The following is a 112724-nucleotide window of genomic DNA, read 5'->3' as shown; positions in this document are numbered from 1 at the left end:
TGACTTTAGCTGGGCATGGTGGCACACGCCTTTAATCCCAGCACTCAGGAGGCAGAGGTAAGAGAATCCTGTGAGTTCGAGGCCACCCTGAGACTACATAGTGAATTCCAGATCAGCCTGGGCCAGAGTGACACCCTACCTCGAAAAACAAAAACAAACGACAACAACAACAAAAAAAGAAAATTGACTTTCTACTCGATCTCATTTTTTTTCTTTCTTTCTTTTTTTTTTTTTTGGTTACAATCTTGTATGTTTTGATGCCTTTAGACAGGTAAGGGCTGCTTTGAAAACAGTGGCTTGCAGTATTTGAGGACAGGCCTCGGCATATGCAAGGATGTCTGTAGCCTCACAAGAAGTAGTGGCTGGCTGTGAGTAACTCCTGATGCATCTGTTATCCACCCTTGTGATCTGAGCAGGCTCTCACTCAACTTCTCTGAAGTTTCAGTTCACTGTTAGGTACTCGTCCTAGTGTTTCACAGGTGGAAACCGGTCACACTCACTGCAGTGTGAGGCTCCGAGAAGAATGCCACGAGCATTAAAGGTGAAGGGAAGAGTTACTGCCTTTGGGTGAAGTTTAACATTTGAAATTATACCACAGCCTATGTTAACTAGATCTTTGGACAAAGTAAAATTGCCACATGAGGAACACTGATGTTTATGTTGCAATTGAAATTTAGTATTCTTGGGGCATCGCTTTGTAGAAACTACCTGGTTGGTGGTAGTTACTAATTCAGTCTACCTTTCCAGCTTCTTTCTCTGCCTCTAGAGACGATATTGTTCTGACAAACCAGATCAGTTATTGGAACCATGACTAACTTGATACCTCAAGTAAGATACAGTCCCCAAATGAGCCATTTGGCCAGGAATTCCCATTTCTAAGATAAAATCTGAGCATACACCCCCTGAAACGTAATACTCTGTATACCCTTCCGGATCATTTCATCTGCCGCTGTGGTGTCAGATCTCCGATCCAGAGATCCCCTATCCCTGACTTGCTCTGCCAGCTGCAGGCCCCTGGGACTTAGTATACTTCGAAAGCAGAATTTAGTCTTGTACAGCTATCCCACGACTTGTCCAACTGTAGAATCATCTGATCAGGACTTTCTAGATCCCAAGCCCAGAAACCTGTTGATATAGAATGTGCCATCATTGAGTCTGGGTAGCTATTTTTGTGGTCATTCTTTCAATGACTTTTCTCATTGCCACTACCCTAAAATATTTTTTTTTTTGGTTCATTTTATTTATTTATTTGAGAGGTGACAGGGAGAGAGAGAGGCAGATAGAGAGAGACAGAGAGAGAATGGGGCACGCCAGGGCCTCTAGCCACTGCAAACGAACTCCAGACACGTGCACCCCCTTGTGCATCTGTATAACATGGGTCCTGGGGAATCAAGCCTTGAACCGGGGTCCTTAGGCTTCACAGGCAAGCACTTAACCGCTAAGCCATCTCTCCAGCCCTACCCTAAAACCTTACTGCTGGTGCCTGATCCATCTCACCCCTCCTCTTTCCTAATCCTTTCTTTGCATCTGCTGTGATGCTCAATTTTCCAAAAAGTAGATGGGTTTATGTCTGTAGCAACACTGTCCTATGGCAAAATTGCATATATAATTTTAAATTTCTTATAGTACATACAGTAAGAGGGTAAGATGAACTGGGCAGCCACATATCTATAGTCCCAGCTACTCTGGAGCCTGAGGCAGCAGTATCACTTGAACTTGGGAATTTGAGGACAATCTGTGACAAGGTGTGACTCTGCCTCTAAAGAGAGGTGGCGGGAAGGTAGGGGGGGAAATATGAACTGATGGAGTTAATGTTAATAACAAATGTAGTTAACTAACCTAGTAGACCTGAAACTATTTCAGTATGCCCAGTATAAAACCATTAAGGCTACTGTTGAAGATTTTTGTTGGTGGTGCTGTGTTTTGGACTCCAAAGTGCATCTCACACATAACGGCAAGCACACTTCCCGCTCAGTAGCCACATGAGGCTGCTGGTGCCCTGTGAGACAGTGCCAGGTCTGCCCCAGTGAGTGGGAAGCTCTGGGTCCTCTTGGGTCACAGCCCTGCCCCACATTTGTCAGGTTGTTTGCCGTTGGTCACCTCTTGTTCCCCTCCCTGCCTGTGGACATTAGAGGACCCTCTAGGGTCTACCGAGTGTGGCTTCATAAGGAAGGCTTGCTCCATCCTCTGGTGACCTATGAGACATCCCACAGGTTCCATGAGAAAGGCATGCCCCACTGTGGGAAGGGAGCACTTCAGGCAGGCTGTCCCTTGGTCCTCCCCTAGCCCAGGGTACTCAGTGTGGGCACCCCCATGAGGCTTCCACTGCTGAGAGGAATCTTCTTGTCAGGTGCTATGGGTTAGTGATGTGATGGCATCTTTAGGGTGGTCAGCAATCTTTGCTTTAACCGTTTTCTTTTTGCCTTTGAAATACATTTTGAGTTAAATTTCCTGTTGATCAGGATTAGTTCCACTATTTAAAAGGTGCTATTAGTTGTGGTCTCAGGTGTTTGGTTATGTAAGAGAGGCTATTAATTGGGTAAAACTGGGTATCCAATATCCATGTAGATTATTCTGGTTTTAGCTTTTCTGATCCCAAATACAGCTCTTCCCATTGCATAACTCAATTCATTGTAAGTAGATTCCAGATAGAAAAACTATTCAAAGTTAGGTGTGGTAGCGCATGCCTTTGATCCCAGCACTTGGGAGGCAAAGGTAGGAGGGTTGCTGTGAGTTTGAGGTCAGCCTTGGCTATGGGCTAGAGTGAGACCCTACCTCAATAAAAACCAAAAAACTATTTGAAAGCTAAAGTGCTTTTTGAGTTTCCTTTTCCCCTAAAGAGATCTGGCTAGGGGAGTTTTGCTGGGACCCTTTGCCTGCACAAAAGGCAAACAGGTGCCAGGAAGGCTGTGCTCTGTTCTGGGAGAAATCTGTTACTGTTGAAGGGCTGTGTCAGGTTAGGCTTAACCTGCTGACAGATTATTTAGTGAGTGCCAGGACCCAACTCTAAATGCTATCTCAGATTTTAATGGTTTTCTTGTGAAGGGTATTTGTAGATGAAACCAATTTGTATTTAAACTTAATTGTTGCTGTTGGACCAGAGACTGGTTAAAAACAATTTATTTGTTTGAAAGAATGAATCAGGTATTGTTGCAGAGACTATACTCAAATTCTTTTTTGTTTGTTTGTTTTTTGTTTTTGGAGGCAGAGTCTTCTGTCTAGCTCAGGCTGACCTGGAATTCACTATGTAGTCTCAGGCTGGCCTCACACTCATGCAGCTCGTCCTATGTCTGCCTCCCGAGTGCTGGGATTAAAGGCATGTGCACCATACCCAGATTTCAGTTCTTTTTTTAAAAAAATATTTTGTTTTTATTTATTTTAGAAAGAGAGAGAAAGAGGCAGATAGAGAAAGAGATTAGAATGGGTGTGCCAAGGCCACCAGCCGCTGCAAATGAACTCCAGACACATGCGCCCCCTTGTGCATCTGGCTCATGTGGGTCCTGGGGATTGAATTTTGGTTTTGTAGGTAAGCACCTTAACCGCTAAGCTATCTCTCCAGCCCAACTTAAGCTTAGTATTATGGAAATTGTCAGTATATTTCCAAGTAGAGGTGAGGGTAGCTCTCATTCCACTTAAACAGTGATCTGTTCACAGCAAGCCTGACTCATCTACTCCTCTCCCCCCACCGTACACCTCCAGTTACTTTGTAACAAATCCCAGGCTTCATATCTTTGAATCAGCTAGTTTGAAATTGCTCCAATAAATTTTTTTTTTTCTAGTTGGTCCCCTAAGGCTGGGAGTCTTTGTTTTAGTGCCAGTACATCTTTGCTGCCCTCTCTGTTGTTTTTCACGATTCTTTCTCTATCCAGATGTGTTCCATTTGGTAACTGCCATCACCAGAAAAAAAGTACTTTCATGTGTCCACTTCATGTCAAGTGAATTTTTGTACCAGTACATTATATTTGTTATAGTTGATTTTTTTTTTTTAGCCCAGTCAGGGGTTCACCCTAGCCCAAGCTGAGCTGGAACTCACTCTGTAGCCCAGGCTGGCCTTAAACTCATAGTGATCCTCCTGCCTCCCAATTATAGGCATGCACTGTGTCCAGCCCCAGGTACATTCTTTCTTCTTGTTTACAAGCAGAAATAGAGAAGAGTGACAGGCAGAAACAATGGGTGTCTCCAGCCATTGCAAACAGCTTCCAGCCACTGCAAATGAACTCCAGATGCATGCAGCATTTAGTGCCTCTGGCTTTATGTGGGGACTGGGGAATTAAACCCAGGTGGTTGGGTTTTGCAGGCAAACACCTTAACTGCTGAGTCATCTCTCCAGTCCCCCCAAGTACATTCTTTAAAAGCACTTTATTTTTTTTGAGAGAGAGAAAATATGGCAGTGCCAGGGCCTCCCGCCATTGCAAATGAACTCCAGATGCATGCATCGCTGTGTGCATCTGGCTTACATGAGTACTAGGGAATTGAACCTGGGTCCTTAGGCTTTGCAGGCTAGTGCCTTAACTGCTGAGCCATCTCTCCAGCCCAAGTACATTGTTTAAAGATGTGTGAACGTTGAATGTACAAAAAATAAATGTTTAAATGGGAGGAGGCTTCTGGCTCAGAAAATCTTTGCTGTGCTAGCTAGAGTGCTCCCCCCCCCTCCCGGTAGGGTCTCACTCTAGCCCAGGCTGACCTGGAATTCACTATGTATTCTCAGGGTGCCCTTGAAGGTCAGGGTGATCTGCCTACCTCTGCCTCCCAAGTGCTGGGATTAAAGGTGAGCACCGTCATGCCCAGCACTTTTTGATTTTTTTTTAAGTTTCATTTATTTATTTGAGAGTGACAGGCAGAGAGAGAAAGAGGCAGAGAGAGAGAGAGGGAGAGAGAATGGGCGCGCCAGGGTCTCCAGCCACTGCCAACAAACTCCAGATGCATGCGCCCCCTTGTGCATCTGGCTAACGTGGGTCCTGGGGAATGGAGCCTTGAACCAGGGTCCTTAGGCTTCACAGGCAAGCGCTTAACCACTAAGCCATCTCTCCAGCCCTCTTTTGGATTTTTTAAAGAATAGCTTTTATTATTTTATTTATGAGAGAAAGAAAGGGGGAGAGAGGCAAATAGAGAGAGTGGACATACCAGGGCCTTTAGCCATTGCAAATGCACTGCATACACATGCACCACCGTGTGCACAAGCTTCCAAGTGCCACACGACCCCAGAGCTTTGCACAAATCAAGGAAGCACTCTGCCAGCTGAGCTACATCCCCAGGGTGCAGGCGTTCTTTTGTTTGTTAATTTTCATTATTTCTTTATTTCTCAACAATTCTTAATATTTCTTACAGAAAGGCCTTCCAGGGTGGGCCATCTAAATCCTTAATAATGTGTATGTCTGACATTTTCTCTCTTGATTCTTTCAAGTTAGTAGGCAGAAATTTATTTTTTATTTTAATTTTTTATTTTTATTTATTTGAGAGGGAGAGAGAAGATGGGCACACCAGGGCCTTCAGCCACTGCAGACGAACTCCAGATGCATGTGCCACCTTGTGTATCTGGCTTAGGTGGGTCCTGGGGAATTGAGCCTTGAACCAGGGTCCTTAGGCTTCATTGGCAAGCGCTTAACTACTGAGCCCTATATAACTCTAGCCCTATAAATTTATTTTTATTAATTTATTTGAGAGCAACATAGAGAAAGAGGCAGATAGTTGGAGAGAGAATGGGCATGCCAGGGCCTCCTGCCACTGCAAACAAACTCTAGACACATGTACCACTTTGTGCATGTGGCTTTATATGGGTACTGGGAATTGAACCCAGGCCATCAGGCTTTGCAAGCAAGCACCTCCCCCCTCCCCAGAGGGCTGGAGTGATGGTTCAGCAGTTAGGTGCATTTCCTGCATAAACATGAGGGTTTGAGACCATTTAAGTTTGATCCCCAGGACCCACATAAACAGTTGGGCATGGACACCCATGCCTGTAACTCTAGTTCAGGGGGGAGCCAAGCTGGATAATCACTGGGACTTGTGAAAACAGCAAGCTCTGGAATCAGTAAGAGATCCCATCTTAAGGAGAAATAGGGGTTGAATGATAGAGAGGGATACCTGATGCTCTCTTCAGCCTCTGCAGATACATGCCTGGACATCACAGTCGCCCATATGTGTGTATACCACACGCACCACACCACAGTGCTAAACACACACAAAAAGAAAATGAGGTCCATTTCCGGGCCGCGGAGATGGCTCAGGGTGCGCAAACACAGAAGCATGACTTCAACTCTAGTCCTGTGCTGAGCTGAGACCAGAGACTTGGGGGGCTTTCAAAAACAGCAAGCTCCACGGTCGGTGAGAGACTCCAAGAAAGCACACAGATAGTAATGGAGAAGGGGTGAGGGCACCCCGAAGTTCTCCTCTAGCCTCTGCCATGTGCACGTGGGACTCGCACACCTGCACACACATGCGCACACCACACTACGCGTGCACAACAAACTCAGACCATAATCGTGCTAAAGTTAAAGTCTTGGTCAGTGGGCAATGAATGCCACCCTGTGGTAGCTCACAGACCAAATTACAAGCAGAGATTTGACTTAGTATTACCCACTAATAGCAGTAGTATGCATTCATACTCCTCACCGTGAGATTTAGGCTTATACATGCTTTAGTATGAAGTAAGGGTCTTTGTGAAATTGGTGATTTTGTTTGTTTGTTTGCTTGCTTGCTTGCTTGTTTATCTCAGTGTTAGGCAAGTGTTCTACCACTGAGTTACATTCTCCAGCCCACTTGCAATGTGGTTTTCTTTTCCAGGGGTTGCAGATGGTGTAGGAGGATGGAGAGACTATGGCGTTGACCCGTCTCAATTCTCAGGGACTTTAATGCGAACATGTGAACGTTTAGTGAAAGAAGGACGGTTTGTACCGAGTAATCCCATTGGAATTCTCACCACAAGCTACTGTGAGTTGCTGCAAAATAAAGTACCTTTGCTGGGTAAGTAGATATTCTGTGTGTTTCCTCTTTAAAAAGTAGGCACTAAATGGCTAAAATTAAAGCCACATCCATGTGTTTTTTTTTGTTTATTTGTTTTTTGGGTTTTTTTAATTGGTTTTTCGAGGTAGGGTCTCACTCTGCTCCAGGCTGACCTAGAATTAACTCTGTAATCTCAGGGTGGCCTTGAACTCATGGTGATCCTCCTACCTCTGCCTCCTGAGTGCTGGGATTAAAGGCATGCGCCACCACGCCCGGCCTCCATCTATTTTTTTTTTTTACTCTTTTTTTCCTACTTTTCTTTTTGTCTTTTTTTTTTTCTCAATTTTTATTAACATTTTCCATGATTATAAAAAGTATCCCATGGTAATACCCTCCCTCACCCCCCACTTTCCCCTTTGAAATTCCATTCTCCATCATATCCCCTCCCCATCTCAATCAGTCTCTCTTTTATTTTGATGTCATGGTCTTTTCCTCCTCTTACGATGGTCTTGTGTAGGTAGTGTCAGGCACTGTGAGGTCATGGATATCCAGGCCATTTTATGTATGGAGGGAGCACATTGTACGGAGTCCTACCCTTCCTTTGGCTCTTACATTCTTTCCGCCACCTCTTCCGCATTAGGCCCTGAGATTTGGAAGGTGTGAGCGAGATGTTACTCAGTACTCCAGCCACTTCTTTCCAGCATTATGATACCTTCTGAGTCATCCCATAGTCACTGCCATCTGAAAAGAGAAGATTCCCTACCCAAAGTGAGAGTAGCATTAATATAAGGGTATAAATATTAAGAAAAGTGCTTACTGGGCAGTTTGATAAGCATTGTATATACATTTTTCAAGACATCAGCAGATGTTACACCCCTAGGGCTCATGACTACCCCTGTTTTAAGTTTTCAGTATCAGGGATGTGTTTCCCCCCATGGAGCAGGCCTCCAGTCCAATTGGAGGGCAGTTGGTTTCCACCATGACAGACATGCCACTATTGCACCCGTTGGCTCATTTGGCCTGACTGGCCAATTATAAGGCTTCCAGTGTCCACTGTTGAGTATCTTCACTGGTGTTATCTCTTTCTCCCATTGAACTGCATGTAGAATGGCTTCTTCCAGCTTTCTGTCAGCTGGTCTACATGGAGGAGGTTATCAGCTCAGTTCCAGCAGGATTTCTTAGTGGCCTTGCAGCCCAAGTATGTGGAGTCTTCAGCAATAGGGTCTTACCATCTATTCCTGGTGGGAAACCAAGGGCCTTGGCAATGGCCTATAATGTTTTGAGGGCATCAGGAACCTCCCTGGCCAACAACTCACTGGAGGTATCTCATCCCTGGCACTGAAAATTTCCTAACAACAATCTGTGGCTCCTGAGTGTCCATTGTCTGAAACCGGAGGATTCCATATGATTTATTTGCATCCTCTTAGATTTTGATTAGCCCTCCCTCCACCTTGCCTTTACTCAATCTCTTCCCCTGACTTCACTTTGGGCCTTTTCACCCCCATTAATGTATTCTTCTACTTGCATATATACAATACCAACCTATTAAGTACCCTCCTCCCTTCCTTTCTCTTCCCTTTATATCTCCTTTTTAACCTACTGGCCTCTTCTACTGAGTTTTTTCCTTCTCACACAGAAGCCCAATCATCTGTAGCTAGGATCCACATATGAGAGAGAACATGTGATGTTTGGCTTCCTGGGCCTGGGTTACCTTACTTAGTATAATCCTTTCCAAATCCATCCATTTTCCTGCAAATTTCATAACTTCATTTTTTCTTTACTGCTGAGTAGAACTCCATTGTATAAATGTGCCACATCTTCATTATCCACTCATCAGTTGAGGGACATCTAGGCTGGTTCCATTTCCCAGCTATTATGAATTGAGTGGCAATAAACCTGGTTGAGCATGTACTTCTGAGAAAATGGGATGAGTCCTTAGGATATATGCCTAGGAGTGCTATAGCTGGGTCATATGGTAGATCAATCTTTAGTTGTTTTAGGAACCTCCACACTGATTTCCACAATGGCTGGACCAAATTGCATTCCCACCAACAGTGTAGAAGAGTTCCTCTTTTCCCACATCCCCGCCAGCATTTATGATCATTTGTTTTCCTGATGGTAGACAATCTGACAGGAGTGAGATGGAATCTCAATGTAGTTTTAATCTGCGTTTCCCTGATGACTAGTGACACAGAACATTTTTTTAGATGCTTATATGCCTATTTAGCTCCATAGCCGATTTTTTAATTGGCTTGTTTGACTTCTTATTATTTAACTTGTGTTCTTTGTATATCCCAGATATTAATCCTCTATCAGATACATACCTGGCAAAGATATTTTCCCATTCTGTGTGTTGCCTCTTTGCTTTATTCACAGTGTCCTTTGCAGTACAAAATCTTTGTAATTTCATGAGGTCCCCATCCATCTATTTTTATCTTCTGTTTTTTGTTTTGTTTTGTTTGAGGTAAGGTCTTGCTCTACTCGAAGCTGACCTGGAATTCACTCTGTAGCCTCAGGGTGGCCTTGAACTCAGCGATCCTCTTACCTCTGCCTCCTGAGTGCTGGTTAACCACGCCCGGCTACATCCATCTATTTAAAACTGAGGCTATTCCATTGAGCAGAGAGTGGTGGGAAGTTGTAGGCTAACCAGGACGGGTGATACTGTGCGGAGGGAACGTGACAGTTTGCTGTTAGCATGAAGTTCAGCATGTAGTTTGTGCAGCATTTCTCCTTATCGGCAGTGACACTGCGTGAGGGAAACTCTTGCTGGCTATGTATCTGTACCGAAAGCTAGATACCAGAATATTCTAGCAACATTGTCAGTATGGTAGAAAACTGATCACAGCCTCAATATTCGTCATCAGTAGAAGTGTGCTGTGGAAAGGAATGACAAGGCCATATGCAGTACTCAGTGCTGCAAAGAGGAGATGCTGCAGGACCCCACCGACACTGCCTTCTCTGGATTGCACTTTTAGAAACATAATTTGACTGGCTCAGGGATTCTAAAGTATGGTGAATGAAGAAAGAAAAGCAAGGGTTGATAAAATTCAGAATATGGTTCTCCTAGGGAAGGAGAAAGGGGCTAGGACACTCCCGCAGCCAACAGCTGATTAATCTGCAAAGGAGCTCAATACAAATTAGATCCCTGTTAATCTTGAATTAGAAAATCAAAACCAGATACTCCACTCATTTATCTGCGATGCTCGCGGGATGCCCTTTGGCCATGCCTCTCTGTTAACCAGCTTCTTGGAAATGGATCCGATCTTCTCAGCAGACTCAGGAAGCGTGTTACTAGCTTTCAAAGTGCTAGAACCTTTCTGGTCACTGGAAGGCCTGCCTCCCTGGCGGGACCCCACTGCAGCAGGCTCGTCCTTCAGCTTCAGTCTTCAGAGACTTCTGTCTGTCACTGCCCCTCAGTCTTCTCCACGCCGCGATGAAGCAGCTGGCTGCCTTTCCCGCTGAAGGGACATCTTGACTCTGCACGTGCACTGCTTGCTTTTCTTTTTCCTCTTCTCTTTTGTCTCTTCTCCTTCCTTCCTTCCTTTTTGTTCTCTCTCTCCCTCTTTCTCTCTTTCTTTCTTTCCAGAGAGAGAAACAAGACAAGAGAGAGAATGAGTGTGCCAGGGCCTCCAACCACTGCAAACAAACTCCAGATGCATGTGCCACCATACATTTGGCTTTACGTGGGCACTGAGGAATTTAGGGTTGTTGAGTTTTGCAGGCAAGCATTTTAACCGCTAAGCCGTTTCTTCAGCCCTTGTACTGCTTTTCTAAATGCAATTTAGAGATACCTTCTACAGTGAAACATTCTAGATTCTATTTCTGGCACCTCTCTGGACAGTTTCCAGCCAGCTCCATGAATGCCTTTGTTTGTCATTACTATCCTCACTCTCGTGGTTTATATTGACCTAGACAACCACTTACAAAACACATAACTGTCCTGCATTTTAAAATATGTATATTTGGGGCTGGAGAGATAGCTCAGTGGTTAAGGCTCTTGCCTACAAAGCCTAAGGACACAACTTCAATTCCCCAGTGCCCATGTAAAGCTGGATGCACAAAGTGGTGCATGTATCTTGAGTTTGTTTGCAGTGGCTAGAGGTTCTGGAGTGCCCATTCTCTATCTGCCTCTTTCTCTTTAAAAAAAAAAAAAAAGATTTGAGAAAAATAATGGACATACTAAGGTTTCCTGCCCCTGAAAACGAACTTCAGACACATAGGCCACCTTGTACATCCAGCTGTATGTTAGTACTGGATAACTGAACCCAGGTTGTCAGGCTTTGCAGGCAAGTGTCTAAATGCCACTGAGCCATCTTTCCAGTCCAGCCCTGCAATTTTTTTTCCCCCCGAGGTCTCACTCTAGCTCAGGCTAACCTGGAATTCACTGTGTACTGTTAGGGTGGCCTCAAATTGACCTCAATCCTCCTACCTCTGCCTCCCAAGTGCTGGCATTAAAGGTATGCATCATCACGCCAGGCTTGGTCCTGAATTTTTGCACTTAAAAAACTTGAGGTTTTGGCAGGGGTAGGGGCTTGATATATTTTCCCTACCTCTGCTTCCCTTCCCATTCACTCTTATGTAACCTGGAAGTAATGTTAATAAATTGAAGGATATAACTTGAGATTTACTTGCAATATTGTGGTATTTGTTCTCCTAAAACACATTGAGCTAATTTTTTGTTGCCAGGTCTGGTACACACACATCTCCCTACTTAACCTGCACATCTGTGGATCATTTGTAACCAAACTGAAGCAAAAGATAGGTTGCTGGGTTTACATGAGCCTCAGGCATAATCATGAATAATAACTTTGCCAGATGAGGTTGTTGAATCCAGTAATTGCTGAAATGCCTGCAAAGCAAATATGATATAAAGACCATACCTCAGGCTAGAGATATAGCTTGGGTGGTGTGGAGTGCTTGCTGGTTTCCATTCCCAGCACCACATGACACATGCTTGTAATCCCAGCACTTGGGAGGTAGAGACAGGAGGATCAGAACTTCAAGGACATCTTCACATATATAGCAGGTATGTGATCCTAACTCAAAAACAACAACAAAAATGCATAAGACAAGCCACATGCAGTAACTGGACAAAGAGGACTATAGGCTGCCAAGTAGAGGTTGCTGTCGCCTCCAAGCACCATTTTCTTTGCATCTCAGAGGGTTTCTGCTCCAGGGTAGCAATCAGCGAGTCAACACGAGTGCTTCCTGCTGAGCACTGTGAAGCTGTGCTGCTCTCCTGGTCTTTTTCACTCTCAGAATTTGATTCTATCACCTTCCCCAAGGGTCTTGCTGTGGTGATCTTACAGTGTGTTAAGTGTTAATGGTTTTGAGGAAGGAGGGCTGGTGACTTAGCTCTGTTGTAAGCAAAGGTGCAGGTAGGTGCCCACAGCACTGCTAGTGAGTTTTCTTCAGCCTTGGAGAAATAAGGGACTGATTGATGGTTTATCATTACTGTCAAGGGTAGTGCCAGTGTATTTATTATATTTAACAAGCAAGTGGGATTGTCAAACATTAAGGATGAAAACAATGCTTATATTTTAATTTTTTACATTGAGTTCTCTGTTTTCAGTAAGAGAAAAAGGCTACCATTATTAGTAATTCTGTTCCCAGATTTTTCCCCCTTCACCTTTTCACATTCCTGAGCATATAATAGCAATAAGTGAGCCCTGCATGGTGGTGCATGCCTTTAATTCCAGCACGTGAGAGCTAGAGGCAGGAGGATTGCTTTGAGTTTGAGGCCAGCCTGGGCTAGTGTGAGAACCTACCTAGAAAAACCAAAAAATAAAAATTAATAAAAGGTAAGTGGCAGTGAGTGTGCACAGAACTTACACACCCCGTAAGGCAGGTCCCTAGGCACTCTTGTTCCTCTCTGCTTGGGGCTAAACCCAGGCGCTTGTCTGCGGGCCGCAGCTAGAAAACGATTGTGTACTGGAGTCAACACACAGCTGGCTCCATTCCTTGTTTGCTTGGTTAGCTGCTTTTTGTGGGGGTTTTGGCGGTGTTTTGTTTTCAAAGCAGAGTCACACTCTGGCCCAATCTGACCTGGAACTCATTCGTTAGCCCAGGCTGGCCTCAAACTCACAGCCATCCTCCTACTTCAGCCTCTCAAGAGCTAAGATTAAAGGTGTGAGCCACTGTGCTTGTTTTGAGACAGTCTCGTGTAAGTTTGCTGTGTAGCTGATGATGACTTTGAACTTCTGATCCTACCCATCTCCCAAGTGCTAGGATTATAGACTTGGCTTTGCTTTTTTTTTTTTTTTTTTTTTTGAGGTAGGGTCTCACTCTAGCCCAGGCTAACCTGGAATTCGAACTCTTAACTGTCCTTCTACCTCTGCCTCCCAAGTGCTGGGATTAAAAATGTACACCACTATGCCTGGCTCCCTTCTTGTTTCTTTACTTCCCCCCACCCCAAGTTATGGTCTCACTCTTGCCCAGGCTGACCTGGAACTCTAGTAGCTTCTGGCTGGCCTTAAACTCACAGCAATCTTCTTACCTCTGCCTCCCAATGCTGGGATTAAAGGTGTGGGTTACCAAGCCTAGCCCAGTAGGTAGATTTTAAGTGTTTGAAATAACTGGACTAATTTTTTTAATCCTTAGAACTCTGGGAGGTGTTATTGTTAAGAGAAGTGATTGGCCCCAGATCCCACAGCTGACCTGCGGCAGAGCTGGGGTCAGATGCCAGCAGGCTGACTCCACAGCAGGTGTATGTGATAGACGGTGTATACTTGTTTTTTTTAACCAGTTCTTTAATTTTACTTGTTATTCTTTCAAAAGTTTTTATCTATTTATTTGAGAGCAACAGAGAAAGGCAGAAAGAGAATGGGCACACCAGGGCCCCACCAGCTACTGCAAATGAACTTGAGATGTATGCACCACCTTGTGCATCTGGCTTACGTAGGTCCTGGGGAATCAAGACTCAAACCGGGGTCCTTAGGCTTCACAGGCAAGCGCTTAACCACTAAGCCATCTCTCCAGCCCTTTGTCATTCTTTTATTTAATTCAGTTCTGGGGATTGAACCCAGAGCACTGCATGCTAAAAGCAAGTACCACAAAACTTTGTTGCCTGCCTAATTCCCAGTCCATTAATCTTAAAGGGTCATTTTATTCCCAGGCCTGCTCTTACACAGTGTTTTTGTTCTTAAGCCTTCCTTGCATTTCTTAGTTTCTTGGATAAGTTCTTACAGATGGATTTGCTAGATCAAAGGACAGGTCATTTTTCAGGACTATATGACCCTTAGAAAGGTTCAGTTTTACTCTCCACCTCCACTTAGAGTGAGCACATTCCCTACACTTCTGCCAACAATGTGTGATCTTCTGTTGGTTCTTGGTAAACTAAGAAAAATGGTACTCTTTTATTTACTTGTATGTTGCATGTATGTGGGTGGCCACCCCAAGGTCTCTTGTCACTGTGTACAAATTCCAGGTGCATGTGCCACATTTTAAAAACATGTATGTGAGGGCTGGAGAGGTGGCTTAGAGGATTAGGCACTTGCCTGCAAAGCCGAAGGACCCAGGATCAATTCTCCAGTTCCCACGTTAGCCAGATGCACATTTGTCTGGAGTTCGTTGGCAGTGGCTAGAGGCCCTGGCGCGTCTATTCTCTCTCCCTCTGTATCTAATAAGTAAATAAATAAAATTATTTTTAAAAAATCTTAAAGTATGTGAGAGAAGATGGGTGCATCAGGGCCTCTTGCCATTGTGTGTGAACCCCAGATGCATGTGCTACATTGTGCAAGTGGCTTTATGTAGGCACTGGGGAACTGAACCCCATGCTGGTGGGCTTTGTAAGCAAGCACTTTTTTTTTCTTTTTTTGGTTTTTCGAGGTAGGATCTCATGCTAGCCCAGGCTGACCTGAAATGCACTATGTAGTCTCAGGGTGGTCTTGAGCTCATGGCAGTCCTCATACCTCTGCCTCCCGAGTGCTGGGATTAAAGGTGTGCAGCACCATTCCCCACCCTGTGCCATTTTTATTTGTTTGTTTGTTTGTTTGCATCTACCGTTATGTGAATGTTGGAGGATTGAACCTGGGAGGCAGGCTTTGCAAGCAAGTGCTTTTTAACTGCTAAGCCATTTCCCCAGCCCCATGCTTATCTTTTTTTTCCGCACATTACAGACCATTTTGCGTGTGGTTTTTGGTGAGGTGCATGCTCTTCTGGTGTGTGTCTTTCTGGTGCACTGTCGGCTTTGCAGCCTGAGGACTTTGTGTGCTGTGTTCCTCTGCATACCAGCTCTGTGAGCGAGCAGGTTGATTTCACAAGCCCCTGTGAAAAGTGTTTGGGTGACCTCACAGTGAGTCATTAGTCTACAGTAAAAGTTCTGGGTGCTTAAACAGATGGAAACCTGGCTTACAATTGTGGTGTGTCCTGTCTTCAATGTTAGTGAGTTGTGGGAGAAGGCTTACTGTGCAGTGGTGACTAACCAGAAGCATCAGGAGTGTGTATCATCGCCTTTCTGGCATTTAAGGATCAAAACTAACCAGCTTTGGGGGCCTTTGGAGGTCAGAGCCCTGTGGTGGAGCGCCAGTCACCTGCACTTCCCTGTCTCTGCCAAAGGAAGGCAGCACATCCTCTGTGGCACCCCAATAGTGTCTCCTTACCGGGTTGCATCTGCTCAGGCTGTGCTGCCTTTCCTGGGAGCGTGGAGCAAACAAGGTCAGATCTGCGTACAGCAGACATGTTGCTCCCTGGAGGTGTGTGATCAGCAGCCTGGGGTGGGGAAGCTAGCGGTGGATCCTATCCATCTTGTTTCTAGGCAGCAGCACCGCCTGCATTGTGGTACTGGACAGAAGTAATCACCGCTTACACACGGCCAACCTGGGCGATTCTGGCTTCCTGGTGGTCAGGGGCGGCGAAGTGGTGCACCGATCAGACGAGCAGCAGCATTACTTCAACACTCCATTCCAGCTCTCCATCGCTCCCCCGGAAGCAGAGGGAGTCGTCCTGAGTGACAGGTAATCTCATGAGCCAGATGTGGCTCTCACGCCTGCCCTGAGTACAGTAGGACAGGCGCTTTCCTGTGAGGAAGTGCTCTCGGGCCGACCCTTGTCAGGTGTTTTCACAGTCACGCCGAATTCTGATAGACACCACGACTGGGAGCATGCTGCTTCACAGACCAACTGCCTGGCTCTCTTCCTACAGGCCTCCAGTAGAACTGTCGGAAAGGCGGTCTGACCTTGGTCTCCACGGTGTTTCATCCTGGTGTTTGTTGTTGTTTTGTTTTTCCCCTAATATCTTCTCTCGCAGTTCATTTTAAACTGTCAAGAACCTTCCAAGACACTTTTTCCCCCCTTGAGGTAGGGTCTCACTCTACTCAGGCTGACCTGGAATTCACTGTGTAGTCTCAGGGTAGCCTTGAACTCATGGTGATCCTCCTACCTCTGCCTCCTGAACATTGGGATTAAAGATGTGCACCACAATGAACAAAAAATATTTTTTAAGAAAAGGGGGCTGGAAAGCTGGCTTAGCGGTTAAGCGCTTGCCTGTGAAGCCTAAGGACCCCAGTTCGAGGCTCGTTTTCCCAGGACCCACGTTAGCCAGATGCACAAGGGGGCGTGCGCGTCTGGAGTTGGTTTGCAGTGGCTGGAAGCCCTGGCGCGCCCATTCCCTTTCTGTCTGTCTCTTTCTCTCACCCTCTCTCTCTGTCACTTTCAAATAAATAAATAAATAATGAACAAAAAACATTTAAGGAAAAAAAAAAGATGTGCGCCACCACGCCCGGCTTTCTTAGAGCTTTTCTAAGTTAATTTTTAGGTCTTAGTCTAAGCTTTAGTATGAGTCTCAGATTGATTATACTGCTGTAAAAAAGGTATATTTTAATTTAATGATTTTAATAATTATTTTAATTATTTAATTACTTAATTTTACTTTAATAATTAATTTGCAAGCCGAGAGAGAGAGGAGAGAGACAGACCCAGAGAATGCCAGGGTTTCCAGCAGCTGCAAACAGACCAGGAGCTTGTACCACTTTGTGCATCTGGCTTTACGTGGGTATTGGGCAATCAAACTCCAGTTTTTAGGCTTTGCAGGCAAGTGCCTTAATGGCTGAGCCATGGCCCCAGCCCCTTCACTACCCCCCCTCCTTTTTTTTTTGGTTTTTCAAGGTAGGGTCTCACTCTGGTCCAGGCTGACCTGGAATTTCACTATGTAGTCTCAGGGTGGCCTCAAACTCATGGTGATCCTACCTCTGCCTCCTGAGTGCTAGGATTAAAGGCATGTGCCACCACACCCAGCTTCACTGCCCTTTTTTAAAAATTATATTTTATTTTGATTTATTTATTTGACAGAGAAAGGGAGGGAGGGAGAGAGAATGGGTGCACCAGGGCCTCCAGCCACTGCAGAGGAACTCCAGGTGTGTGTGCCTCTTTGTGCATCTGGCTAACATGGATCCTGGGAAATTGAACCTGGGTCCTTTGGCTTTGCAGGTAAACACCTTAACCACTAAACCATCCTTCCAGCCCCTGCACTGCTTTTTAGCAGCAACTTTATAGGAACTGGCACAGACTTCATTGGCAACCCCTAAGTGGATAATGGGCCTTTTGAAAACTAGGAGCTCCCTAGCAAGTGCCAGCTTGTCTGTTTGTACTTATGAAGGCAGATCTTACGTTCAAACTATCATAAAATGGGTCTGGCCGGGCGTGGTGGCACACGCCTTTAATCCCAGCACTCGGGAGGCAGAGGTAGGAGGATCTCCGAGAGTTCGAGGCCACCCTGAGACTCCATAGTGAATTCCAGGTCAGCCTGAGCCAGAGTGAGACCCTACCTCGAAAAACCAAAAAAATAAAATAAAATAAATAAATGGGTCTGTCTGCATCTTTGTATTTGGATTGAACATAATATATAATGAGGTATCTGTGTTGCTCATTTTAAAAGTCTTTTTGGTGACAAGGAACAGTGGCAGGAAAGGAAGCTGAGGCAGGAAGGTCATAAGTTTGAGGTCAGCCTATGTTATAACAGCAAGATGTTTTTTTAAAAAAAGACGGGGGTGCTGAGTCCACGAGAAGGGGAAGCACTTTGCACCCTCAATTAGGCTGGTGACTTGAACTGAAGAACGTTGAGTAGAGACGCTCTTGTATTCTTCTGTTGGCTCTAATGCCGAGTAGTAGTAGCCACGTTCAAGTGAACTGCATGCCTCATGGATGCCAGGCTCAGTTGACAGTTTCTGGAGGATGGTGCTTTTATTTATTTATTTATTGGTGTTTTGAAGTAGGGTCTCATTCTAGCCCAGGCTGACCTGGGATTCATTATGTAGTCTCAGTAGGGTGGCCTCAAACTCTTGGCAATCCTCTTACCTCTGCCTCCCAAGTGCTGGGATTAAAGGTGTGTGCCACCACACCTGGCTGAGGATGGTGCTTTTAATTTTCCTTCATTTGCTGCTGCCTGTTTGGACTTCTCAGTGCTGGAGTAGCCTTGCTGACTCTCTAGATCTCTACACTGTGGACAGCTGGGTCATGGCTGTGCTGTGCCGACCTGCCGGTGAGGTAGAGGTGGCTTCCCCTGGAGCCCAGAGACGCTTGCTGGCATGTGATTGCAGCTCGTGTTTCAGTGTAGTCAAAAGTTTCCAGCAGCACAGTATGTTCAATCAGAACGGGCAGAACACCAAGCTCACGGGTGGGAGTCTTAGCAGAGGACAGACTGGCCAATGGGAACAATGCTCTCACAAGCAGAATGGCAAAGGCCACTCCTGGAGAAAGAAAAACTTCAGCATAAAACAGCACCAGTGCCAGCCTGGTCATTAATCTGCACTTCTAGAACTTGAATCATTTGCAAAGACAGCAGAGGAGAATTGCCTTGAGTTGTTTCTATCTCCTACACTGAGTGGACCTCCCCAGGCGTGGGTGGTGTACTTCATTGTCTCTTCACCTACTTTATATCTTGTCACTCGTGCAAGTAGGGGTTTCTGTCAAGCTTGGGGTGCCTTGGTTGCAGCACTCCCTTTTGGTCTGTATCTGAAGGGTCTTCCTGGCTTTTAGCTGCTTAGACATCTCACCTGCACCCGCCCCCTTGCAGGCCTGGAAGCAGTGGTTTCAGCCTTCAGAAGTAGCCAAGCAGCAGCCTCACAGGAGGCTGTGAGCCCAGGATGTAGGACCCTTCCACCTGACGTGCCCACTGCTACATGTCGCTGTCAGGCGCCATCAGAGAGAAAGGTCTCCCATCTGTTTCTCTAAAGGCTGTAGTCAGCTTAAAGTGGTGGCACACACCTATCTGGCTGACCCAGTGAGTTATGAGTTCAAGAACAGTCTGGGGCTACACAGGAAGACCCTCAACAAAAGAAAAGAAAAAAAGTTGTGTACGAAGACATGTATGAAAGTCTCCCTCCTCTCCCTGCCCCCGCCACACATTCTCTAGAGCAAGTCAGTGGTCAAAGTTTGAGACTCTCCAAATTGGCCCCTGATTTAGAACCCTCATATGATCCCCTCCTTTACAGAAACAGCTGCATGTGCTGCATACTACCTGCCTCTGCTCTTGGAAAACAGTGAAGGGTTTTTTCCCTCAATATTCTGTTGCTCTAGTGAGTCACTTAACATATTTCTCAAAGCACTGCATGTCAGGTACACTAATGAGCAAACACCAAATACCTAATGAGGTGGGAGAGTCCCAGTCCTTGACTATACCACAGTCTCAGGTGTCTGGGGGAGTAATCATGCCAAAGGTACTGGGTATCTTGGCCCAACTGAACTGGGCACTTAGAGCACCACACTGGGTGGGCAGGCAAGTGGGATGCATGCAGTGTAACGGGTGAGGATGAGTTGGCCTGCTGGGAGCCAGTCCTGAAGAGTCAGGAAAAGAGTCATTTCCACAGGGCTGGTCCAGGCCGTTAGGTCTGACTCAGAAGCCTTCCTCTGAAGCCACATGTGACTAATCACTCAGCTTTACTTGGGAGCTTCAGTTAAGCTTTTGAAACATTTATATTGCCATTTTAGTTAATTGTCCTTAAGTTTAGGAATTTCAAAATGCCCTTTTAAAAGCTGACTCCATTTAAAAAGCCTCATTACTTTGTAAAGTGGTGCCCGTAGGGCCCTTTGAATGTTACGTCTAAAGGGCTTCCTTAACTTCGCCTTCCTTCCCTGTCTGCCACAGCCCAGATGCTGCTGATAGCACATCTTTCGATGTCCAGTTAGGAGACATCATCTTGACAGCGACAGATGGACTCTTTGACAACATGCCTGATTATATGATTCTCCAGGAGCTGAAAAAGCTAAAGGTAATTAACTGGGAGCTTGCTGAGCCTGGGGGTCCTTGGCCCTCTGTGCAGCCAAGTTCCATTGAGTCAGTTGCATTGTCTCTGTTAGTTGGAAAGGAGCATTTTATGAACTTTGGGGAAATTATGATTGTAAATAAAAATACTTCGCCCAAGCCCTTTCATCATAGAGTGGTTGAAGCAGAAACAGTCCAGAGGACTTGGTGTTCTCCCTCCTCCTGCAGACTGAAGTTGAAGTGGCCCGGGCCAGGGTGTTGTTCAGTAGTACACAGCTAAACAAAAATCTTTGTGGTCCAAAACCTAAAGAGCGGGGCATGGTGATGCACGCCTTTAATCCCAGCACTTGGGAGGCAGAAGTAAGAGGATCACCATGAGGTCAAGGCCACCCAGAGACTACATAGTGAATTCCAGGTCAGCCCAGGCTAGAGTGAGACCCTACCTCAAACCTCCCCCCTCAAAAAAAATTTTTTAAACCCTAAAGATATTTCCAGCAGGACAGCCAGCTGGTAACTCTTACTTGGAGAGCAAACTGGCTGCCAGCTTACATTTCCAAGCAGGAAATTTTGATGTCTTAGTAAAAATGTGGTCAGAATCCATCTTTTCAGGCCTTCCCATTTTAGCAAGAAGGCTTCAAACATTTCAATTGGGAAAGCAAAAATGAAAATCTAAATTTGAGGGCCCAAGGCTCTGCTAACAAATGACTGTGGTTGAGGTTTGCATGAACCCTGGTGGTCTTGTTCCAGGTTGCAGCATTTTCACATCTGCTCTGACCAGAATAAACCTTCAGGTAGATGTTACTATCTTAAAGTGATGCTTGCAAGAAGTGCATTTTTTGAATGTAGAAATCATGAGAGGCGTTACGGTAGAAATAACTCCTCGTTCTTTCATTTCATCATAGAATTCAAATTATGAGAGTATACAACAGACTGCAAGAAGCATTGCTGAGCAAGCTCATGAGCTGGCCTATGACCCAAATTATATGTCACCTTTTGCACAGTTTGCATGTGACAACGGATTGAATGTGAGAGGTAAGCATTCTTTGGGAAGGTCACGGCAACTGACTGGGAGCATTCTGGCTGAGATTGTAGGTGTCATTTCTCTCCCGGCTATGAGCCCTGCCTGCCATTGAGCAAGGTTGGAAGGACGACACTAAGCGCATGTGGTAGTATCTTCCCCACCGAGGATGCCCTTTCAGAAGTGAACTTGATTGGCAGGTGGAACCTGAGCCCTGTATTGCCGCCACTGCAGTGCTTGGACCTCAGCCCTACAGGCCTCTGAGCTGGGCCTGCACATTCCAGCAGTTTAACATTCTGCCCTTCACGTGGCTGACATTTTGCTTCTCCATTCCTCTGGCTCTGCAGGGCTCGGAGATAGCATTTGCCTGCCAGATTGCCACAGCAGTTGAAAAGGAAACAGTGAGAAGTCAGCTGCCCTTGGCTGGGCAGTCTTGCTGTTGGATTCACGGTGTGGCTGCAGGAGCAGGCCATTCCCTGCTGGTCAACATGTTGGTGCTACCATGTCAGAGCTGTGGCATTGGTCAAGCTCTTGCTAACATTACAGTGTGACACACGGAGCATGTCTGAGTGCTCCAGGAAGTGTTAAAATAGAAGAAAGCACATACCATAGCTGCTTGGCAGATTAGAGTGCAAGGCTATTCCTAGTTCCAAAACACTGAACGTGTCTGTCCAGATTAGGGTTGTGATAGAAGCATGTGGCTGGCCTCTGGGCCTCCGGCGCTTGCCGACACGTTGGGGTGAGCAGAGCCTGGGGGGCCGTTTTCTCAGAGCTCCTGTTTTATAACAGGGCCTCACGCAGCCCAAGCTAGCCATGAATTTGTGGTAATTTCTACCTAGGTATCCCAAATGCTGTGATTTCAAGGGTGTGTGTTATCACACCCAGATTCTTAGTGGTTCATTTTATTTTGTTTCTGTTGTTAACTGTTTTAGTATTTATTTACTTACTACATTTTGGCTTTTTGAGATTGGGCCTTATGAGGTCCATGTTGGGTGGTCTCCTAATCCCCCTCCCTCCACCTCCTAATGCTGGGATCACAGGGATATGCCACCACACATGGCCTTAAGTATATCTCTATTATTTTCCCTTTTTCCACTGGGGTACATTAGCAATCCAGACACTAGCAGTACTCTTTATAGTAGTACTTATCTGAGCCCACAGTTCTGACTGACTTTCCCTTGTAAGACATGCTATTTGGTTTGTGTTTGCGTTTTAGGTGGGAAGCCAGATGACATCACTGTCCTCCTTTCCATAGTGGCCGAGTACACAGACTGACTGGCCATGCTGCCAGTTCCTGCCTTCCCCCTTGTTGCCTCACTTCCCTGCCATGTGTGCTGATCCTGCTGGCAGGACCGTGTTTCTTTGCCACTGATCTCAGTGGCCATTGGTGTAAGCTCTGGCCTGTTTGTTTGAGACCTCTTGAGAACCACTATCATTCACTAGCTTGGACCTGCAGGCAACAGCCGAAGAGAAACAGAAGCAGGATTTGAAGATGAGCCTTCGTTTTTTCCGGAGGTTTTCCAAGCCTATTACTTTTCAAAAGCGGTTGAAGTGTTGGAAATGAGTGATGTTGATAAAGTGAATTCAAAATTACAGTGTGTTAAAGGGATGTTAAAAGCCTAACACAAATAGTAAATAATGATACATCTACTAGAAAACTGTCGGTCAAAAGCAATGTTCTCCATGTATGTCCTCCATAGTCACAGTCTCTGGTATGACTAGATGTGGCTTTGTGTTCCCATTTCAACTCCTGGTTCCAGGAGCTCACAGTCCTGCTCCCAAACTTTGCTCTGGGCTATGACATCTTGACCCCAGCAGCTTTCTTTGGATCACAAATTGGAAGAAATTTTAATTATTGTTCTGTGGTTGCAAATATTTTGTGCTTTTTAAAGATGCTTAATGTGTTCCTGTGATTAAAGTTTGGCAGTTTATTTCTTTGTCTAGAATACAGGCTGTGGCCTGATCTATAGGAGGAGTGGGAAGGAAGACTCCCTCCAGAATGTTTTAAGGAAATACTACTCAAGATTAAAACTCCTCAAGGAATTGAATGCTGTGGCTGACATTCCTCCACCCTGAGAGGATGCCCCTGTCGGCCTCTGGCCTGGTAGGGTGAGAATATACAGCTGTAATTTGGAACATGGCTGCCTGTGGACAGCACGCTCTTCCCTTAGCCTGGCTTTCTTAGAGTCTGCCCCGAGTTCACTGGGTCTGTAAGACAGCGGTGCAGCAGCCACAGCAGCACAGAGCCCTGCAGGAGAACAGTGATAATCTGACACTCGCAGTTGCCCCAGCAGAATTATAGGGGTTTCTGAATCAAGCTTAATGTTTACAGTTTCCGAATAGCCATTCGCAGTGGATAGTTTTTTCCTAAAACTACCCCGTGTCAGGTTTCCCGTTGTCTGCAAACTCAAACTGCTTAAGGTTTGTGCACATGACTGCTGTAAAGATAGATATTTTGGGGTCAGTTTTTTTTTCCTTCATTAACTTGGTGGTAGAAAAATATATACTTAGAAATCCTTAAATTAAAGCCATGTTTTATATATAAGTCAGGTAACAGTGGTGTACAGATGAGAATGCAGTTAAACCTGATGAGCTCTACTTGAGGAGGAATAGAAAGTCCCTTCTCTAAAGGAGATGCTGACTCCTGGTTGATTGCATTAAAATTATGTTTGAGGTTACCTCAACTTGTTTTAAAAGATTTTGTTTTGTGAATTTGTACTGTATATTTGAGTAACTGTCGAGCTTTTGTTTTATTTAAAATTGTTTAACATGTACCATGTACATGTCATTACTATATTTCAATGCATCATGCTTGTAACAGGCATTTCATTTATAATAAGAATGAGTTATTCATTTGTAAGCTGTTCAGTAATTTATCTACTATTCCTAAACTGGCATAATGTTAGATACCTATTTTGAATCATCTTTAATTAATTACATGTCAGAATGCCTTAACTACCCTAACCTGACAAAACTGAATTCTTTGGTGAGGAGATACAGAGGCTGGGGGGAGGGTTGTGAGGGACACTGTTTAAATAAGGAGAAATCATCGTGCTCGTACCGAACATGGAAGCATGAGGGACAAATGGTGGGGTATTTATTTTGCACAAATATTTGCAGTCTCTGTGTATTTTTTAAAGTTTTAAAAAAAGTTGCATCCAGACAGGGTTTGTTAAAAGGAATATTTATACTAGGGCCAATGACTTCAACTCTTTGTTTGGGCTGGTAATTATGGTAGTTATTTTTTGGTCAGAGGTATGTGGCCTTATGATCTGGATATATTTTGCATTAATTCTCCAATGCCACCATTTAATTCCTGTTAAGAGCAGTGCTGGCCATGTCACTGGCTTTGCTCTGCTGTTATTGACCCCGTCAAACAATCTTTGTAGAAAGCTAGATTGATGGTGACGTACACAACTTATTTCATCAACTTCCTTTTTGAGCAATGATGGTTAGAAATCAGCTGTTCCTGGGACACTGAAGAGTAGGGCAGAGTCGCATTTCCTGGTGGAGTTGACTTTGGATCTGGCATGTAGACTAGTGTATTAAAATGTTTTATTTTATGTCCCTTTCCTCATCCTTTTTGTTATGCACTTAAATTTTATGACTGCCAGGGGTCGATGGAGTGAGTGCCACTTCACATTCCCTCTGGTCATGGGCTCTGTTGGACCCAAGTCACACACCCAGGTTGTACCACTTGGTGGGTCTCACTTTGAACCTGGCATGTGTGTATGTGTGTGTGTGTATGTGTGTGTGTTCAATATATTTTAAATCACACAGTGTAAACACACACATTTGCCTCATAGAGTGGACTTTTATAACGAGAAAATTTGGATTTCTAATTTACAAAGGCAAACTATCTGTCCCTTTCTGGATGCACCAAAGACCAGTAAAGTTTATAGCTTTTCCATCTATATTTATAAAGCAATACTGTATTATAAAAATGAATATTTTTATCACATGCTTGAAATTTTTATTTTGTTCTGTTTTAAAATGTGCACTCTAAACATATCAACCTTATTTCTTCCTATGAACTTAAGCTGCCTGCGCACAAAAAATAAAATTACCAAATGGAGATGAAGTAGAGAGTCCCTAGACTCTTTAAAAATGAAAGAAAAGTTGAGGGGGAAAACAAGTTATTTGTCCTGTGTTACTGTACTTGACTCGGTTGATAGGTTGCTAACTCACAGAAGAATCCATTCCAGGTGTGCCTGTCTGGGGCTGGGCTGTGTGCTAGAGTAGACACTCGGTGCGGGCTTGCGCGGTGGGACAGTGTCCTTTCCCGCCCGCAGCCCTTGTTCTGAACGGAGTAGCCGGCAGACGGAAGCCACCCACAGAACCACCTGCCTACTGCACCGAGCAGCAAGGAAGGATGGGAGAATGAGTGAGTCAGTTTTGAATGTTTCGGAGATGGTCAACAGGATTGGCTAGAACTGTAAACGTTTATACTTCAGGTAAGTTCATGGCTCCTTGTCACCTTAGACCAGCTATCTTTGATAGAAGTTAGAATGTTCAGTTTCTCTGGAACTGAGTCACTTTTGCATCAAACAGATGTTACAATACCAAAAGAATTTTTTTTTTTGTTTTAAATCTGCTTATAAAACAAAATCTAAATTGGAAAACATTTGGATTCAATTTGTTTTAAAAAGTTAAAATTCGCTGCAAAATTGGACTTCTTAATTAAAAAGTGTCTATGTCAAAATTGAACTGTTAGCAGGTAGGTCGTGGCAAAGATGGCTGAATAATGAAGCGAATTTGAATCTGTGTACTAATGAGCTGCTGTTTTCTTTTGAGACTATCATTGTCATATAAGAGGCAATTACCTGAATCGGATGTCTGAAATATAACTTATGCAGGAATAGTTCTGTAAATACATTGAAATAAACTGTAAAGCTATTTAATAAATATAGTGTTTATACTAATCTGTGTACTGAGTTTGCTGGTCTCTGTCAAGCCCTTATTCCCGAGCCTTTCAGTCGCTCTGTCAGTGAGCCGGCACGTCATAGCTACCATTCTCTCCTTGGACAGCCACGTTGCTTCCTCAGAAATCATCACAGTGGACTGATAATTGAACCTAAAAAAGAGGTTTTTCCCCCCCAGCTTAGGTTTTGTGCCTTTCAAGCAGTACAGAGTAAAGCTACCAAAACCAGGGGAATTTAAACAGTGTTCTAAGGGCTGGGAGTGGTGCCCAGTGGTAAATCACTTGGCTGGAGTGTGCAAGTGCATGGGTTTCAACTTGAGCACCAGTGATATAAAGAGCCTTGCAGCCTGCTGAGATTTGCTTTTAAGCATCTTTGTAGTTCATGTGTATTCCAGGCATGCCAGAGTCTCTTGCCAATGCATTTGAATGCCAGATATACAAGTGCCACTGTTTGTATCTGGCTGTAAGTGGGTGCTGATCTGAACTTGGACTGGTAGGCTTTACGAGCAAGTGCCTTTAACCACTTTATCCATCTTCCCCCTTCTTGCTGAAATTCTAAAGATTTTATTTTTATTTATTTGAGACACAAGAAGGGAGGGAGAGAGTGAGTGAGTGAGAATGGGCATGCCAGGGGCTTTAGTCATTGCAAACGAACTCCAGATGCATGTGCCACCATGTGCATCTGGCTTATGTGGGACCTGGAGAATCAAACCTGGGTCCTTAGGTGTCACAGGCAAGTGCCTTAACTGCTAAGGCATCTCTCCAGGCCCCCTGCTGAAATTTTAAGGCCCCAAATGTTTCCAGTTAACAGTGTCACTGTCTTCTACCAGTGCTTCAATCAGGCTACTACTGATTGAGATGCATTCATAACCTCTTCCCCCAGTGTGTGTGTGCGTGCACATGCACACACATAACACACACACCCTATTCTGGTGAATAAACCACAAACTTTGTCCTCAGCAGAGAGATTGACAGAGTTCCTCTGTGTATAAAAATCCTGTGTAGGAGCTGAAGAGATGGCTTAGCAGTTGTGCTTACCTGCAAAGCCAAAGGACCTCGGTTCCATTCCCCAGACCCATGTAAGCCAGATGCACAAGGTGGCTCATGCATCTGGAGTTCATTTGCAGTGGCTGAAGGCCCTGGTGCTCCCAATCTCTCTCTCAAATAAATAAATTAAATTAAAAATCCTTTGTAGGGCTAGAGAGATGGCTTAGCAGTTAAGCACTTGCCTGTGAAGCCTAAGGACCCCGGTTGGAGGCTTAGTTCCCCAGGACCCACGTTAGCCAGATGTACAAGGGGGCGGACGCGTCTGGAGTTCGTTTGCAGTGGCTGGAGGCCCTGGCGTGCCCATTCTCTCTCTTCTCTCCCTGTCTGCCTCTTTCTCTCTCTCTCTCTCTGTCACTATCAAATAAGTAAATAAAAATAAACAAAAATTTAAAAATCCTGTGTAGTCACATACATTTGTTAAGAGTATCAGATACTAGATGTTAGTCGTCAGTGTAAGCCTAAGACTCATAAATCATCCTGCAGTGAGAGAGGATGGAGCTGAAATAATGTGGGCATTGCCAGTTTCCACAAAAAGCTTGGTGAAGGGCCATTTTCATTCATGGAGGAACATCTTTGGATAAACCCGAGTTTTTATTAGGTTATTGTGGGCAGCTCTGACTCATTCCTGAGCTTCAAGAGCCAAATTCATTCTGGTTCCAGTTAGAACTCTGCTCACACTTCTAAAGCATACTAATCCACTTAGGCACCTTGTATTTCTCACAAAGTCTGAGACACAAGTGCTTGCCAGTTTACATTTCCTTAGGGTTTAATGGTTTTCCAAAGACTTAGCAGTAAAATGTTATTGAAGGAGCCTTTGTCAGGTTATACTTGACCGTAAACAGGTTTGGAGGAGAGAAAGGCACACACTGTACAATATTACATAACAGTGTTTTGTGCTAGGTTTTTAAATCTGTTCGTGCAGGTAAGGAGCTAATTCTTTTTTTGGGGGGGGGGGGAGTTGAGGTAGGGTTTCACTCTAGTCCAGGGTGACCTGGAATTCACTAATACACTGTGTAGTCTCAGGGTGGCCTGGAACTCGCAGAGATCCTCCTATCTCTGTGGAGTGCTGGGATTAAATGTGTGTGCCACTACACCCTGCTTACTTGAGCTAATCCTTAAAGGAGCAAAGAGCAGACATTCGTCCCATTCATTCCACTCCAAACCCAGACTCTGAGTGGAGGCTGCTGCTCTGTGTGTCAGATAATTCAGACACGAAGAGTTTCATGTCCACTGTGTGCTATTCTGCACTGTGTTGTAAATCATGGGACTCAGAACAACTGAAAGTTAGGAAACAAACTGTAAAAGCGAAGGGTTAACTATATTTTTTATTCATAAATCTTCCCCTCTCCCAAGTTGCTTTAATATTATAAAAAAAATGGACAGAAAAGTCATGTCATTACATGAGAAGAGTTTGTATAACTTTTTTGCTATTTCTGAAAGTGTCAAAACCCAAGTGTTTTCAGTCAAGTACAATAGGTACCTGACTGTGTCCCCCTCCCAGTGGCTGCTGAGGGCTGCAGGGTGAACGCACAGGGATTGAAGAACTCTGATAGGCTTTATATATATATATATATATAGAAAACTTATGCCTCCTGGGTAGCTTAATGGATTCAATGCAAGTTTTATACATTTGACAAGTAGCTATTCATGAGTACAGTCATTGCATAAGGTGATGCTGTTTGGAAGAGCAGAGGCCCTTCCTCCATTTCAAGTAGGGCTGCCTCACAAGCAATGGGAAACCTGCTTGAGCACAAGGGGCCAGGCCTCTGCACAGCCACTAAAGATTAAGTTGTGGAAACGTCCTCTTCACTGTCGCTTGCAACTGCCAGACAGTCCAAAGGGTGGTTGAAGGATTCTTGCTGTTTAGAGGAAACTGCTCCAAAGAACATGGAAGAAAACTAGAGAGGGGGGGAAAGAAAACCTGCAATGTTGATTGAGAAGTCATAGTGCCTGCCTTGAGTCCCAGCACTCGAGAGGCTGAGGTAGGAGGATCACTGTGAATTCAAGACCAGGCTGGAACTACAGAGCGAGTTCCAGGTCAGCTTGGGCTAGAGTGAGACCCTGCTTCCAAAAGAAAAAAACAGGGCCAGAGAAATGGCTCAGTGGTTAAGCTCTTGCCTACAGAGCCCAACAACCCAGGCTCAATTCCCCAGGACCCATGTAAAGCCAGATGCACAAAGTGGTGCATGCACCTGGCTGGAGTTCATTTGCAGTGGCTGGATGCTTTGGCATGCTCATATTCTCAATCTCTCTCTTTCTTCTCTGCCTCTCTCTGCAAATAAACAAGAATTTTTTTTAAAAAAGAAAAAATGCAAGAACAAACCTAACCTCCCCTCTAGTAGTCCAGACACTTCCTCTGTCTAAGGAAGCCTATGACTTCTGACCCCATCACTTTCCAGAAACACCTCTTGGTAGCAAGAGTGGTTGAGGTTAGGACTATGACCTTGATTCTTGAGCCTGCCTTATATATTAGGAGACAGATGAGATAGATAGGTGGGGTCAACAGCAGCTAGTGACTCCTCACTCTAGATAAAGCCCCAAATTAGGTGGAGATTGGCCAAGGAGGAGAGTCAAGATGATACTGGGCCAAGGACTAGGGAGTTAAGGTAACAGATGGAGTCAGATTGCAACCACTGATGTGGATAGCCAGGTGGATCTGCATCATCAGAAAGGTCCTTAAATGTGAAAGAGGCACTAAGGACATGGCTCCGTGGATAAAGTGTTTGCTGCACACGCCCGATGACCTGAGTGCAGATTCCCAGACCCCCACATAAAAGTTGGATGTGGTAGCAAGAATGTAATTCCAGCACTCCTGTTGGCAAGATGGGAGACAGAGAGGAGAATCGGTGGAAACCCATAGGCCAGCTAGCAGAAGGTACAAAAGGAAGGAAGGCAGTCACAGTGGAGCAATATGAAGAGTTGGTTTGCCACACTGGCTTAGAAGATAAAAGAGGACAATGAGCCTAAGAATGTGGTGGTCCCTCGATACTGCATAAGGTGGGCAAAATACTCTCCCATCTCCTTTCAGAAGCATAGTTCTGCCAACATCTGGAACCCATGATCATCCTCCTTCAGCCTCCCAAGTGCTGAGATTACAGGTGTGCAACCCCTATACCCAGCAAGAAGTGAACAACAATAAAATGTCCAAAACCCCAATGAAGCTGGGCATAACAGGCGTGGTAATGTAGAAGGATCGCCATGAGTCCTGGGCCAGCCTGGTCTAGGATGAGATCTTGCCTCCAAAACAGACAGACAAAAAGTAAACTGGGAGTGGTGACGCTTGCCTTTAATCCCAGCAGAGGCAGAGGTAAGGATTACCATGAGTTTGAGGCCACCCTGAGACTACATAGTGAATTCCAGGTCAACCTGAGATAGAGTGAGAACCTACCTCAAAAATCTTAAAAAAAAAAAAAAAAAATGACCAAAGTGCTGAGAAGTGACAGTGGAGTGTTCAACACTAAGTGGTACATTTCTGTCACTCTCCAAGGCTCAGAGACCTTGTGGAAGAGGTGGTAGAAAGAATGTAAGAGTCAGAGGAAGGGGAGAAGTGCTTACAATCCTGTCATCCACATATAAAGTGGCCTTGATATTCGTGACCTCACAGTGACTTGTACTACCTACACAAGTCCTGCATAATAGAAGGAAACAAAATGATGACATCAAAATAGAAGAAAGACTAGGTGGAAAGAAGGGATTCAGTGGAGGGGGATTTCTCAGGGGGAAGAGGGAGTGCTGGGAGAGAATTATGATTAGGGCATATTATCTATATTTTGGAAAATGTTAGTAAAAAGATTTTTACAAGCTGGGCATGGTGGTGCAGTCTCTTTTTAAAAAATATTTTATTTATTTGAGGGAGAAAGGCAGATAGAGAGAATGGGTGCATCAGGGCCTCCACCTGTTGCAGATGAACTCCAAACACACGCCACCTTGTACATCTGTGAGTTCCTGGGTTCTTTGGCTTTACAGGCAAGTGCCCTAACCACTAAGCCATCTCTTTAGCCCAATAAAAAGTTGTTTCTGGGCTGGAGAGATGCTTAGTGGTTAAGCGCTTGCCTGTGAAGCCTAAGGGTGCCGGTTCAAGGCTCGATTCCCCAGGACCCACGTTAGCCAGATGCACAAGGGGGCGTACATGTCTGGAGTTCATTTACAGTGGCTGGAGGCCCTGGTGCACCCATTCTCTCTCTCTCTCTCTGCCACTCTCAAATAAATAAATAAGAATAAACAAAAAAAAAAAGTTTCTTTTTTTGTTTTTGGATTTTTTAAGGTAGGGTCTCGCTCTATCCCAGGCTGACCTGGAATTCACTCAGTAGTCACAGGGGGGAAGGAGGGGGACTTGAACTCGTGGTGATCCTCCTACTTCTGCCTCCAAAGTGCTGGGATTAAAGGCATGTGCCACCATGCCTGGCAAGTTTTGTTTTTGTTTCTTTTTTTTTCTTTTTTTTTTTTTTTTGGTGTTTTCAAGGTAGGGTCTTGCTCTAATCCAAGCTAACCTGGAATTCACTAGATAACCTCAGGGTGGCCTTGAATTCTTACCTCCCAACTGCTTTTTTTTTTTTTTTTGGTTTTCTAAGGTAGGGTCTCACTCTAGCTCAGGCTGACCTAGAATTCACTATGTATTCTCCAGGGTGGGCTCGAACTCTCGGCAATCCTCCTACCTCTGCCTCCCTAGCGCTGAGATTAAAGGCGTGTACCACCACGCCCGGCTTCCAACTGCTTTTTTTTAAAATTATGAAATCATGTGTGATAGCACATGTCTTTAATTCTAGCACTCAGGATGCTGAGGAAGGAGGATTGCCATGAGGTCAAGACTAGCTTGGGCTGCAGAGTGAGTTTCCAGGTCAGACTGGGATAGTGGGAGACACTGCTTAAAAGAAAAAAAAAAAAAGAAAAGAACAAGGCCTGGAGAGATGGCTTAGTGATTAAAGGCACTTCCTTTCAAAGCTTGATGGCCCAGGTTCAATTTCCCAGCTCCCACATAAAGCCAGATGCACAAAGTGGCACATCCATCTGGAGTTTGTTTGCAGTGGTATGAAGACCTGGTAAAGATATACTCTGTCTCTCACAAATAAATAATCTTTAAAATCTCTAGGAAGAAAATAATCCTGAAAGATAAAAAATTAGACTTGAGCCGGGCGTGGTGGCGCACGCCTTTAATCCCAGCACTCAGGAGGCAGAGGTAGGAGGATCGCCATGAGTTCGAGGCCACCCTGAGACTACATAGTGAATTCCAGGTCAGCCTGAGCCAGAGTGAGACCCTGCCTCGAAAAAAAAAAAAAAAAAATTAGACTTGAACAAATAGGAAAATCTCACCTGGTTATGGATGAATGACTCAACAGCATAAAGATTGGCAGCGTTCTCTAAGCTAACAGAAATGGAAGGAAATCAGAGAAAGAAATACCAATAGACCATCTTTTGGAGATGGAAATACCATCTTTTATGGAGATGGAAAAGTTGATATTTAAGTTTAAGTGAATAATCAAATAGCCAGAAAAAAAAAATCCTAAAAATTTACAAAGGTTCTGGTGTGATGGCACACGCTTTTAATCCCAAGCACTTGGAGGCAGAGGTAGGGGGATTGCTGTGAGTTTGAGGCCAGCCTGGGCTAGAGTGAGACTTTGCCTTGAAAAAACAACAAAGAAATCCACAAAGGGACCTGCCAGACATAAGACCATATTTGGGAGTCATTGTGATGAAGCATGGCACTGACTCACACAGACAGCAGGGTAGTAGTGGGAAGCCCTGAGACAGAGCCAAATGTGCAGACCTCACGTGACAGGGATCCACCAAACCACCAGGGTAAAGGTAGACTATAATAAATGCTTTGGGGTAGCTGCCTAACAATTCAGAAAAGAGAAAATTATACCCATAACAGATACCATGCACAGAAAGAAACTCCAGATGGCTCAGAGTGTAAACACAGAAAGATAAAGTTACACAAGTTTAGAGGAAATTGATGAATTCTCTAACCTCTGTATAGGAAAAATCTTTCTAATTGACTCAAAATTCTGTTGTGATTGTTTTAAATTCATCAATTTACCATATAAAATGAAATTTCCTGAAGAAAAATTGCAACTGGCCATGTAGGAAATGTGTGCACTGTACACCCTAGATGGTTTGAGTAAAAAGAACACTTGTATGAGGTGATCAGCTTTCCTCTACTGTGCCCTTCTACCATGACGCTCACACACCCAGAAACATGAATCCAAGTGGCCATGGACTGAAACCTTGAACCAAAACAAATACTTTCTTCTGCCTGGCATGGTGGCACTCTGGAGGCAGAGGTAGGATTGCTGGTAGTTCAAGGTCACCCTGAGACTACATAGAGAATTCCAGGCCATCCTGGGCTAGAGCAAGACCCTACCTCAAACAAACAAAACAAAACTTTCTCCTTTAACTTATTTTTTTCAGGTATTCTGTCACAGCAACAGAAAAGCTGACTGGCACAGATATGGAGTGAAAGGAGGAAGGGAATGGCACTGCTCTGTGCCTGTCTTTGAGTATGGCGCCTTCAGGACCCTGTGAGGGTTCTGTGAGAAAGAATCAAGGACTGGGCTATAGGAATGGCTTAGTGGTTAAAGCATTTGCCTGCAAAGCCAAAGGATTCCAGTTCGATTCTCCAGGACCTATGTAAGCCAGATGCACAAAGGGACACATGCGTCTGGAGTTTGTTTGCTGTAGCTGGAGGCTCTGGCACACCCATTCTCTCCCTCCCTCCCTCCCTCCCTCCCTCCCTCTCTCTCTCTCTCTCTCTCTCTCTCTCTCTGCCCCCCCCCTTTTGCCCAAATAAATAAATAAAATATTTTTTTTAAAAAAAGAAACAAAGGGGCTGGAGAAGTGGCTTAGTGGTTAAGGCGCTTGCCTACAAAGCCAAAGGACCCAGGCTCAACTCCCCAGTACCCACGTAAGCCAGCTGCACAAGGGGGCACACACATATGAAGTTCATTAGCAGTGGCTAGAGGCCCTGTCACACTCCTCTCTCTCTCCCTCCCCCTGCCTATTTCTCACTCTCAAATAAAGAAAAAAAATTTTTTTTTTTTTAAAAAAAAAGAAACAAGGCTGGGCATGGTGGCGCATGCCTTTAGTCCCAGCATTCGGGAGGTAGAGGTAGGAGGATCACCATGAGTTCGAGGCCACCCTGAGACTATAGAGTTAATTCCAGGTCAGCCTGAGCCAGAGTGAGACCCTACCTTGAAAAAAAAAAAAAACCCAAAACAAAACAAAAAAGAAAACAAAAAAAGAAACAAGGACTGATAGGATAAAACTGGCAAATGCCCACATGAAGTTAACCATATTGTAAATGATTTTCTTTATTTAAAAAAAAAAAACCTTTATTTTGAGGGAGAGAGAGAGATAAAGAGGTAGGGAAAGAGAGAATGGGTACTCCAGGGCCTCCACTCACTGCAAACAAACTTTAGACACATGTGCCACCTTGTGCATCTGGCTTATGTGGGTACTAGGGAATCAAACCTGGGTCCTTTGGCTTTGTAGCACAAAGTAGCATACTCATCTGGAGTTTGTTTACAGTGGCTATATGTCCTGATGTGCCCATTCTCCCCCTCCCCTTTTTCTATCTCTCTTTCCTTTCTATGCTTGCAAATAAATTAATTAAAAGGCAACTGCTGAGCCATCTCTACAGCCCTATAAGTGATTTTCTAACCACACTACAACTTGAGTGGGTGAAGGAGATAACCTAAGTTGGTTAGAAGGCAATATTTGACATAGATCCTTAGAGGATAAAGACAAGAAAATATTCACAAATACTGTACTTAGAGTTAGTAGAGTTGTATTTCTATGTATTCTAGGATTGAAGAATATGAAAATGCTTTATCCATACTACAAGATAAATTTCTTACTGAGAAAAGGAGGAAGGATATGGAAGCCTTGTGGTATGGATTGGTATTTCAGGTATCAGTATGAATTTATGGGTTGTAATTTATGTATTCAAATATATAGATATAAAAATAAACCAATGTAGCTAGGTGTGATGGTGCACACCTTCAGTCCCAACACTTGGGAGGCAGAGGTAGGAGGATCACCGTGAGCTCAAGGCTACCTTGGGACTACAAAGTGAATTCCAGGTCAGCCTGGGCTAGAGGGAAACCCTACCTCGAAAAGAAAAAAATAAAATAGACCAATTTCTGCATTTGTGTTAACACACACGAGTACTTCCCAGATCTGTCTATGGACAGGACCTAGAAGCAATAAGATCCCAACACAAAAGAACATACCTAACATCCAGGGCTTAGTATCTACATACCAGGCTTCAGGCACAGGAGCCAGGGCTCCTGGAGAAATGGCTGAAAATGGGAAATGCAAGATAAGGCTTAGAATACCATAAGATTCCCAAGTGAGGAAATGCTGCTAGAAACATGTCAAGGGGACACAGGATCCACTTGAATCAAGAGAACAAGTCAGGCCAAATATGGGACAGTTTGAGTAACAAAATAAATAAACAGAGCATGGATTATAGCCCATAAGACAGATGTATATACAAGAGTACATAGTTATATAAATTACTGAATAGCAAATAACAGAGGAGAAGGTAAGTTATTTCTTAAAGTGGATTTTATCTAATAAATACAGAAAAACATAAAAGAAAATGAATCACTTGACAAACATCACAGTAATAACTTTCTGGTATAAAAACACCAATAAGGACTGGAGAGATAGCTCAGCGGTTAAGGTGCTTGCCTGCAAAGCCTAATGACCCACGTTCAGTTTTCCATTACTGATGTAAAGCAAGATGCACAAAGTAGCATACTCATCTGGAGTTTGTTTACAGTGGCTATATGTCCTGATGTGCCCATTCTCCCCCTCCCCTTTGTCTATCTCTCTTTCCTTTCTATGCTTGCAAATAAATTAATTAAAAAATTAAATAGTACTATCTGAAGCTGCAAATAATTTCAAAGTGTGAAATTATTTTAAAATAAAAAGTTAATGGCTGGGGAATTTGCAAAGCATTCTGACCTGAGTTTAATTTCCCAGTACCCATGTAAAACCAGACACACAAAGTGGGGCATACATCTAGAGTTCATTTGCAGTGATGAGAGGCACTGGTGTGCCTATTCTCTTTCTCTCTCAAATAAGCAAGAAATATCTTATTTGTGTATTTGCAAGCAGGGAGATACAGGCAGAGAGAGAGAGAGGGAGAGAAAGTATATGGGCACACCAGGGCCTCCAGACGCATGTGTCACTCTGTGCATCTGGCTTCCATGGGTATTGGGGAATTGAATTCAGGTCATTATGCTTGGCAGGCAAGTGCCTTAACTACTGGGCCATCTTCCCAGCCCAAAAGAAATATTTTTAAGGGAAAAAAATAGTTCTCAGCACTTGGAGGATCATTGTGTGTTTAAGCCAGACTAGAGCTATATAGTAAATTCCAGGTTAGCCTTGGCTAGAGTGAGACCCCTATAAAAAAACAAGCCAGGTGTGGTGGCACATGCCTTTAATCCCAGCCCTCAGGAGGTAGAGGTAGGAGAATCGCTGTGAGTTTGAGGCCACGCTAAGAATACAGAGTGAATTCCAGGTCAGCCTGAGCTACAGTGAGATCCTACCTCAAAAAAAAAATAAAACTAAAAATAAATAAATAAATAAATAAAATCAAACACACACACACACACAGACACACAGTTAAGCCTGCATGGTGGCATATGCCTTTAGTCCCAGCACACAGGAAGCTGAGGTAGGAGGATCTCTGTGAATTTGAGGCCAGCCTGGAACTACAAAGTAAGTTTCTGGTCAGCTTGGGCTAGAGTGAGATACTACCTCAAAAAAAAAAAAAAAAAAGAAAAGAAAAAAAAGAAAGAAAGAAAGAAAAAACGTTAAGTGAATACATAAGTAGAACTGGCCTGGCCATATGACAGTGTTATTGCCATCCCCATGGCTGGGACTTTAGTTGGATTCACAGACACAGCCAGTAGCATGCACAGCAGAGCAAACCATTACTCATGCAGAGACTCTACTGTAGAGCCTTCTACATGGCAAGCCAACCAAACAGCTGACAGAATTGCTAGGGAGGAAGCCTGTCTGCCATTGCTGAAGCAGGGTGTTTCTAGGGAGAGGTGAGGAGGAACGGGGAAGCCAATGAAGCTCGTTAAAGACCCCAAGGACAGCCCCTGATGCCATTCCAGTTCAGTCAAACCTACAGGAGCAGAAAATGGTCTAGAACAATGATAATTAACATGGAGCAATGGAGAGTAGACCATATGCCAGTTGTATGTATTAACTCAATTTTCATGATGATCCCATTGAATGGGTATGAACAATGATAATTAACATGGAGCAATGGATAGTAGACCATGTGCCACTTGTATGTATTAACTCAATTTTCATGATGATCCCATTGAATGGGTATAGTTATTATCCCTATTTTACTGATAAGGAACTGAGGCAAAGATCAGCCAGTAACTTGTCCAAGCTACACAGTTAACAAATAGCAAAAGAGAGGCTTGAAGTGCTCTGCACTCATGTGACTCAGTTTCCATAAGGTTTGGGCCACTCAGTCCCTGTGGAGGAGAACAAGGCAGGGTAAGAATGGAGGCTGCTGGTTCAGGGGGAGCATTAACAACTCATTAATGGAATTTTAGTCTTACAGGAGTTTGCTACATTAGGGCAAATAATTCCTTTTGGAAGCTGGAGAGATGGCTCAGTGATTAAAGTGCTTGCCTGAGAAGCCTAGCAATCTGGGTTTGATTCCCCAGTACCCATGTAAAGCCAGATGCACAAGGTGGCACATGCATCTGGAGTTCATTTGTAGTGGCTGGAGGCCCTGGGCCCTACCTGTCTTTCTTTGCTCTCTGTGTTTGCATGCTTTCAAGAAAAGCCTCTTCAACAAATGGTGCTGGGCCAAGTAGATATCCATGTAGAAGAATGAAACTAAATCCCTATCTCTGAACTCCAGACATGTGTGCCACCTTGTATGCACATGAAACCTTGCATGCATATGAAACCTTGCATGCTTGCATTATCTTGGGTGTCTGGCATATGTGGAATCTGAAGAGTTGAACATGGGTCCTTAGGCTTCAAAGGCAAGTGCCTTAATCACTAACCCATCTCTCCAGCCCTAGATCCCTATCTCTTACTTCATACAAAAATCAATTCATTACTTAGTAGCAGAGGCCAGTAAGTTAAAAAGGAGACATAAAGGGAAGAGAAAGGAAGGGAGGAGGGTACTTAATAGGTTGATATTGTATATATGTAAGTACAATGATTGTGATGGGGAGGTAATATGATGGAGAATGGAATTTCAAAGGGGAAAGTGTGGGGGGAGGGGGGGAATTAACATGGGATATTTTTTATAATCATGGAAAATACTAATAAAAAAAATAAACATTAAAAAAAATCAATTCGGGCTGGAGAGATGGCTTAGCGGTTAAGCGCTTGCCTGTGAAGCCTAAGGACCCAGGCTCGAGGCTCAGTTCCCCAGGTCCCACGTTAGCCAGATGCACAAGGGGGTGCACGCGTCTGGAGTTCGTTTGCAGAGGCTGGAAGCCCTGGCGCGCCCATTCTCTCTCTCTCCCTCTATCTGTCTTTCTGTGTCTGTCGCTCTCAAATAAATAAATAAAAAATTTAAAAAAAAATCAATTCATGGGATGGAGAGATGGCTTGGTGATTAAGGCGCTTGCCTGGGAAGTCTAAGGACCCAGATTTGATTCTCCAGGTCCCATGTAAACCAGATGTACAAAGTGATGCATGCCTCTGGAGTTCATCTGCAGTGGCTAGAAGTCCTGGTGTGCCCATTCTCTCTCTCTCTCATAAATAAAATTAAATCAATTCACAGGATGGAGAGGGATACTGGTCTGTTGGTTGAGTGCTTGACTACTATACATGAAGTCCTGAGTTCTATCCATAACACTTCATAAACTGGGAGTGGTTTCACAGCCCTGTAATCCCAGCACTTGGGAGGTAGAAGTAGGAAGAACAGAAGTTCAAAGTCATCCTAAGGTATATAGCAAGTATATAGCATGTAAGACCTGAAACTCTGAAACTAACAGGGGAAAACACTTCAAGTTACAGACATAGGCAGGGACTATTTCTTGTTACTTTAAAAGTTAAAAATAAAGAAACAGCCAGGCGTGGTGGTGGATGCCTTTAATCCCAGTACTTGGGAGGCAGAGGTAGGAGGATCACCGTGAGTTTGAGGCCACCCTGAGATTCCATAGTGAATTCCAGGTCAGCCTGGGTTAGAGTGAGAACCTACCTCGGGAAAAAAAAAAAAAGACAACATTTTTTTAGAGAAAGCACACATGAGAGAAAGAGAGAAAGGGAGAGAGAACTGGTGCACCAGGGCCTCAGCCACTGTAATCAAACTCTAGATGCTTCCGGCACCTAGTGGGCATGTGTGACCTTGTGCTTGCTCCATCTTTGTGCATCTGGCTTGCATGGGATCTAGAGGGAGAGCAAACATGGGTCTTTAGGCTTTGTAGGCAAGCACCTTAACTGCTATGCCATTTCTCCAGCCCACTTTTAAATTTTTTTTATTTTTATTTACTTATTTGAGAGAGAGAGAGAGAGAGAGTGTATGTGTGTGTGTGAGAGAGAGAGAGAGAGAGAGGGAGAGAATGAGCACACCAGAACCTCCAGGCACTGCAAATGAACTCTAGATGCATGTGCCACCATGTGCATCTGGCTTGTGTCAGTCCTGGAGAATTTAACCTGGGTTCTTTGGCTTTGCAGACAAGCACCTTAACTGCTAAGCCATCTCTCCAGCTGTCTCTCTCTCTCTCTCTCTCTTTTTTTTTTGTAGAGGTAGGGTCTCACTCTAGCCCAGGCTGACCTGGAATTCACTATGTAGTCTCAAGCTGGCCTCAAACTCATGGCAATCCTCCTACCTCTGCCTCCTGAGTGTGCTGGGATTAAAGGCATACATCACCATGCCCAGCTCTTTTTTTCTTACTTTAAAAAAATATTTATTTATTTGAGATATTTATAATAGCTGGGAGATGGAACCAGCCTAGATGTCCCTCAACAGATGAGTGGATAATGAAGATGTGACACATTTATACAATGGAGTTCTACTCCGTGGTAAAGAAAAATGAAGTTATGAAATTTGCAAAAAAATGGATGGACCTGGAAAGGATTATACTAAGTGAGGTAACCCAGGCCCAGAAAGCCAAGCGCCACATATTCTCTCTCATATGTGGATCCTAGCTACAGATTATTGGGCTTCTGTGTGAGAAGAAAAATGGTAGCAGAGGCCAGTTAAAAAGTTAAAAAGGAGACATAAAGGGAAGAAAAAGGGAGGAGGCTACTGAATAGGTTGATATTGTATATATGTAAGTACAATGATTGAGATGGGGAGGTAATATGATAGAGAATGGAATTTCAAAGGGGAAAGTGGGGGGGGGGAGAAGGGAGAGAATTACCATGGGATTTTTTTTATAATCATGGAAAATGCTAATAAAAATTAAAAAAAAAGAAAGAATGGAAAAAAATATTTATTTATTTGAGATAGAGAGAAAGACAGAAGCAGAGAGAAAGAGAATGGGCACATCAGGATCTCTAGCCACTGTGAGCAAACTCCAGACACATGTACCACCATGTTCATCTGGCTTTACATGGGTACTGGGAAATTGAACCTGGGTCCTTTGGCTTTGCAGGCAAGCTCCTTAACCACTAAGCCATTCCTCCAGCCCCCTTCTTTTTACTTTAAAAATGTTTTATTTATTTACTTGTTTGAGAGTGAGAGAGAGAAAGAGGCAGATAGAGCAAAAGAGATAAAAATGGGCACACCAAGCCGGGTGTGGTGGCGCACACCTTTAATCCCAGCACTCGGGAGGAAGAGGTAGGAGGATCGCTGAGAGTTCGAGGCCACCCTGAGACTACATAGTGAATTCCAGGTCAGCCTGAGCCAGAGTGAGACCCTAACTCGAAAAACCAAAAAAAAAAAAAAAAAAAAGGGCACACCAGGGTCTCCCCCCACTACAAACAACCTCCAGACACATGTGCCATTTTGTGCATCTGGCTTTGCATGGGTACTGGGGAATTGAACCTGGGTTGTTAGGCTTTGCAGGCAAGTGCCTTTAACCACTGAGCCATCTCTCCAGCCCAGCAAGAACTCTCTGCAAAGGACTCCAATCACTTAGGAAATAATACTAAGAAATGATAAATGGTAATGCATGAAATTAATGCATTGCTTCTGCACAACAAAGGAAACAATTGCGTACAAAGAACCTATGGAATGGGAGAAAAACCTTTGTTAGTTATATATCTGACCAAGATTAGTATCTAGCATATATAAAGAATTATAAGATGGGCTACCCTGAGACTACATAGTGAATTCCAGGTCAGCCTGGGCTAGAGTGAGATACTACCTTGAAAAAACAATGAAACAAACAAAAAATAAACTAAACTAAAAATAAACCAGGTATGGTGGAACACACTTGTAATTCCAGCACTTGAGAGACGAGGTAGGAGGATCAGAAGTTCAAAGACATCATCAGTGTGGTGGTGAATGTAAATGTCCCCCATAGCCTCAGGTCTCCCCCGCCCCCCAGGTAGGGTTTCACTCTAGCTCAGGCTGACCTAGAATTCACTATGTAGTCTCAGGCAGGACTCAGACTTAGAGTGATCCTCTTACCTCTGCTGCCCAAGTGCTAGAATTAAAGGTGTGCGCCATCATGCCTGTTTGCTTCAGATGTTTTTGATTAAGCTTCCTTCTTAGTCTCCAGCATGCAGAGCACTGCTGTGGGAAGTGTGTCACTGGGGGCAGATCTTGGGTCCAACCTGTCATTGTTTGGAGTCAGCTCTGCTGGCTGGTGCTAGCTGTTGTCTGTCTGCTATGGATAGATGATGAAGTGTTCCAGCTTCCTCCACCATGATGAAGCTTCCCCTGGAATCTTTAAGTCTGAAATAAACCCTTTCCTACCATAAATTGTTTGTCCCAGCAAAAAGAAGGTAACTACAACACTTGGCTACATAGTGAGTTCAAGGCCAGCCTAGACTACATGAGACCCTATCTAAAAAGTACTGAGGATAATTAAACTAAAAACAGAACTATCATATGACTCAGCTATACTACTTCTGAGTAGGAATGGGTATATACACAAATGACTGGTAAGTCAACATACCACAGAGATATCTGCATATCCTCATTTGTTGCAGCACTATTTTTTTTCAAGGTAGGGTCTTGCTCTAGCCCAGGCTGACCTGGACTTCACTATGGAGTCTCAGGGTGGCCTCCAACTCACAATGATCCTCCCACCTCTGACTCCAGAGTGCTGGGATTAAAGGCGGGCACTACTGCCCCTGGCTTGTAGCACTAATTGTAATAGCCAAGTTCTAGAGTCAGCCAAGGTGACCATCAACAAATGATGGATAAAGAAACTGGCAGGCAGAAATGGAGGCTCATGCCTTTAACCCCAGCACTTGGAAAGCAGAGGTAGAAGGATTGCCGTGAGTTCAAAGCTACCCTGAGACTACATAATGAATTCCAGGTCAGCCTGGGCTAGAGGGAGACCCTACCTCCAAAAACAAAACAAAACAAACAAATAAACAACTGTGACATATTACACAATGGAGTTTTGTTGTTGTTGTTTCTTTGAGGTAGGGTCTCACTAGCTCAGGCTGACCTGGAATTCACTATGTAGTCTCAAACTGGCCTCAAACTCACAATAATCCTCCTTCCTCTGCCTCTCAAGTGCTGGGATTAATAGCATGTACCACCATGCCTGGCTCACAATGGAGTTTTATTCAACCAGAAAGAAGAATGAAATTATGCAACTTACTAGAAAATAAATTCAACTAGAGGTCATTACATTAAGCAAAATAAGCAATAATGAATGTTTTCTCTTATTTGTGGACCCTAGAATTTATAGAGACATATAATACCGTATATATGTACACACACACATGACATGAAAGCTAAGTCTGGGGAAAGGAGGAGCACTAGCAGGATGCTAGGGGAGTGAATGTGATCAGAGCATACAATATACTTAAAGAGATTGTCTTCACGAAACCCAGCACACTATGCAAAGAATATATATGCCAGAAATAAATGTTTAAAAAATAAGGAGCCCTGGGAACAACTGAGTGGCAAAGTGCGTATGCTTAGAACCTAGAAGCCCTAAGTTCCATTATCAGTAGCAAAAGAAAAAAGAAAGAGCCTGGTATGGTGGTGCACACCTTTAATCCCAGCACTCGGGAGGCAGAGGTAGGAAGATTGCTGTGAGTTTGAGGCCACCCTGAGATTACATAGTGAATTCCAGGTCAGGCTAGGCTAGAGTGAGAAGATACCTTGAAAAACTGAAGATAAAAAGAGAGAGAGAGAGAGAAAAGAAGACAGGCATGGTGGCACACGACTTTAATCTTGAAGAATTGCTGTGAATTTGAGGCCAGCCTGGAACTAGAGTGAGTTGCAAGGTCAGCCTGAGCTAGAGTAAGACCCTACCTTGAAAAAAAAAGAAAGAAGAAAGAAAGAAAGAATAAAAGAAAAAGAAAGAAAGAGAAAAAGAAAAGAAAGAAATCTGGGTATGGTGGCACACACCTTTAATCCCAGCACTTGGGAGGCAGAGGTAGGGGGATCACCATGAGTTCAAGGCCACCCTGAGACTACATAGTGAATTCCAGGTTAGCCTGAGCTAGAGTAGACCCTACCTCTACCAAAAAAAGAGAGAGAGAGATTGAGAGCTGGAGAGATGGCTTAGAAGTTAAGGTGCTTGCCTGCAAAGCCAAAGAACAACAATTAAAAAAAGCCATGGGAATGTCAGGAAAGTGGGGTAAGAGGGGGGCATGGCAGGAAAACAGCAAAAAGACAATGAGGATGAGAATTACACTGAACCTTGGCCACAGCACACTTTTCTCTTACCTTCCTGAACTGTGAGCAGCCTGGCCCTTCCTCTGTGCTGACAATGCTTCCTGGCACCTCACAGATATTGTCTCTGTTGGCACTAGCTCTCTTGGTCACATAGCTGTCACAGTTCTTCAGTGCAAAGTCGCTGGCAGAAGGCTCCTTAGGAAACAGCCTCTTGCGTGCTGTTCTCGAGATACTCTCCGGGACCTGGCTGGCTCTACCTTCACCAGCCTTTGCGCTTGACCCTGTTGGATCTGACCTGTTGTATTAAGAGGGATTAGATGAAGGCGCTATTTACACTAATGGAGCAGTGTGAGATGATAATGATAGTTCTGCGTTAGGAAATTTACTCATAACACAGGACTACTTGCTGAAGATTTGTATGTGTGACCATTTATTCCTTGACAGATTTGAATCTTTCAGTAAAGTAATCAATCCACTGTTCATCAGATATGTAAAGTGGTGCCAGGGTCAAATGAGGGAAAAAAATGTTGTCATATTAGACATGTATAACATCAACTTTTAGGAGGCTACGTTTTCAAGTCATAATGCTTGATACTGGAATATGCCCATAATACATGTTTTATGGGGGAACAGGTACAATATATATGTATGTTACATCCCAATCTTCCTTGTTTTTAAAACATAGTTTACTTTTAATTATTAAAGCCCACAGAAAATCTACATTCTATTTCATAATATGCATGCAGTCCTTTTGATGTTAATAACATGAATTGGGCATCCTTTCTTTCTTTCTTTCTTTCTTTCTTTCTTTCTTTCTTTCTTTCTTTCTTTCTTTCTTTATTTTTGAGACAAGATTTCACTTTAGCCTAGCATTACCTAGACTCACTGTATAATCCCAGACTGGCTTCGAACTCACATCTTCTCTAAAAGATAACTATATGTAAGCCAGGCATGGTGGTGCATGCCTTTAATCCCAACATCCAGGAGGTAGGGATAAGAGGACTGCTGTGAGTTCAAGGCCAGCCTGTGACTACATAGTGAATTCCAGGTCAGCCTGGGCTGCACATTAAAAAACAAAAACAAGCCAACATGGTGGCACACGCCTTTAATCCCAGCACTCAGGAGGCAGAGGTAGGAGGATCACCGTGAGTTTGAGGCCACCCTGAGACTCCATAGTGAATTCTAGGTCAGACTGGGATAGAGTGAAACACTACCTCGGGGGGGAAAAAAAAAGGCCAGATGGCTTCATGGATAAAGCACTTGCTTGCAAAGCCAAAGGACCCAGATTTGATTCCCCAGGACTCATATAAGCCAGATGTTCAAGGTGGCACATGCACCTAGAGTTCATTTTCAGCAGTTAGAGGTCCAGGTAGCCCTATTTTCTCTCTCCTAAATAAATAAATAAAAAATATATATTTTTAAAGAACAAGTGGATGGCACCCGAAGAATGATACTTGAGGTTGTCCTCTGGCCTCCTCCACATGCATATGTACAGGTATGCATGTACCGAACATGTGCACCTGGACATACACAAGCATGTACATGTGCTCACACATACACACGAGACTAAGCATTAAAAAAGGAAAAGAATCCCTATACCTGAGAAACGGTTCTAGGTAGTAAATACAGACTTTCCTATGAAACTGAACACTGTATTGCTCTTTTTTTTTTTTTTTTTTTTGTCAAGGTAGGGTCTCACTCATAGTGCAGGCTGACCTGGAATTCACTATGTAGTCTCAGGTTGGCCTCCAGTCACTGTGATCCTCCTACCTCTGCCTCCCAAGTGCTGGGATTAAAGGCGTGCACCACCATGCTTGGATCTTTTTTTTTTTTTAAGACAGTAGCCAAAGCCTGCCTCCATCTCCCAAATATTGAGATTACAGGTGTGGCCACTAGGCTATCCTGTATCACTCTTAAAATTCAACTGAGCTGGCCTGGGTGTGGTGGCACATGCCTTTAATCCAAGCACTTGGGAGGCAGAGGTAGGAGGATCACTGTGAGTTCGAGGCCACCCTGAGACTACATAGTGAATTACAGGTCAGCCTGGACTACAGTGAGACCCTACCTTGAAAAATAACAACAACAAAATACCACTGAGGTGGATGTGGTGGCTCATGCCTATAATCCCAGCACTTGACCTCATATAGCTCTTCCAGATTCAATCAACATTTCTGATTTAATGTTTGTGAAATTGTCAATTGTTTCCTGAGTTGTTTCAGAATAACAATGTTGAAATACATCCTTACCTTTCCTGGACCTGGGAAAGACATGGTGACTGTGGTGAAGACGCTCCACTGGAGTGATCAGCTAACGTAGCCAAGATAAAGTTAGCTTCCAGTAGCATATCGTTGACACTTAAAACAACCGGTCTAAAGAGACAACAGTAGCACTCATGTTCAGATGGACATCAAAAACACATCAGAAAATATGACTACATTCTAGAATAAAAAGCAACAATACAAAGTCGGGCGTGGTGCTGCATGCCTTTAATCCCAGTACTTGGGAGGCAGAGGTAGAAGGATTGCAATGAGTTTGAGACCAGCCTGAGACTACATAATGAATTACAGGTCAGCCTGGGCTAGAGAGAAACCCTGCCTTGAAAAACCAAAAAAAGTAAATAATACAAAGCTTGGCATGGTAGTGCACACCCATGATCACATTTGGAGGCTGAGGTAAGAGAAATCACCATGATTTCAAGGATAGCCTGGGATACTTTCTGAATTCCTGGTCAGCCTGGACCAGGATGAGACCCTGCCTAAAAAGGGGGGGCTAGAGGGATGGCTTAGCGGTTAGGACATTTGCCTGCAAAGCCAAAGGACTCAGGTTTGATTCCCCAGAACTCATGTTAGCCAGATGCACAAGGAGGCACACACGTCTGGAGTTCGTTTTCAGTGGCAGGAGGCCCTGGCGCACCCATTCTGTCTCTCTCTCTTTCTCTGCCAAATAAATGAATAAAAATAAAATATTTAAAAAAAATAAAAATTGAAATGTACTGGGGATATGACTCAGCAGTTAAAGGCACTTGCCTGCAAAGCCAAACACACAAAGTGGTACATATGCCTATAGTTTGTTTGTAGTGACAGGAGGCCCTTACATACACATTCTCTCTGTGTTTTTCTCTCTCTCTGGTTACAAATTATATGTGTGTGTGTATAATTTAGCTTAATAAATGTTGCTTCTGAGGTATGTATGAATCAATTTCACCATGATGCAAAAGAAAAGAAACTCAAGAAAGTTCTCAAGACATACTTCCCAGGAAAGTCAAACTGGATGGCTATAGGAACACGAAGAGCTTCTGAAAATGTCAGTATTCCCTGAAAGCAGAAGAAAAATAAAGGTGAAGTCTTCATTTAAAAAAAAATATGCCAGTAACAATTTAAATTGAACACAAATGTTTTCTTACCTTTAGTTCTTTGAAGCAAAATGTTATTTCAGTATCAAATCCAACCTGAAAGAATTCAAACTCTTCTGGACCAAAAAACATCTCACTGTACACAGAACTGGTCAAATCTGTTTGATAGTATAGGAAAATAAAGAATAAAACTGATCCTAGAAGCATTTTGTTTCATTTAAATGCAAAAATATAAGCATAAGTTGGGGCTGGGAGATCAGTTGGGCTCAGCAGGTAAGAGAACTTACCACTCAAGCATGAGAGCCTGAGAGGGCCTGAGTTTGATCCCCTCACCCACATAAAAGCTGGGCATTGCCATGCGTCCCATTACTCCAGTTCTATGGGGAACAGAAACAGGAGAATCATTGGGCTCACTGATCAACCAGTCTGACCAAAATGGCTGTTCTGAGTTCAGAGAGAAACTCTATCTCAAGGAAATAACAAAGAAGAGTGACACAGGAGGAGACCCAACCTTCTCCTCTGGCTTCTGCATGTGTGTGCATAGGGCATTCACATCTGTACACACATCTGCGCACACCACAACACTACACTCACATACAAACATATGAAACAACCTCTGATAAACAGACCTTAGGCCACTCAGCCATCTTGACATTCTCAAGGGGCCATAGGAGATTAAAGACTAGCACAGAGCATTCATTATAAGAATGAGGCTGTGGTCCCAGTAAGGCATCTGGTGTTTGCTCTCACCCTGAGGTCAAGATACCTGATATTTGGTATCTGCTTCATACCTGGTGCTAACTGCAAAAATTCTGCTTTTATAATCATGCTTGCTTATTCTTGCTAAAGACAATTTTGGAGGGGGTGTCTGGGTTTTTTTTCAGATCATTGTTAAGGACTATGGTTTTTGCCTTTAAAAGCTCACTGTAAAAGTAAGACAGGGCTGCTTTCCTCCTTGCTGTGAGGAGACAGTTGCCAGCTGTCTTAATAAAGACTCTCCTTTTTTCTAATTATTTAATTTTTTATTGACAACTTCCATAATTATAAACAACATCACATGATGATTCTCTACCCCCATTTTCCCCTTTGAAACTCCACTCTATCCTATCCCCTCTCCCTCTCAACCAGTCTCTCTTTAATTTTGATGTCATAATCTTTCCTTCCCATTATGATGGTCTTGTGTAGGTAGTGTCAGGCACTGTGAGGTCATGGGTATCCAGGCCATTTTGTGTCTGGAAAACATATTGTAAGGAGTCATATCCTTCCTTGCTCTTACATTCTTTCTGCCACCTCTTCCACAAGGGACCCTGAGCCTTGGAAGGTGTGATAGAGATGTTTCAGTGCTGAACACTCCTCTGTCATTTCTTCTTAGCACCATGGTGCCTTCTGAGTCATCCCAAGGTCACTGCCATCTGGAAAGAGAAGCATCTCTAACCAAAAGTGAGAGTAGCATTTAACATATGGGTATGAACATTAAAAGAAGTGCTTACTGGGCAGGTTGGTAAGCATAGTATATACATTTAGCCAGACACCAGCAGACGTTACACCCCTAGGGCTCATAGCTACCCCTGTTGTAGGTTTTCGGTATCAGGGATGTATTGCCTCTCATGGAGCAGGCTTCCAGTCAAATTACAGGGCAACTGGTTTTCCCCATAACAGATGTGCCACTATTGCACCTGTTGGTTCATTTGGCCTTGCTGGCCAAATTTAAGGCTTGAACTGTCCATTGTTGAGTATCTTTACCGGTGATTTCTCTCTCTCCCATTGAACTACATGCAGTATAGCTTTTTCCAGCTTTCTGTTATCTGGTCTACATGGAGGAGGTTTTCAGCTCATCTCCAGCAGGATTTCTCAGTGACTTTGCAGCTTAAGTATATGCAGTCTTCAGCAATAGGGTCTTACCATCTATTCCTGTTGGGAAACCAACAGCCTTGACAATTGCCTGTAATGTTTTGGGGACATCAGGGACCTCCCTGGCCAATAACTCACTGGAAGGTATCCCATCCTTGGCACTGAAAATTTTCTAGTAACAATGTATGGCTCCTGAGTGCTCCATTGTCCAAAACAGTAGGTTTCCATATGACTTATTTATATCCTCTTAGATTTTGATTAGCCCTCCCTCCATCTTTCCTTTACTCAGTTTCTTCCCCTGATCTCACTTAGGCTTTTTCACCCCCATTAATCTGTTCTTCTACTTACATATATCTATAATACCATCCTATTAGTACCCCTCCCTCCCTTTCTATTCCCTTTATATCTCCTTTTCTAGCTTACTGGCCTCTGCTACTGAGTTTTCTTTCTACTCACATAGAAGTCCAATCATTTGTAGCTAGGATCCACATATGAGAGAGAACATGTGACACTTGGCTTTCTGGGCTTGGGTTACCTCACTAATATAATCCTTTCCAGATCCATCCATTTTCCTGAAAATTTCATAACTTCACTTTTCTTTACCACTGAGTAGAACACCATTGTGTAAATGTGCCACATCTTCATTATCTACTAGAGCTGAAGGACATCTAGGCTGGTTCCATTTCCTAGCTATTGTGAATAGAACAGCAATAAACATGGTTGACCAAGTATCTCTAAGGCAGTGGGATGAGTCCTCAGAATATATGCCTAGGAGTGGTATAGCTGGGTCATATGGTAGATCTATTTTTAGCTGTCAGAGAAACCTCCACATTGATTGCCACAATGGCTGGACCAGATTGCATTCCCATGAATAGTGTAGAAGGGTTTCTCTTTTTCTGCATCCTCACCGGCATTTATGGTCATTTGTTTTCATGATGGTAGCCAATCTGACAGGACTGAGATATAATCTCAACATAGTTTTAATCTGCATTTCCTTGATAACTAGGGACGTAGAACATTTTTTAGATGTTTATATGCCATCTGCATTTCCTCTTTTGAGAATTCTCTGTTTAGTTCCATAGCCCATATTTTAATTGGGTTGTTTGATTTCTTATTATTTAATTTTTTGAGTACTTCATATATCCTAGATATTAATCCTCTGTCAGATGTATAGCTGGCAAAGATTTTCTCCTATTCTGTAGGCTACCTCTTTGCTCTATTTACAGTGTTCTTTGCTGTACAAAAGCTTTGTAATTTCAGGAGGTCCCAACAGTTAATGTGTGGTTTTATTTCCTGAGCAACTGAGGTTATATTCAGAAAGTCTTTGCCAAGACCAATATGTTGAAGGATTTCCCCTAATTTTTCCCCTATCAGTTTCAGAGTTTCAGGTCTGATATTAAAGTCTTTGATCCATTTGAAGTTAATTCTTTTTTTTTTTTCATTTGAAGTTAATTCTTATGCATGGAGAGAAAGAAGGATCTATTTTCATCCTTCTACAGATAAATATCCAGTTTTCCCAGCACCATTTGCCAAAGAGGCTATCATTTTGTCAATGAGTATTTTAGGCATTTTTGTTGAAGATCATGTGGCTATAGCTTCCCAGACTACATCTGGGTCCTCCATTCTGTTCCATTGATCTACATGTCTGTTTTTGTGTGAGATTTTTTTCTAGTGCTTTTTATTTCATTGACTGTGTTCTTCATTGCTAGTATTTCTGACTGGTTTTTCTTTATTATTTCTATTACCTTATTTATGTCTTGTATTGACCTCCAAATTTCATTAAATTGGTTTCCTGTGATTTCTTTGATTTCCTCTTTGATTTCTTTGAACATATTTATAATCATTCTTTTGAAATCTTTCTCAGGAATTTCCTTTAAATCATTCTCACTGGGGGTCATTTCTGATGCATTAATACTTTTTTGTTGGATTTATATTATCATGATTTTTTTTCTTGTATTATAATGTAGAGATTTTTATATCTTGGATTAATTTAATGCTTGGTTTTTCTAACTATCTTCAGTATTATTAGATGTATCAATCAATCTGATGTTATATATCTTTATGGTAGGAGCTTAAAGTGCTAGGTGTGGCTCTAGAAACTCAGAGTAACCACAAGTGTGACCCTAGGTGTTTGGTTTGCCTGCTATGAGAGTATTAAACTAGGATGAGTGGAATAAAATACAGGCAAATTCTAAAATTTAACTAAACAATGTACACATTCAATGGAAAAAAAGCACAGAGTATTTATGCAAGAGTAGGTATTATGACAAATTAATCCTCTATCAAAGTCACAGTCCCTAAGGGTGTGTGTTGCCCCACACCCTTAATTCTGTCAATTGGGAGGCTCAGATTTCTGGTCTGTAGAGGGATCCAAGTCAGCTTGTGGCTGAGTGAGACTCTCCTCCAATGAATGATAGAAGAGGAAACAAAGGCACTATAAATCATGAAGCAACAAATGACAAGCCCAAAATGTAGCTTAAGAATGGCAAATCTTGGGCTGGAGAGATGGCTTAGCGGTTAAGCGCTTGCCTGTGAAGCCTAAGGACCCCGGTTCGAGGCTTGGTTCCCCAGGTCCCACATTAGCCAGATGCACAAGGGGGCGCACGCGTCTGGAGTTCGTTTGCAGAGGCTGGAAGCCCTGGCGTGCCCATTCTCTCTCTCTCCCTCTCTCTGTCTTTCTCTCTATGTCTGTCACTCGCAAATAAATAAATAAAAAATGAACAAAAAAAATTTAAAAAAAAAAAAAAGAATGGCAAATCTAGCCGGGCATGGTGGCGCATGCCTTTAATCCCAGCACTCGGGAGGCAGAGGTAGGAGGATTGCCATGAGTTCAAGGCTACCCTGAGATGACAGAGTTAATTCCAGGTCAGCCTGGACCAGAGTGAGACCCTACCTCGAAAAACAAACAAACAAACAAACAAAGAATGGCAAATCTGAGCATCCATCAGATTTAACATATAATTTACCCTGACATGGAAGGTGCAATTATCACTTCCGATTTAAGCCTAGATACCAGGCTTATTTGGCTGGTGCTGACCTGGTGTAATCCCAGTTACCTTTTGGGATGGCTTTGGTCTCAGCTATGCTGTTCAACTACTTGGGTTCCTCTTTGTTGTGCTGTGGGCTCAAGTATGCTAGCTGTGTTGGTAGGCCACTGCTCTGATCACCTGTGCCAGGTGCTATGTAGATGAGCTCCCTTACCCAGGTCTCTGGTGCTTGCTGGAGTTTACACTGGTCGTGGGGAGACGGGAGGCTATGGGTGGTGGCTGAAGTTCTCCTGCTGGTCCTCGCAATCCTCTCCCTCACAAGCTACTTCTTTGGTCCCTGCCTTCCCATTTTTTGAGTTTGCAAGGAGCAAATAATTGCTTTTGTACAGCAAAGAACACTGTAAATAGAGCAAAGAGGTAGCCTACAGAATAGGAGAAAATCTTTTCCTGTGGCTCAGGATGATCCTGGAGGCTGTAGCCATGCAGACCTGGTGTCGCCACTGCTGGAGCTGCTTCTGCCTGCTTCTGTTGTCTCTAGAAGCTCTAGATCTCTCCTACTTCTCTGCTGTGGTTGATAATTTATTATACACCTTTCCTTTTTAGTAGAAGAGTGTATTTTGCTGTTTTTTTTTTTGTTTGTTTGTTTTTTTTTTTGGCTTCTTCTCCCCTAAGCTGCTTTGGCATGGTTCCTACACTGCCATCTTAATTGGAAGTCAAGACTCTCTTTTTAAAATTTTATTCAGGGGCTAGAGATATGCTTAGCAGTTAAGGTGTTTGCCTGAAAAGCCAAAGGATCCCAGTTTGATTCTCTAGGACCCATGTAAGCCAGATGCACAAGAGGGTGCATGTGTCGAGTTCATGTGCAGTGGCTGGATGCTCTGGGGTGCCCATTTGCTCTCTGTCTGTGTCTCACTTTCTCTTTCCCTCCCTTTCTCTCTCTCTCTTAAATAAATAAAATATGTTTAATTTTTTTAATTATTTATTTATTTATTTGAGAATGACAGACACAGAGAGAAAGACAGATAGAGGGAGAGAGAGAGAGAATGGGCGCGCCAGGGCCTCCAACCTCTGCAAACGAACTCCAGACGCATGTGCCCCCTTGTGCATCTGGCTAACGTGGGACCTGGGGAACCGAGCCTCGAACCGGGGTCCTCAGGCTTCACAGGCAAGCGGTTAACCGCTAAGCCATCTCTCCAGCCCAATATGTTTAATTTTTATTTGGGTGGTCTTCTGTTCATTTATGGTTTGGGACTTTCTATATTTGGAGGCCCTAGCAAGATATAGTCTCACTAAACTAACCCCCGAATCCAGTCTCAGAGTCTTAATTTCTTGGACTGTACTCTGACTGCAGGTTGGAGACCCTTGGGGGTGGCCACTGACAGGCATTCCTTAGCCCCAGGGACATTCTCCATGTGCCAGCAGAAAGGAGTAACAGTCAGAAGACATCAACACTGTGAGCAGAGAGTCATCTGGTCTGAAAATTTTCAGAGGTAAGGGGATTCAGTGGAAGGCTGGACACAGCAATACCTCCCAAATCCCAGGCAGTGGTGACACATCGCTCTGACCCCTGGTCTGTTTCAGTTCTGTGTGGCCATGTGTCCTTGTCTTTCTGTTTAGTGTTTGTTTTGTACTTTCATGCTTAACATTTTTGGATCCTCTTAGGAAACCAGCTGCAGAATCAAAACCCCACCATGGGACAAACAAACTCCACATCTAGCACATCTAGCCCATTGCAACAAGTCCTTACCAACTTTTCATTCTTCCAATATGTAGGCATCTGACTTAGGTGCCATGTGAGATGCCTTTTCTTTGAGGAGCTTCTATGAATTATACTGGCCATCCTTTCATGTGGAATGGGCACCAGAGGGAAACTATGACCTCCCAACTGCGTAACAAGTTGAACAGATCATCCTTGGGCATCCTAGACACCCTGACCATCTTGGGGGAAATTGGAAATTAAAAACTGGAATTGTGACTAGCCAAGTTTTGGTTTGGAAAATCCTCAATGTGAGGTCTGAAAATTACTGGAAAGGTTTTGTTTTTGTCTCCAGAGTTGTAAATAGAATAGGAATTTAAAATGGGAATGCATAGCTTCTGAATGAATGAATGAATTGTTATGGGGAGATGGTTGTCTGAAGTCTGTATGAAAAGCGCACTTGAAATGAATGTGTGTGTATGAGTATATGTGTGGCTCACAACCCTAAGGCTGCATGCTTAGGAAAGCTTGCCTTTGTGTCAGTTCTGTAGCACCAACACAGTAGTAAGTAGTAAATTTATTGTGGAGGATGTCCTCCACCAAGCACACTATCCTAGACTGCATGGCCCAACTTTTATTGTTGAATATCCCCCAGTAGGAACACTGAAAGTAATTAAGATCATAGGCAGGGAAAAATGCAAGATTCTCCTACTCTTAAAAAGTTGTAAAATGACAGGATCAAAAAATTGCCTTGTAGCCCTAAGGAAGTCCAAAACTCTCCCTGAAATTTAGAAGAAAAAAAAAAAAAAAGCTGGGGGCTGGAGGGATGGCTTAGCGGTTAAGATGTTTGCCTGCAATGCCAAAGGACCCAGGCTTGATTCCCCAGGACCCACATTAGCCAGATGCACAAAGGGGCACACGCATCTGGAGTTTGTTTGCAGTGGCTGGAGGCCCTGGCATTCCCATTCTCTCTCACTCCCTCTTTTTCTGTCAAATAAATAAATAAATAAAAATAAAATGGGCTGGAGAGATGGCTTATCGGTTAAGTGCTTGCCTGTGAAGCCTAAGGACCCTGGTTTGAGGCTCAGTTCCCCAGGTCCCACGTTAGCCAGATGCACAAGGGGGCGCAAGTGCCTGGAGTTCGTTTGCAGAGGCTAGAAGCCCTGGCGTGCCCATTCTCTCTCTCCCTCTATCTTTCTCTCTGTGTCTGTCGCTCTCAAATAAATAAATAAATTTTTTTAAAAAAATAAAATAAAATATTTTTTTTAAAAAGCTGGGCATGGTGGCACATGCCTTTAATCCCAGCACTCAGGAGGAAGAGGTAGGAGGATCACCATGAGTTTGAGGCCACCCTGAGGCTACATAGTTAATTCCACGTCAGCCTGGGTCAGAGTGAGACCCTACCTTGAAAAAAAAAAGTTTGAGGAGTGCTCAGCACTGCTATATCTCTATCACACCTTCCCAGGCTCAGGGTTCATTGTGGAAGAGGTGGCGGAAAGAATGTAAGAGCCCAATGAAGGGTAGAAGTCCTTACAACATGATCCTCCAGACATAAAATGGCCTGGATATCCATGACCTCGCAGTGCCTGACACATCCTACACAAGACCATCATAACAGAAGGAAAAGATCATGACATCAAAATAAAAGTGAGTTTGATTGAGAGGGGGAGAGGATATGATGGAGAGTGGAATTTCAAAGGGGAAAGTGGGGGGAGGGAAGTAATTACCATGGGATATTGTTTACAATCATGGAAGTTGTTAATAAAAATAAATAAATTTAGCTGGGCGTGCTGGCACACACCTTTAATCCCAGCACTCGGGAGGCAGAGGTAGGAGGATCACCATGAGTTCAAGGCCACCCTGAGAATACAGAGTGAATTCCAGGTCAGCCTGGGCTAGAGTGAGACCCTACCTTGAAAATCCAAAATAATAATAATAATAATAAATAAATAAATAAATTTTTTAAAGTTTGATGAAAATCATTGTTACAGAGTGATTATATAGATTGTAAGGTAAAAGTATGTGGATGAAGGTATGAGTAAACTTAAACAGAAAGTTAAGGACAAAGTTGATTAACTAAGCCTTAGAGTACTTGATCAGATTACAGACTCGAGACATAAAATGACTATTAGCCTAGGGCTTACATCAGACTAACATAGGACAGTCCTGGCTGGTAGCAGTTGCTATGGTATTCAGATTGTAAACTTAAAACTTTAACTCGCCGGGCATGGTGGCACACGCCTTTAATCCCAGCACTTGGGAGGCAGAGGTAGGAGGATCGCCATGAGTTCAAGGCCACCCTGAGACGAAGAGTTAATTCCAGGTCAGCCTGGACCAGAGTGAGACCCTACCTCAAAAAACCAAAAAAAAAAAAAAAAAAAAACCAACCCAAAAAACAAAAAACACTTTAACTCTGTCTCAAAAAGGGCAGGGGTGTCGATGAAGATACGGCTTAGTGGTTAAGGCACTTGCTTGCAAAGCATAAGGACCCAGGTTTGATTCCCCAGTACCCACACAAGCCAGATATACAAGGTGGCACATGTATCTGGAGTTCGTTTGTAGTGAATGGAGGCCCTGGCATGCCCATTCTTTCTCTCTCAAATAAATAAGTAAATAAATACATAAACTTTAACTTGTTGATGTTAATCTGGTCATGATAATGGTTGTGAAAGACTGACTTTAGAGTACTCAACCAAGTTAGCTATGTTCCTCTATTTGTCAACCTTCTTTTTTTTTTTTTTTTTTTTTTGGTTTTTTGAGGTAGGGTCTCACTCTGGCTCAGGCTGACCTGGAATTCACTATGGAGTCTCAGGGTGGCCTCGAACTCATGGCAATCCTCCTACCTCTGCCTCCTGAGTGCTGGGATTAAAGGTGTGCGCCACCACGCCCGGCTTCTATTTGTCAACCTTTTAACTAAATCTTAAGGTTAAAATTGGCTCATTAATATTTAACTCTCTCCTAAGGTTATCATAGCTAAAACCCTGCCTCAAAAAAAAAAAAAAAAGGAAAAAAAAGCTCACAGAGGAATTATTTACTCTCTTTTCCCATTTTATAAGGCAAATAGACCACATTTGGAAACACTGAAGAGCATTTATCTGTCATATACTTGGAAACCATTTCCTTCATGGTGTACAGTAAAAGAAAATTCTAAACAAAGTTATGTTGTGATTTAAGATGTAATTCCTCAGTTCCTCCAACAATCAGTCTTAATATTTCAGATTTAACTTATGTCATTACTGAGCAAGTTTACCAAAGTGCCACAGGCAGAATTACAGAGTTGATTAAGGTTTGAGTAGTTATAGATTGTGTCATGAAATTTTGTGTATGTTTGGATTCACTATAGTTCTATTAAATTGATTTGGAAGAGACTGAAAATATTTCTCTCTGGCTCAGCAGTTAAAGGTGCTTGTTTGCTAAGCCAGCCGCACACAGTGGAGCATACATGTGGAGACTGTTTGAAGTGGCACATGACCCTGACATCCATGAGACTTGTTTCCTTTTTCATTAGATCATGGCAGTTTAGTCCAGTTCCTCTATTCTTTGGGTGTGTTAGATATAGCTGAATTAATTTCAGAAACTGACTTATAGATTGGATGGACATCTTAGGTTTTTTTTTTTTTTCTTTGAGGTAGGGTTTCACTCTAGTCCAGGCTGACCTGGAACTCACTATGTCATCTAAGGGTGACCTTAAACTCATGGCGATCCTTCTACCTCTGTCTCCCAAGTGTTATTTAGCTTTTAAAAGTGCTAAATATCCTCATAAAAAATATATGAAAATATTGTATAAAGGTATCCTGATTCTGATGAGCTTTAAAAATTGTAAAGATTTTCATGTCTTTATATTTAAGCCAAAAATGTTACTACATAAGAAATATTTCTTGTTTATTTTGAATTCTTTTAGTAGAACTTTTGTTCATAGTTTGCTCTTTGTAGCCTCATGTGCCTTAAATATGTGAACACTACTTTTTCTCAATATCAGATTTTTCCAGATATTGTAATATTGTAATTTGGTTTATACAAAGTCCATGATGTTTGGCTATCTAAAGTTTTTCTTTTCTTTTTTTTTCTCTTGAAAAAAGTTAAAGGGTTGGGTAATTTTTATTTACTTTTATTTTCAAGGTAGGGGGTCTCACTATAGCCCAGGCTGACCTGGAACTCACTCTGTAGTTCCAGGCTGGCCTTGAACTCAGTGTGATCCTACCTCTGCCTCCCAAGTGCTGGGATTAAAGGCATGCACCACCACACCTTGCTAAAACCCTGCAACTTTAAGATGGCTCTTGTCTTGTTCATGGTTGTTTTGCTGGATGGTTATCACTGAGGTTATAATCTAAGTCTTATAAAAATTTACATAGCCATTGTGACTTTGTTCTTAGGAAAACTGAGGAAGCTCCCATGTCTTAGGGAAATCTACTATATACAAACAATTTTAATATATGGTTTGTCTAAGCTTCACATCTTTTTTTTTTTTTTTTTTTTTTAGCCCAGGCTAACTTGGAATTCACTATGTAGTCTCAGGGGCCTTGAACTTTCAGCAATCCTCCTACCTCTGCTTCCCAAGTGCTAGGATTAAAGGAGTGTGCCACCATGCCCAGCTAAGCTTCATATATTTTAACAGTCATAAATAAATATGCTCTATGTTATACTATAAAATGGTTAAAGGCACTTATTCTCCAGTCCCAGAGCCATTATCAACCTCCAAAATACATAGTTAGAGGCTGAAGGGATGTCTTTGCGGTTAAGGCATTTGCCTGCAAAGCCAAGGACCCAGATTCAATTTGCCAGGACACATGTTAGCCAGATGCACAAGATGGTGCATGTGTCTGGAGTTCGTTTGCATGCCCATTCTCTCTCTCTCTCCCTCTTTCTCTGTCAAATAAATAAATAAATAAACTATATCGTTAATTTTGGCAGCCTGCATGGTTTTAATCACCCAGTAAGTAAATAGAACTAACCGGGCATGGTGGCACACACCTTTAATCTCAGCACTCAGGAGGCAGAGGTAGGAGGATCACTGTGAGTTTGAGGCCACCCCTGAGACTCCATAGTGAATTCCAGGTTAGCCTGGGCTAGAGTGAAACCCTACCCTGAAAAAAAAAAAAAGTATATGCACACACAAAAATTTTTAATTTTTTAAATTTATTTTAATTTTTTAATTTTTTGTTTGTTTGTTTTTTTCGAGGTAGGGTCTCACTCTAGCTCAGGCTGACCTGGAATTCACTATGTAGTCTTAGGGTGGCCTCGAACTCACGGCGATCCTCCTACCTCTGCCTCCTGAGTGCTAGGATTAAAGGCATTTGCCACCATTCTTGGCTAAAATATTTCATTATAAACAAAGACTCTGACTAATAGGCTCCCCTCTCTGATGCTGGCTTACAATACCAAACTCTAACATTAACTCATGCCTTCTGCCTCTGCCTGTCCCTGATTACTCAGCACTGTTGCCTTTGAATAAAAATTCCAAAAATTGTCCTCACTGGTTATGCTTACCTGATAGTTATTGATTTGTATTAGTCCAATCTCTCCTTGATATGTCTTTTTTTTTTCAAAATTTTTATTAACAACTTCCATGATTATAAAAAATACTCCATGGTAATACCCTCCCTCACAATGTTATTTTAAAATACAACAAAACAGCTCTGTGTGATGGCCCAGGTCTCTCAAATTCACAGCAATCCTCCTACCTCAGCCTCCTGATGCTGGGACTCAGGCTACAGACATGCACCACACTCAGCTTTTTTTTTTTCTTAATGTGGGTTCTGGGGATCAAATCTCAAGTATTCAGGCTTGCATGACAAGCACTTCATCCACTGAGCCATCTTCCTAGTCCTTCTTTTTTTTTTTTAATTTTTATTAACATTTTCCATGATTATAAAATATATCCCATGGTAATTCCCTCCCTCTCCACCCCCACACTTTCCCATTTGAAATTCCATTCTCCATCATATTACCTCCCCATTACAATCATTGTAATTACATATATACAATATCAACCTATTAAGTATCCTCCTCCCTTCCTTTCTCTACCCTTTATGTCTCCTTTTTAACTTACTGGCCTCTGCTACTAAGTATTTTCATTCTCACGCAGAAGCCCAGTCATCTGTAGCTAGGATCCACATATGAGAGAGAACATGTGGCGCTTGACTTTCTGGGTCTGGGTTACCTCACTTAGTATAATACTTTCCAGGTCCATCCATTTTTCTGCATGTCTTTTTTTAAAAAATATGGAACACTTTATGAATTTGCATGTCATCCTTGCACAGGAGCCATGCTAATCTTCTCTGTTTCGTTCCAATTTTAGTACATGTGCTGCCAAAGAGAGCACATCCTTGATATGTCTTATTAAAGGAGGAATATCACTAAGGACAGATCTCAGGCCCCCATCCTAACATGTAAAAGCAATTTAGAAATCTAGCTCTTTGTACTTGCTGATGTGGGTGCTACTGGTTGTTCTATGGTGTCTCTTTGCTCAAATTTATAGAGGCAAGCGAGATTCTCCTGCTATTGATGATGCACCCTTAAAATGTGTAAAACAAGGGGAGCCACATACCCTCATGGAATTGGCCCATACCCCTCAGCCATGGGGTATAGATTCATCACACTGGAGTCAAGAGGACACTGTCTTCAGCTGATTGTAGCAGCTAACAGATTACCAGGAATCCAGAGGATCCCCTTCAAGTCAAGCTCTGGAAGACAGAGCTTGGAGGCAAGGAGACTACAGCATTGCTCTAGTCACTCCAGAAGCTGACTGGTGTATACCTGGCAGAAGCTTGAGAAATTCAACATTAGATACTTTTTAAAATCATAAGCATGATGTCCACCAGTCCTACTGGTGTTTGCTGTGTTTGGTTGGGAAAGGAGGAGGAAGGAAGAGGAGGGAAGTGTAATGGAAAAGCTGAAAGCTGGACTGATGCACTAAGTCACTGTCAGAGTTAACTTCTGAGGGGCTGAACTTTTCTGTCAGTAGCTGAAGGAATCCCAAAGACAGAACTGTTTAAGGGGAACCCAGAGGGATAATAAGAGAAAAGGACAATTTGGACTAAAATAGAATAAAACAGAGCTATGGTTAGGGCAACCCAACTACATGATTTATATGCATATTGGTTCATAAGTATGTTTTGAAAAATTGTTTTGAATCATATAGACTGTACTTCTGTAAACCAGCTGCTCATTTGCTTGTATGAAAATTTGTTCTCTTGGTCACCTTGGCTCACTACTCTGATTACTGCCATCTCCAGATCCATAATTCTGTTACTTTTAGGATTCATGATAGATCCCTGCATTTTAAATGCTCTAATCAAGTTTATCCAACAGAGAATTTAATGGTTCTCAGGATCAAGTATGAGGCTATGGTAACTGATAAGTCTAAGATTTGACTCAGATACATTCAGGGGAATGAAACAACCTCTGATAAACAGACCTAAGAGAAGCCATCTTAGGCCACTCAATCATCTTGACATTCTCAAGAAGCCATAGGAAATTAAAGATTAGCACAGACCATTAATTACAAGAATGATGATGTGTTCCCAGTAAGGCATCTGGTGTTTGCTCTCACCCTGGGGTCAAGATGACCTGATATTTGGTATCTGCTTCATACCTGGTGCTAACTGCAAAAATTCTGCTTTTGTAATCATGCTTGCTCATCTTGCTAAAGACAATTACAGGGGGGGGGTGTCTGCAGAGTTTTCAGATCATTGTTAAGGAATATGGTTTTTGCCTTTAAAAACTCAATGTAAAAGTAGGACTGGGCTGCTGTCCTCCTTGCTGTGAGGGAACAGTCATCGGCTTAATGAAGACTCTCCCTTTTAATTTTTTTTTTGTTTTATTTTTCAAGGTAGGGTCTCTCTTTATCCCAGGCTAACCTGGAATTCACTATGCAGTTTCAGGGTGGCCTCGAACTCATGGCAATTCTCCTACCTCTGTCTCCCAAGTGCTGGGATTAAAGGCATGCACTACCACACCCGGCTTTCCTTTTTAATTTTTATTCTGGTGGTTTTCTGTTCATTTCTGGTCTGGGACTTGGTACACACATACACACATGTATATTCCTTCATTGAGAGGTAGACTATAAGTCTATGTCCTCTTGGATCTGAGTGGGCTCTGTGTTGGTAAAGTGATCTGTGCCAGTTTCTGGGCCCAGACCATAAGAGACTTATAGTCTCCACTTCCAACCCAGGGTTGATGGAGTGGTCACCACAGGACAGCATTCTGGTTAGAGCCTGGTGGAGTTCCCAGCCTCTGCTGTGTATATCCACCATCTTCCCCATCTTTGGGTGGCCCAGCTACTCTCTAACCATGGCTGCATGAGAGCTGGAGTGAGAAGCACCCAGCTGAGTCTACTATGTTTTGTGACACTTGCTATAAGCAAAAAATAATCTGAATACCATAAAATCTAATTAATTTTTGTTGTTTGTTTTTTCAAGGCAGTGTCTCACTCTAGCCTAGGCTGACTTGGAACTCACTCTGTAGATCCAAGCTGGCCTTGAACTCACAGTATTCCTCCTACCTCAGCCACCCAAGTGTTAGGACTAAAGGTTCAACCACTGCCAGCTCTAATTTTTTTTTTTTTTTCTTAATGGAAAGAGGGCAAAGGAGACAGAGAGAGAGAGTGAATTGTCACATCAGGGCCTCAAGCCACTACAAACTCCAGATGCCTGAACCACCTTATGGGCATGTGTGACCTTGTGTGCTGTGCCATCTTGTATGTCTGGCTTATGTGGGACTTGGAGTGTCAAACACGGGTCCTTAAGCTTTGCAGGCAAATGCTTTAACCTCTGAGCAATCTCTCCAGCTGCCAGCTCTAATTCTTTAACTTAAAAAAATTTTTTTGAGACAGAGATTCATATAGCCCAAATGCACTATGCAATTGAGGATGACCTTGAATTCTTGGTCTACCTGCCCAACTGCAGGCCCAGCTTTATAGTCATAATTTCATGTATCTTTCTTCCTTTCTTTCTTTCTTTTTTTCTTTTTTTTTGGTTTTTTGAGGTAAGACCTCGCTGTAGCCCAAGCTGACCTGAAATTCACTGTCTAGTCTCAGGGTGGCCTCAAACTCACAGCGATCCTCCTACCTTTGCCTCTCCAGTGCTGGGATTAAAGGGATGTACCATCACGTCCAGCCTTTCTTTTCTTTCTCTCTCTACCTTTCTTCCTCTCCCTCCCTTCCTGCCTGCCTTCTCTTTTATTTTTTCCATGTGTATGTGGGTCTGTGTATGAGCATGCTAGGGTCTCATGCTGCTGAAAACAAATGCCCATAAGTCTTTACATAGGTGGCTGAGGAATTGAACCTAGGCCATCAGGCTTTGCAAGCAAGTGCTTTTAGTCACTGAGCCATCTCATCCCAGCCCCTGGACCTTTTGGCTGTTTCACTTTTTAATGTTTTTATTATTTATTTATTGTGAACTGAGGGGATAAAGAGTTTGAGAGTGTTTGGGTGGGTAATCCAGGGCCTTCTGTCTCTGCAAACTCCAGATACATGTGCCACTTTGTGTATCTGGCTTTATGTGGGTACTAGGGACTTGAACCCAAGCCAGGAGGCTTTGAAAGTAAGTATCTTTAACCACTAAGCCATACCTCTAGCCCCTGACTTTTACTTTTTGGCTCTTAGACATAATGAATGCTGCTGTGAACATTCATATGTAAGTTTGTGTCAATGTCTCTTTTCACCTACTTGGATGTAGATGTAGAGGTCATAAGTAACTCTATGTTTAGCATTGGGAAAAGTAGCCAGATGTTGCCCAATGGTGGATATACCATCTTACAATCCCCAGCAGTGTAGGAGGGTTCCGGTTTCTTCACACCCTTGGCAAAACTTGTTATTGTCCATCTTTTGGATTACAATCAGCCTAGGGGTGTGAAGGAGTGACTCACTAGGGGCTGACTCATAGTTCCCGAATGACTAATGAGGTTAAGTATCCTTTCATGTGCTTGCTGGTGATTTTACATCTTCTGTGGAGAAATATCTGTTCAGATCTCTTGCCCGCTTTTCACTTGAGTTTATGTCACTTGATTATTTTATATACTAGCCCTTTATCATACACGATTTGCAAATATTTTCTCCAGTTCTGTAGACCTACAATTTTCTGAGGCAAGTCCAACAGACTGGCCTTTTTTATGCAAGAGAGAGAGAGAGAGAGAGAGAGAGAGAGAGAATTGGCACTCCAGACGCATGCACCACCTCGTGCACATGTGCGACCTTGTGTGCTTATGTCACCTTGTGCATCTGCCTTATGTGGGATCGGATCTGGAAAGTTGAATATGAGTCCTTATGCTTAGCAAGCAAGTGCTTTAACTACCAAGCCATCTCCCCAGCCCCATTTTCTTTTCTTTTTTCCCCGTTTTCTTGTTAAATACATATGTATATATATGCACTACATGTGTGTGTATATGTGTATGCACCTTGTGTACCTGTGTATGCAGGCCAGAAAACCTCAGATGTCATCCTCAGGAGCCTCCTTTGAGACAAAGTCTCTCATTGGCCTGGAACTCAACAAGTAGGCCAGGCTGGATGGTCAGAGCATCCCAAAGATCCCTGTCTCCACCTCCCAAGTGCTGGGACTAGTGCTGCACGTCACTATGCCTGGCACTTGACATTTTATTTTCATTTCCTTTTTTTTTTTTGAGTAGTCTCACTGTGTAATTCAAGTTAGCTTCAAGCTTGTGACCTTCCTGAGGATTAAGGGTGAGCACCACCATGACCAGCTCTGTCTATTTCTGTCTTTTCTTTTTTTAATTTTACTTATTTGAGAGTGACAGACAGAGAGAGAAAGAGGCAGAGAGAGAGAGAATGGGCACGCCAGGGCCTCCAGCCACTGCAAACGAACTCCAGACGCGAGCGCCCCCTTGTGCATCTGGCTAATTTGGGTCCTGGGGAATCGAGCCTCAAACTGGGGTCCTTAGGCTTCACAGGGAAGTGCTTAACCACTAAGCCATCTCTCCAGCCCTGTTTCTGTCTTTAATAAGAGGCTTCTACCTTATAGTTCACACAAATACTTCTAGCAACATTATCCACAAAAGCCTCAGTGGAGAGCCTGGTGTTATTAGCTCATGAAGAGGTAAGTACAATATGATCCAGCCATACAACCAAATATGATATGGTCAGAAAGGGCTTGAAGTACTGATGATACATGCTCCTTTGTGAATGAACCTAGGAACCACTGTGCTGAATGAAAGGAGCCAGACATCATGTGCAGGAAAGATCAACTAAGAGACCCTCCGCAGTAAATAAGGTAGAGAGCAACTGAGCAACTTCTGGTCTCTACAAGAGTACCCAAATGCATGTATACCACACACACAAAAAGAGTGTCTGATATGAACATGTTTTCTAATATTGAAGCAACCTTGCACTTCTGAATTAGCCATATTCAGCCATCATAAGTCATGTGGTCATGGCTTATGATTTTCTTTCTTTTTTTTTTGTTTTTTGTTTTTTGGGTTTTTTTCAAGGTAGGGTCTCACTCTAGCTCAGGCTGACCTGGAACTCACTATGCAGTCTCAGGGTAACCTCGGACTCTAGCAATCCTCCTACCTCTGCATCCCAAGTACTGGGATTCAAGGTGTGTGCCACCACACCCAGCCTTTTTTTTAAAAAAAAATTATTTATTTATTTGCAAGCAGAGAGATATAGAAAAGAGACATACAAAGAGAGAATGGGCACTCCAGGACCTCTAGCCACTGCAAATGAACTCCAGGCCCATGTGCCCCTTGTACATCTGGCTTACATGGGTCCTGGGGAACTGAACTTGGGTCCTTTGGCTTTGCAGGCAAATGCCTTGACCATTAAGCCATCTCTCCAGCCTGGCTTATGATTTTCTTAATGAAGTATTGAGATTTGTTTCCAAATATATGTTTACTTTTTAAATTTATTTTTCATGTAATTTATTAACTTTTTCAAGTTTAACTTTAGAACAAGTTACAATAAAATTTTAATTAAGTCTTATGAAAATACCTCAACATTATTTTGTAGCCATTTTGAGGGACCATATGACCTCAGTTGTCCTTAAGGCTCATAAAATGTCATCACTATTGCCAGCTGGTTCTAAATTTCTGCAGAAACACATTCAGGTAAGCAGAGTAATTGGTTGTCTTACATCTACTTTCTTTCTTTTTAAAATCTTATTTATTTATTTATTTGACAGAGAAACAGGGAGAGAGAGAGAGAAAAAATGAGTGGGCACACCAGGGCCTCCAGCCACTGCAAATGAACTCCAGATGCAGAGTGCCCCTTGTGCATCTGGCTAACGTGGGGCCTGGGGAATCAAACCTGGGTCCTTTGGCTTTGCAGGCAAATGTCTTAAGCACTAAGCCATCCCTCCAGCCCTACTTCTACTTAAAAAAAATATATTTATTTATTTATTTGGAAGCAAAGAGAGAGAGGTAGAGAGAAAATGGGCATACCAGGGCCTCTAGCCACTGCAAACAAACTCCATACACATGTACCCCTTGTGCATCTGGCTTACGTGGGTCCTGGGAATCAAACCTGGGTCCTTTGGCTTCACAGGCAAATGCCTTAACTGCTAGGCCATCTCTCTAGCCCACATCTTTTATAAAGATAACTTTTATAAAGTTATAACTTTTATAAAGTACACATTTTTATTTTGGGGTTTTTTCAAGGTAGGGTCTCTCTCTAGCTCAAGCTGACCTGGAATTCACTATGTAGTCTCAGGGTGGCCTCAAACTAATGGTGATCCTCCTACCTCTGCCTCCCGAGTGCTAGAATTAAAGGCATGTGCCACCACACCCAGCTAAAGTACAGATTTTTAAGTTTTATTTATTTGTGAGAGAGTATAGGCATACCAAGGCTTCTTACAACTGCATAAAACTCTAGACCCATGTGCCACTTGGTGCATCTGGCTTTACATGGACACTGGGGAATCAAACCTGGGCCATCAGGCTTTATAAGCAAGCACCTTTAACAGCCAAGCCATCTCTCTAAACCCTAAAGTGCACTTTTTTTATTGTTTTTAGTTTTTCAAGGTAGAGTCTTACTCTAACCCAGGCTGACCTGGAATTTAGTATGAAGCCTCAGCATGGCCTTGAACTCACAGCAATCCTCCTACCTCAGCCTCCAAGTACTGGGATTAAAGATATGTATCATCATGCCCAGCTGAAGTGCATTTTTTTTTTAATGTATGTATTATTTGGAGAGGGGGAGAGACTGGGTGTGCCAGGACCTCTAGCCACTGCAAACAAACTCCATATGCAAGTGCCACCCTGTGCATCTGGCTTATGTGGATACTGGGGAATCAAACCTGATCCTTAGGTTTTGCAGGCAAGTGCCCTAGCTGCTAAGCCATCTCTCCAGTTCCTAAAACACACATTTTTAAATGAAAGTGTGATTGTATGTATTTTATAACCTACTCAATAATATATTCTATTTTTCTAAATTGGTAAATATGTGTGTGTGTGTGTGTGTGTGTGTGTGTGTGTGTGTGTGTGTGTGTGTGTATGTGTGTGTGTTTTGAGGTAGGGTCTCACTCTAGCCCAGGCTGACCTGAAATTCACTATGTAGTCTCAGGGTGGCCTCGAACTCACGGTGATCCTTCTACCTCTGCCTCCCAAGTGCTGGGATTAAAGGTGTGCGCCACCACACCCAGCTCGGTAAGTATATTTTTATAATTACTTTGTGTTATTGTCTTGAATATTTCAAATCTCAAATCTTCAATAGACATCCATGTCATATCCTTTCAGGACTATATGTACACACATACAACACTCCTTTTAACCATTTCTTTGTACTTTATTAGCTTCATTCAAATAGCCTCTGGTGTTCAATATGAAGTATAAAGAAGATATATTACTCTACCAAAGTGCCTATCTTTGGAGACTTGGATTTCAGGTGACTGATTTTATTTGTAGGTTTTCTAACTTTCTTTTCAAGGTAGGGTCCCACTCTATTCCAGGCTGACTTGGAATTCATTCTGTGATTCTAGGCTGACCTTGAACTCACAGTGATCCTCGTACCTCTGCCTCTCTAGTGCTGGGAATAAAGATGTGTGCTCACTGGTATGGTGGTGCGCACCTTTAATCCCAGCACTTGGGAGGCAGAGTTAGGAGGATCACTGTGAGTTCAAGGCTATGCTGAAACTGCATAGTGATTTCCAGGTCAGCCTGGACTAGAGTGAGACCCCACATCAAGAACACACACACACACACAAAAAGATGTGTGCTACCATGCCCAGTGTTTTTCTTTTTTTTCTTTTTTCTTTCTTTCTCTCTTTCTCTTTCTGTCTTTCTTTTTTTGGGGGGATTGATTTTTTTGGAGGTAGGGTTTCACTATAGCCCAGGCTGACCTGTAATTCACTATGTACTGTCAGGGTGGTCTTGAAGAAACATCAGTCCTCCTACCTGTGCCTCCCAAGTGCTGGGATTTAAGGCATGTGCCACCATGCCTGGCACTTTTTCTTATTTTTTATTATTTATTCATTTATTTGTGCATGTAAGAGAGAGAGAAAGAGGAAGGAAGGGAGGGAGGGAGGCAGATAAAGAGAGAGAGAAAAGGAAGGGAGGAGGGTATTTAATAGGTTGATATTGTATATATGTAAGTACAATGATTGAGATGGGGATGTAATATGATGTAGAATGGAATTTCAAAGGGGAAAGTGTCGGGGGGAGGGAGGGAATTACCATGGGATTTTTTTTTATAATCATGGAAAATGTTAATAAAAATTTAAAAATAAATAAATAAATAAAAATAAGAGAGAGAGAGAATGGGCATGCCAGGGCCTCCAGCCACTTCAAACAAATTCCAGATGCATGTACCCCCTTGTGCATCTGGCTCATGTGGGTCCTGGGGAATTGAACCTAGGTCTTTTGGCTTTTAAGGAAAGTGCCTTAACTGCAAAGCCATCTCTTTAGCCCAGCTTTTTCTTTTTCTTTTTAATGAAAATAAGTTAAATATGTAGTAAAAGCAAAGGTTAAATGATTAATATTTTTAAAGGATCCAAGGATACATTAAGTATATATACACCTCAAGCAAAAATATTTATACTGTGGCCAGTATAGTAGTAAAAATGGAGCTCAATAACAACATTAAATAATTGTGTCCCCAGCCAACCATAATTATAACTACTCATTAGAAAGCTACTCATGAGAGCCGGGCATGGTGGTGCACATCTTTAATCCCAGCACTCGAGAAGCAGAGGTAGGAGGATCGCTGTGAGTTCGAGGCCACCTTGAAAATACACAGTGAATTCCAGGTCAGCCTGAGCTAGAGTGAGACTCTACCTCAAAAAAAAAAAAAAAAAAAAAGAAAGAAAGAAAAGAAAAGAAAGCTACTCATAAGAGAAAGTGTTTACTGGTTACTAAACAGCCATCTCTATTCACAGATGACAAGATGGAACAGAAATGGACCCTTCCTTCAGCCAAGTGCACATTTTCCAGATCATGCTCTTCTGAGTTTCAAACAAGAATGCTGGAGCAGACCCAAGGGAGGAAAGAGAAGTGCAGTAATAATGAGCCACTCACTGAAGCCTTATTCTCCACGTTAGGATCACAAGCTGCTACCTGTGAACAGTGACACAGGCAGGTCCCAGGTTGCTCTACTTCAGCTTCTGCATGTGTCTGTCAGTAATAGTGCCTACATCCCTGAGGTGTTATGAAGACCAGATGGATGCAGAGGTAAAGCAGAACAGAGCCTGCACAAGCTCAACACTGCACAAGACAGCTGACCCAATGGAAGCCTTAGTTTTGCAGTCTTCTCACTTTGAAATAACACATTCCTGACCTTGGGGGTATGGCTCAGTAATAGAACACTTGCCTCACACACACCAGGTCCTACGTTTCTTCTTGATCTCTGCAAAATAATAAAGCTATTCCTTCCTCTACAGTTGCTCTACTGCAGCCACCAAAATCAAAGGATCTAAGGTGAAAAAGTTTCAAAGAGCCTATTGTGCTAAAAAGGACCGAACAAGATTTCATAATCAAAATGTTAGAGGGGGGCTGGAGGGATGCCTTAATGCTTGCCTGTGAAGCCTAAGGACTCCGGTTCAAGGATTGATTCCCCAGGATCTATGTAAGCCAGATACACAAGGTGGCACATGCATCTGGAGTTCGTTTGCAATGGCTGGAGGCCCTGGTGTACCCATTCTCTCTCTCTCTCTCTCTCCCTCTTTCTCTCTTTTTCTGTTGTACTCAAATAAATAAATAAAAATAAACAACAACAAAATGCTAAAGGGATTATGATCATGGTATATTGTTTGTATTTATTGACGTTGTCAATTAAAAAGTTTAAAAAATAGCAGGATTTCTCAGTGGCCTTGTAGCCCAAGTATGTGGAGTCTTCAGCAATAGGATCTTACCATCTATTCCTGGTGGGAAACCAAGAGCCTCAGCAATGGCCTGTAATGTTTTGGGTGCATCAGGGACCTCCCTGGCCAACAACTCACTGGAAGGTATCCCATCCCTGGCACTGAAAATTTTCTAGTAACAATCTATGGCTCCTGAGTGTTCCATTGTCCAAAAAAGTAGGTTTTCATATGATTTATTCATAACCTCTTAGATTTTGATTAGACCTACCTCCACCTTTCCTTTACTCAATCTCTTCTCCTGACCTCACTTTGGGCCTTTTCACCCATTAATCTATTCTTCTACTTACATATATGCAATACCATCCTATTAAGTACCCCCTCCCTTCCTTTCTCTTCCATTTATATCTCTTTTCTAGCTTCCTCACAATGCCTGACACTACCTACACAAGACCATCATAATAGGAGGAAAAGATCATGACATCAAAATAAAAGAGAGACTAATTGAGAGGATGAGGGGATATGATGGAGAATGGAGTTTCAAAGAGGAAAGTGGAGGGAGGGAGGGAGGGAGGGCATTACCATGGAATATTTTTTATAATCATGAAAGTTGTTAATTTAAAAAATGGAAAAGAAAAAAAGTTTAAAAAATAAACAAAAAATGTCGTCCTAGTAGACAAATCTTTAAAAAAAAAAAAAACTGACCTAAGTAGTATTCACATTTTTGCCTTATGTATGTAATATTTTAAAGTCCTAATTCAAAGTCATTCTTTTCTTATGTAGTCAAAGATCATATCAATCAGATTGCTGGCTGGTTAGTTTTTCTCCATACTAAATACCAAAGATAAAAAATGAGAAGTAAACCTTAGAATCCTAACACACACTGGGCATGTTAGAGGGAGCATGTACTACCAGCAATTTGGGAGATGAATCACAAATCAAAGTCAGAGTGGGATACATTGTGAGACACTATCAGAAAGAAAGAAAGAAAGAAAGAAAGAAAGAAAGAAAGAAAGAAAGAAAGAAAGAAAGAAAGAAAGAAAGAAAGAGGGAGGGAGGGAGGGAGGGAGGGAGGGAGGGAGGGAGGGAAGGAGGGAGGGAGGGAGGGAGGGAGGGAGGAGAAGGAAGGGAGGGAGGGAGGGAGGGAGGGAGGAGGGAAAAGAAAAGAAAAGAAAAAAAGGAGGGTGAAAGAGGTTTTCCTTAATAACCATCCTCCCACCCACCCCCGCCCTCTTTGTTTTTCTTTTTTTTTTTTTGTTTTGTTTTTTCACTTTTTGAGTACAGCTTTTATTTATTCGTTCACTGACAGCAATCACAGGAACAAGGCAGTGTGGGTTTCCCTACCCGGGTGGTTCTACCCTGACTCACAGGAGCAGCTGAGGCACACAGGCCACCAGGAAACCGACTGGTAAGTAAACAAGCCTGTGGTACTGGCTGATGAAGGGACAAGGTCTTGACCTTTATTTTCACCTAAACATGGGGTGGGGGTCAAAGAGAGAAAACCAGTGGTCAAACAATACTGGCTGGGGTTGTAGACTCCTCTTTTCCCAGACAAGGTCCCTAGGCTTCCTCTCGAAGTTAAGGCCAATCTTAAACACCGGTCAGGAGCTCAGACTTGACAGAAGGGTCTCTCAGGTTCCTTTCAGGCACTCTAACCAGGTATGGGCCTTCCTGAGAACTAGGTTCCATACTATTCCACATGTGCAGGCTGGGAACAAATACACAACACAAAAACTACCCCTACTTAGAAACATCTGGCCACTCCAGTACACTGCAGGATTTGCTCACAATTTGCAGTGGGCTGGGGCCTAGCAATCTGCAATGCACACAAGGTTAAGAGGTGATACAACCAGGAAAACTTCCAACCTTGGTTCAGTGACTTTTTGGGTATCCCCAGTGATCTCCCTCCCAAGCTTTAAATTTTTGTTTTAGAAAATCAATTTGGTTCCATTTAATTAAGCTACATCTGGCTTCTGTTATCACCAATGATATGCCATAATAGTTGACTAGTTGAATCACTTTTCATTTTTAAGTTTGTATTGCTCATTTTGTGTGCACAAGAAACAAGCCACGTGCAGGGCTATGGTTGCAAGTGCTGACAGCAGCTGGCATCCTTATGGTATGTAGTAGTTAGTATACACTCTGGAGAAGATGCCACTCGGCAACCTCCAGCAAGATGTGAGCAAGGCAACTTTAACAAGTTGCTACACAAAAGACAACATGCTTACGCTAAAAAGCAAGGTTTCAATTCAGGTTTAAACCAGTCTCTGGCTATCCTTAGTTAACATGGGGGAGGGTATAAATGAGAACTTGAGTTTTCCAAGGGTTAGGGTTTAAACCCTCTGAGATCCATCCGTCAAATAAGATGGGAACTCAGCATGAGCAGTAACTCTTCTTGTCGGCACTACAAGTCAACAGTGATCTGATGTTCACTATATTATGTAAAATACTACAAAATAGGCCAAAGATTCTAAGGAAAGTCCGTTATTACTAAGACGGAGGTTTAGCACTCTAATTCTGAGCTTTTTGACAATAAGGCATTTTAAAGCAAAAGCTCATGTAAATATAACAAAGAGGTATACTAAGTGACAAAATAGCTGTTGTGTCCCACAGGCCCTTCAAATGTAAAATTATTGTCTTTGTTTTTCTTATTTGAGGTAGGGTCTCACTCTAACCCAGGCTGTACCAGAACTTTCACTATAGTTCCAGGCTGGCCTTGAACTCACAGCAATCCTCCTACCTTTGCCTCTCGAGTGCTAGGATTAAAAGCATGTGACACCATGCCCAGTCAATAACCATTCTCCTTTTTTTGTTTGTTTGTTTATTTTTATTTAAGAGAGAGAGAGAGAATGGGCCTCCAGCCACTGCAAACAAACTCTAAGTGCATGTGCCAACTTGTGCATCTGTCTTACATGGGCCCTGGGGAATTGAACCTGGGACCTTTGGCTTTCTAGGCAGGTACCCTAACCACTAAGCAATCTCTCCAGCCCCATTCTCATATTTTTTAAAGCATCCTGAAGTTCAAAGCCAAATACTTAATTTTTTAATTTATCATGTGAGAGAGAGAGAAAGAAAGAGAAAGGGAGGGGTGTGCATTTATATGGTGAGTTCAGGCATATGCATACCCACAGCACAAGTGTGGAGGTTAGACAACCTCAGGTGTCAGCCCTTGCCTTTCACCTTGTTTGAGGCAGGCAGGGCCTCTTGTTGTTCACCAGGCTAGCTGGTCCTCAAGTTTCCTGGGATCCTCCTCTTTCTGCCTCCTGTCTTACTGTTGGCGTACTGGACTGCAGGCACTTGCTACTATGTCCAGCTCTGTGTGGGTTCTAGGGATCCAATATCAGGTAATCACACTTGCACAAGTGCTTTTACCCACCATGTCATTTCTCCAGCCCAAACCAAATACTTTCATTACTATTTGTCTCAACTTCCCAGGTCTGTTAAACATTTTTTTCTAGGTAGGGTCTCACTATAATCCAGGCTGACCTGGAATTCACTCTGTAGTCCCAGGCTGGCCTTGAACTCACAGCAATCCTCCTACCTTTGTCTCCCAAGTTCTGGAATTAAAGGTGTGTCACCATGCCCAGCCTGTTAAATGTTTTTACAATTTTTTACACCTTACTGTTTTTAGGCTGAAGTAAATATTATACTACTGATACATACCCTGCATCTAACCGTAAAAAAAGCCAGAAGTATGGCCCATCTCAGCACAAGAAAAATATTCTTACCCACTGATTCTTCATATAAACTCTTGAGGCAAAAATTCATTGGAGTAACAGCAAAGGTAACTTCTTCTTGACTTGATGTTAAAAGAAGAATTGCTTCAGCAAGCAATCTACAAAAAGCAATGAAAAGTATGAATAACATTTGCTAGGTGGCATATGCTTGTAATCCCAGCACTCATAGGTTGAGGCAGGAGGATCTCAATTTCAAGACCAGCCTGAGCTGTCACATGTTCTCTCTCATATGTGGATCCTAGCAACAAATGTCTGGATTTAAGTGTGAATAGGACTAAAACTCAGTAACAGAGTCCAGTAAACTAGAAAGAAGATATAAAGGGAATATAAGAGGAGGTGCTTAATAGGATGGTGTTGTATATATGTAAAAACAGATTAATGGAGGTGGAAAGGCCTAAGTGAGGTCAGGGGAAGAAATTGAGTAAGGGAAAGGTGGAGGGAGGGCTAACCAAAATCTAAGAGGATATAAATAAGTCATATGGAAACCTACGTTTTTGGACAATAGAATACTCAGGAGTCTTAGATTGTTACTAGAAAATTTCCAGTGCCAAGGATGGGATACCTTCCAGTGAACTGTTGGCCAGGGAGGTCCCTGATGTCCCCAAACATTATAGGCCATTACTGAGGTCCTTCGTTTCTCACCAGGAATAGATGGTAAGACCCTATTGCTGAAGACTCCATATACTTGGGCTGCAAGGTCACTGAGAAATCCTGCTGGAGCTGAGCTGAAAACCTCCTCCATGTAGACCAGCTGACAGAAAGCTGGAAGAAGCCATTCTGCATGCAGTTCAATGGGAGACAGAGAAATCACCAGTGACAATACTCAACAATGGACACTGCAAGCCTTATTTGGCCAACCAGGCCAAATGAGCCAACAGGTATAATAGTAGCACATCTATTATGGGGGAAACCAATGGCTCTATAATTGGACTGGAGGCCCACTCCATAGGAGGGAATACATCCTTGATACTGAAAACCTACAACAGGGGTAGTCATGAGCTCTAGGGGTATAACTTCTGCTGTTGTCAGGTTAAATGTATATACTATGCTCACCAAACTGCCTGGTAAGCACTTCTCTTAATGTCCATACCCATATATTAATGCTACTCTCACTTTTGGTTAGAGAAGCTTCTCTTTTCAGATGGCAGTGACCTTGGGATGACTCAGAAGGCACCATGGTGCTGAGAAGACATGACAGGAGTGCTCAGCACTGCAATATCTCTATCACACCTTCCCAGGCTCCGGGTCCATTGTGAAAGAGGTGGCAGAAAGAATGTAAGAGCCAAAGTAAGGGTAGGATTCCTTATAGCATGCTCCTCCAGACACAAAATGGGCTGGATATCCATGAACTCACAGTGCCTGACACTACCTACACGAGACCATCATAATAGGAGGAAAAGATGATGATGTCAAAATAAAAGAGACTGATGGAGAGAGGAAGGTTATATGAAGGTGAGTGGAGTTTCAAAGGGGAAAGTGGGGGGAAGGAGGGAATTACCATAGGATATTGTTTACAATCATAGAAGCTGTCAATAAAAAATAAAATAAAATAGCAGGGTGTGGTGGTGCATGCCTTTAATCCCAGCACTCCAGGAGGCAGAGGTAGGAGGACCACCATGAGTTCAAGGCCACTCTGAGACTACATAGTGAGTTCCAGATCAGCCTGGGATAGAGTGAGACCCTACCTTGAAAAACCAAAAAATAAAAAATAAAATAAAATAAAGTAAAAAGAAAATAACATTATCTGAAAAACACAAAGGCAGAACCTTACAAACTGATAATGAAAATCTTTATTCTGGAATAAGCAGACCTAGGTTTAGAAGAATGTACCCCCAAGTGCTTATCTTCTTCCTAATATATGAATGGCAAGGCTTGCAGTAAACTTTGAAATTATACCTGCACATGAAGGACAACTAAGATAGCTCAGAATAAAAGGGTATTTTGGAGGCTGGAGAAATGGCTTAGTGGTTAAGGGGCTTGCCATTGAAGCCTAAGAATCCAGGTTCAATTCTCCAGGTCCTATGTAAGCCAGATGCACATGTTGGTACATACGTTTGGAGTTCATTTACAGTGGTTAGAGTCCCTGGTGCGCCTATTCTCTTTCTTTCTCTCTCTCTTTCTCCCTCTCTCCCTCTCTCCCTCTCAATGTCTCTAATAAATAAATAAAATAAAAATCTTAAAAAAAATAAAAGGGCATTTGGAACGTTAACATGTAAAAGCTGTGGCATGAACAAAACACCAGGACGAAACATCTAGAATTCTGCATTACACTGTGAGGAGAGGCAGCAGGATGAAGCTACTCAACACAGGCGGGGCAGTATGGTCCTGGCCACTCTCCTCGACTACCTAATTATCTGTTCCTTCTTTTTTGTTTTCTTTTTCTTTTTTTTTCCCAAACAACTTTAAATTATAATTTAAGGGTAAAAGCTGTAAAAGTACGCTCAGTTTTAGAGATTAAGTGCACCTTTTCCTGTTTCTCCCAAATAAAATCATAGCTTACTATTTAATTACACCTCAAAGCTTTTCTCTCAGTACAGAGCAACCACTACATACACATTAAATACCTATTTGTTAATGTAATAATTTCCCTGGCTCATCCAACGTGCAATGCACATGACTCCAAAGACTACAATTTGAGGCAAATGTACACAAACTGAAAAACCACAATTCCAAGTTTCAAAACTTGCTCTTAAGATTATAGGACACTCAGGTCGTTTCTTCTCAGGAAGATGTCGCACTGACACTGATCATTAGCCTACCTCAGTACGACAAAAGAATTACCATTAACCAATTTCAAGGGACTAAAGATAAACTTTAGGGACTAAGGATAAACTTTGAAAGTACTATTAATTTCTTAGTGGCTGAAAAGGTCATTATAATTAAATTTGTGTCTACATTCTGCTGAAGACCTCTGTATAGCCTCAGCACTAACAAAAAAATCAAATAGGCCCCAATCCCAGGACCTTACCAGGTTAGATGATACATCTATTAAAGGAGCCAGTTACTTTAGGGTGAGGCATTCAGAGCCCAAAATCAAATCTTTATTTTTAGAATTGTATAAATGTGATCCAAATGTGTCCATCACTAGTTTTTCCAAAAGAAACATTCTAGAAATAAGCAAACTACATCTGTTCACTGATACATGGATGGACTCCCTAGATGTCTCACTGGGCTTAATTACAGACCACTTATAGTAATAGCTTTTTAGTATCAAGTGTAGCATGATGTTATGCTATTTTAGCTTTTGCACATACATGTTGCACTTCTGATTGAAAACAGCTTTACACTGTTAAGCTAGGTTGCATCCATCCTTTTTTTTTAATATTTTTTTTAAATTTTTTGTTTATTTACTTGAGAACGACAGAGACAGAGAGAAAGACAGATAGAGGGAGAGAGGGAGAGAACGGGCGCGTCAGGGCTTCCAGCCTCTGCAAACGAACTCCAGACGCATGCGCCCCCTGTGCATCTGGCTAACGTGGGACCTGGGGAACCGAGCCTCGAACCGGGGTCCTTAGGCTTCACAGGCAAGCGCTTAACCGCTAAGCCATCTCTCCAGCCCAAAGGAGGACACATTTTTTTAATGAACCCATCCAACATGTCTTGCAGCTTATTCGCCTCATGAGATCCTTTGACAATGTAACGGTCGTTCTTAACATCAAGATGGGTCTGTGCTCCCAGCTCACAACCAAAATATTTGGTGGGATACGTTGGAGGCCGATTAAGCACCTTTGCAACGTCAACCATGTTGACTATAACTGTCTTGATTCCATTTCCTTTGCCCTCAACCTTGGCAATCAGACGGGGCATCTCGTAACGATAGAACTGGTCTGACATGCTGCGGTTGACATTGACAGACATTTTGGCTTATTAGTGACCTTATCAATAAGATGAAGAGATCTTTGATTGCAACTTTTTGGTATCTTCTGTCTGGAGAAGGGATGACATAAACGACTGCAAGAGTTCTCGGTCTCTGACATGAAAAAATTTTCGCCACTGAGGCTGTAAGCTTCTTGCTTGTATGCTATGTTTCCCCAATACAGGTACCAATGGCTGCGCAACAGCTCGTTTTCGTCAAATAAAGACATAAACCCAACGCGGCTCGCCCGGGACTGGGAGGAAGAGGCGTTGGAAACCGGATCCGAAGCTGCGGGGCGGGCGGGCGGAAGCGGAGGGCGGCTGGACAGGTGCCGCCTCCCAGCAGCGGGAGGGGCTGTCCCAGGGACATCCGCGTCCACACGGGCATCGGGCATCGCCGAGCCTGGCGACCTCTGGAATGTTCTCGCGTTGACTCTTTTTTGTTTTATTTGTCAAGGTGGGGTCTCACTCTAGCCCAGACTAATTTGTAATTCATTATGTAGCCTCAGCATGGCCTTGAACTCATAGCAATCCTCTACCTCTACACCACCACACCCAACAGAAACAGAGAGAAAATGGGTGCACCAGGGCTTCTAGCCATTGCAAAGGAACTCCAGATGCATACACCACCTTGTGCATCTGGCTTTACATTGGTACTGGGGAAACAAACGTGGGTTGTTAGGCTTCAAAGACAAACACCTTAACCACTGAGCAATCTCTCCAGCCCTTAAGGCTCTCTTGACATCCAATGTCCTTTCATGCGAGGCTGTTTCTGGTTTTCTTGTTGAGTTTTCTGAGACTAAATCTCTATAATCAAGGCTGGCTTGGAACTCAAGGCAAACCTCCTGCTTCAATCTCCTGAGTGCTGGGCCACAATGCCTAGCTTAATTAGGCTCCCTCAGACTTTATTATTTATTAACATATCATTTACATAAGCTGTAAATTCACAGATTTAAAGTTGTTTAGATTGCCTTTTTTTTTCCCCCAGGCAGGGCCTCACTCTGGCACAGGCTGATCTGGAATTCACTATGTAGTTTCAGGGTGGCCTCGAACTCATGGCAATCCTCCTACCTCTGCCTCCCGAGTTCTGGAATTAAAGCCATGTGCCACCACGCCCAGCTACTATGCCTTTTTCTAATGACTAGTGTTGAACATTTTTCATGGAAACATACTTTTACATCGTCTTTGCCTGTCTTTTTATAAAACATTTAGTTGCTGGGTATGAGCCTGGGTTAGAGCGAGACCCTACATTGAAAAACCCCAAATAAATAGATTAATTAATTAAAATAAATAAAGGGCTAGAGAGATGGCTTAACAGTTAAGGTTCTTGTCTGTGAAGCCGAAGGACCCAGGTTCGACTTCCCAGAACCCACATAAGCCAGATGCACATGGTAGTACATGCATCTGAAGTTTGTTTGCAGTGCCTAGAGGCCCTGAAGTGCTCTCTCTCATAAATAAATAAAATAAATGTGCCAGGTGTGGTGGCACATGTCTTTAATCCCAGAACAAAGGAGGTAGAGGTAAGAGGATCGCCATGAGTTCAAGACCACCCTGAGACTACATAGTGAATTCCAGGTCAGTCTGAGCTAGAGTGAGACTCACCTTGAAAAAAAAACTAAAATAACAATAAATAAATAAGGGAAAAATTTAAAATATTAAAAATATTTAAAAAACAAAAAAATACATTATAAATTCTGCCTTCCTCTTGAAAGTAAGCTGTTGTTAGATTAAAATGAAATTCTAAGATTTTATGCAATCTTCGTGCTAACAGATGCTAGACATTAGCTTTGCAGTATTTCTTGTCAAGATGTCTGGAACACCTACCAAATCCAGTTGTGAACTTTTTCTTTGTTAAAGAAGAGGTGTTATACAAGATGCAATTTTTTTTTTAACTGGGTCTTGCTATGGAGCCCAGGCTGGCCTTAAATTCATGATTCTCCTGCTTCAGACTCCCAAGTGCTAGGATAAGAGGTACCACATCTGGCTATACAGGATACTTCTTTCTTTTGGTGGTGACAGGGATCAAACTGACTTTGTACATGTTAGGCAAGAGTTCTACCACTGGGCTATGCCCTATCCCCTAAGATACCAAACAACTTAATACAAAAAAAAAAAAAAAAGACTCTGCCTGTCTCAAGTTAAAAAAAAAAAAACTGAGCTATGGGGCTATGGGCTAGAGAAATGGCTTATCAGTTAAGGCACTTGCCTGCAAAGCCAAAGGACCTAGATTCAATTCCCCAATACCCAGGTAAATCCAGATGAACAAAGTGGCACATGTATCTTGAGTTTGCATATATATATATTTCAAGGCAGTGTCTCACTCTAGCCCAGGCAGAACTGGAATTCACTCTGTAATCTCAGGGTGGCCTCAAACTCATGGTGATCCTCCTACCTCTGCCTCCCAAGTGCTGAGATTAAAGGTGTGCACCACCATGCCTAGCCAAATAAAATATTTTTTAAAACTGGGCTAGAGGGCTGGAAAAATGGCACAGTGATTAAGAGCACTTACTTGCAAAGCCTGACAGCCCAGGTTCAATTCCCCAGTATCATGTAAACCCAGATGCACAAGTGGTACATGCATCTGGAATTTGCTTATAGTGGCAGGAGGCCCTGGCAAGCCCATTCTCATTCTCTCTCCCTCATTCTCATTCTCAATATCTCCCCCTCTCTCTCTCTCTCTCTCTCTCTCTCTCTCTCTCTCTCTCTCTCTCTCTCTCTCTCCTTGCAAATAAATAAAATTAAGGAAAAAAAAAAAAAACCACTGGGCCAGGGAGATGGCTCAGTGAATAAAGAAAGCACTTGAAAGCTGGACATGGTGGCTCATGCCTTTAATCCCACCACTCAGGAGAAAGAAGTAGGTGAGTTTGAGGCCACCCTGAGACTACATAGTGAATTCCAGGTCAGCCTTGGCTAGAGTGAAACCCTACCTTGAAAAACTAAAAAAAAAAAAAACTAAAAAAAAAAGCACCTGCCATGCAAGCATTAGTATCTGAGTTCAAATCCCCAGAACCCACATAAAGCAGGACATGAAAAGCTCTAGGATCTGTTGTTTGCTTATGTTGTGCCCAGCAAATTGCACTTTAAATATTTATTTTTATGTCCATAGATTAGTGCTGCTCTCACTTTTGGCCAGGAAAGCCCATTTTTTTTGCAGGTGATTTTGACTACTCGGAGACTTAAAACTCATCAAAATGCTGACAAGGAGTGGCACTTAAGTGCTCAGCATTAAATGAGACATCTTGGGCTGGGAAGATGGCTCACTGGTAAAGGAACTTTCTTGCAAAGCCTGCTGGCCTGGCCCAGGTTTGATTCCCCATTACCCACATAAGGCTAGATGCACTAGGTAGCACATACATCTGGAGTTCACTTGCAGTAGCACGAGGCCCTGGTACACCCATACTCACACACTCTTTCTCCTCTTCTCTTTACAAATAAATAAACATATTAAAATAAATAAAATAAAACTAGGTGTGGTGGTGCAATCCTTTAGTTCCAGCACTTAGGAGGCAGAGGTAGAAGGATCACCGTGAGTTTGTGGCCACCCTGAGATGACATAGTGAATTCCAGGCCAGCTTGGGCTAGAGTGAGACCCTACCTTGAAAAACTAAAAAAAACCTCTCACACCCTCCACGATATTGCAGAAGAGGTGGAGAAAAGAATGGTAAGACGCAAGAACCAGGCATGGTGGTACACACCTTTAATCCCAGCACTTGGAAGGCTGTGGTAGGAGGGTTGCTGTGAATTAGAGGCCAGCCTGGAGCTACAGTGAATTCTAGGTCAGCCTGGCTTAAAGTGACCCTACTTCCAAAAAAAGCAAAAAAGAAAAAAGCAGAAGAATGTAAGACCCAAATGATGGGGAGCTGTGCTTTGGACTGCTATCTTCTGGACAGGAAGTGGCTATTGCATTTGTGATCCCCATAGTAGTTATGCCCAAGACTGGAACAAACCATGCCCATCAATCAACATGTCAATAGTAATAATGAAAAATGGTGGGGGGAGACATCAAAATAGAAGAGTGAGCTCTGGGGACATGGCTCAGCAGGTACAGGATCTTGCTTGCAAACCCTGTGGATCCAATTCTACAAAACCCACATAAAGCCAGATATAAAGTGGCACATGCTTTTGTGATCCCAAATGCATATGACAATAGGAGGCGGGGCCAGGATAATTGGAAGCTTTTGGACCAGCTATTCTGACATTTACATTCATATGCAGTCTCCTAGCCTTGCAGCAGGAAGGCACCCTGTGTCAAAGAAGGTAGAACACAGACACCTTGAAGTTGCCCTCCACACAAGTGCCAATGCACACCCACCGTAACACATAAACATTACTTCAAAAATAGAAGAGGGACTAGCTAGAAGGAAGGGAATCAGTAGGAGAGTTAGGGAGGGGAACAAAAGAAAGTAATGGAAGGAGATTATGATCAAAATACATTATGTACATATATGAAAATTGTCAATAACAGAGAAATGTTTTATCAAAAAAGAAAAGGTAAACCAGGCATTTTGGCACACACCTTTAATCCCAGCATTGAGGAGGCAGAGGTAGGAGGATCACTGTGAGTTCAAGGCCAGCCTGAGAGTACATAGTGAATTCTAGGTCAGCCTGGGCTAGAGAGAGACACTCAAGACCTCAAGAAAAAAAAGAGAGAGAGAGAAAGAAATGCTAGGGCTGGAGAGATGGTTTAGCAGTTAAGGCATTTGCCTTGCAAAGCCAAGGACCAAGGTTTGATTCCCCAGGACCCACATAAGGCAGATGCACAAGGTGGTGCATATATCTGGAGTCTGTTTGCAACAGCTGGAGGCCCTGGAGAGCCCATTCTCTATCTCTTTTTTTTTTCTCTCTCTCAAATAAACATTTTTTTTTAATTACAAAGAAAAAAGAAAGAAAGAAAAAGAAATGCTAGCTGGGCATGGTGGTACACACTTTCATCCCAGCACTCTGGAGGTAGAGTTAGGAAGATCACTGGAGAGAGAGGGTTGGAAAGATTGCTCAGCAGTTAAAGGCACTTGTTTGAAAAGCCTAATGACTGGGATTTGATTCCCCAGTACCCTCGCAAAGCCAGATACACAAAGTGGCACATGCATCTGGAGTTTGTTTGCAGTGGCTAGAGGCCCTGGTATGCCCATCTCCCTTCTCTTTCTCTCTCTCTCTGTTTAAAATAAATAATAAAATATATTTTAAAAAATAGGAAAGAAGCCAGGCATGGTGGTGCACGCTTTTAATCCCAGCACTAAGGAGGCAGAGGTAGGAGAATTGCTGTGAGTTTAAGGCCACCCTGAAATTACACAGTGAATTCTAGGTTAGCCTGGGCTAGAGAGAAGCCCTACCCAGAAAAACAAACAAAAAATAGGAAAGAAAAGCTCTAGGGGCTTAATTCTTCACTAAATAATGGCACTGCATTCATATAACAAGAAAGAAGACAAACAGGTATCAGAAAGCTCATTACCTTGGCTGAATCACCAGTGTATTAGTACAGGTGCTGTTTTCCAAAATAATTTTCAAAGGCTGACTTTCTTGAAAACGCATATTATGAGTTCTTTTAATGCCTTAAAAAGAATAAAGCACCTGCTTAGTAGCTGTTAGTGTGAAGTGAATAGAGCTTAAAAGTCTACGTTTCAAACTGGACATGGTGGCGCATGCCTTTAATCCCAGCACTTGGGAGGCAGAGGTAGGAGGATCGCCATGAGTTCAATACCACCTGAGACTACATAGTGAATTCCAGGTCAGCTTGGACCAGAGTGAGACCCTACCTCAAAAAAAAATAATAAATAAATAAAAAGTCTACGTTTCACAGCCAAATTGAAGTAGTAAAATAGTATTTGCCTTGTGGCAGGTGCATACAGTCTGGCGCATTAATGAAATATGTTGTCGACCCCTAGTGGACATCAAGCAGCATATCACATACACTGACAATAAGAAAGTCAAGAACCTAGACTTCTTTGAAAGACAATTTCTCAAAATGTTTGTGCCAGGCATGGTGGTGCACACCTTTAATCCCAGTACCCGAGAGGCAAAGGTAGGAGGATCGCTGTGAGTTCAAGGCCACCCTGAGACTACAAAGTGAATTCCGGTTTAGCCTGGGCAAAAGTGATGAAACAGGGGCTGGGGAATGGCTTAGTGGCTAAGGCATTTGCCTACAAAGCCTAAGGACCCTGGTCCGATTCCCCAGGACCCACATAAGCCAGATGCACAAGGGGGCACATGCATCTGGAGTTCATTTGCAGTGGCTAGAGGCCCTGGTGTATCCATTCTCTCTTTCTATCTGCCTCTTTCTCTCCCTCTCTCTCTCAAATAACTAACTACATAAAAAAATATATATTTAAAACAAAAACAAAAAAATGTAAAACTATGATCCTCCTTTCTCCTCTTATCCAGGGGTGGTCTTTCTACACAGGAATTTTAAGAGGTAGACCTCCATAGATAGCCTGTGGATTGTTTTGTTTTTCTTTCAGATGAAGAGGAGAGGTAACAATACAGGCAGAGTCTTTCTATATTAAATACTTGATGCCTGAAGGGTTTCAGATCTTGGAGGCCTTTTTTGTTTGCTTGTTTGTTTGCTGTGTGTATGTGTGTGTGATGTGGTGTATGCATGTGTGTGTGCTGACCATGTATACACACATGTGTAGGTCAGATGAGAATGTTGGGTGTCCTCCTCTATCGCTCATCTGCTTATTTCTTTTTAAAAAAATTTTTTTTAAATTTATTTGATAGCGATAGAGAGAAAGAGGCAGGGAGAGAGAGAGAGAGAGAATGGGCGTGCCAGGGTCTCCAGCCACTGCAAATGAACTCCAGACACGTGCACCTCTTGTACATCTAGCTAATGTGGGTCCTGGGGAATCAAGCCTCAAACCGGGGTCCTTAGGTTTCACAGGCAAACACTTAACTGCTAAGCCATCTCTCCAGCCCTTGTCTGCTTATTTCCTTGAGACAGTCCCTCACTGAATCTGAAGCTGCCATCTTCAGGAGCTCCAACAATGCTCAGATTCCTCAGGAAACCAAGGTTACAGGTATGCCACATCCAACTGTTTACGTGGGTGCTGGGGAAACTGAACTGGTAAATTAGGCCCTTCCAGGGCCTCATGACTGAGCAGAAACCACTTTTATTCACTGAGCCAGCCATTGGAGGTTTTTGTTGTTTTGTTTTTTAATCTTGAAGTATTTAGAGAGACATTACACATTGAGTGTTCCTAATCTGAAATTCAGATTTCAGAGCCCTTCAGATTCCAGGTATTCAGATGAGGGACACTCCACCTGTTATGAGTATGGTCCTATATACTAGAAGCAGTAGTATGCACTTTATATACATTCTCTTTGATCCTCACAGTAGCTCTGTGGAGAGGAAGGGACTTAATTAATCTGAGAAGAGAAAACCACAGTGCAGTGAGGCTAAATGACTTTGTAAGGCAGCACTGTTCTAACAAGCACAGCTGGAATTAGAATCTGTTTGTATGCAGAATCCATAATGGTGAAGTCTAAATAGACTATAATGTTAGAAAATTAAGACAGGCGTTGTGGCGCATACCTTTAAATCCCAGCACTTGGGAGGCAGAGGTAGGAGTCACCATGAGTTCGAACCACCCTGAGATTACATAGTGAATTCCAGGTCAGCCAGGGCTAAAGTGAGACCCTACCTCAAAAAAAGGGGGGAGCTGGAGAGATGGCTTAGTAGTTAAGGAGCTTGCCTGTGAAGCCTAAGAACCCAGGTTCAATTCCCCAGTACCCACGTAAGCCAGATGCACAAGGTGGTACATATGTCTGTCTGGAGTTCATTTGCAATGGCTGGAGGTCTTAGTGCACCCATTTTCTCTCTATCAGTCTGTTCCTCTCTCTCTCAAATAAACAGGCAAATCAAATTAAAATTTTTTTAATTTTATTTATTTGAGAGAACAAGAGAGGGACAGAGGCAGAGAGAGAGAGAGAGAGAGCAAACGAGAGAGAGAGAATGGGCATGCCAGGGCCTCAGGGCACTACAAATGATCTCCAGATGCATGTGCCCACCTTATCCATCTGGCTTATGTGGGTCCTGGGGAATCATACCAAGGTCCTTTGGCTTTGCAGGTAAATGCCTTAACTGCTAAGCCATCTCTCCAGCCCTGATAAATCAAATATTTTTAAGCAAACCAAAAAAAGAAAATTAGATTGCAGACAGCATAATGCTGCAATGAGAATCAAAAGATCTAACCAGATACATTTCTCAACTTATATCTTATGGGATTCTCTGTTTTGCTGTTTTGTCTTACTTACTAATAACAATTTATTTATTTGTTTGTTTGTTTATTTGAAAAATATTCTCACTATATAGCAGTAGCTGGCCTGGAACTCACTCACTCAAAACCAGGCTGGTCTTGACTTGCAAGAATCCTCCGGCCTCTGCCTCCCAAGTGCTAAAATTACTGGGATGGCTGAAGGCTCTCAATACATGGTCTCCAGGCCTTCAGGAGGTTACACTGTGCCTGTTCTCATGCTTCAGGAAAGTTCTTAGGGCAATAGTAGAAACTGACAAACCTTTGAGACCTAGTATTAGAACTTACACAATATCTCTCCTAGTGCAGTCTACTGGTACCAAAGTAAGACTATGGCTAGCTGAGATTTGATGTAAGGAAACAGGCTCCAGCTTTTGAAGGAAGGGAACTACAAGTACTTGGATTTTTTTTTAATCTATCACATAGGGATGATTTAGGAACTTGAACTATCAAGAACAAATTGAGTAACCTGGTAGTCACTCTATGAAGTCCAGGCTGGCCTCAAAAATTTTCAGCTTCCTCCTCTTAAAGAACTTTGCTCTGCTGATGACCCAGTTTGATTTCCCAGTACCCACATAAAGCCAGATGCACAAAGTGGCACATGCATCTAGAGTCCATTTGTGGTGGCTGGAAGCCCTGGCACACCCATTCTCTCTGTCTGTCTTCTCTCTCTGCTTGCAAAAAAATAAAATTTTTAAAAAATATTTACAAAAGAATCTCTGCTCTGGAGGTTGTTCATGATTAGACTCAACTCCTTTGTGGTAGCTTATGTCTTGGCAATTGTTTTCTACCATGAAGAGAGCCAAATTAACTTCATTAATTCTCAATTTTTCCCATGGTCTAAATCTTGCTGACTTACAAGAATTCACAGTTCTAAGAGCAAGCTACAAAAATAAGTTAGCTATTTAGGAGAAAGGCTAATTGGATGTCTTTGTGCAGGTGGGTTTTGTCAACCAAACTTGAACAATGCTCTCTCACCAGATTAGTGTAAAGTTAAAACAAGAAGAAATTGCGTAATAAACATAGTTTTGGAAAAAAGCACTATCTGACCCCATTACTGGAACAGCTCCCATGTCCCACGGTCCCTTCCCCTCCCTTGCGTAGGGCATCCATGAAGCCTGTGTGGGGCTGGCTCCACTTCCAGCTCCAGGACTTCCCTGGATAAACCAACTGTATGTTCTTGTTGTTCCTGTATCATCGAGTATGGTCCAGATATGGCTGTCAGCCAAGCCAGCTGGAAAATAGAATCCTCCCCTTGTCACCAGAGTTCAGGTTGGTCCAATCAGCAAGGTCAAGCATTTCTGTCAAGGTATATATAGGTAAGACTGTCACTCCCCCAGATGTGAAATAGGAAGCACTGAGTCTCTGATGCTGTGGTTTTGTTGTGCAAATGGTGATGCTGTGTGCTGTGGTGGTGGTGAAGATGGTGGCTGCTATTATAGTAGCCCAGACTGAACCATGCTCATGACCTCACTTCAAACTTCACACTTACATGAGAAAATGTTATTGTTTAAGCCAGTTTTACTTTGTCTGATTTTATTTATTTATTTTTTGTTTTGTTTTTCTGAGGTAGGGTCTTGCTCTAGTCCAGGCTGATCTGGAATTCACTATGTAGTCTCAGGGTGGCCTCTAACTCACAGCAATCCACCTACCTCTGCCTCCCAAGTGCTGGGATTAGAGGGGTGCACCACCATGCCCGGTGAGTTTGTCTAATTTTTGTCTTCTGTTACTTATATCCTAAAATACTCTATTTTATATACTACCCTTCAAAAACCATTTAAAATTGAACCAAGCCGGCATGGTTGCAAATGCTTTTAATCTCAGTACTCAGGAGGCAGAGGTAGGAGGATCACTGTGAGTTTGAGGCCAGCCTAGGACTACAGAGCAAAAGCCAGGTCAGCTTGGGCTAGAATGAGACCCTACCTTGAAAAAACTAGAACTAAATAAATATAAAAATGAACCAACCATAAATATTTAGACATTACTAATGAGGCCACCTGAGAGGAACTTGGGCATTGAAATCTTACATGGAGGGAAGGGAAGGACAATGGCAACAATTGCTGTGGCTGGTAGATACTCTTTCTGCATCATGCTCTGTGCCATGGGCTTTCCTTGTGGGCTCTCACAGCACCCTATGACACGAGGGCAGGCAAGACAATCCCCAGCGTAGTGAGAAGACAGTGAAAGCTCAGAGAGTTTCCGTACTGTCACAAAACTAGTAAGAAGTGGAGCAGGGGCTGGGGATAAGAGGCAGAGTAGAATAAAGTGCTCACCATGCAAACATGAGAACCTGAGTTTCACTCCCCAGCATCCATGTAAAAGTCAGGTGTGACACATACTTATAATTCTCAGTCCTGTAGAGGCAGAGACAGAAGACTTGCTGGGGCTTGTTGGCTAGCTAGTTTAGCTGAATCAGTGAGCCCTGGGTTCAGTGAGAGACCCTGTGTCAAAAAAAGGGGATGCTGCTGCTGGGCGTGGTGGCACACACCTTTAATCCCAGCACTTGGGAGGCAGAGGTAGGAGGATCGCCGTGAGTTCGAGGCCACCCTGAGACTACATAGTTAATTCCAGGTCAGCCTGGGCCAAAGTGAGACCCTACCTCAAAAGAAAAAAAACTAAAAAAAAAAAAAAACCAAAAAAAATAAAAGGGGATGCTGGAGAGATGGTTTAGCAGTTAAGGCACTTGCCTGCCAAGCCTAAGTAGCCATGTTTGATTCTCTATTATCCATGTAAGCCAGATGCACAAGGTGGCATGTGCATTTGGTATGTGTTTGCAGTGGCTGGAGGCCCTGTCATGCCCGTTTTCTCCCTCTCTCTCAAATAAGTAAATAAATAAATTTAAATGCTTTATTTATTTATTAAAAACTTTTTAATTTATTTTTAGTTATTTGAGAGAAAGAGACAAATGAACTCGACTCATGCACTACTTTGTACACCTGGTTTATGTGGGTCTTGGGGCATTGAACATGGGTCTTTTGGCTTGGCAGGCAAGAGCCTTAACTGCTAAACCATCTCTCCAGTCCCAATATTTTATTTTTATTTATTTATTTGAGAGAAAAAAAGAGGCAGGTATATATAGCAAAAGGCAGACAGAGATAGAATGGGCATGCCAGGGCCTGTAGCCACTGCAAATGAACTCCAGATCCATGCACCACCTTGTGCATCTGGTTTATGTGGGTTCTGGGGAATCAAACCTGGGTCCTTTTGCTTTGCAGGCAAGCTAACCACTAAGCCATCTCTCTAGCCCAGTATTTATGTGTTTTTTTTTTAATTTTACTTATTTGAGAGGGAGAAAAAGAGAGAGGGAGACAGAGAATGGGCACATTAGGGCTTCCAGCCACTGCATATGAACTTCAGACACAGGCACTACCTTGAGCATCTGGCTTACATGGGTACTGAGGAATCTAACCTGGGTCTTTAGGCTTTGCAGGCAAGTGCCTTAACCCCTAAGCCATCTCTCCAGCCCAAATCATTGATATTTATAGAGAAAATGTAGATATTATAAATGTACACAGAAATAAAAGACATTATAAAGATAAGCTAAAATTAAGATCTATAAAATAAATTACAAAAATCAGAAGATCTTTCATAAGACTATGAAAAAGAATAGGACCAAGTTTACAGATATAAATGTTTTTTGAGACAAGCTTTCCCTATGTAACTGAGGCTAGCCTGGAACTAGACATATACCTCAGTCTGGCCTCAAACCTGTGATCATATTGTCTTAGCCACTTGAATACTGGGCTTACAGGCCTGTGCCCCCACACCCAGCTAAAGCATCTTTTTATTTATTTATTTACTTGAGAAAGAGAGAGGCAGACAGAGAGGAACAGATAGAGAGAAGGGGCATGCCAAGGCCTCTAGTCACTACAAACATACTCCAGATGCATGTGCCACCATGGCTTTTATGTGGATACTGGGGAATCAAACCTAGGTTCCTAGGCCTTGCAGGCAAGCGCCTTAACCTCTAAGCTATCTCTCCAGCTCTAAAGCAACCTATTTAACTTCAAGCAAACATTTACAAAAATGTTTTATTTTGTATACAGGTAAGGTTCAAGCAAGTCATAGAATGAAGTAATGCCAACCATCTTTACAATACCTCTTCAGAGACAGGTGATACCTGTCCTGTTGCATAGCTTGATATACCCCATATCCTGAGCAATGATGCTATGTAAAGTCTGGACGAGTCAGAATATCCTAAACATAAAAGCATTAAGAAGAAACGTACTGTGCTAGACAACTTTGGATACACCTACCATGTTTGCAGAAGAACTGAATAACAACTCTGCACTTATCAGGCCTGGTGAATATTTTACACATCTCTACATTTCTTTCAAGAGAAGTCACACATCTAAAGATGGGCAGAATTGACTGTAAAACAAATATAGTACACACATGAAAACACATACTGAATACAGCAGATTGATTAGCTTTTTCAAACATAGCAAATGTCTGTGTGTACATAAATGACAACACTTATCCTGCATCCCATGTAAACTGCCAAGTGTAGAATAGGTATATATCCTATACAATGACCATGTCTCTTGTATAAGAGAAAACTACCTATATTTACCTTGATAGCCAATTTGCAGTTTAAGTTCTGTGGTGAATCACTATCGTTTGTTGTCATGGAGGCTGACCACTGATAATGTTGAAAGAACACGGGAGTGAACAGGACATATCCATATGTGGACTGACAAGAATTCACAGCTCTTAGAGCAAGCTGGAAAAAAAAAAGTAAGTTAGTTAGGAGAAAACCAACCTCCTTTAAGTAATAGTTTAATTTTTAAAATTCTAGAGCTGGCCATGGTGGTGTATGCCTTTAATCCCACAATTCTGGAGGCTGAAGTAGAAGGAATGAATGAGTTTGAGGCCAGCCTGGCCTAGAATGAATTCCAAGCCAGCCTGGGTTAGAATGAGACACTACCTCAATAAAATAAGCAAAAGCTGGGGAAATGGCTCGACAGCTAAAAGGCACTTGCTTGCAAAGCCCACTGTTGTGGGCTGGATTCCATATTACTTTGCATAAAGCTGATGCAAAAAGTGGCCTGTGCATCTGGAATTCACTTATAGTGGCAAGAGACCTGGGTGTGCCTCTACTGTCTCTCAAATTTAAAAAAAAAAAAGCCGGGCATGGTGGCACATGCCTTTAATCCCAGCACTCGGGAGGCAGAGGTAGGAGGATCGCTGCCAGTTTGAGGCCGCCCTGAGCCTACATAGTGAATTCCAGATCAGCCTGGGCTAGAGGGAGACCCTACTTTGGAAAACCAAAAATAAATAAATAAAACAAAAATTTGATTACATAGTTCATATTACAAATATGTTCAAATAAGGGCTGGAGAGATGGCTTAGCGGTTAAGCGCTTGCCTGTGAAGCTTAAGGACCCCGGTTCAAGGCTCGGTTCCCCAGGTCCCACGTTAGCCAGATGCACAAGGGGGCGCACGCGTCTGGAGTTCGTTTGCAGAGGCTGGAAGCCCTGGCGCGCCCATTCTCTCTCTCTCCCTCTATCTGTCTTTCTCTCTATGTCTGTCGCTCTCAAATAAATAAATAAAAAATGAACAAAAAAAATTAAAAAAAAATGTTCAAATAAAACCATGGGATGTTCTGTGGACTGCACTATATAATGTGTATTGAATTTGCACATGCACATATGTACAAATATCCATATTAAATACATATATGTATTAGACCTAAAATTTTAAGTATTGAAATCATGAAACAAAATGTACAGGGGCCTTAACTTTAATATATGAGGTGATGGAGGACGCTTCAGCAAACTGGCCACCACACACCTCATCTAAGGGGAGAAGCCCGTTACTCAATTGCAGCCATTCTGGAATTATAAATCCAAAATTGTCAGGTCATTTTTTGTTTTTCGAGGTGGGTTCTCACTGTAACTCAGGCTGACCTGGAACTCACTATGTAGTCTCAGGATGGCCTTGAATTTACACCAATCCTCCTATCACACACGGCTAGAATTTCTTTTTAGTATTTTATTTTTATTTATTTACTAGAGAGAGAGAATGAGCATGCCAGGGCATCCAGCCACTGCAAAGGAACTCCAGATGCATGTGCCACCTAGTGCATCTGGCTTATGTGAGACCTGAGGACTCAAACCTGGGTCTTTTGGCTTTGCAGGCAAGTGCCTTAATCACTAAGCCATCTCTCCATCCAGCCCCCAGCTAGAATTTTTTTTTTTTTTCCAAGGTAAGGTTTCACTGTAGCTCAGGCTGACCTGGAATTCATTATGTAGTCTCAGGGTAGCCTTGAACTCACAAGGATCCTCCTACCTCTGTTTCCCAAGTGCTGGGATTAAAGGAGTACACCACCACTCCTGGCTCTAGAATTTTTAATAGAAGGGGAAAATTAAGATTTTATGTGTCCGAGCATGGTGGTGCATGTCTTTAGTCCTAACATTTGAAAGGCTGAGGTAGGAGAACTACCATGATTTTGAGGGCAGCCTGGACCTACAGAGTAAGTTCAAGGTAAGCCTGGGCTAGAGAGAGGACCGACCTTGAAAAAACTACAAGCTGGGCATAGTGGTGCATGCCTTGATTTCCAGCACTTAGGTGGCTGAGGTAGGAGGATCATTAAGAGTTAAGGCCAGGGCTGGAGAGATGGCTTAGCGGTTAAGCGCTTGCCTGTGAAGCCTAAGGACCCTGGTTCGAGGCTCGGTTCCCCAGGTCCCACGTTAGCCAGATGCACAAGGGGGCGCACGCATCTGGAGTTCATTTGCAGAGGCTGGAAGCCCTGGCGCGCCCATTCTCCCTCTCCCTCTATCTGTCTTTCTCTCTGTGTCTGTCGCTCTCAAATAAATAAATAAATAAAAAGAGTTGAGGCCAGAGCTGGGCGTGGTGATGCACGCCTTTAATCCCAGCACCCGGGAGGCAGAGGTAGGAGGATTACTGTGAGTTCGAGGCCACCCTGAGACTCCATGGTGAATTCCAGGTCAGCCTGGACTAGAGCGAGACCCTGCCTTGATACTCTCTGGCCCCCACCCCAATATATTATTATTATTATTTAACAAGAAGATCAGGTGGAAGAGCAATGAAGTGGTTCACCAGATGTTCCACTAAGGCCTCTGAAGAAAAGAACCATCTCTGTCCTCTGCAAGGGCAAATATATGTGCATGCATATACCACACACCAATTTTTTTTAAATTTTTTAAAATTTATTTATTTGAGAGCTACAGACACAGAGAGAAGGACAGATAGAGGGAGAGAGAGAGAATGGGCGCACCAGGGCCTCCAGCCTCTGCAAACGAACTCCAGACGCATGCGCCCCCTTGTGCATCTGGCTACCGTGAGACCTGGGGAACCGAGCCTCGAACTGGTCCTTAGGCTTCACAGGCAAGCATTTAACTGCTAAGCCATCTCTCCAGCCCCACACACCAATTTTTTAAAAAATATTTTATTTGGAGGCTGGAGAGGTGGCTTAGTGGTTAAAGCACTTGCCTGCAAAGCCTAAGGACCCAGGTTCAGTTCCCCAGTACCCATGTAAGCCAGATGCACATAGTGGCCCATGCATTTGGAGTTCATCTGCAGTGGCTAGAGGCTCTGGTGTGCCCTCCCTCTCTCTTTCTCAACTAAATAAATAAAAATAAAATATTAAAAAGAGTGTTGCCCTATTCTCTGTGATGTTTAAAATTTTATTTATTTATTTATTTATTTAAGAAAGACAGAATGGGCATGTCAGGGCCTCCAGCCACCACAAACTCCAGATGCATGCACCACTTTGTGCATCTGGCTTAACTGGGTACTAGGGAAGTGGACCTGGGTCCTTAGGCTTTGCAGGCAAGCACCTTGACCACTAAGTGATCTTGCCAGCCTCACGCAGTAATTTTTTTTTTAATAACAATAATACACCAGTCTCAGTTACATAATAAGCTGGAGGTTAGCTAGGGCTACATGAGATTGTCTCAAAAGAAAGAGCCAGGCATAGTGGCACATGCCTTTAATCTCAGCCCTTGAAAGGCGGCGGTAGAAGTGAGGGGGTGTAGAGTTAGAGTGAACTGGATCCCTGAAGGTAAAAAGGGCAAGAAAAGCCGGCATGCTGGTGTATGCCTTTAATTCCAGCACTCAAGAGGCAGAGGTAGGGGGATCACTGTGAATTCTAGGCCACCCTTAGACTACCTAGTGAATTCCAGGTCAGCCTAGGCTAGACTGAGACCCTACCTTGAAAAAACAAACAAAAAATAAAGGGCAGGAAAGTTTGCACTTGCTAGAAAGCAAAGATCATCTGCCTTCTTATCGTTTGCCTAGTTCCCGAGAGACCAGTTTTCCACAATCAGGACTCTTCCTGGGAGGGAGATCTTTCATAGGATTTAAACAGTGTGGTTGGGGCTGGAGAGATGACTTAGCAGTTAAGCGCTTGCCTGTGAAGCCTAAGGAGCCCGGTTTGAAGCTCGATTCTCCAGGACCTACGTTAGCCAGATGCACAAGGGGGTGCACACATCTTAGTCTGTCTGTCGCTTTCAAATAACTAAATAAAAGTGAACAAAAAATTTAAAAATATATATTTAAACATTGTGGTTAAATATATATAAACATTAGTGCCAGAGTTAATCTCTTCCTGAAACAGACCCTAGCCCTAACCAACCAGCTGGCCCTCTGGTTCACCTGAGCCAAAAGACAGCCCCCCACCCTAAATTTATAAATCCCTTTTGCAAGTGGAGGGCAGTGGCTTGCTCTATTGCTTGTTCTCTCTCTCTCTCTGTCTCTCTGATCACTTGGGAACTTCCAGCTGTGGGTGAGTTTTTCCCTCCAGATGGGCCTGGGCTGGGGCCAACTGGGAGGAATCCCCAGTCCTTACTCTCCACATGGGTTCTTTATCCCCTCCAGCTCCCCACATGCTAGGTATTCCTAGGAATGTTCTTTTCTCTTTTCTTTCCATGCTTTCTTACCCCAGATCCATATCTGATCACATGGACTCCTGAGCTACACATGGCCCACATAGGCTTTTGGGCTCCACATGGTGTACTTCTCCCCTTACCTCCCACCCTTTGTAAAATCTAAATAAAATATGGTATTTTAAAAATCATTCTCTTGGGCTGGAGAGATGGCATAGTGGTTAAGCGCTTGCCTGTGAAGCCTAAGGTCCCTGGTTTGAGGCTCAATTCCCCGGGTACCAGTAAGCCAGATACACAAGGGGTAGCATGCATCTGGAGTTCTTCGCAGTGGCTGGAGGCCCTGGCGCACCCATTCTCTATCTGCTTCTTTCTCTGTCTGTCGCTCTCAAATAAATAAATACAAATAAACAAAAAGAAATTTTAATCATTCTCTTGAATCTGGAATTGGCAATTCTTTGGTTAGTTTGCAAATATGAACTCAGGGCTTGGGGTTCCAGGATGCACCCTACAGCCCCAATTTCCCTGTTACAGAAGGATCAGTGTAAGTTTGAAGCCACCCTGAGACTATATAGAGTTCCAGGTCAGCCTGGGCTAGAGCAAGCCTCTACCTCTGAAAACCAATAAAAAAAGAAAAGGCAAGAACAAAAGAATCAAATAATTTAAATTTCGAGGAAAGGTGATGGGGATAGAACCCAGGAACTTGTGGATACTAAGACCTGATACTGAGTTATGCTTCCAGCCCCTTGGATTTGCAAAAACACAGTGCAGGCACCACAAACCAGTTGGCAGGGATTTCGAATTTTCTATGCTTTAAGTATATTCAGATGTGTAAAATAAAGATGAAAGGTGAAAGAGGTGATTGCTAAATTGCTGAATTGGATATTCAATTTAAACTGGGATTTTTCTTTTTAAAAATATTTTATTTTTAGCTGGGTGTGGTGGTGCACACCTTTAATCCCTGCACTCAGAGGTAGGAGGATCGCCATGAGTTTGAGGCCACTGTGAGACTCCATAGTGAATTCCAGGTCAGCCTGGGCTACAGCAAGACCCTACCTCAGAAAACAAACAAAAATATATATATATATTTTTTGCTGGGCATGGTGGCGTATGCCTTTAATCCCAGCACTTGAGAGGCAGAGGTAGGAGGATCATCATGGGTTCAAGGCCACCCTGAGACTACATAGTGAATTCCAGATCAGCGTGGACTAGAGAGAAACCCTACCTCGAAAAAAACCAAAATAAATAAATAAATAAATTTACTTTTAAATTTATGAGAATGGGCACACCAGGGCCTCTAGCCTTTGCAAATGAATTCCAGATGCATATGCCACCATATGCATCTGGCTTACGTGGATACTGGGGAACTGAGCCAGGGCCTTTAGGCTTCATAGGCAAGTGCCTTAACCACAAGCCATCCCTCCAGCCCATGGGATTTTCCTCTCTTCCTTTTTCTTTTCTTTTCTTTTCTTTCTTTCTTTTTTTTTTTTAGTTAATTAGTTAAGGGTGGTGTCATTCAGGCTACTTGCAATTTTATAATCTTGGTTCAGCTAATCATAGTGCGGGAGATTATACATATGCACCACCATGATACCTGGTTTGGACTGGGATTTTTAAATATCTCCTCTTGCCTTACCTTAATACATGTTCTATTAATTAACCTTCTTTTAATTTTTTTTTTGGTCTGGTTTTTAAAGGGAGAGTCTCACTCTATCTCAGGTTGACCTGGAATTCACTATGTAGTCTCAGGGTAGCCTTGAACTCAGAATGATCCTTCTACCTGTGCCTCCCTAGTGCTGGGATTAAAGGCATGCGCCACCACACCTGGATGCCTGGTTTAACCTTCTTTGCTTTTGTTTGTTTCATTCTGACACAGGGTCTCATAAAGCCCAGGCTGGCATCCAACTCACTATGTAGTGAGGCTGGCCTTGAATTCCTGATCTTCCTACCTCTGTCTACTAGATGCTGAAATTACAGGCATGTGCCATCACATGGTACAGGGAGGGGTAAACATTCTTACTTACACCTTTCTCAGATGGGTCTAGCCACAGCTCATCACTCACTCGTGCTAGAGTTTGGATTGCTTTCCCAAATACTAAGGAGAAAAAGAAAGGTGTTGCTTACATTCTAACAAAATAAATCACAGGACTCCAGATAAATTTGTAAGAACAGTGAGGTCGGCTGAACAATTTGTTCCTACAGGTCAAACTCTTCAATTGATTCTCAAGTGGACAATTTGTCCCTACCCTTTGGGTCAAATTCCCAGAGAGGGAAAAAAGGTCTTTCTGTTTGGACACGGCTCATCAATCAACTATTGGTTTTTTAGAAATTGTTGACCACTGTTGTACCCAAACCTTACAGTTTATTTTGTAATGTAGCTCAGCCTGGCTATGCCATTCACTTTGGGCTTGATCTCAGCAAAAGGCTGAGAAATTATAACCATTTACTCTGACTCATGGGCTGTTAATGCTATAGTAACATTCAGCCTCCCCTTGCTTAAACCATGATGATCTCAACTTTGATTCTGTGACAAGTCCTATCAAAATAAATGTAAACAACATCATGAGAAGAATTCATTGCAACGTGTTGGCCAAATTTATGTTGAGGTAATTGATATGGACAATGCCTTTGAATCCCCTTTGCTGAATATTTTTGAACAATTTCCTATTAACTGATTATGATGTATTAACTTTTGGTTTTACAACAGACATCCAAAATACATACACTTGAGATAAGTTGTTCAATTGATCCATACAACATTTTATAGACAATTGCTGCCTTCCTTTAAAAGATAGAGTATATCTTAAAGTATACCTTTTACAGACAGAGTAAGGGCTCAATGAGTTTGTAGAATGAGTGGCATGACAAAATTCAACTATTTTCTTCTGCAAACCAATTTCCATGTGTTTGTTTTGTGCCCTCACCCATGGAACCCAGAGCTTTTGCACATCAGGCAAGTTTTCTACCAGAGCTACACTCCCAATTCAGTAATTTGTATGAAGGGGACTGGAGGGCACCACTGTGTGGAGGCGAGTTTGAGGTCTAGTCTTCTTCAATCACACTCCTCTATTGACTGAGGCAGGGTTTCCGCACTTGAGCCCAGAGCTTGCTGATTTGACTAGTTTAGCTAGCCAGCTTGCCCAGGGGTAACCCCTCTGTCTCCCAAACCCTGGGATTACAGGTGATGACCACCACGTCCAGTTTTCTCACAGGTTCTGGGGGTCTGAACTCTGACCTCATATTGCCAGGCAAGAAGTATATCCACTTAGCTGGCTCTCCAGCTCCCTTCTTTTTTTCTTTTTTGAGGCAGGCTCTCACTCTAGCACAGGCCGACTTGGGATTCACTATGTAATCTCAGGGTGGCCTTGAACTCGTGGCGATCCTCCTACCTCTGCCTCCCAAGGGCTGGGATTAAAGGTGTGCGCTACCATGCCCGGCTTTCATTCTTTTTTATTACTCAGCTCTTCATGTGCATTTTCCATTTTATGCCCACAACAAACACTCTCAACGAAGGTGCATATATCATTCCTGTTTTCTGGTTGGGGAAGCTGAGCCTCAAAGGGACCTAGTGGCTCGTTCAAAATCATGCATTTAAAGTACAGTAAAGCCGGCTGTGGTGGCATAAACCTTTAATCCCAGCACTCGGAGGCAGAGGTAGGAGGATCGCTGTGAGTTCAAGACCAGACTGAGCAACAGAGCCTAGCTTGGGCTAGTGTGAGACCACACCTCAAAAAAATGAAATAAAATAAAAGCAGTTGATGGTCTGGGGGATGGTTCAGCGGCTTAAGGTGCTTGCTTGCAAAGCTTGCCGGCTCAGGTTCAAATTCCCAGTACCCATAAGGCCAGATGCCTTATGTGATGCCAAAGTGGCGCAAGCATCTGGAGCTTGTTTGCAAGGGCAAGAAGTCCTGGTCGGCCCACTCTCTCTCTCTGCTTGCAAATAAATAAAAATAAAATAATAATAAAAACCCGGCAGAATCCCAAGCATGATGTTTTCCTTCAACTTCTCCCCCACAGAGTACAACTCGGCCCGACTCTGAGGTCCTCACTCATTTCACGGTCACCGTGAAAATACTCCACATAAATACGAGGCAGGTAGACCGTCACCCTCCAATCGAGGACCAATAAGGGCCTCGTGTGGCGGCCGGCGGCGGCGCCCAATGCTTCGTCTGTCTCCTCAGCCATTTCGGGGAGGGAAAAAAAAAAAAGGCCGAGGAAGAACTGGAAGACGATAGACACTTCACGTGAGGACGTTGGGCTTTCCCTCGTCTACGTAGCACGGCAAGAAAGGCCGCTCCACCTTTCACCTGAGGGCCGCTCATCCTGCACGTCAGCATGGCTACCCGCGAAGCAGGCGCGGTGATGACCGCGCGCCTCAGCCGACGGCCACCAAATGCCCGGATGTTGTCCGCACTTTTCGGACCCTCTTCTATCCGGCTTTCCGCTCTTTCACAAAGCATAGCTTCGCTTTTTTTTTTTTTCCTGGGAAAAGACCCGTGCGGGCCTCCGTCGCACGGTCTTCGTGAGCCTCGCGTTTCATTGGTTGTGTGTAGGGGGGGGGAAGGTGGGCGGGTCACCGAGGAGCCCGAGGAAGAGGGCGGCGGCGTTCGTGGGCGCTGTTGCGGAGCCCGGTGACAGGATGGTGAGGATCACGGCGGCGGACCCCGAGGCCCGGCTCTCGGCGGCCGCGCTACGGAGTTGGGAGGCTCGGGGAGTGTAGGGGCGAGGCCGGGGCGCTCGCTGCGCTGCGGAAACGCCCTGGAAGGGAGGCTAGGCTGGGTGCGGCCGACCCCGGCCCCGGCCTCGTCCCCTTCGCCCCGGGGCCGGAGCCGGTGGCTGTCTGCGGCCCGTCCTGTCACGAGATCCGCACGCCAGAGCGGGAGCTGGGGCGTCGGCTAGGGAGCGACGCTGCCTCCCGGCTCGGGGGTGCAGACGTCTCCCTGAGGCTGGGCGGCCTTCCCGCCGGTCGGGTGTCGTGGGGGACGCTGGCCTTCGTGCAGAACGGGAAGGAGGGAGAGGGGCCGGCAGCCTTGCTCCCTCCCCCCGCGCCCCTCTGAAATGACGCGCAGCTGCCATTGAAATGTGGCGAGTGCGGGGACGGCGGCCGGACGCCCCGTTCCCTCCGGCTGCTGCGGCCCTTAGAGCACTAGGCCAGCGGTGGCTCCGAGGGGTTGTTGGCAGACCCTGGCCTTGCTCGTTATCACCCTCCGCATAGCTTCCCGTCCCCTACACCTTCCTGAATAAATCAGATTTTCCAAGGCGCCCTTGGCTGTCCAACCGTTTCCAAAGGGGTTCCGATGGCCCTTGTTTTCTGTGTTGGTGGAGGTTAACGGAGAAGGAACTTCCTTCCTTAAATGACTACATTCTAGTCCCGCCAATGTGCCAGCCAAAGAGCTTAATGCTTTTTAGCCTCTTGAACGGCTTTAATCCCACCTGATTTTTTGTTGTTGTTTCTAAACAATTCGGTGTAAAGTACACCAGTGTAAGGCAATTTGGAGACACCTAAGCGAGAAGAAATAATTACTTGCCAGGATCTGTCATATTCATGTTTCTGACGTCGTTTTGAGAGGTGAATACTTTTTTTTAGTTAAGCTGTCCTGGAAACCTCACGTTTCAAATGACAAAAGGGAAAGAACCGGGGAAATTTTAGGATTTCATCAATTCTCTTAGGAGTGAACACACTTATTTGGCAAAGGAGAGAGGCATTCAACAATGTATAATGTCCAAAGTCTGTGGATCCCAAATATAGATGGTGGTTTCCCAATTTTAGCAGCATGATCATATTAATTTTTACTCTTTATTTTTAGTTTGACATTTTCATCACGTGATAATGTGAGACTATACACCCTCCAAAACAGAATAAATTAGCTGTAACATAATTTTTCACTACTACAATCCTAAACATAAGAGAATTAAAATCAGTAAACCTGAGGAATAACAGACCTCAAACTCCAGAAAATCAGTTTGAGGTCAGCCTGGGGTAGAGTGAGACCCTACCTCACAAAAACAATGGTACCAAAAATCCAGGAAGTCTATTACTGATGACTTTTTCAAGTTTTTTTTATAAGCATTCTAAATTACTTTATATTATCATAGAAATGAAACAGAATAAGGGCTGGAAATTAATGCTAAAACAAGATTTGAAAAGGTAGAAAAGCCAGGTGTGATGGTGCCCACCTTTAATCTTTGCAGTGGGGAGACAGGGTCATTGTTGAGTTCCAGGTCAGTCTGGGCTAGAAGTGGACCTTACCTGGGGTATGGGGTGGGGAAGAGAAAGCAAAGGCAGAGAAAAGCTAAGCCTGGTGTGGTGGCTCACAGGGAAATCCCAGCACCTGGGAGGCTGAGATAGGAGGATGGCCATGAGAGTTTGAGGCCAGTCTGAGATACAAAGTGAGTTCCAGGTGAAGCATGGGTGAGTGAAACACTACCTCAAAAAAAAATTAACAATGCAAAAATTCATAAACTGTATGTGTGTGTGTATTTGCATCATGTTCAAAATAAAGCAAGTTCTTTCAGAATTGTTTTTAGCACTCCTGATTTTTTTAACATTTTCTTTCATAACATTCAGAAATCATTAACAGCTTTTTGCATATTCATTTGTTATCTTTTTCTTTTTATTGCTTTCTTTTAACATTGGTCATGTTTCACTCTTTTTTTTGTTTATTTGTTTTGTTTTGTTTTTTCTCTCCATTCCCCTGTCTGCAATCAACCTCTTCATTCCACTAAGGCTGGGCACAGAGTAAGTTTCTTCTCTTAAGGCGGCTACTAACAATGGTGGTTGGGTGGATGATCATTGACTTGGTTTCTCACCCTCTTAAGTTTTATCAACTAGGAAGTGTTACCATGCTTTGTTTGGTTATTTCTTTAGATGAATTTAACAAGACTACCATCTCCAGGATCTTTTTGCTGCCTTAACTAACTTTAATGTATGGCTAACCTGATTTGTCAGTGTGGAATTTAGGCAAGAACACTCTTTGACATGTGTTAGTAGGACTATTTATTTCTCTTATAACTTGGTCACCAATGAAAAATCAAGAAGATTCTGTCCCAGTATAGATCCTTAATTCTCTTGAAATAATTTCTTTGTGGTCATTCATACAGTTTTAGCTTCAGAATAGTAGTAGTCTTGGATATACTTGGGGATAATGTATATGGCACTTGGTAGGATTTATGCCTACTTAGTCATGATAAAGTTATCATGCTTCACTAGTGTTCTTTCTGGTACATTTCAATTGAACATATTCATTTTTAGTCCCAAATGTTTTCATCTTGTTCTAGATGTATCCCCTTTTATGAATTTGGAGAGGTTTTTTTTTTTCTTTTTAAGGTGGAAATTATTTTTACCTTTTTCTCAAATGCCAGCTTCCCACATTAACTTTGTACCCCATTCCAAATCTGAAGGGATCTCCCTCTAAAATGAATATTGTTTTGTCAAGGTATTTTTATATTGATTATATGAATGAGGGTATATACTTTGTAGTGTTATTTAACTTTAGCTAAGATCTGCATTAAAACAATATAGACCATTGAACAAATATCTGCTGAAACTACTCTGTAAAGAATAATTGACTCTTTCAAATTGTGCTAATTTTTAAAAAAATTTTTTATTTATTTGAGAGCGACAGACACAGAGAGAAAGACAGATAGAGGGAGAGAGAGAATGGGCGCGCCAGGGCTTCCAGCCTCTGCAAATGAACTCCAGACGCGTGCGCCCCCTTGTGCATCTGGCTAACATGGGACCTGGGGAACCGAGCCTCGAACCGGGGTCCTTAGGCTTCACAGGCAAGCGCTTAACCGCTACGCCATCTCTCCAGCCCGAAATTGTGCTAATTTTGTAACCTCATTACTTCAGTTACTCTGTGTCCTGATGATAGTCCCTTTCCTTTCAATCTTCTTTTTTTTTTTTAATAGGTTATTCAAGGTAGGGTCTCACTCTAGCCCAGGCTGAACTGGAATTCAGTATGTAGTCTCAGTATGGCCTTGAACTTATGGGAAATCCTTCTACCTCTGCCTCCTGAGTGCTGGGATAAAAGGTGTACACCACCATGCCTGGCTTTTGCCATCATTTTCATTTTGTTACTTGATGAATCAAGCTTGTTTCAGTAATCATTCTAATTTAACACATTTTAAAACAATATTTGTGAGAAAGAGAGAGGGGGAGAGGAGAGAGAGAATGGGCATGCCAGGGCATAAAGCTACTGCAAACAAACTTCAGAGGCTTGCGCCACCTTGTGCATCTTCCTTATATGGGTCCTGGGGAATCAAACCTGGGTCCTTTGACTTTACAGGCAAGCGCCTTAACCGCTAAGCCATCTCTCCAGCCTCCACATTTTGTTTTTGAATAATTTACAAAGTCTAGTGGCAAAACTATTTTTCTGTCTTCTGTTAAATATTCAATATTTTCTCTGATGATAATAAAGAATAGTTACTTCTTTAAAAAACAGTTGCGCATTTGCGTTTATGAATGGGATGTCTCATTTGAGGAAAACCCTGTATAGAATATAAGTGCTTATATTGATCAACATGCAAAATCTGTTGCCCTTTGAAGGATGGATTTATCTTTAAAGGATTATGAAAATAATCTTCTGGCCAAGTGTGTGGCTCACGCCTTAGTATCAGCATTCAGGAGGCTGAGGTAGAGGGGTCACCATGAGTTTGAGGCCAGCCTGGGACTGTAGGGTGAGTTCTAGGTCTGCCTCGGCTGAGACCCTCCCTCTAAACAAACCAACCCACCCAATATTGTTAAGTAACTAAGTTTGATAAATTTGGTAAATCTTGACATTTTTAAATTAAAATTGGATTATATATTATATTCTAATATATTTAAGATCAGATTTTATTTTTGCCATCTGAGACAAGTTGCAACTCTTAACTCTTGCTAAATTCATCATTATTTAACTGACTTTCCTGTATTGTTTTGATTCTGTAATGAACAGGAGAGATTGTGAGAATGATTTTCTTAAGTTTACAAACTGAGCTGAGTGCATGTAGGCAGTTTTATCCAGGCAATAAGAATATGACAATGAAGAATTCTAATGAAGGAAAGTGGAGATATCAGAGGTTGTAATTCAAGGGGCTGGAGAGATGGTTTAATGGTTAAGGTACTTGTCTGTGAAGCCTAAAGGACCCGTGTTCCACTCTCCAGATCCCACATAAGCCAGACACACAAAGGTGAGGCACAGTGCACAGTCGCACATGCCCACTAGATGGTGCATTTAGAATTTGATTGCAGTGGCTGAGGCCCTGGCATGCCAATTCTCTGTCTGTCTCTCTCTCTCTCTCTCTCTAAAAGAAAAGAAGAGAAAAAGAAACACAAGCTTTTATACCCTGTGACATATAGCTAATAGTTTGAAGTAACAAGATTAGTAAAATTTTGTTTGTTATTCTCCAGCTAAATCTCAGTGTAGTATGCATAAATTATTGTTGGGCATGGTGGCTCACATCTATAATTCCAGCACTCTGGAGGCTGAGGTGTGAGGATAGCCATGAGTTCCTAGCCAGCCTAGGCTACAGTAAGATCCTGCTTCAAAAAAAAAAAAAAAAAAATTGTAGAGATATTATCATAACAGTCTTCAAAAATGCCAAATGTTGGTTCAGTTCAGTTTCTATGTCCCAGTAACATACTCCATTTGTAATTTTTGATTTATTCACTATCATTTAGTGTAATTGTTTTTTAAAACTTTTGACACAGCTTCCATAAATATAAACAATATACCTTGATTGTAATCCCTTCCCACCACCTTCCCTTTTCCCCTGCTGTAATTGTTTTATTTAGTATAATATGAATCTTTTTGTATTTGTTTATTTGAGAGTGACAGAGAGAGAATGGATGCATCTGGCTTACATGGGTTACTGGGGAATTGAGCCTCGAACCAGGGTCCTTAGGCTTCATAGGCAAGTGCTTAACCACTAAGCCATCTCTCCAGCCCATGAATCTCTTTTTTTTTTTTTTTTTTTTTTTAAGAAAGGCCCCTCTGTCTCTCTCTTATTTTTAGCTTTTCAAGGTAGTGTTTCATTGTAGTCTAGGCTGACCTGAATCTATATAATCCTAGGCTGGCCTCAAAATCATAGCAATTCTTCTACCACACTCAGCTAGAAAGGTCTCTCTGTGCATCCCTGGCTGGCCTTGAATTTGTAGTCATTTTGCCTCTGCCTCCTGAATCCTGGGATGACAGGCATGTACCCCTATACCCATCTAATTAATTGCTTTATTTTGCTTTGTTTTTTCAAGGTAGGGTCTCACCCTAGCCTAGGCTGGCTTGGAACTCAATCTGTATTCCCAGGCTGGCTTCAAACTCACAGAGATCCTCCTGCCTCAGCCTTCCAAGTACTAGGACTAAAGGCATGTACCACCACCTTAGAATACTTGATTTTATTCTTGGTAAATAAAATAAGACAACTATTGATATCCAAAATAATAAGACTTATTTAGAACAGAGTACCATATGTGTATTTGTTTAAACTTTATAGGAATTGAATAACTTCTGCTCTGTTGGGTTCTGGAATTTCTGATTAAATTTAAAGGGAATTATGGGAGGAGAATGTTGTTTTTTGACATCATGTTTAATATTATGCCTTCTCTCACCTTGACACTTTAAAGTTGGTATTGGTATTAGGAGATCTGCACATCCCACACCGGTGTAACAGTTTGCCGGCTAAATTCAAAAAACTCCTGGTGCCAGGAAAGATTCAACACATTCTCTGCACTGGAAACCTTTGCACCAAAGAGAGTTATGACTATCTCAAGACTTTGGCTGGTGATGTTCACATTGTGAGAGGAGACTTCGATGAGGTAATGTATTTCTCTTTCCCTTCCTATTTATTTCTCTTTCTTTGTTCTCATAGGAACCTCAGTCAGTATTAGAAAGCTTTGTCTAGCACATACAAGGCCTTGGGGTTAATCCTTAATAGCATATAAAATATTTTTTTCAAAAATATAAAATAGGAGAGGTATCCATTAGGTTATGACCAAAAGTGTTTTAGATTTTGTGCTTTTTCAATTTGTGGGATATTTAAATATATGTAATGAGATACCTCAGGAGTACAACGCAGGTCTAAAACATGAAATACATCCTTATCCACATAGTCTGAAGGTAATTTTATATAATATTTTTTTGTGTACTTGTGGGTTTTTTTCTTTTCTTTTTTTGGTGGGACACAGTTTTGCTGTGGTAGCCTTGACCTCAAATGTGAGGTCCTCTTGTCCTGGCCTCTCAAGTGCTAGGATTACATGTACCACCATGCCTGGTGGTCACACCCACATTTGTGTGTGTGTGCATGCCATGCAACAGATTGGTCCTCTTGTGCCAAGGGTCTTTCTTACTGTCAGCTGGCTTGTGAGCTTCAGTATTCTGACTCTGCCTCCCATTGCCATAGGTGCATTGGTGTTTGTGGACTTCTGTGTCTGGCTTTATTTGGGTGCTGAGGATCCAAATTCAATGGCAAGCTTGCAGGATCAAGCGCCTTTGACCACTGAGCTACCTTCCTATTCCTGCACCTACAGTTTGACCACTTGTAGTGTTGTGTGGCCACTAAGAAACATTCTAGATTTTGAAGCATTTCTGGGTTTTAGAATTTTTAAATTAGGGATGTTAAATCTGTGTACCACACATGCCCCATTCTTACTGTTGGAAAATCACCAATTTAAACTACATAGTAAATATATATAAGTATTTGTTCTGATACTAAGTAAAAGTGACTTTGTGATTACATTTAAATTGTTTTTCATTATGAACTCACTACCCCCATGTGTAGTACTACTGTATTCCAAGTTGCCTTATCACTTTCCTTGGTTATGTCTTCCTGACCTTGCCCCCTTCCAGTTTATTCAAATACCAACTAGCATGATCCGTTTCTTTCTTTTTTTTGGGGGGGGGGGTGGTTTCAAGGTAGGGTCTCTCTCTAGTTCAGGCTGACCTTAAATTTACTATGTAGTCTCAGGGTGGCCTTGAACTCACAGCAGTCCTACCTCTGCCTTCCCAGTGCTGGGATTAAAAGCATGTGCCACCACACCCAGCTTTTTTTTTTTTTTTTTTTTTTTTTGAGGTAGGGTCTCACTCTAGTCCAGGCTGACCTGGAACTCATTCCATAGCTCTAGGCTGGCCTGAAACTCACAGTGATCCTCCTACCTCAGCCTGAGTGCTTGGACTAAAGGCACTAGGATGATGCTTTTCAGTGAAGTGATAGACATATCTCCTCATTGCTCAGCTGACAACTTGCCCATAGCTCCTATTCTCAGGGGTTGATTCCATCACAGGACAGTCCAGGGACAGAACTGTTGTCTTGAGTGTGGTGCTTACACAGCTGTAAGTACTTGTTGAAACCCACTGAATTCTGTGGTTAAAAAGGTGGTTTCAAGGGCTGGAGAGATTGCTTAGTGGTTAAGGCACTTGCCTGTGAAGCCTAAGGTTCGATTCTCCAGATCCCATGTAAACCACATGCACAAGGTGGCACGTGCATCTGGAGTTCATTTGCAGTGGCTGGAGGCTCTGGCGTGCCCATTCTCTCTCTCTCTCTGCCTGTCTCAAAAATAAAAAGGGCTGGAAGGATGGCTTAGCAGTTAAGGTGTTTGCCTACAAAGCCAAAGGACCCAGGTTTGATTCCCTAGGACCCATGTTAACCAGATGCACAAGGGGGGGGGCGCATGTGTATGGAGTTTTTTGCAGTAGCTGGAGGCACTAGCATGCCTATTCCCTCTCTCTCTCTCTCTCTTTCTGTCCTGCTCTTTCTCTGTCAAATAAAAGAAAATGTTTAAAAAATAAATAAGTTGATTCCACTCTACTTATGAAACCTAGCCTTAATGAAAAGAAGTCAGGCCAAACATTGTGCCTTACTTAGAAGGCTAAAGCAGGAGAAATGTTAAGCCTGGGATACAAAGTGAGATTCTATATGAAAACAAACAAAAAGGAAATAAAATATCAGGTGTTCTGAAATTTCTACTTTGCCCACTTCCCACTAGTTATATAATGATATTTTGGGCAAATTACTTTCTTTTTTTTTTTGGGGGGGGTTTTTCCAGGTAGGGTCTCACTCTGGTCCAGGCTGACCTGGAATTAACTCTGTAGTCTCAGGGTGGCCTTGAACTCTCGGCAATCCTCCTACCTCTGCCTCCCCAGTGCTGGGATTAAAGGCGTGCGCCACCACGCCCAGCTTAAATTACTTTCTTTTGATCCTTAGTAAATTACTGGGATAGTTGATATTTTAAAATGCCTGCCAGTGATTGCATGATTTAGAATAATAAACCCAATTTCAATGTGAAAATTGAAATGTTGTGGCACATGTCTTTAATCCCAGCATTTGGGAGGCTGAGGTACGAGGATCACCATGAGTTCAAGGCCACCCTGAGGCTACATAGTAAATTCCAGGTCTAGATAAGCTGAATTTCACTTTTTAAAAACTTTTTGTGTGTATATGTGCACTTGCACTAAAGTTTCTTGTTACTGTAAATGAATGGTGTCTGGCTTTATATAGGAGGCTGGGAAGTTGACCTTGGGCTAAACAAGACACTACCTCAAAAAAAAAAAGAAAGAAAGAAAGAAAGAAAAATCCAAACCTTATATATATTTTTTGTACTGGGAATCTAGTGTTTCAGCAGTTACTTAACTTGGGGACTGGAAAGATAGTTAAAGCAGTTAAAAAACACTTGCTTGCAAAGCCTACTGGCCCAGGATCAATTCCTCAGTACCCATGTAAAGCCAGGTGCACAAAGTGGCACATGCTTCTGGAATTCTTGCAATGGCAAGAGACCCTGACATACCCATTCTGTCTCTTTCTCCTTGAAAAAAAAATTTTAATTATTTAACTTGGTTGGTGCTTTTGAAGGGTTCCTTTATACCAAACCTAAATGGACTGTTTTTGTTTTTCGGGGTAGGGTCTTGTTCTAGCCCAGGATGACCTGGAATTCACTATCTAGTCTCAGGGTAGCCTTGAACTCACAGGGATCCTCCTACCTCTGCCTTCCAAGTGCTGGGATTAAAGGTGTGAGCCACCATGCCCCACTAAATGGACAATTTTTTTTTTCCCTTGAGGTAGGGTCTCATTCTAGCCCAGGCTGACCTGGAATTCACTATGAAGTCTCAGGGTGGCCTCGAACTCACGGCAATCCTCCTACCTCTGCTTCCCAAGTGCTGGGATTAATGGTGTGCGCCACCACACTCAGGCTCTTTTTTTTTTTTTTTTAAAGCAGATTTAAGAGAGTTTCAGTGAACTACGGGATGGTGATATGGAGGTGAAAGATACAGAGACAGAAAATGACAAACTGCTTGTTAATTTAGAATATAAGGCTAATTTATTTAAAAAATATGTTGGAGCTGGGCATGGTGGCACACACCTTTAATCCTAGCATTTGGGAGGCAGAGGTAGGAGGATCACCCAGAATTCGAGGCCACCCTGTGACTCCATAGTGAATTCCAGGTCAGCCTGGACCAGAGTGAGACCCTATCTTGAACAACCAAAAAAAAAGTTAGGTTTCTATTTGTGTTATGTTAAAGGTGATTAGCAAGTGTTGAATTTCAGTGTTTTGTTTGTTTGTTTTTCAAGATAGGGTCTCACTAGTCTAGCCCAGGCTGACCTGGAATTCACTGTGTAGTAGGGTGGTCTCGAACTTATGGCGATCCTCCTACCTGTCGTCTTAGTGCTGGGATTAAAGGCATGCACTGCTGAATTTCACTTTTTAAAAACTTTATTTGGGTGTGTATGTGCACTTGCACTAAAGTTTCTTGTTACTGTAAATGAATGGTGTCTGGCTTTATGTAGGAGGCTGGGAAATTAAACCTGGGCTGGCAGACTTTGCAAGTCAGCACCTTTATTTAGCCACTGAGCCACCTTCCTAGAAGCCCCTGAATTTCATATTTAACTTATTAAATTCACCAACCTTGGAGCTATAATACCAGTCTGGATCTTTTTTAATTTATTTATTTATTTATTTTTTCAAGATAGGGTCTCATTCTAGCCCAGGCTGACGCCAAATTCACTATGTAACCCTAGGGTAGCCTCTAACTTACCGCCATCCTCTTCCCTCTGTCTCCCAAGTACTGGGATTAAAGGTGTGTGCCACAAACCCATAGGGTTTGGATCTTTTGGGCAAGTTATTCTAACCTTTTTTGCCTGAAATAGGGTTAATAACTATTAAAATCTGGGATAATAATTTGAACATATCCTAGCTTACAGGTCATGTGCCAAAGTTTGAAGAAAATCACAAGTTTAAGGGAATAATTATTATTTAGGGCATGCACAAAAAAACCCATGTACAATAGAAATAAACACTATGAAGAGGTTGCTTGACAAATTGCAAGTTAACATTGAATAAATGACATTTTAAGCATAATTGCTGTCAGAATAGTTTTTGGCAAGTGTGTAGTCCTGTGTGTATATATATGTGGACACTGTATGGAGGCCTCAAGTGGTGTTCCTTAAGAACATCATCTACCTCCTTTGATACAGGGTCTCATTGGCCTGGAGCTCAGTAATTTGGCCAGTGAGTTCTAGGGATCCTCCTGTCTCCAGTGCTGGGGTTACAGGCACAGGGCACCATGCCCAGTATTTTACGTGGGTACTAGAGATAAAACTCAGGTCCTCGTGCTGAGGAGGCAAGTACTTTACTGACTGAGCTATTTCCCCAGCCTGTGAAATCAAATAATTATAAACTTACTTGTTATAGATACTGTATCAAGACATCCATATGAAGCTGAATATTTAAGAAAATTGATTTTTTTAAGTATCATTATCTCTAAAAATTTTTTTCTTTATGTCTGTTTCTTACGTTAGAATCTGAATTATCCAGAACAGAAAGTTGTGACTGTGGGACAGTTCAAAATTGGTTTGATCCATGGACATCAAGTTATTCCGTGGGGAGATATGGCCAGTTTAGCCCTTTTGCAGAGGCAGTTTGATGTGGACATTCTTATCTCAGGACACACACACAAATTTGAAGCATTTGAGCATGAAAATAAATTCTACATCAACCCAGGTTCTGCCACTGGGGCATATAATGCCTTGGAAACGTAAGTAATACACTATTTAGGAATCTGGAGCTTCAGTAATGTTAATAATTACATGCCTAGTATTCATAACAGAAATAACCTTTTAAACAAACAAATTTATCCTTGTTTAGCAATCTTTCTTTGCTATTGTTCCTTTTTATAAAATTTATTTGAGAGAGTAAGAGAAGGGAAGAGGGAGAGAGGGTGCAAGAGAGGGGGGGAGCGGAGAGAATGGGCATGCCAGGGCCTCTAGCCACTGCAAACAAACTCCAGACACATGTGTTACCTTGTGCATCTGGCTTACATGGGTCCTGGGGAATCGAACTTTGGTCCTTTGGATAAAGATTTCTCCTTTAGTTCTACTTTAATTGAAATTTACAGTGCTGTTGCTTTTTAGTATCACTAACATTATATATTTTTCTTCCAGAAATATTATTCCATCCTTCGTGTTGATGGACATCCAAGCTTCCACAGTGGTCACTTATGTCTATCAGCTAATTGGAGATGATGTGAAAGTAGAACGAATTGAATACAAAAAATCTTAAAGCCAGGCCTATCTTGATAATTTTTTTTTCATTCCCTGTTCAAATTAAACAAACACTTAAGAGCCAAACAATTATACCACTTTTATAATATTTTGCAGTAAAATGTCTTCTCTGTTAATACATAATTGCTCCAGGCTTCTTGTAAACTATAATAATATTTAGTCTGCACTACATGGGTTCTATGGAGAAAAGTCCACCAAGTAAATGGTCACATGGTAAGAAAAATTTATCTGTAAATATCTTCAAAGTTGGTATTTGGACTTTATTACAAACCTAGTGCATGAAGAGAAGTAATCTAGATTTCCTGTATGCATTTTTCTCTTCTCTAGTAATAAATGTTTACCTTTCATTTATACTTCTTGAAAGTCTGTGTTTAATTTTTTTCCTATGTTTGATTTAAAAGCATAATGGAAGACCAAAGGAAACTAAGTATTAGCATTAAAGTTTTAACCAAGTGTGGTGGTACATGCCTGTAATCCTAGCATTCAGGAGACCTACACAGGAAGACCCAGAATGTGAGGCCAGCCTGGGCTATACAGTAAGATCCTGTCTTAAAAAGAAGAAAAAGAGGATGTAGATGACATGAAATTTCCAAGCTCTTTTCTTGTATTATAACATCATGTGTCATAAACTTAGAGTCGCATATTATTTTTTAAGTAATGTACCATATTGATAAATCAGCAGTGATTTTTAAAATTCATCTTAGAGAATTTAAGGACACTGAAATTTACTGGAAGATAAACACAAAAAATGACTATTCCATGTAAAGAATCCTGCTTTGGAGTGGGGAGGCGGCTCAGCAAATAAGAGTGCTTGCTGCCAAAGTGTTGGGGCCTGATTTGCCTTGAGTACAATTTCCCAGCACCCACGTGGGCATGACCACACAAGCCTGTAACCCTAGTCCTTTGGGGAGTGGAGATGAGAATCATTAGGGCTTGCTGATCAGCCAGTCTGACTGAAAATGGCAGCTCTGGGTTCAGTGAGAGACTCCATCTCAAGGAAATGTGGATGAGCAATACAGGAGGACAACTGATAGATACATGGGGCATGCACATCTGCACCCACAAGTGCAGGCACTGTACATGCAGACATACGCCAAAACAACAAAATAAAGATTCCTGCTAAGGCAACTATTCCCCACTGGATCTACTTTAAGAATCCAAGTGTTGCAGGGCGTGGTGGCATATGCCTTTAATCCCAGCACTCAGGAGGCAGAGGTAGGAGGATTGCCGTGAGTTCAAGGCCACCCTGAGACTACAGAGTTAATTCCAAATCAGCCTGGACCAGAGTGAGACCCTACCTCAAAAAACTAAAAAAAAAAAAAGCAAATGTTTGTGTAGTTTATATAAGATAGAGCAAATTTGTACCTAAGATTTTACGTTGTAGTCATGTGGCAAATACTTAGCACCAATTTTGCAAGTCAGGGTGTTAGCTGTATAAATGCTATTCTGTTTGGGTATTTCAGTTTTCCTAGTTCGATCAGAAAAATTTTTTTAAAATTTACTTATTTGCAA

General features: G+C 42.8%; 3 protein-coding genes and 2 non-coding genes across 6 annotated transcripts in view; 2 read left to right on the top strand and 3 right to left on the bottom strand.

Moving 5' to 3' along the window:
- The window catches only part of Pptc7 (protein phosphatase targeting COQ7), a 46344-nt gene extending 20268 nt beyond the window's left edge, over positions 1-26076 (top strand). Inside the window, exons 2-6 of the mRNA XM_012951824.2 lie at positions 6781-6960; positions 15695-15893; positions 20020-20143; positions 21039-21168; positions 22371-26076. Coding sequence (XP_012807278.2) covers positions 6781-6960; positions 15695-15893; positions 20020-20143; positions 21039-21168; positions 22371-22429 — 692 coding nt within the window. The 3' untranslated portion in view covers positions 22430-26076. The remainder of the gene's footprint in view (positions 1-6780; positions 6961-15694; positions 15894-20019; positions 20144-21038; positions 21169-22370) is intronic.
- Positions 26077-28906: 2830 nt separating this feature from the next.
- On the bottom strand, positions 28907-99024 carry Rad9b (RAD9 checkpoint clamp component B). Its single transcript, XM_045132116.1, has 11 exons — positions 98986-99024; positions 96710-96780; positions 90414-90563; positions 90097-90211; positions 83044-83143; positions 73731-73837; positions 47279-47385; positions 47125-47189; positions 46122-46244; positions 43927-44170; positions 28907-29020 (listed from the first exon to the last, which is right to left on the bottom strand). Exons 1-11 carry the CDS (start codon positions 99020-99022, stop codon positions 28907-28909), a joined length of 1233 nt encoding a protein of 410 aa, XP_044988051.1. The 5' UTR covers positions 99023-99024.
- On the bottom strand, positions 59977-60083 carry LOC123454268. The gene has a single exon (XR_006633253.1). It is a non-coding gene; the product is annotated as a U6 spliceosomal RNA (small nuclear RNA).
- Positions 65716-65845, bottom strand: LOC123454384. Its single transcript, XR_006633350.1, has one exon. It is a non-coding gene; the product is annotated as a small nucleolar RNA SNORA33 (small nucleolar RNA).
- A 224-nt stretch (positions 99025-99248) lies between the features above and the next one.
- Positions 99249-111565, top strand: Vps29 (VPS29 retromer complex component). Of its 2 annotated transcripts, XM_004670969.3 has the most exons (5): positions 99279-99327; positions 101413-101424; positions 105286-105477; positions 110451-110686; positions 111093-111565. In XM_004670969.3, exons 1-5 carry the CDS (start codon positions 99325-99327, stop codon positions 111208-111210), a joined length of 561 nt encoding a protein of 186 aa, XP_004671026.1. In that variant the 5' UTR covers positions 99279-99324; the 3' UTR covers positions 111211-111565. The 2 variants fall into 2 exon arrangements, with proteins under 2 accessions (XP_004671027.1, XP_004671026.1); XM_004670970.3 differs by lacking the exon at positions 101413-101424 and having other exon boundaries at positions 99249-99327.
- Positions 111566-112724: the final 1159 nt, after the last annotated feature.

The sequence above is a fragment of the Jaculus jaculus genome, chromosome 13, assembly GCF_020740685.1.
Source record: "Jaculus jaculus isolate mJacJac1 chromosome 13, mJacJac1.mat.Y.cur, whole genome shotgun sequence".
Lineage (NCBI taxonomy): Eukaryota > Metazoa > Chordata > Mammalia > Rodentia > Dipodidae > Jaculus > Jaculus jaculus.
Note: the sequence above shows the minus strand (reverse complement) of the source record. Positions and strands in the feature narration are given on the sequence as shown.

Excerpts from the sequence above, each read along its gene's own strand:
- Rad9b (XM_045132116.1), bottom strand. The coding sequence starts at position 99,022 with ATGCTGACGTGCAGGATGAGCGGCCCTCAGGTGAAAG. Across the intron at positions 46,245-47,124 it reads CAGTTTGACTTTCCTGGGAA|ACCGGTTGTTTTAAGTGTCA; the intron begins GTATGTCTTGAG and ends TTGTCTCTTTAG. Across the intron at positions 29,021-43,926 it reads GCTGCTCACAGTTCAGGAAG|TTTTCTTCCATGTTCTTTGG; the intron begins GTAAGAGAAAAG and ends CCCCCTCTCTAG.
- Vps29 (XM_004670969.3), top strand. Across the intron at positions 105,478-110,450 it reads TGAGAGGAGACTTCGATGAG|AATCTGAATTATCCAGAACA; the intron begins GTAATGTATTTC and ends TTCTTACGTTAG. Across the intron at positions 110,687-111,092 it reads GCATATAATGCCTTGGAAAC|AAATATTATTCCATCCTTCG; the intron begins GTAAGTAATACA and ends TTTTTCTTCCAG.